Source organism: Netta rufina (genome assembly GCF_964035555.1).
Source record: "Netta rufina genome assembly, chromosome: 3".
Classification (NCBI taxonomy): Eukaryota; Metazoa; Chordata; class Aves; order Anseriformes; family Anatidae; genus Netta; species Netta rufina.
The window spans coordinates 18,915,298-19,024,610 of NC_140125.1; the positions used below are offsets into that span (position 1 = coordinate 18,915,298).

Sequence of the window (109,313 nt, forward strand, 5' to 3'; positions counted from 1 at the left end):
CCAACGGCCGTTGGCGGCCCTGTTTTGGGGAGGAAAAACCTGGCAGGGGTAGGAAGGAGGGCAGAGGAGAGGTGGTGCAACACGAATTCCTCTCATTTTGACCAAACTGTTGCAAAACGTGGCCGAAAACCACACGCATGTGTGGTTTTAAGGGAGGCCGGGCGCGGCGCCGGCGCCATGGCAACGGCTTCACCGCCGCCTCCGGAAGAGACGGGGCGGGGCGGAGGTCGCAGCGCCAAGATGGCGGCGGCCATGGAGGCGCGGGGCGGCGGGGCGGCCCCGTGAGCGGGCGGGGGGCTCCCCTCAGGTGAGGTGAGGCCGGGCCCCGGCCCCGGGGGGCTCCTTCGGCTGGGTTTCGAGCACCGCAGCCGTGAGGCTCGCTGTGTGGCTTGGCCCGGCCTGACCTGGCTCCCCTTTCCTCCCCAGGCATGGCCGGAGCGCTGTAGGGCCGCGGAGATGCCGGGCGGGGCCGCGGCGCAGGAGGGTGCCTGAGAGCGGCCGGGAGCTCGGCGTGTGGGAGATGTACGTCCCGAAACCTCGGCTGCGCCGCCTGTAACGCTGTCTGGAGAAACAGTCGCGTGGTTGTTGTAACCTCAAGCCTCGGTGTTTGCCCTTCTTAAGGAAGCAGAGCCGGGGCAGGCTCCTGTGGAAGGTTGCAGTGAAGTTCTGTGCAGGTTGCTTTCAGGTTTTTTCCAGCCATACTCGTGTGGTTTTCCCTAGTCGCCGTGCCTCTTGTCGCTTCGCCCATGGGTGATGCCATGCGTGCTGCTATCTCGGCTAAATTTACTCCCTAGCAAAGCTAAACTTTGACCCAGATGTCCCTTGTGCAAGAAGTGCGGGATGGGGATCAGAACAAGGCGTGTATAACTTACACCAGCTAAACCACTAAGAACTTAACTGGCTGCAGAAAGCTGGGCACCAGACACAAATGCGAGAGTTAAACTATATGTGCAGCCTCACTTTGGTTCTTGTGTATCCGTTGTGATATAGTTCTTGGATGTAATTACTCCATTTTTAAGCCATGCTTAACCTAGTTCATTGAGTGGGGTGTGTTTACATAACGGGTTGCATATTTTCCTTATTGATTGCTAAGTATCTCCATAGGAGACATTTCCTCTTTTAAAGACACTGCCTAATCTCTGCTTTTGGTGACAGACTTTGCAATAACGTTTACTGTGGCAATGTTTTAATCAAGCACAAACTTATCCTGCAGTAACATGGGGAAAAGAAAAAAAACAAACAACAGACAGTCTACTTGGTTTTGTTATTACAAAATGGGGAGACTAGGATTAAAAAGAAGAGAAGTCAAAGTACATGTTAAAATGAATACTGCAGAAATGTTGGTTGGTGCATGAGATTTTGTAGTGTTTGTTAATACTCAGAACAGAGAGCTTCAGTGGGGATTTTAGCAGTGTTAAAGTTACTTGATCCAACAAATCCGTTCTGTTTGCTCAAGTGGCAGGCTGTCATGTCTTTCATCTGTTCCTGCAGAGTCTCTGCTTCTCTAGCAGCTCCTTCTAATGATGTCTGTCCCTTTTTTCTTTCCTTGCTTCTTACTTCTGTTTTCCACTGACAGTCTTTTTTGAGGTTGTCCCCTTGTTCACTTGTTTCTTCAGGTTGTGGTGCCGAGAACAGGCAGACAAGATTCCATGTTTCCTGTGTCCGATACCAAGTTGCATAATCTGGTTTAATGTTTTATTAGCTCCGGACTGGGAACTAGCTGGCTTGTTTGCATTGTGCAGCAGTGTTTGGTGAGTTCTTAGAGTTAGAATAGTGGAAAATGGAACCTGTAGAGAGCTACCTTTTTGAAACAGATCCATTCTGAGTGTGTGAAAAGGCTTGCACTTCGGTTTATGTAACTTCTTGTTGACTTGGACAAAAAGTTGATGACTCCTGAAAGACAGCTGTGTTTTGTAAAGGCTCTTGTTGCTATTGCAGGATAGGATGAGCAGGTAGAGAGTTAGCAGACTTCTTTGAACCTAGACATATAGGTTCAAAGAAACCTATATGGTGGAATAATATATTCACCTGTAAGGTGAAATATAGACAAAATATTTTTTTTTTTTTTTTTAAGGAATTTTTCTCTTAGGTTTTCTAATGGAGGGAGGCTTTACTGATCAATACAAAAATAATTGCTCAACTTGGTTTCAATACACTGTCCTTTCATAAGTTTGAGAAAATTAATTTGCCTTTAATCTGACAATGGGCTTATTCTTTTCTGGGGATTCCTTGAAACAAAACTGTTTTTTCTTCTTGCTGCTTTGAAACAGTCTTTTCCAAGACTTTCTCTGTAATACTAAAACTACTGTGGCTTGCAGGTGTTTTGATCATCCTTTGGTATAAACTGGCTGTTCATGTCCTTTTGGGTATCAAGGTACAAGAAATGAAATGAGAAATAAAACCAAGCACATCATTTCTCTCGCTAAACTGAAGAGAACCAGTAGCAAGTAGTGCTGGTTCTGACAAGCTCACATCATCATGATTTTAAAATAGGAATAGAGTTTGATTTCATGAATCCTTGTCACTTGTCTCAGGCAAAGGTTTAGCTGACTGTTCGTGGTAACTGGAATTTATTGTGTTTGTACATGAAATCAACATACAGATCTGGGGTTATTGTGTGGTATTTTTTTCTCTTACTTTTTGCTTGTCCGATCTGATAATGATTCAGACCAGATATAAATGTTAATGTTAATTGGGAAGTTAAAGAAAATGTGCCTTATGACCTTTCAAATCCAGTAGGAAGATCTTCTCTGGTGTTTTAAGGTGAGAAGTTACAGTCCTGCATGTGAGAACTTGCATGAACCACTTAATATGGCCACTAAAGCGTTTTTAACAGTGGTAAAAGCACAGAGAACCCTTTTTTTTCAGTTTGGTCAGCTCTTGGGGAGACAGAAGCGGTAAACGGTAGATTCTAAACTGTTTTCTTCTTCAAACAATATTCTTTGTCTGAATAATTAATTCCACATCACGTGGTAATTTTGCTCTTAGGTTTCATTATTGTTTCTCTTAGCTAGTGTTACTATAGATTTTAACATTGATTTCCCACACAAGCAACAGCCTGCATTTGTTCAGATTGAGTGTTAGCACTGTGTTTGAATTCAGAACATAATCAGATATCTTGCAAATTTCCCAATGGCTGTTTCATCTTGAAACATTTAGAGATTCATTTTAGTTTCTCCTAATTATAACATTAGGCAGCATTCTAAACTTAGGACGCCACTCTGGCAGTGATATGCTTGTTTTTCTAAACTAAGCATATTTTCTGTGGTTACATTTTCCTTTCATTTAAGTACAGATTTTAATCAGCGTAGGCCAAACTTTTCCAACCATGCTTAAAATTAGCTTGAGCTATATTTTAAAAGATGTCCTGCTAATGTGATTTAACTTATTGAGAAAAATGTATGATGAAATAAATGTTTTCAAGCTGATTAATGCTTTTGAAGTGTTTTTACAGCTTATTTCCGTCAAAAATGTATAGATTGCCTCAAATATGTCTTGATACTAGTCTTTTTATAATAAATACCCCTGAAAGCACTTCATACTGTGCTTCTGAACTTTGAAAGGTAGCTGTTCAGCAAGAGACTGTAAATTCTACTCAGCAAGAAGCCAAGTTACATCAGAACAAAGTGAAATGCTGTTCTTCCAGACTTCTGTGCGAGCATTGTTTTGGAGATTACTAAAGTTTTCATCGGTTGTCTTGTACCTCCTTCGGCAGGGTGTCGGTACTGCTTTCTGTTAGTAAGCTGAAGCTGTAAATTTCGCTAAATGAAACTGAAGTTAACAGACTGAAATCTGGCTTTCTGCGTTCTGTCTGTAGTCAGAACTTGGAACTTGTTCCTAGCTGTGCAACATAATTTTTTTAGGTAGTATACCAGCCAGAGTTTGGGGCCGTGTGCTCTAGGGAAGTCATCACAAGGTTCTTTAACAAAGCCAAGGAGACCTATATAAGAGTTCTCAAAGAGCAAAACAAATAGAAGAAAAATTTACCTGTTGGGTCTCTACTGGGATGAAGTGTTTTGTTTTTTTTTGTTTAAATTCTGAGCTAGTGGAAAGCCTTTTTCCCTTGAGTGCAAAATTTCAGGAAGCGTGAGGTAAAACGTTGATGCCAAGGTTATCGAGTGATTGTGTAGAGTCTGGTAAGACTCGTGAATCATTTCCTATTAGTGCCCTGCATAGACAGTACCTCTCTTCTGGTCTTCCCTTTTCAGTGTGACAACACCAGTAAATCTGTCAATTTGACTAGTAATTTTGCTTAAACAGAAAAGAGTTTTAGGGGTATTTTTTTCAGGGTCTCTTGCCAAGGTCACTAGGTTTGTCCTTACAACAAGTAAAAATGGTATTTTGACAGTAAACTCCTTATTCATTGACAGGTAGGGGAAAAAATGTTCTGGGAACTGATGTGCATTTCACATGTGGATAGGGGGTGTTTGATATGGTTTAATCTCTCTTAAGTAATTGCAGACTGTCTGGGAAGATGAAATGTAATGTTCTGGGTGTGTCTGATCTTTCTGTAGTTTGGGATAGACTGTTTTAAAAAGAGGTTCAGTCTTACTGCATTTTGTGCTGTCTCCAGGAGATGGATAGGTTTTGCACTGTAGTTTCCTTAGAAAAATATTTGTGTGTCAGTCTGATTTACAGGAAATGTTTTGCAGACTCATCTGTTTGTAACCATTGAAAGTTACAAAGTGTCTCGCAAAATTATGCCCTTGCTCAGAGAAGTGTGTTCTTTCATTAGGAACATCAGGTTTAAATTTTCTCACTTGAATACCAAGTTCTAAATAAAGCTCTGACAGTTACCACTATTTCCAGTGCTTGCATTGGTGTACTATTCATTACAAAATGGATGCTTCATTTTATCATAAATGGTTGTGCCCCTGAGGTTGCAATTTCCAAATTTTAGTTAAAGCAATCATTTGTGTATAAACTTTCTTGAAGACTGTTGTTCCTGCTGTAGCTCTCCAGCCATGTAGTTATTTACAGCCTTTAAAGGGTGTAGGTACAGGCTTTAGACTAAATGCCTTTGCCCTCAATTGCCTGTAAAGATAGCATTTCCAGGGATTTTTGCATGTGGGAACATAGTTGTGCATGCAGCAGTGCAAGTCTCCCAGCTCTTAAGAGCTTGGGATCTGGAGTTACTGTAGGGGAGTGGCTTAACCACAGGAATTGCATCTCCTTCTGTGAGTCAGGTCTTACTGTCTCTCCTTCTCCTGAGAAAGGTTGTGGTGTGCCTTTCTGCTAATACCAATGTTTTGAATGATTCTAGTGTTTAGAGTGAAGTTATAAAGAACTTTTTTTTTTTCTGCTTAGGGAAGTATTTGATACACTGAGACTGTCAGTCTCTCTTTTCTTAGCTAGATGGGTTTTTTTATTCTTAATATCTCTCCTCTAAGTTGAACTTTACTGAGAGCTCTCAGATTTCCACCAGGCGTGTTTTGAAGACCTAGAACATAAAAGTGAAGTTCATGTTGGAATGCAGTCTGCAGAGAAGCAAAGTTGTGGGCAAGCATTTTTCCTTTTTCCAAATGTAGAGCTAAAGCAACATTAATAATACTTCTACAAAAACGTTACTGGGCTGATTTAAAGCAAAACTCTAAAACTGTTATATCCCACATGGCATGAAACATTCCTGCGTTTTTTCCCCCTGCTGTATTAACTTCTTACACAGAAAGGAAATGAATTTTAGAAAGAATGTTATACTTAAGCCGTTTGTGACATTTTCTGTTAAGGAAATACCAGCTGTCGAGAAAGATGCAGCCAATGTTGAGCTATATTAAAAACATTGTAAAGGAACTATTTGTCAATGAAAAGTGGATTAATTAAAACACTTTTAACTATTTTTGCTCTGGAATAGGGTTAGGGAAGCTTCATATATGCCTATTCTAAACTCAGCCATTACGAAAAGCCACTTATTTTTTTTTTTGAAAGGAAGTTCATTTACCTAAGTTATTCCCTAATTTATAATAATAATAAAATAACTAAAATGTGATGAGTTGGATTAAAAAAGGGGATGCTTGGAGTCAATATGCTTTTTCTTCAAATTCTGAAAGCTCGCTTTCATTGATTTTTTTTCTTGGTGGACAGAATTTATATCAAAAAGAAAATATGTTGTATTTTAGGGTTATCATATTAAGGTTTTTATTTAAAACCTTTTTCTTTTATGAGCAATTAATACCACTAGGAGGTATTATTTTGCTTCTATGGGGGGAAATACTGAAACATACATTAAAAAAAAAAAAAAAGTGACCTGAATCAGGCGTGTGAAACACTATTATGATAAGATTTACTCTTTAATCCAGTATGGATTTAATCCTGCTGGCTATTCACTACAGTGAATAACACAGACTTACTGTACTGTTTTGAAACATAAGTGGTAATTAAACCAAAGCTTTGTTCTTTTTCCCATTAATCTGTTGATAACAGATTTACCCTTTCAAAGGTAGTAAACACAGAAAAAGTTGTTCCTGTTACATCTCTGCTTTTATTTATGTACAGAATTTGAAGGGGATGCTTAACCATTATAATTATGTGACTTCAGTATTGAATTTTGATTTTTAGAAAAGTATGAACATAGCATGTGGGCGACGGTAGGTTTCCCTCTGCTTAAGATGTCCTAACTTTTAATTGTAATTATTTTCTGGAAATTCATGAATATCAAAAAGCTTTCTTTTGTCCCTTGAATATACTGAAATTGCATTTCTCAAGTTGCATGATTTCTTTGAGAGGTAAGCAGGTGTTCCCCAAAATTCTCTTCACATTAGACATCTGATTTTTAGTCTGCATTCCAGTATCAACGAAAACATAGGTACAAGTGAGATATTGAATATGTCTTGTTAATGTCACCCACATCTCCACATACAAATTGACTGTCTGCAATTCCATTATTGTATTAACTTTTTTTCCTTAAGAAAATTACTATTTAGGATGGATTGTATATTAGGAATGCCTTAAGGATCTAAGATGTGTGGTCTGTAGAACCCATTTTACTAGTTGCACATTTGATGCTGTATACTGAACTGAATAAAGGAGTGACGATTAGCTGAAAGTCTTAGTTAAATGCTGCTCTGAAGATTTGGGTTGTGCTTTTTACTTGATAAGCACTTGACACCAAACGTTGTTACTAATAGCTAGTTGTAGTCCATTGTAATCCTTGTACTGAATGCTAAGGTTTCAAACTGGACACCTATAGAACAAGGGATGTGAAGCTTCCGCAGCTGCAGTTCTGTATTCCTCCCAGGCTACCTGTCCTTGCTTCCACCCTCGGTAGGCCTCCTCTTTCTGCATGAATTTGGCCAGGAGATCCTCATTCATCCATGCAGGCCTCCTGGTGTTTTTTTCTCACCTCCTCTTTGCCGGGAGGAGGTGATCCTTGGACACTAACCAGCTTTCTTGAGCCCTCTTCCCTCCAGGGCTTTGTCTCATGGTACTCTACCAAGCAACTCCCTGAAGAAGCCAAGGTCTGCTCTCCCCAGGTCCAGGGTAGCAAGCTTGCTGTGCTCCCTCCTTGCTGCCCTTGGGCTCCTAAAATGCACCATGACATGGTCGCTGCAGCCAAGCTCCTTGAGCTTCACATTCCCCACCAGCCACTCCTTGTTGGTGAAAATGAGGTCCAGCACAGCACCTCTCTGCGTTGGCTCCTCCATCACTTGGAGAAGGATCCATCCATCACCAACACATTCCAGGAACCTCTTGGATTGCCTGTGCCCTGCTGTGCTGTCCCTCCTACAGATACTGGGGTGGTTGAAGTAAGAGTAAACTTACTCCCTTGCAGAGTAAGGGGTGTTGTTTAGGAACAAGGTTCCTTTTTTATTTGAAGTCTTAGGGCGGTGTGAATTGAGAAGCAAAGAGGTGGTTTTAAACCTGTTGTTGTTAGAGCATTTTAAATGTGCTTTGTAACCGGGCTGCCGGAGAAAAAACAATTTCCCTTCCTGAGGGAGGAAGGAAAGAGAAGCATTTGCTGTGTTTTGCTGGTGGTTGTTTCTCTTGTTTATGTAATGGTGTTGCACTATAAGAAGGGACAAAAGTACTTTTTATACACAGGAAAACACGGTTGTTTAACCACCAAAAAGAAGAGGTTTTAGGAGTATGTACAGTATCAAAAACAACATTTCTCATTGTTGATTTTGCTTTTGTTATGAGTGATAGTTTTAAAACTATATAAACATGCCTTTCTGTTAGTTAAGGAAATCTACCTGACATTTCTGTAATGAAAATGCTTCTAAACAAACATTTCGCAATTTCACAAGATTGTCAGAATTTTGTAGTGCCTCTAAGTTTAGTGATTTCAAAATGTGTCTGTACATTTCAGTTGGCTTTCTCGACACAGTTTTGTTGTTAAATGAAAGATTTCTTCTTTAACAAAAATATTTGCCCCACCTATTTTCATTCGCTAGTGGCGGGAACAATAATGTTAAAAGCTGTTTAAAATACATGAAGTGATTCCTGTGGTCACACCACCTTTTTTATTCTAGAACAGTGAAAAGAAATTAGATGCTAGAACTTAATCAACATAAGCAGTGATTTTGGAGGTAGAAATCACTAAGTATCCTGCAGGGTGCAGACTGAGACAATTTACAAATCAATAAGTTTGGCTTCTTCAAGCAAAAATTGGGACTTCTTAGATAATGGACAGTAAATGTTGGCAATAAAGGTCATTTCTTAACTTAAGGTAATGTAGAATACATTGTACGGAATTATGGAACAAAAGAATGTAAATACCTAAAAAAATTTTTGAATCAGCTTCTTTTCAAAGTGTCTTGACCTTTATTGAGTCCCCCAGCTGACATTTTAAAAAGATTTTTAGTACTAGTTTCTTTCATTATAAAGGGTTTATTTGTATATTTGCTCCCACATACTTCATTGTCATCTTCTTTGCCATTTGATTTTTTTCAGCTGCAGCGGCATCTACTTCATATCAGCATGATTATTGTGACAGAGTAGTGACGTAGTTCTGTTTTGTGTAGAATTCTAGAACACATTTCTGTAAGTATACTTGTTACCTTGGTAAGCAGAAGAAAAATAAAGCAAACGTGAATGAAAAAGAATGAAGCAATAAGCACCTACAGTACGTAAGCACCTACAAAAATATTTGAAAGGTAGGTTAAGTATACTCAATTTAGGATGAAATCACATAATAGTCATCGCACATCCACATCTTTCTTTTTTGTTTTGAAATTATTATCTGCATTTTCTTTTTAAAGGTAATAACATGTTTAGCAAGACTTAATGCAAGTGAATCGTAGTATATATATTGTTATTGTAAAAAAAAAAAAAAAAAGATGGTTGTGTTAGTCCCATATTTTTGAGGGGAGAAAAACTAATCTGTTCTCTGGAAGTTGCTGAGACATTTCGTTGTCTGAGATAATAACAAATGGTGGAAGGGTAAATTATGCTTTAAATAATGCATACAACAGGAGTATATTTTTTTTCTCTTTTGCAGTTGTTAGATTGGGATTGTCCAGTTTGCTGCTTTTTTTTTTTTTTTTTTTTACCCATTCTTTACATCCCTTGACCTGTTAGTAGCATGGGCTGGAAGGTTCCTGGCTTCTCAAGAGCATCCTTTGCTCCAGTGTGGCTGTCTGAACCGATCCCAGAAATAAGATCTAATTTTCTCCTTACTACTTTCCTCTTCTTAAATACTTTGTTCTTTGAAGCCTTTAAGTTGTTTTACATAATCTGATGTGCTGGTTCACAACTAACAACGTTTTCTGGTAAGACATTTAAAAAAATTTGAACTTTTCCTTAGAATGACATACAGTCTTTAGACTTTATTTTAAAGATTCAAGGGAGGGGATGGAGGGCATTCTGAGAATTACTGGTGTTTTGCAGTTAAGTTAGTTAAAAGCCTTTAATGGGTTTGCCTCACTTCTGACTACCTGGTACCGATAGTTGCCCGAAATTGTGGCTGGGATTTGTACCTTTGTTACTTGAAAGGGGAAGTTGTCTGTCTGCTGTCAGTCATTTTCCTTTATAGATTTGGATACTCAGCAACAGTGAAGAAACCTTCAAAGGATGCTGCTAGAACAAAGGGATTAGGTCTGTTTATATAGAAGACAAGCTTAGTCTGTTAATGAATGAGTAATGTTGAGAAGAATATAAAAACATGTATTTTATGGTTTAAGCTAAATGTCAGCAGAGACTAAGAATAAACTTGCCAGCACTGCCTACTTCAGGCTTTCTTCCTGCACCTTCTTATGAAATGTGTGGTTCAAGATATTGTCAGACAGGATGGCTGGGTGGACTGATTCAGTTCAGCAACTTCTGTGTTTGTTCTACTGATCATTTTGTTCAACACCATATAAGATAACAAAGTATCTTAGGTATCAAGAAACTGTAAATATTCATTTTCTGTAAGAATGTTCTGTTAAACACAGATTAAATGCAGGTTTACAGAATCTGTCCTTTCTTTACCCTAGGCAATTTTCCAATTTACTGACGGCAGGCAGCCCAACAAACACTCCCTCAGACAATTCCTCATCTTTATCCTTTTTCCAGAATGAAAATCCAAAAATATCATCAGTCGGGGCCAAAATAACAAATGAAAAGTGGGTGTTGCCTCTTCTTGCCAGGTTTTATGTAAATGTTGTTCTCTTTCCCTGTCCCAGAATAACAACAAAGCTTCCCAAAGAATCCACACAATAAAGCAAACACTTTTTCAGACTCTCATCTAATTCAGAGTAGCTACATGAAAAACGCCGGATAACAAGAACTATAAAGTGTATAGTCTGTATCTGACTACTAAGGTTGCAGGGAATTTTAGGGGTATGTGCTTGGTCCTTGATGATACTCAGCTGTTACTCTTACTACTAGGGCATCAGTTAGGTAGCTGATAGTTGCTTTTCTTTTGCTTGATTGAGAGGAACCTAATTGGGGCATGAATGGGTAGATCCAGTAATTTATGACAGACTGGCATGAAATGCTTTGATGAAGAACTGGAAAACAAAGGTATACAAGCTCCAGAGATTCAAGTGTAGAGATTATGATCTACATCTGCTTGTTCTTCCTCCAGCTTCAATGGCATGCTCAGAAGCAGTAAGAATGATGGGGGTATTGTGGGGAGTGAGACCTAGAATTGGTGTTGAACAGCAGACCAGAGACTGGACTAACAGCATAAGGTGTGCTGGCAGAAGAAGTTAATACAACTGAAGTGACAAAGAATGAGGAGCAGGATCAGAAACCAAGACTGAAAAATAGCAAGAGGGACAGGAAGCAAGGTTTTCAGAGCAGTAATCTGGATGTTGTTTGGGTTTCTTCTGTACCAGATGTGTGTGGCAACCATTAACGGAGTTCCCAAGGACAGTTCTTTGAATCTGGAAATGCTGGTGGCTGGTTGCAGCTCAATTGTCTTGAGTTGTAGATGTTGCTGTTTTCTGCAGGCTGTTCTTTTTTTTGGTTTAAATTCTTGAGGTTACAACGAATTCACTATTCTAAGTTTAGAGAGGATTTTTTTTTATCCAAAGGTGCTCTGTACCAGCAAGTCATTGTAATTAAATCATGTTCATATCCATGATATGAAAGAACAGTTTCTTCATCAGTGGATTTAGTAGAGGAAGTTCTGCTACCATAGGCTCCTCTCCATGGGCTGCAGCTCCGGCCCGGGGCCTGCTCCTGCGGGGGCTCCCCGTGGGCTGCAGCCTCCTGCAGGCCACATCCAGCTGCTCCACCGGGGGCTCCTCCACCCATGGGGGGGCTGCAGCGTGGAGATCTGCTCCATGTGGGACCTATGGGCTGCAGGGGGACAGCCTGCTCCACCAGGGGCCTTTCCACAGGCCGCAGGGGACTTCTGCTCCAGCACCTGGAGCACCTTCTCCCCTCCTTCTTCACTATCCTTGGTGTATCTTGGATTTTTTCTCAGTTTCTCACCCTTCTCTTCCACCAACTGCTGTTGTGCAGCAGTTTTTTTGCCTTTGAGTCTGCTCTCACAGAGGTCCGGCCAACGTCACTCACTGGCTCAGCTCTGGCCGGCAGCAGGTCCCTTTGGGAGCTGGCTGGAGCTGGCTCTGATCTAACATGGGGCAGCTTTTGCAGTCTTTTCACAGCAGCCCCCACACAGCTTCTCACTACCAAAACCTTGCTGTGTAAACCTACTACACCCCCTCAGCTCCTCCATGGTTCAGATAAATTCTATTATTTACAAGACCCATTTTCTTTGCTTCAGTGGATAAAATTCTACATCCGAACCAAGTTTGGAATACTTGAAAAACAAGTTGTCTTAAGAACAAACTGAATACTGAAACCTAAAATAAGATTAAAATAAAATAAAAAGACCCTAGAATATAACTAGAGAAATCACCGCTACGTTAATTTACAGCTAGGATGTCATAGGTAACTTGTTAATACTTAAAATAGGAAGTAACAATTTCTTTCCCTGTGGCAATGCTGTCTTAGTTCCCCTTTTGAAAATGAAGGGAGTCTCCCATACAGGTTTAGGTAATGTGCGGCTTCCTTTCTACTTAGGCATATTTGTGCATTTTCATTTATGAAGTGTAAATGCTCAGCTTGTTTTGAAATTCAGATATGTTGGATATATGGGACGATAGGGGCCCTGAGCAAACTAGATAGGAGCCCTGAGCAAAACCTTGCTGCTGTGTTTTCTTAGAGTTCTGGTTTTGTGCTTTTTTAGGAGGATGTAGAGATAGTTGTAAGTAGTTGTTGAAAGGCCAAGTTTTTGTAAATAGATGTGTGCTTGGAAAGTCCCTAAATAAGCTGGCAAAATAAATTTCCCTGTTTACTCTTTTGAGTTACAAAGAATTTGACTAGGGACAAATGCTGCTGCTTCTGAAAAGGGGGAGAAAAATGATCTAGTGAATATAATTGTCATGAAAAAAAGTTTTTAAAATCAAAACCTTACTAGACGCTTACTGTTACCGCTTACTGTACTAAATAGTCCATTATTGAGGACTGGTAGCCTGCTTCTAACATGTTAGATACATGAAGGTTGAGGTACTGCATTAGTAATGAATTACATTCTTAGAGCTATCAGAGGATAACAGGTTGATTGCACTGCATAGTGTGAGGGAAAATCTTTGTCAGATATGTATTTCATAATCTGAAAGTTATTTTTCTAAATTGACCATTTATTATTGAAAAGAAAAATGGCTAAGGGAAGTTCTGGTGGTCATGGTGTGTGCAGCTCGCCCATTGTACACTTGGCTAACAGCTCTAGGGCACCTAGGGTAAAATACATGTATATGTGATTATTTAGAAAAATAAGTTTGGTTGATCAAATTCAGTGGCACAGTAATATTGTAATATTCTTGACTTAGCTGCTTGTGACATAATAGTACCTGTGTCCTTTTTATCTAAATAAACACTGAATTTTCATGGTTACTCTAAAAATTTCTTTATGGAAACAAAATTATTGAATTGAAATATGGGTCAATGGTGTAATAATGGGAGTCGTTTGATATCCAAATGCTGGTGTTTTCAAACAGGGCAACTCTTTTGAAGACTGTTCTAGGCAAACTATTGTTGGCTAAGGGGACTCAATTTAATAACCTTCCATAAACATTTGGTTAAAGGATCTTCTCTTCAGACTTTGGGGAAGACAAGTCCTTGACAACTAAAATTTAGTCTGAATCTAAAACAGTTTTTTGAAATGTCTTCAAATGTGAAATTGACAGAAGAATATTCTTCTGTCAAGTCAACAGGAACAAAGGGGAAGAAAACAGAAGAGAGGGCTATTGTGAAAAAGCACTTAATTTTGCAAACAATTTTTTTCATTGCTGAAGTTTGTTACGACTGCACGTGTTTAGTCACTTTTGTACATAAAAAGAAACAGTTTTGTTGTTACTATTCTTACATAAATGTAAATGATTTTGGTAATTTTGGTCTTGATCTCATCTCAAAAACTGCCTGACAACTAGATTTCATGTTCTGAAACTCTATTAAAGCTCCAAGCTGTGTTTTGGTGCACAGCAGTTGTTATATGTCTTGTAGGAAAACCGTAACTCTTCCAAGGCATCCTATGCCCCTTTCCTTTCTTTCCTTTTCTCAGAAGAAAAACTTGAAAAAAAAATACTGTCTACGTAGTATTGTGCATTTGGGAGGTTCTGGTGGCATGAAGATGTAAGGAGAGGGGGAAATCTGTGAAATTAAGTGTCTCTTTAGCTTTTCCTATTATCATTGCCTGCTTCACTACCAAGTTCTGCAATATTAGCCCCCTGTACATCAAGCCTCCATGAAAATAAGCTGTGCTTCACAGTAAGGGAAAGTGGAGATTTCTTTTGTAAGAAAAGATTACAGGAACAGTTTACAGAGTATAGAGACATGGGATGGGGAATGAGGGGAAATAATTCTAGCTACCCAATTTAAAGTGCTAATTTAAATACCCAAAATTAAATGAAGAAAATTCTTCTTTGATGGATTGTGACTAGGCTTGGTGAACTGAAAATTACATAAGGTACTTTTCATCCAGGATCTTAAAAGTCTGTGCTATGAAACAGAAGACAGTTACTTTTTTTATTGTAATTTTTTTTTATCAAAGATTTGAAAAAACAACAACAAAAAACAACCAAACTGCTAGTCCAGAACCACAGTAATGTTGCTGAAATGCATGTAAAAAGGGGTAAAACCTGACTATAGAGCCTGATTCTTAAAATTGATTCACTTCTTTTGACTTTTGTAGCTATTTGAGCTAAAACATTTGAAGGAATGTGCTCCTTGTCTGGATTTGGAAGCTACTTATGATCTAATGTTATCACAGTTGTGATACCACATAATTATATGTACTGCCACGAGTCCATTACTTTCTACAATTACTACAATTAATACATTATTATATATTATTATTGCATTATTACTATATATTTTTATAGAAATTACTAAAATTTCTACAATTACTTCCTATTGCACTTAGACTGTTTCTGTGAGATACCTCTAAGGTGAGCAAATACGTATTTAACAAAACCACGTCATCGTTGCTTACCCAGTGAGGGATTTTTGTCTGAACTTCTTACCATATTCCACCAAGCGTAATAAAGCACCAAGTGCACCTTTGTCTTCACATCCTTTGCCTCGTGAATATCAAAGAACAGCACACACTACAACTGGGACAGGGCTACCCACGTGCTATTTTACCAACCACCTACTTCCAAACTGAATTTATATAGCTAATTTATTTTAGCATACTCTTTGAAAAGACTGTTAATTTATCGTGCATAAACTGGTGAAGATGAGAGAGGATCTAAAAATAACTTGTTGGCTTTTAGTGAATATTGCTGGCTTACCTTTTAGAATAGAAACTGGCAAAGATGTCACATTTTCATGTCCAATAGTTTCATGGACATTTGTTTTCAGTATATTTTTCTAAATACTCAGTTCAAACATTCTCATCAATATATCAAAGTTTGTAATGAAATTTAATTGCTCAGGAATCCTCAATATCACTTATTCCAATAACTGGTTCCTGTTACCAGCATTACTTTAATAATATATGTTTGAATCCAATAGAAGAGATCTTTTTAAAAGTGGTTGTGAAAGCTTCTTTTCTTACTGTGATGGTTCAATAACATTGGAAAGGAAAAACACATTGTTATAACTTGTTTCTATGTTGGAAAAAAAATTTCATTACAATAAATCTTAGCTGTTGTTGAAAACTAAGTGGTCAGCAGGAATCCATGTTTCCTCAAGTTGTTTTCAAATTTTATCCTTACTGCACATTTGAAAACTTTCTAACAACCGGCTTTACCCCACCTTCAGTGATGGATGATGGAAAACTCAGGCTTAAATATGCCTGAGTCAGTATATTAATCTTTTGTATTTTAATTAGCCTCTGCTATAATTGGATTCTAATTGTTAGAAGGCATGTTGTTTTGCCTTGCTTAGCTGTAATGGAGTGCTTTCAAGTAGCTCTAAGCTTTCACTTTGACATAACTAGCATGTTCCTATATTCCCACTGTTAGATTATTTGGGTTCCTTGCAGTCCTCTCTAGCTGTTAAACCATGACAGCAGCATGAGAAAGTGAAAATGATTTGTGTGTGATAAAATTTTGAATATGAAGCAATTCTACATACAATTAAAAATGATATGTCTTAGCCTTGAAAAATGGTGGTCTCAATCTTAATTATTTATTTCATCCTGCACCACATCCTTGTCTCAAATGTGGAGAGACATTAACTTGATGGAGAGACCACTTGGTGGATAAGAAATTAGTAAGAAATTGGCTGGATGGTCATGGTGAAAGGGCTGTGGTCAATGGCTTGATAATCAACTGGAGACCAATGACAAGTGGTGTCTCTTAGGGATCTGTATTGGGATTGGTAGTATTTAACTTTTTTTTTTTTTTTTAAGTAACATGTACTGTGGGATTAAGTGCAACCTTAGCAATTGTGCTGATGATGCTAAACTTTGTTGCGTGGCCCACACTAGAGGGAAGGGATGTCATCCCAAGGCACCTAGACCACCTTGAGAGGTGGGCCTGTGCAAACCTTTTGAAGACCAAACCTCAACAAGACCAAGTGCAAGGTCTTGCACCTATGCTGGGACAATCCTAAGCACAAATGCAGGCTGGGTGGAGAATGGATTTGAGAGCAGCCCTGAAGAGAGGGACTTGGGGGTGTTGGTTTATGAGAAGCTCGCCATACACCAGGAATATACACTTGCAGCCCAGAAAGCCAACTGTATCCTGGGCTATATCAAAAGAAGCATGGCCAGCAGGGGGAGGGAAGTGATTCTATACCTCTGCTCTCATGAGACCCCTTCCTGGAGTACTGCATTCAGCTCTGGGAACCCCAATGTAAGAAGGATGGTATAACTCTTCTGGATGCACTGTTGCTTCATTTGTTGCTCAGGGTGGACCTCCTGAGGGGAGAAATCAGAACTTTGAAGGGCAAGATCCTCGCCTTGCTTGTTGCTGAATTTGGACAGTGAAGAAAACCAATTTGGAGAAAGAAGAGATGGGCTTTCATTTTAGTGCTGTTTTGCAGAATTAGGTTTAAGATCTTGTTCAGTATAAGTTAGGGTGTATAAGGCTGAGTGTTTCTAAGCTCCCTGGCTACCTCCACTCAGAAATTCAGATGCTGTTCAGCCCATAAATTAAGACAGCAGCATCCTGCAGGTCTATTTGATTTTATGCTTTTTTTTTTTGATTTTGGAAAAGACAAACAATTCCAGTTGTCACTGAATTAATTCATGACATTTTAGAAAAGTTGGAACAATTTTACAGTGCCTTTTTTAATAAAGGCCTTGAAACTATAGATTCTCTAAATAGTTTCCATCCTTTTGTTAGTGTTTACTTGTGCTGACATAAATGAAGAGCTCTAATAGACTCCAAATGGTACTGTGCAATATCAGGTCTCTGATTCTCATGTTGTATCATTTGCTATCGCTGTACGTGATAGCAAATAGCATAGCTGTCTGTTCCACGTTCGTCTGAAAAATTTCACTTAACTCAGGGACATAAGAATATTTCATAGTCAGTTCTGCTGTTTTCAGTGCTTATGCCTCTGTGTTCCATTTTGTGGCTGTGCTTGTGATGTTTTTTCTTGCAGGCCTTGCAGTAATGGCAGAAGTGAACTGATTTCTGCATAATCTCTCCTCAGACCATGTTATTTGAATGGAAAGCATCCCAGTATGTGAAGATATACCATTGATAGGTTATTTGGGAGTACTGAGAGTTTCAGTAGTGCATTTACTTTCATAAGATAAGAGGGAGAAGGATTAAAGTGATGGGGAAGAGAAGGAAATTGAATGTCACGAGTATCTGTTTTTGACAAGCCTGTAAATCATAATTTCCCCAACAGAAGTATCACCATCATAGTTCCCATTGCAATTAAATCATTAGAGGCATTTCCAAGAACTGTTTGACACTGTCTCCTACAATGTCCTTATAGGCAAGCTTGGGAAGTGTGGCCTAGATGAGTAGACAGTGAGATACATTGAAAATGGGCTGGGTGTCAGAGCTCAGGGGGCTGTGCTTGGTGCTGCGGTCTAGTTGGAGGCCGGTAGCCAGCCGTGTCCCCCAGGGGTCAGTACTGGGCCCAGTATCGTTTAGCAATCGTCAAGACAAGAGGCAAGGGGCACAAACTGAAGCACGGGAGGTTCCAGTTGAGTACGAGGGAGCACTTCTTTACTGGGAAGGTGACAGAGCTCTGGGACACGTTGCCCAGAGAGGTTGTGCAGTCTCCTTCTCCGGAGATATCCACAACCCACCTGGATGCCATCCTGTGTAATGTGCTCGCTCTGGGTGACCCTGCTCGGCAGGGGGTTGGACTGGATTTTCTTCAGAGGTCCCTGCTAACCTCAGCCATGCTGTGATTCTGCAATTGCATTTGGGAATTTTGCAAACACAACTAGCAATATGTACATGCTTTCTTATACATATCCTTATTAGTGAACTTATTTCACAGCTAGAAATCAGTTTTTCTAGCTTTTTTTTTTTTTTTTTTTTTTTTTTTTTTTCCCTGTGCTGTTAGTATGCTAATCAATAATAGCAGACCCTTTCCAGGAATTCTGTGTGTTAATATAACCTTTTCCCTTGAAAGGTCAGGGCACTTGGTAAAAGGGGAAAAATATGCCAGGCTGTGCTCCCACTTGGAAAGAACTGAGAATTCTAGATTTTCTCGGAAGAGAGACTCTTCCAGCAAAAAAAAAAAAAAAAAAAAAAAAGTAAAGGCCTTCATAATGATCATTAGATAGATCATTAAATTTGTCTGGACCTAAATAGAAGTCTAGATACAGTTGATATTAACAACTGCATTATATTATTAAGACATTCCACGACTACAGAAACAGCTATGAGAAGATTCCTGATTTAGATACTTCTGTTAGTGTGATCTGCACTGCCAAATCTGGATAATATCTTCTTTTTTGGGTATCATTTATCTAGTGCAAATAACCCATAACCTTCTCGACACTGTCTCCCTTCCACATGAAAGTCTTGGTGTAGGTTTGGATGTTATGTATTTTCTGGACTCTCATCCCAAAGTTACAAGCAGTACAGTTTTCACTGCCTTTTAAAAGTTGTTCTGTCATTTTGTTCCTTTCCCCTATATCTTTGAAGCTTTTAAGGCACTTTCATAGTAAAATCAGCAATACTGAGACAGAGACTGAAAGCAGTCAGTTGTTCTGTAACAATGCCCAAAGTGTGTGTTGGGTGACTTTTCATCTATAGTTTTTGTGAGGCTTTCCTTCTTCCCTCCCTTTTTTTTCCTCATAGCTCTTGTTAAGTTAGAGCATTGCTCACATGTAAAATCTGGTAGACCTTGAATTGCTGTCACTGGTTATTTCCCTGACTAGGTCACTTGCTGTTCTGTAATTCATGGCTACTTTATTCTTGGATTGCTTAGCGTCAGTCTGCCACAGCACGTACATCTAATGAGGTTGCAACTGCTAAATGTATTTGGAACTGACTTGAAACTCATTGTAACGTTGACATGGTCTTTGATATGGGAAATACACCACCCATGAAAACCCTTTAATTTATTTTTTTTATATGGTCTCCTTTCAGTTCTGGCAAACTTTATTATAACTGGAGGTTCTGTTTCAAACGAGCTATTATTTTACATAATAAGGCTAAAAATCTTAGTCTTAGATGTTGCTTTTTTCTATCTGTCTTCTAGAGGCTTAGAAAAGTATTGCATAAGCACTGGCAGATAACTTCCCTGGCTTCAACACTGAGTTACTGTGTTTAGCTTCTTGTACTGGTAATTTGTTATAGGATAAAATGACCTTTATAAGTGTTCATGCAAGCATCTCGTTATTCATTTATAAATAACACTGGGGCCTTTGCATCTCAATGTAAAACACTTTACAAATAGGGATCAAAGGTTAGCTCTTATCTTCCTGTGTGTTTGAGGGACAAAACCCATTCAGCTTTAACAAAAAACATGAGTTACTCTATTCTATTTTATTGGTATATTGGCTTTTTTATATTTGGCACTTACAGGTTGAAGAAAAACGTGTGTGTTTTATAGAATCGGATTCAGTAGCCCTGGAACCAGAAGCGAAGTACCTGCATCAGCTTGTTGCTGAGCTATGGCTCTAGCTCGAGTACGGATCACCTAACTCAGCTGTGTATCTTCCCAGGCAAAGCTAGCATCTATGCACAGCACCATGCAGATGGATGAAGTTAATGCTCTGTTAGAAGTGGTTTTGAAGTCTCGAGGACCTCCCTTTGAGGTTCTGTCAGAAGATAAGCTTCCCTTGTAGCTGGTGGTAGGAGAATTATGGAGCTCGAGACAGGGTTAAAGCTGCAGTTCTTAACTCTAGTTTGTAGTGTTGTCCTAGAAATACCCCAACATGCTGTTGACTGGTCCAGCTAGTGAGCTGTCAAACTAGATCTGAAGGGTGTTCTCCAGAGGGCTCTGAAAAGTACAGCAGAGCTTCACCTCTTATGGTTAGGTCCTGAATCAGAAATACTACCGGTTAATAGCAGTGCAGAGGTTTGACAACGTGTAAGTTTTGGCTATGCATTTTTGGGATATCTTCACCAAAACATAACAGATGGAGAACAGGTTTTCATGTTCATAAATAGATCAAATGCAAATAAACAGTTTCCACTGCCTGTAGTGGGGATGAAATGATCATGTTGCTGCAGAACTACTTCATGTTTCCCCTTTTGCTTCCAAGTCTGCCAGGTAACCATCTGTTGTTTCTACTATGTTTACCTTGGAAAGCAGCCAGCCTGTAAGCATAATTCAATAGATAATTACAATGCATGTGGCTTTTAAAGTTATAATCATGTAATATTTGCTGATGTGTAAGTATGCTTCAAAGTGCCACGTATTCCTGACACTAAGGCAGCCTTGCTAAATTTTAAGTTATCTAAAGTATGGAATTTTCCAGTTATGTGGCTAGAGCATTTTTAATGTTGTTCACAAATTTCTTTTTATATACGTTTGTCTTGGAAATATATTTAAAAAAAAAAAAAGGCCTGAGGCAGTTGCTCAGACTCAAAGATTTGGCAGAGTTATATGTGATTGATAATAGCAACTTCTTAATTATAGAAGGGAGAGAGAGACATGAATTGATCTGTAGGCATAGTTCTCCATTTCTTTATAAGTACTATTTAGCTAGAATGTCTTACAGGGGTAGCAAAATGAAGATAAGTTTCTAGTTAAGTTGATTTTACCATTGATTCTGGGTGGACCCTTACTGGCTTTAGTGTCTTCTGTTGGGATTTTTAAGGCTGGGCCTGCTAAAGTTTTGTAACCTGTAACATGCTCCTAAGAACTGGAAATAGAGTAGGCTAGCAATTGGAATTGTTTCACAGGCAATGGTTCACAGCATAAAAGATGCTTTATAAAAAAATGCTTCGGTTAAAAAAAAGTGCTGTAATACCATCAAATCAGAATCACATTCACTTGTTGCACATGCATTTGTAGCATACATTATACCAAAAAACAGGAGTTATTTGGGTTAATGTATTCTGTTCTAAAACATACTTTTTTTCTAAAACGGAGATTTTTTTAAAGGCTGCAAATACAAAACTCTCACTGAAACCTTCTCCTAGTTGGGTAGCTTGCTTAATGCATCTGAAAGCTTGCTTTTACATGCCCCCTCTTTATTTTCATAATTGTACCCCTTACAATTATATGAGTTAGCATCAATTTTCTGTCGTGCTGCTGCTATCCTAGCAATGGTCGATGGTTTACATAGCTTGTTGAACAGGCTGTTTGAATTTTGTTCATACTTGTCTCCTGTTTTTCTTTTGTGTTGTTAACCCAATGAAAGAATTCGGTGCTGATGGCAGTGGAAGAGCCGTTGATAGTTTCAAGGGTGTATCCTTATAGAGGAGGAAATTGCTGGTTACTGTTCTGTAAGCAGACTAAAGCAAACAATTTGTGAAATGCTGAACAGAGCGAAGTTCTTAGAACCGTGGAAGTTCAACTTTTAATCATGTGTTCAGGATCTGTTGCAGTGCATGTGAATAACTTGAAGAGCTTTTACTGTCCCTAGGAAGGAATTTTGGTCCCATTCCAGTGGTGGAGACTTTAAGATGCTCTAGTTGTTTTGTCTTTGACTCTCTGTTCTTCAAACTGCAATACTTGAGTTCTGTTCCCCGACTGAGGACTTTATTGTTAAATGGGTACTTCTGAAATTATAAATCCCATTCCTTAAGTACAGATATAAACTGAAGTGTTGAGATGCTGTTACACAGGGGAAAAATTAGATTTAATAACTTGTTTGTTACATCTCCAATTACTAAGTGGAAAATTATTTTTCATAGTTTTTGCTTGGATTTGTTATCAATCAAAATTGGTCAGCTGATAGGTCTGTTGCAGATTTTTAAAACCAGAGGATTTAGACTTGCCAGCTGTTGCCTCTACAGGTAGCTTCTTCTGTAATGTAGACTAAGCCTACAGTTGACCTGCAGGCTTTATATTATAAAACTAATAAAACTCTAGAACTGTCCGCTCTTCCATGTTTGATTGGGCTAGGCAACATCCCTATTTGGTGTTTGATGATGAACCTTCTCGATCTTTTTCTGTTTTTAAAAGCAGAGGTTTGAAGGGGGTGGCAGCAGTACAACAGCTGTTCTTCATCTGCTGAAATTACTTTTCATGATTTGTCAGCCAGGGCACTCTTTTTTTTTTTTGCTGATTGCTCTTTAATATAAGCTTGTGGGGTCACAGCAACTTGCAGGATAATTTAAAGAACAACTGGGAAGTGGGAAGCTATGAAGAAGTTAATCAAAATGACTTGTGTTTGCCAAAAGTTACCACTTTTTTTTTCTTCTGTAAATTGCACAGAAAATGCTCTTGTGCAGTTATTTCTACACCAGCTGAAATGGTCAATTATATTATTGGATAGTAAAGAATAAAAGCAAACTACTTCTTTTCCATTATTCTTTTCTTTTTCTTTCCCAGAAATAGCTGTAGCTGTTGCTTGACACCCTCTTACAAAGTATGCTTAAATACCTTAGTTCACGTTCTCATTCAAGCTTTATTGGTCTAATGGTTGTCCAGAGCAACAGTGAAAAGAGTACAGGTAAACTTGAATGAAAAATCATCAGCCTGATTTGATGTCTATACTCTGACTGAATTATCTGCTTACAGTATCTAAAGGTTGCACTGCAGAGAATCTCAGCCAGTTTTTGCATTTGGAAAAAAATGACTTGGAAGAGCAAATAAAATATTCTATTACATCCTTTATTGAATTATAGTAGTAAGATTAAATCTGGGCAAATAAAAGAGATAATAAATGGTAAGATGCAGCAGTAATCATATTTTATTGTTAATATTTACGGAAATTACTCATTAAGTATTGTACTTTGTGCATGCGCATGTTATTGTTGGAGAGGGTCAGGGATGTGGTTTGTGATGATAATTATCTGTTATTGCCCTCTTCTATATCATTTTATGATACATGTGTTAAATCCCTTGAAGGTTTATTAAATGCAGGAACTGAATAAAAAGGAAATAGTTTTAATGGTCAAGTGCCTGTTCCTTCATGTTTGTTTGTTTTTTTTTTTTCTGTGATTTTGATCTGTGCTATATGTGTACATTCCTTAAAATACTGCAGTACACAGGAGAAGCATCAGCAATAAAATAGAGTTCATAAAGGGGTCTATGGAAACTGATGGATCTTCTTGCCTGTATTTTATAAACTACTGATTAGAGTGGATACCTATTCAAATAATAATTCAACTTCTTCCTGTCATTGCTTCCCATATAACTTATGCTATTCCTGCAGATCTTTTTTTTTTTTTTTTTTTTTTTTTAACCTGAGGCACAAGTGAGTAGTTACATGGTCAAAGAGATAGGGCATGCTGTAGATCTGTAAACAAGACTGAGTCAGTCTACAAAAGCTAATGAACTGTAAGTGATTTTCTTTTTTAAAATACCTCACTATATAGAAACTAGTTTCTTGCTTGGAATACAAGAATTGTTAAAATTTTCCTTTGAAATGTTATGATAAAAAAAAAAATGCAGAAACAGAAAAGCCTGATTTTGCTGAGCTTCAAACATTTTACTAGGTTGTGTCATTCCCACTGAAACTTGTCAGTGTGTCTGGTGGTCTGTAACGGCCCACCAGATCAGTGCTTGCTGAGACCCCTGTATTATTTGCCTTGCAAGCTGTGAAGCTATTTTCTATTATCTGACTGCCTACTCTCCTTTCTAGACAACTGTAATTTTTCACTGTTTTTTTACGGGTACTAAAAAATTGGGATTTTAGCTTGACAGCTTTTTAATGAACACCTGTGAAGTTGACAACCTTCTTGCTCACCTCCTTGAAGAAGACCAATCACTTCACCCAGGTGAAAGGTTTTAAAAATCATTGTGAAAATGTTATCTTCTGACTTGGGAAGTATTTTTCAGAATGCAAAATTGAATGTGGGAGCTGGAATTTCTAGCTTACCCCCTTTTCTTAGTGCTTTGAAGAAATGCAGAGGTAAATTAAGTCAGTTTGCAGCTAACTGCTAGCTTTCTTTGCAAAACTATTAGAGAAGAGGCATAATTGGCTATCTATATGAATTTCTCTGTGATTTTAATTGAAATAAATGTTTACCTTTTCCACTAGTAACTGAACAAAAAAAAATTAAACAAAATGCCACATATTCCCTGTTCAGTTCATGAAGATTAATCAACATGCAGTTTTATTGCCCGTGGCTATTGAATGGAAACGCCAGGAACAATGCGGTGTTGTTCTATTGCCCTTTTATTTTGGTGATGTAATAAAACCTCATTTGTTGACTGCATAACAGTAAATACTTGAAAATCGCTCTAGGTTAGCTGGCAGCTGGCTCTGTCAGATAATGTTGCTTAGTTCAGTACTGTAGGTTAAATCTTGTGTTTCTTTGGATTTTGGAAAACAGCTAACCTATTTCTGCAGGAACATTGAACTCCAGAACTGGTAAGGAATTGTGAAGCATGTGGTGAGTCTCAACTGCTGTAAAACTTCTAGAGCTTTAATTTAGAAGAACTTTCTTGTTTCTAAACAAATAAATTTGTTTTTCATCTCTTGCACTCATCAAAGCCATAAAAACAGTAGAGAAGAACTAGTTTTGTTGTAGAGAACAGGATTTTCACAGATCATGTTTAAAACCTTTTGAAAACATCATAATAAGCCATGGTTTGCCTTTAATTCCAACTGCACCTGGAATAAAAACATGTGGACAATAAGAAAAAGAAGCTAAAATGTGATCACGGGAAGATGCCACTGCTTTATAGTACTATGGAAAAACTGTATGTGTAGAGTCATGAAATAATTTTAAGAAAATATTCTAATAAAAATGGAGTCAACAGAAATGCAAATGCTTTGGAAAGTATTTTTTTCCTGTCATAGCCAAGGATTTTTAAAATTAACTGAAATGTAAAACAAAAATTGTATTTTGAGAATCCCTGTTTCCTGTTACCTGGAGACAGGGCATGTTTGCCTTCTGCTATGGCAACAGGGCCATGCGAAGCACAGTACCCCGTTAGCTTGGAGTTTTGCCACAAGGCAGATGAATAACTACAAGCATAGTATGTGGGTGCTGCCTTCCTAATGTTTGCAGCTTTGAGCCTGAATCTTAAAATAGTTTTGACTGTTTCAACTACAGCTCTGACATACACAGTGAATAGAGAGGGGCTTTAAAATGCCCAAATGCCAAATCCAGTGTTTAGAGTCATACCTGCCATAGGAAGAGAGAGTTGGCAACAGCAGTAAGGGAGTAGTTAGGTGCTTTGAAAATGCTTGGTATCTGCTGCTTAGACTTTCGATCTAATCCTTTAAATCATTTCTTGGATATCTAATCTCTCAGGTGAATCAGCTCTGGATTTTCTTTGAGATTTTTCACGTTTTACAAGTTTTCATTGAGTACACGTTTCCAGTTTGGTTGCTTTCTTAACAATGTTTTGAAATCACCGGTGTATATTTTTGTATTGCTTTGTAGCCTTTTCTCCTCTTGTGGAATATACATGTTAAATTTGGGAAGGCTCACATATACATCTATAAGGACACCTTGATTCCAAACAAGTTTTTTAAAGGGCTAAGAGATGCAAAAGGATCAGTCACTTCCCCGTTGTCATTGGTAGGAGTTAATGGGGAATTCCTGAGGTAACTGGAACCAACTCTCACAAGCAGACCTTCTAGCATCATGGGGTTTATTGTGCCCAGACTGTCCCAGACAGCACGGCATGTGTGTGAGAGGAGTATTGCTGCTTTGGAGAGGTGCAATGCGGGGTTGGGAGTGTGAGGCATGGGCTGGCAGTGGGTTGCTGTTGGGAAGGTGAGGGTAAGGAGCTGAGCAAAAAAGGGTTTATTAGGCAAGCTGCAGCACAGTGTGAACATCCGCATTGCTTCAGAGGCAGGGCAGTTCCCAAACTGTACTGAAGCTTTTGTAGGACACAAAGTTGTGACTAATTATTTATCTGACAGAGCTGGCTCTATACAATTTACAAGCTTCTGCACTGTGCTGCTCATCTAGGAAGTGCTGGAGCAGGCTCCTTATGGCCCCACTTGTGTTAGAGACAGCACACTGCTGTAGTGGTGCACCTGGGCTACAAAGTATGTCAAATACAGCGTGGGGTATTCACCCTCTTCTCTCTCTGCTCTAAATAAGTGCAGAGCAGTACTCTTGCTGACCTCCTTTCCAGCCTAGAGCACATGCTTTTGGCAGTCAGCAAGCCCAGCAGCTTGTATGATGGCCACCCATCACTGACTGATGGTTAAAATGAGAATACATGGAAATGTTTCTCAGCTGTCATGTATAGGCAGATGCACTTAAAACCATGTAACCTGTTGTGCAGCTTCTAACTGAACCCGGAAACAAAACCAAGTAAGTAGAGTGTCTTAATTTCACCTGGTTACTAAAATGCTCTTGCTGAACACTGTTTTCAGGAGGCCAGCTGGATGGGTTACTCTCTGCTATTGTTCTTCAGCTTACGCTTCTCATTTTGCAGTTTTGCTTGAATTCATGAAGATTTGTTTTTCTATTTCTCATACCTGTTTGCATTTTGTGTGCTTTATGGTGGTGGAGGTAATTCAATGACACACTCTATCCATTATTCTTGATAAATGCATGTATACAAATGTGAAGGTAATATGTTCTGTTAATGTAAGTGATATAAACTAAATGTGGTATGCATTACACTTTAAAAATGTGCCTGCAAGGGATAAATGGCATCAATTAAAAACACACGTGATATCTTTTGTGTTTAGAAATAAGCACTGCAATGTTTAACTTAGTGGAATGCAGTATAGCATCCGTACTGTCGTGATATGCATAGATACTGTCATGATAAACAAAATGCTGCTGGGGTGCAGGTTGAAGAAGAGAAACTTCAGAACTTCCTCAGGTCCTTAGCATAGCTCACATAGCTTCATCTAAAAAGAAAAAAAAATGTTTACCAGACAGTCTTTTACATAAAATACAGAAAAGGTTTTTCTTAAATATTTGTCTCTGTGTGATAATTTGAGGGAAGAACTAATGTAAACTGAAAGCCTCGGGCTGTAAATAAGTGACCTAGATTGCTGTCCAAACAGTTTAGGAGAATGGCAGAGCAGTGTCTTCTGTTATTAACACTGTGGTTATCTGTGTGCAGTACTCCAGTATTTCCACCTGGCACATGCACTTCCATGTTGTTCAGCAGTGTTTTGGGGCCAGGGTGCTTGACAGACATCCCCGTGTCTTCCACCATGACCAGTGGCTCTGAGCAGGCTCCAAGAGGGACAGCTTGGCTGGCTGAAGTTGGTCAAACTCCTGTTCCTGATCTGGCAGTGGGTTGTAAAGCCATTTCCAGTTGTTTTCCTGTTTGTAAAATCAGAAAATGCACGTCTAGTTAGATTAATCCCATTGAATTTTAATCCTCTCTACTCCCTTTTGCAGGGCTCTGATCTTGGTATGTTAGGAAGAGGTCTTTTCTTCTAGTCCTGCTGCAGTTAGAGCTTTTCTTTGCCCTTTTGTTATTTCTGTCATTCTCTGGGTTTCTTCTATCCTCTGTGACATTTATGTCAAACTTTCCCACACAGGTTTGCAGTACCACATACAGGAACACATGTGGAATAGTGTTTGTCCAGTGTAGTGCTCTTCAGGGATCCTTTGATATGTTAAAATGAATCGTATTTAGTGCATGCATATGTGTCCAGCTGGTTCTTTAGATCCTGCTTTCTGCAGGAAAGGGTGGACTGTGCGCTTCGAAATGTAAACAGTGTGGATTTTTTTTTTTAATTCCAACATTATTCTCTTAAATTTTTCTTCTGATGCAGCCAGCTATCAGTGAATGGTTTGTATTTAGTATTACTTTTTTGCTATGCTGCAGAAGTCAGGCTAAATACAGCTTGTATCACTCTTACATTGAAAACTTTATATGGCCTCTGCTCTCAGCCATCCTCCAAAAATGTACAGTTTATGAAATTGTTTAAACCTAGAAGTATCCCCAAATGCTGCTGCTTTCCTGTTACTTGTCAGCATCATGTAGGAGATGCATGTTCACGTGCTAGGAACACTGGGATTACTATTTCTTGACTTTTGAATACTTTGCTGTGCAAACATTATTGCTATGGATGTGGCACAAAATACACTTGAGATAAATCATGTATGTTACAGTACACAAGGCTTAATGGATTACTTTTCCATTGCTCATTTTAAATTAAAAACACTAGCTTCCTGTTTTTCTTCTGAAGTCCTGTCCATCTGAGCTCTTGTAATTTCTAAAATAGCCTGTCAAAAAAGGAATTCAGTAAAGTGACTGAAAAGTGACTTCTACTTAACCTTTCTTTTTATAAGCAATTGGCTGAGTCCTAAATAGTTGAAAACAGTCTATTTTTAGGCCCTAATTTGGAGAGCTGATATTTCCGCATTTGCTTTGTCATAGCTGGTAGTAGTTGCTAAATTATGAAATCCTGGAACAATTACAAAAGCTAGGAGGATTGCTAAGCGTCCTACCAGAATGTGTTAAGCAGCTCTATGCATTATACATTTCAATTTATAATAAGGCAGTCTAGCTGTTAGCACAGACACTGAATTATATCAAGTTTTCACTACTTACTTGCAAACCAAGGACTATCAGCTTCTTGGAAAATCACCAATAAGGACAGCTGAAGTACAGATTTAGTGTGCCCTTGGCAAGTTTGCTGAAGGAATGATGTTTTTAAACTAAAAGAGGGAAGATTTAGATTAGATATTAGGAAGCAATTCTTTACACAGAGGTTGGTGAGTCACTGGCACAGGTTGCCCAGAGAAGCTGTGGATGCCCCATCCCTGGATGTGCTTAAGACCAGGCTGGATGGGGCTTTGGGCAATCTGGTCTGGTGGGAGGTGTCCCTGCCCATGGCAGGAGGGTCGGAACTGGATGATTTTTAGGGCCCCTTCCAACCCAAGCCATTCTATGATAATAGATGAAAAGTTCAATATAGGTGTTCTGTTATACAACTCTTCTGTACCTTTGCATTTTAAAATAGCTTTCTGAAGATGTCGGTATGGAATTGCATATTGCTATAAGAGAAGGAAATTATGATGTAGCCGGTCCTTATATGACCTCTTTAATATCCCAATGCACCTTACACATTACTGTGTTTATGGAGTTGTTTTAGTACTGCTGCTTCTGAGGTAGTACATGTTATAAGGTAGTACAAGGTAGCCTTCACTGTTCTTGTTGTGTGTTGCTAGACGTGAAAAAAAAGGAGGAATACTACCTGAAATTGAAGTTGTGGGTCTGAAGAGTTATTAATTGGCTTATTTTTCTAACATAATGCCAACTTCGTTTTTCAGAGCCATGGTGTCATGGAAAGGAATATACTTCGCAGTTGCACTGTTCTTGGGAAGCTTTTTTGGAAGTATTTTCATGCTCGGTCCTTTTCTACCTTTGATGTTTATCTCGCCTGCCTGGTACCGCAGGATCACTGACTGTGTTGTGGCCACCTGGCTCACACTTCCAGTGGTAAGTTGCAGTTTGAGCCAAGTTCTGGACAACTCTTCTAAGTCCTATTTATTTTGTTTACTAACACATTTGATTAAAACAAAAATTCAACTTTATTATGGTTTTGTTAATCAGGCCTCAACTTTCTTGCTAGCTGTGAAGGCTTAGGCTTTAGCTCAGTCCATGTTGCAGATTGTCTGTGTTCCTGCTCTCCTACAGTTTAATGTATGTATAAATTAACACCACATGATGGTTGTACTCTTGAAAAAGCCTTTTAATGTTACCTCTATCTAATGTCAGATGCTAATCAGAAAAGGGTAGGTGAAGCACTAGAAAGCACAAGGGTTCTTTTAAATTGCTAAGATTCCTAAATGAGTCTTCATATAAACTCCTGCTTTCAACTGTGCTCCAACTCTCTAATTATGAAAATAATTTACTATCTGGTACATTGTTCCTGACCTTCGCTGTTCTCATGCTTAATCCTTTTAGAATTTAGTACTTGTAGTTGTATTAGACAATTTCAGGTCAAAAACAACTTCCCATAGAAATGAAGTCTTCCACATTGCATCAACTTCGTAGCTGCGAGTCCGGAAATCAATAACAAAGCTTTTCTCTGAATTGTTCCTGAGGAAAGTATGAATGGGATCCATCTCTTTGTCATCTGTTCCTCTACGCCTTTTCAGATATTTTTTTCCCCTGATGTAAAGTGCTGTATTAGTGCTCAGAAATAGATATCCTGTTCCATAAGTCATACCTATAAGTAATATCTGTTGTCTGTCTCCATTTCTTGGGAGTGTATACCTCTTGTTTGCATCCTCCCAAGTTTTGAGGCTTATTTTATGCTTTGGAATGGCACTTCTTAGATCAGTGTGTTCACTGGTCTGTTTTTTAAACTGCTTTTTTAAACTGTGGGGTAGAGGCCCAGGCTTCAAGGCAGCACTGTACATTTGTACAGATTTAGATGTACATCACTGTGCTATATTCAGGCTTATTTATTTTTTTTTGCTCTCTCAGCTATTCTTTCTGTAGATGGATTCTAGCCATTTTTACAGTTGGAAGTCTAGCACAAACACATTGACCATTTGGATCCAAGAAGAAAGCAAGGCAGCTTCAAATACTTTTTCAGACCTGACAGTGTTGAGCAGTAGATTATTTGTGCAGCTGTTCTCTACTTAGACTTTATCTACCAAGTTATGATTCATACTGGTTCCCATACTTTTATTCCTACATTCTGGGAAAAACAGGGAAAAGTAACTTAATAGTGGACATGGATCATAAAAGAATGCTTTTTAATGTGTGCTATTTTATTATTCTTTCCTCTTTCATTACACAGCTGACTGTAGTTGTGGAAAAGCTGTCTTTTTTATTAGAAAACAGAAATCTGTTTACCAGCGATAAAGTGTATGAATAAATGAAATGATGTCATTGAAATTAATTTTTATTACTAATGGGCTGATGCTTTTCTTTGGGGAGTGAAGTCATAATATTCAGATATCATTTCTAGGCCTTGCTGGAGATGGTGTTTGGTGCCAAGGTGGTTGTCACTGGTGATGGGTTTGTTCCTGGAGAAAGGAGTGTCATTATCATGAACCATCGCACCCGAATGGACTGGATGTTCCTGTGGAACTGCCTGCTGCGATACAGCTACCTCAGACTCGAAAAAATCTGTCTCAAATCCAGTCTGAAAAGCATTCCGGGATTTGGTAGGTCACTAAACTCTTTACCTGGGAAGTAAAATGTGTTTAAAAATTCCTTCACCCACCACTGTTTGTACTCAGTTAAGTTTAAATTCTATTTTAGTATTTAAAAAAATACATTGTTTAAAATAATATGTGGTGTATTGAGCGATTAAATCACATATCTCCCAGAGGACACATGAACTGCATGCTTGAGCCTTTCTTTTTAAAAAATTGCTACATACTGAAAGCATTTTTAAAAATTGTGAAAGATATGTATTTTATGCTTCTTTTCAAATTACTTTTCAAGACCTTGGTTTTTGAGTCATTTCACCCCATATTGCACATGCTTTTATCATTCTTTTCTTCATTATCCAATCTATACTATTGAGAAGATTAGAAAAAAAAAATAAAGGAAAAACACTGTAGGCAACTGCAAAGTTGAGGTTTCATTTTAATAGCTGTAGTTCTAAATCAAACTCAGTTGCCCAAAATATGCTGTACAGGATATGAAATCTATGATGTAAGTTGGGGACAGATCTGAGTTGCACATATTCGGAGAAACCATTTTAAATAGACCAAACACTGTTGCATAAATAGACTTACCTGAAATAAAAGCATCTCTTTGCATTTTATTTGTCTCTGATTTATTTGCCTTTTTATAAAAACTAGCTTGGGCTAGGATATGCATCACATTTATGATGTTGTAAGAGTAAGCTTATTTATGGTTCCCTTTTGTCAGGCCATTTATCTGAACAGATCATTTTGGCAGGATCCCATAAGGAGGAACTCTGACACCGTTGTGCTTTTATTACATTCACTCACTAGGTCTGTAGTCCTCTAAGTAAGAGCTGCAACTAGGGAACATACTTCCCATTTTTCCTGACATTCAAGCATAATGTTCAATTTTACGTGAGACAAAGATATCTCTTTTAACATTACATATATATTTAGATAAATGTTTTCATAATACACCAGAGATGTTCTGAAATACTGGAATCTGCTTCCTTTGCAACTTTTTAAAGAAATGTTGGAAGGTGGAATCCAGGATTATAGTCTGGAAGATTAATAGATTAATCTCTTCAAAAGTATCCCCTATTTTTTGTGTAACAAAACATTTATATGTGTGCATGCTTAGTATTAGAATGTCTTTAATAAAATTGGAAGGTTAGCTCTAGAGTCTGGGATGTTACATATGCTTGGCAAAATCTGGTTCCTGAAAATGCACCAAGAGTTGTTTAGAAACTGATTTTTTTCAATTCATAGTTAGTACATATTGGTGGGGTAATAATACAGGTAAGTGTTCATAACAGACAAACCTCTTAATGCAATCAGTGAGATTAGAATTTCTCCCACTTACCTCTAATGGCATTTCTGTGTTATGTGACAGACCTTTTGTAGGTGTTTGTCAGATTTTGTTGTTTGTTAAACCGTGTCCTGTGTTTTTTACAGAAATGTTTTGCTCATTTTATAAGCTTTTGAAGGCCAGAATGTAACTTGAAAATCAGCTGGACAGTTTCAGTGCAGTTTCACTGCAGCTATAATTTATACTTTAGGTGTTTGTCATTAAGGTATAATATTTCTGGAAATGACACAACTGAATAATTTCTTCCAATTCCATCTTTTATATATTTACATGAATTAGTTATATATACTCAGAAATAGAGAATTATGGAAGTATCGATATGTCAGCTAAATGTAACTCTAATAAATCTTTACCTAATGGTAACCTTACTTTGAGTTTGAGAAATATATTAGATGAAATTGCTGTGTTGCTTTCAGCCCATTTTTCAGTCCTTTCTAATGTGTTTTTTTTTGCAAGCATTTCATTTAAAACTGTATGTAATACAAGGTTTATAATGCAACCCTTTCTTTCATTTCTGTGTCTCTAAAAAGAGTATTAAGTGTTGCACCTTTTGTTATCATAACTCCTATCCCAGCTGTGGTGTAAAAATTAGGTCTACAAAAGATTATAAGATTATACTGATTGAAGTGGTATATATGACAGGTGAAGGGCAAAGCTTGGAACAAAAATAGGTCCAGAGTCCTTGTCACCCCCTTTGTGGGTGAAGAGTGTACAGGCATCGTATTTAATGAGTCTGTACAGCAAGTAGGCAATTATTTCTGGTTACTTAAAATTGAAGGAGAAAATGTTTCAAGGAGAATCATTGAGTCACTTATCTGGTTCTTAAGTTATTAATTCTTTGCATTCCACTGTATCAAAAAATTCGATTAAACGTGAGCCTTAAAAAAAAAAAAAAAAAAAAAAAAAAAAAAGAAGCCCAGAAAAATGGATGGTCCTTTCTTCCTGAAAGTGTAGTTTTGGCTTGATAGATTGTGTGCAGTCAAGTGTTCATAAAGCAGTATTACATTTCAGTAGTCTCATTTTCAGAAACTTTCTTGCAGTATTTTGGTACAACTTGCCCAAGTTGGAGCCGCAGGAGACCACTGTTCTGCTCGTGGCTGCTGCTAATATCATTGGCAGTTTCCTGCATAGCTGACAAGACAGGACTTCTCTACAATAATAGACACATACAATTTATATCATAGAATCACAGGATAGTAGGGATTGGAAGGGACCTTGAAAGATCATCTAGTCCAATGCCCTGCTGGAGCAGGAACGCCTGGATAATGTCACACAGGAATGCATCCAGGTGGATGAACGTCTCCAGAGAAGGAGACTCCACAACCCCCCCAGGCAGCCTGTTCCAGTGCTCTGTCACTGTCACCACAAAAAAGTTTTGTCTCCTACTTAAGCGGAACCTCCTGTGTTCCAGTTTGCACCCATTGCCCCTTGTCCTGTCATTGGGTGTCACTGAGAAGAGCCTGGCTCCATCTTCCTGACATTCGACTTTAAAATTTTATCAACCTTAATAATGTCACCCCTCAGTTTCCTATTCTCCAAGCTAAAGAGACCCAGCTCCTTCAACCTTTCCTCATAAGGGAGATGGTCCCCTCCCTTAATCATCCTCGTAGCTCTGTGCTGGGCTCTCTCGAACAGTTCCCTGTCCTCCTTGAGCTGAGGGGCCCAGAACTGGACGCAATATTCCAGACATGGTCTCACCAGGGCAGAGTAGAGGGGGAGGAGAACCTCTCTCGTCCTACTAACGCACACCCCTTCTGATACACCCCAGGCAAGAAACCCTCCCAGTCCTGTTCTGAAGGAATGAAGGAAATTCTTACCTACATTGTATTCAGGCTTTCCTTGCTGTGTAGGTGTTATATTTTTGTGTAGAGTTCAGTGCTGATAAAGCCTTACTGAAGCGTGGCATAGATATTATTATGTATGTATTACATGTGATTTGAAGCTGCATTTTTTATTTTTTTTCAGCTCTAAAAAATGATTTAAAGGTCAGTGTGGCTGGGTACTCTACCTAGTAAGTTTCTGCACCGCTAACCATTTTGTAAATCTGAAGTGCTTCTACTTTTCCAAGCAATGTTAGTTACCAAAAATGTGTGGAAATTCTATCAGAAATGTGTGAAATTCTTACAAGAAAATAATTTTAGCAAAGAAATAGAACTGCATTGCTAGCTGTATTTTTTTTTATCTTCACTGTTTCTCTGCTATGTTTTCCTAATCAAAGATTTCTCAGAAAATTTGCAAATAAAAAGAGAATATTTTTTTACCTTGTCAAGTAAATGCTGCCTGTGCCAGGAAAATTCCTATTGCCCAGCAGAGTTTAGATGATCAAAAAACACTGTGCAAACAATCAAAATGTAATTACTTTTGTTGGACAGTATGTTGCCCTAAACTAAACAGTAATTAACTGGGCAGCACCTTTCTCTGCAGGCTGCATATGAGCAGGTACTTCCTTCTGCTTATTTGTAAATCTTCCTTGTTAGGAAAAACTTTCATTTTTTCTTGTTGCTTTATTGAATTCTTCTTGTTCTTCTGTGCCTTCCCACTTGGATCCCCTGTCTCCAGACAAGTCTCCCCAGACATGTCTCAAGTTTTGTTATGTGTTGTTCTTCCAGCAGCACAGTGCAGACAGGCTGTGGTGAGGAAATCAAAGCAGGAGCCTGTTTTCACTCTACTCAAAGGCTTAAGGCACGTGTCTGCAAGCTTGTGCTGGGTTTCCTGTCTCCCTTGAATCTGATGCAACTGTGAGCCATGCAAACAGTAGGCGTCTCCACTGCTGATGTATGGACCAGGTTTTTGATTGAAGGCAGGAATTCACATTCACGTCATGATCTGTTGGAGGCTTTGAAGCTGAATAACTGTGAAAGGTTATTGCAGTTTCATAGATGCTAAAATAGTTTAGCTCAGTGGGCTGTGCTGGAGGAGCTGGGGAGGAAAGCCTCTATCCTTTACTATTGGTCATCTGACTCTTAGATAATCTGTTCTTATTGGAGCAATGAGAGATGTTTTATTTAATTAGGTACACACTTAGGGAGGGTAAAACAAAAACAAAAACAAAAAACAACCACAAAAACAATGGATGTTATGTTATAAAATCAAACCTGTTTTTTGTTGTTGTTGTTACTGTTTTTAAGACTGGATGCCTCCCAACTCCTTTCTCATCCTCACCAACCCTCCTTTCATGACATTACTGCCTGCATTAAATTCTTTTTAGCTTGTATATACCACCGCTAAGGATAAGAATGGGATACTGCTGCATATATCTTCTTCTTGAAGGGCATTTGGGCAAGTAAGAGTCACGCCAGCAGCTGATTTCTCAGTAGCCAGAGGTGTTTTGTAAATTTGATGTTCATGTAAATTTGATGGTCAAAGAAGGATCACTGGAAGGAGTTCATTATGCAAGCTTCCATCAAATTCAAAGCCTTGGGCTGCCTGCAGAGAGGCAGGGAGAGGGTGGAATCTGGCAGGGAGTTTTTTTCTGTGCTTCTTTGCTGTTGTGGACTAAAATCATGCTTCCTCAGGAGCTGCTGACCTGGGAGAATATCAGCAGGCTTCCCAAATGATCATTTATTTTGCTGCTTGTTTCCCTTCCTTCCACTTACATTCTCTGCTGCAATGAGAATTTGAGGACTGAAGAACTTGGGTCTGATTTGTGATACCAGACAATAAAAGGGTTTTGCACAGTACAGTTTTTACATACATTAATTTATGGATAATGACTAGGGTACATAGAACATACAAAAAATGTATGTTTTGAGGTAAGAACGAGCGGAAAATACCAGAACGACCACAGAACTTTCCTAACGTGTTTTTCCACTCTGTCCCATGGAGCCTGCTATGTCCTTGGAGTTGTAAATGCTACAAGGCATTTCTGTTCCTGCTTAGAGGGTTTTTTTCCCCCTCACTGTGTCCATTTTTATGAATTTAATTTTAGATTTGGTACCCTCTAGAGTAACTGCATGTTTTGGCACCATTTGGTATTTGGCAAAAATTGCTGTGAGAAAGTGTCCTCTTTCATATAACATACTTACAAGTAGGAAAATGAAGCCCTGTTTTGTTCAATTTAAAATACTGTTTTTGCTCCGTTGTAATAAAAGATATAGTAGCAAGTAGAAGGTGGTTAAATGCCAGAATAGAGCGTATTTAAATTATGTAAATTATATTTCAGTTACTTTAAAATTGACCTTTTTTTTTTTTTTTTTTTTTTCCCCTGCAAATGATTTGTTTAAATATGTGTAACCTCTTCTGATATGGCTGTACAGGTACTTCTTGGCACCGGGCACTTGGTATATGCATAGATGCACATAAGATTTTGTGGTCAAAATTTTATGTTGTGTACAAGGGTTTTTAACAAACATGGTGTATGAATTTGCTGAGACTATATTCTGAGCATATTCTTTCTTAATTCTCATGCCCATTTCCAGTATTCAGTTGTCTGTATATCATTCCTTATCTCAGGATCTGAGAATCATTAGGTGCAGATTGCAGAAGGCATGGTAGTTATGTGGGTTTCATCTCCTTAGCTGATTTAAAAATAAGAAGTATCGATCCCACAATACAGGTTACAAATCTTTAATAGTACAATTAATGACCCTGTCCAATATAGAAGAGATTATACATCCTGGTTAATATATTATCCTGGCTGAATACTTATGAAGTTGATTTTAAAATTGGTGACTTTAATAAGTTTTTTTTCTAGCATATGCTCCTTGTAAGAACAGAATAGAAATGAATGTAAAGAGGAGCTGAAATAAACTGCAAAAATGTTATGTAATCATCATCAAAGGAAAAACAGGCTTTGAGAATTGTGGTAAGCAAAGGAGTGAATAGGAAACTGATGGCTTTGCTTCATTGTAGAATATCTTTTTGCAGTTTTTTTTGATGAAATATAAGCTAGCTAAGTACAGTGAGTAGCTGCAAAGTTGCCCTGCAGAAGAAGACCTGGGGCATTGGTTGACAGCCAGCTGAACATGAGCCAGCAGTGTGCCCAGGTGGCCAAGAAGGCCAGTGGCATGCTGGCTTGCATCAGAAATGTCGTGGCCAGCAGGACCAGGGAAGTGACTGTCCCTTAGTACTCTGTGCTGCCAACACCAGTGTCTGTGTACTGTATTGAGTCTTGGACCCCTCACTGCCAAAAGGACAATAAGTTGTTGGAATGCAGTTCCATTTATTGAAATACATTATGCTGTCATTTTGATATAAAGCTGTAAATCTTATCAGTTGTCTTGTATATTAATACAATGAATATGTCACATTTTACTATAATCAATTGTGATAAACAACTTTGCATTTTCTCTCATTAATTATGAAAATTATAAGAAGGTATATATAATAAAGCCAATGAAAGAATAACTATTATTTTCAGAACACTCGTGATTAACATGTAAGTCTAAGGGCTATACTTTCTCTGTATAATGCTGCTTTACTTTATCCTGTAGTGCATCACTCAAGTGTTTGTCCAAAGGGGCATTAGGGCATTTCTTCCATTGCGAAATCAGTGTTGGATGTTACGTTGAGGGTCATGGTTTTAAAAATTTTGTGACGTCACTACTCTTGCTCTCTAGAAAGCTTTTCTAATTCTGGTAACTTAAGTTTTTCAAAACTGTAGCCATTTAAATTTTAATTAATTTATATATTTAGATTATGTGGTTTTTGTTTCCTATTTAAAACTCCTATTACACAGTACCTAAATGCCTTTATTCAGAGACGAAGACAGGTGGGTGGAAAATAAAATGTATCTAATGCAATTTGTAAAATATTTTGTAATTACAGATACTGTGGAAGTATTGGAATAAAATGTTACTAAAAATTATTTTTAAATTTCAGGCTGGGCGATGCAGGTTGCTGCCTTTATTTTCATTCAGAGGAAATGGGAAGATGATAAGAGTCACTTTGAAAAAATGCTGGATTATTTCTGTGACATTAATGAACCACTACAGCTCCTTATCTTTCCAGAAGGAACTGATCTCACAGGTATGCTACATTTGTTGTCTTCTTGTTGAGTGGTCAGTCATGGAGATACCCTTTTGTTTCTGGTAACAGTTCAAAAAAGTCACTATTTCAATATTGCAGGAGCAATAGTGGGTTTTTATAGACAGTAGAAATTGTTGTTATTAATCATCATGTGCTGGTATATCTGATAGGCACAATCATAGTCTCATTGAGAGGTCTAGCCAGTCTTCCTAAAATAACTGTTACGTTTCAAAAGCATCTTGTGATTGAAATAGCTTTGTGTGGGTTGGTTCTATCTGTACATTGTATTGGCAAAAATAGGTTTCAAGACCTGGAATAAATCACTTTTCTGTTCCTATTTTCCGTATGATTTGGGTGAATGGCACAAATTGTTTTAGACCAATGGAAGGGTGATTGAAGATGAGAATTGATGATTCTATTAGATTTCTTGCTCAGTGTTTTAAGAGGAGAAAAAGGAGATGCTTGTTCATTAGGCCATGTAAGCTGTCTGTGTTTGACTCTAAATAAAAATAAAAAATAGACCTAAAACAAATGTTAACATTATTACAGTAGTAAATTTGATGAGTTTAATCCCACAATATTTGCTTAATACTTAGTAAAATACCTGCATTAACGTAGGTCTGTCGTACAGCATCAGTAGCAAGCTGCTCACCAGTGCTGAAGAAGACTCAAATGTCAATAAAAGAAAGCATTTTATGAATGTTCTGTGGTTCTTCATGTCTGCAACAGTATTTGATAAGCATCGTCTTTAGAGAATCAATTATGATTAGAATGACTGGTGACAACTGCTGCTACTACTGCTGGCTGGTGGTGATGGTTTCCCCCAGTTCATGGAGTTGCTGTATAAGTATAAGTGTATGTGCAGTCCAGGGAAGATGCACTTCAGGACAGAGTGATGGGCTGGGATGGTAGGGTGCTGGTTTTTTTGTGTTTTTTTTTGGCAGCTCTGCTGGCCTCTGATGTTGTAAACTGTCCAGTGTTTACAGTGCTAGGTTCCTGTCAGTAATAAATGTCACCTTGGTACTCTGTGGTATTTCTTGGTGTTTCTTAGAAGACACTTTGTAGTAATTTACAAAGTAGTAGGAAAAAAAAAAGATTAAAAAAATTGTGCATAATAAGATGTATAGGGACACGCATGCATGCACTCCCCTTTTTTTCAAAGTAAATAGCTATCCCTGTGTAATGGTCTTCACAGGAAACATCAGTTCATATATTTTAAAATATAGAAGACTATACAAAAATCCCTTTGCAACCTAATCCAACCAATGTTTGTGCAATATGTGAATAAACGAATGTCTTAATGTAATTTGTGTAACCTTTTGAACAATGATTTTCAGAGAGCTGTTATATTATTGACATGTTAGCATCTGTTGCAGCCTCATGTTCTGTCTTTTAAAATGAGAAATAAAGGTTTGTGCTGAGTGGATGCTCAGTATCATAGGGAACATTTTTCAGAAATGGAGGGAATGTTTTCTGCTAATGACTTCTGATAACAAAATTCTTCTGGTGTTTAAAATTGAAAACAATGTTCCACATGTACTTCACTGAAAAGGAGAATTGCTGTGCAGCTCTATGCTACTATAATTTTTTATCCTTTCAGAGGCCACATGACAATGATAGATCTACTCCTCTTGATGATAAATTGTATAATGTTTTCTGGTATTTGAGAGTGAAAGATTTCAAGGGAATCAGAATTATGACTGCTTACACATGGGCCACTGCCTGACCTCAGGTTGGTGAGGTACTTTGCATTGGAAGATGCTATGTAAATTTAAAAAGTAGTAATATCACAAACCCTGAACAATGTATTTGAAGACTGTACATGTATTTATAGGCTTTGAGGTAATGACTAGATAGTTATTTCTGATAGGTTGGTCATCTTTTCATTCTGGAATACTTCAAGCTCAAAGCTAAATTCATCAAAGGTATTTCATCGTAACTGCTAAAAAAGAAGCTAAACTTTCTGAAGCTATGAAGAAAATAAGCAACTATAAGTATAATGCTTCCGGAAAGTTAAAATATAACCATTTTGCTCACTCTTTTGTTTTTCTAGGTGTTCCTTAGAAGACTCTGTGTATTAATTATTTACAAAGCAGTAACATTTAAAAGTGGCTATATTGCTCTTGGCCTGTTAAAGCCTCATTGTGTATGTCTGCACCCCTAGATGGTCTCTTGTTCACACCAATTCTTCACTTTTTTCATGTTTCCTTCCATGTGACATTCCCACAAATCTCTCCTGCTGCTGTCTCAGCACAAGGCATAATGTGCTGTGGCTCATCCTTACCAATACACGTGTTAACTGACAGACAGCTGCATGCTGTGTGAAAGCCTAAATACCTGTGGAGTTTATGCCAGCTTTTCACATCATTACGATCTCTATTATTGGGGGTTCCCATTTTGTTCTGCTATTATTTTTTCTAAAATCTTCAGTGGAGCTTAATTATCTATGAAACTCTTGTCTCTGTCAAACTATGTTGGCAGGTGTCAGTAACTTCAAAAGTTAAGAGGGACAGGTGGACAAAGCAGGATTGCACAGACCTTTTTGCTTTAAGGAACAGCTGGAAAAAAAAAATAAATTGAAAAGAAGTTGAAAGTCTTGATAAAGCCCAAACTTAGGCAGTTGTGATATGAAACAGTATTCTGTCTAGAAGGTAACACAGACCTGCAGTTGGATTTTCTCTTTTCTATTAAAGTTCAAGTACCTTACTAATGCAAAAAATATCGTTCAAAAGCACTGGTTTGATTTAACATGTAATAGTTTGAAAATACCACAGATAAGAACAATTGCTTAACTTTTTCTTAAAATAGTAACTGTGAGCCAATAGAGCTATTAAGCTCTCTATATAAACCTCTGATAATAGATAAATGGGGATTTTTTTTTTCTTAGAGAGATTTCTGGACTATGCATTTATTTTTTCACTGCCTGGTACCATCATTTGAGAGTACTTGAAATCATAAGAGTATATGCATGCTTTTATCACAAGTCAGATTAAAGGAGAACATAGTACATAATATTCAAATTTCAGGTCACTAGTAGTAGGGGAAAAAAAAAAGGAAAAAAATAGTTGAAAGTTGATTAGAAGTAGTTATATTAAAGTTGTCCAAGTTGGCATTCCAGTAGAATGATGAGGGAAATTCATCACTCTTTTGGGTGACATCCAGCAAAATACATCAGTCTGGATAAAGATGAATATGTAAAAGCATGTGAGCTTTTTCAAGGTGAATTAGTACTGCTTACATGTTTCACAGGAAGCATAGACTTATCTTTTTGTTGGGTATAGGTCTTGGAGCAGTAGATCCCAATATTCTTTAAACTAACACAAATGAAGCTTGTTACTGTGTTTTGGCATCTTTCAAAGTCAAATTCTAGAAATTCTTGTTTTAATTCAAAACTAGATCATAAATTAAAAATATAATCTGATACAATTTGGTTTAAAAATGTTACGATTTTGTTCACTTTTTCTCCTCTGGTTTTCAGGGGGTTAAAAATCAGTTTTAACTTCCTAAAGATTTATAACTTGAAGATGAAAGAAATGTATTAGGCATAATTTCTTTGTCCTGTACACTTCAAATGAAATTCAGAGGTATGGTGCTTTCATGAAATTGCTGACATAGGAACTTTTCCAATAACTTCAAGCAATAATGCAATTAATGGGATTTACCAACATAATGTTTTAGATAAATAGGGAAAAAATATAATCAAGTGATATTACATTTGTGATCAAAGGCAGCATAGAAGCAAAAAAAAAAAAAAAAAAAAAAAAAGAGGTTGTGGCTATAACCCTTAAATTCTTGTTCTGTGTAAGTTGACAAGTGCACTGCAGGCTGAAAAAGTCATTTTAAACTGAAAAATATGACTGCAGTAAACATGCAGGAAACAGATGACTTCAGTGGGCTTCAAATGATAATGCTTTTCTTGCAGTGTATCAACACAATACAAGTGCTTGAATGCATCCTTGTTTCAGCACGTATTTTTGTAGGAGTACCTGTATAAAATCTGAGCTAAGTATTCATTTAATTTAAGAGTCACAGAAATTACTGCATAGTATGCAGGTTTAAAAAGTTACCAAGTGACATAATTGTTAACCTAAATAATAGGACCAGGCAACAGTGTAGGGAAGGTTTTACATCCACGTGTATGTAGTTGTTCTAATAAGGGTCATATCTGACACATACAGGATTTGCATGTGACTTTTAAAAAGAAGGAATTCCTCATGGCATTAACATTGAATGTTTGGCCTGTTTTGTCAATAAAGCTAAAGGATTGTGGCACAATTGTAGCTGTTAGATGGAGGTAGCAGACACCCCTAGTTACACTGTATGCATTAGCATTTGAAATCTTGCTGGACACTTCTTGCCTTTAGAATTTGTATTACTTTTGAAACCCATAAATGAAGTTTGTCCATAGAAATAAATCATTCTTCTTAGTCCTCCTTTTTATAGGAGAAAATGGAACCAAGGAGTTAAAATACAAAATGAGCCTAATAGCAATGATGAGTAAAAAGTTAGGAGGTAGATTTACTTTGGCTTAATTACAGAGGAAAAAAATAAATATTTGTTTCTAGAAAGCAATGCTCACTCTTTTTTTTTTTTTTTTTCTGAGTGAGGTATCAAGAGAGAATATTACCCTTAGCCAATAGATGTGAGTGACCTTTTGGGATTAGAGACACCTAAATCAAGCTCAGTTCCAGTCCCTGCTTCAAGAGCTGCTTTATGCATTTTGCATTAGAAGTGGTTAGAAGCAAAACACAGAGCATACGTTTCCTCTTTTTAAGGAAGTATTCTTATTATCAGACTTGCAAAGGCATCCTACACTTCTTTTTTTCTTTTTTTTTTTTTTTAGTCTTTTGCCTACAAATATTGCAGTCTTGACTGCAGAATGCTGAAGCATCCACACAAGTTTTATAGCGTTGACAGTGTAGCCTGGTCTGCTGATTAAGAGATTTTAAAGAGTTGTTTGTTGTGTAAGTTCTCTTTATATATGAAGAGGAGGGGAGGATATAACATGTATTTCTAATTTCTTGGATCAGTTTTCTAAACTCTAGATTTCATATAATGTGGAACAACCACCTTATGGCCTTTTGTTGAACCCTGTACTAAGCAGACTTGCTCTGAATTCCCCCTAGAACGTTTAGGCACTGGTGTCTCACGCTCAGATACCAAGCAGCAATAGGCATCAAGGTGCTTGCATCAGATAAGATAGCAGTCAGTACATTTGTATATAAATATTAGCAGAATAACATACTGGTGTTTTGTTTTGTTTTTCCCAAGTGCCAGGAAAGGCAGGATGGGGAGGAAGAGTATTATGCTTGCTTTTTCCTATAGTGAAAGTCTATCCTGTCCTTTCAGGATAGCATCAAAAACGCTTCAACCTTCCAAAACTGCTGTAATTCTCCGGGTCTTCCTTTCTACCCTTTTTAAAAACAGGAGTGATGTTTCCCTTTTTCCAGTCACTGGGGACTTCACCTGACTGCCAGGACTTTTCAAATATGATGGAGAGAGGCTGGGCAGCTACATCAGCCAATTCCCTCAGGACCCTGGGATGGATGTCATCAGGCCCCATAGACTTGTAGCTGTCTATAAGTAGCTGAATTGTGTTGGCTAGAACACCATTGTCTGGCTGCTTATGTTTTTAGAAAGGAATTATAATAAAAGGAAATTTGGAAGATGTTTATGGATATTTACAGTGAATTTTTTCCAGTGCAAGGAGGTGAATAAGGATATTTGAAGATGATTGCTTGAAGACAATGGGCAATGGAGGTCCCAAACCTTTTTTAAAGAGCAAATTAGTTCTTGTTTAGAAAAATAAGCTGCATGTTTATTTTTCTTTTATTCATTTTTTTTTTCCTGTGGTGCAAGTAGGATTGTTCTGCAAACACCAAGAAGTTTGTTTTTATCCTGCCCTTTGAAATACAGTTCTACTGAGTGGACATATAGACTTATATCTCACAGCTTTGAGTGACCTGATTTGCAGATTGGAAATGTTCCAATTTGAAGAAGTTGGAAGTCCTTTGAAAGAAACAACACATTAGCTTAAAAACTTTGCTATAAATTAATTTCAAGCATGTACTTGAATCACCACAGAATCTGGAAAGAAGCTTTTGACTTGTCTGCTTTTAAAAGGAAAACTCCTCGTCATCAGTGTAATTTCATAAAGAGTTTAGGTTGCTGGGCTAATAGTACGATACAGTTATGGTTAAGAGGTAGAATCCAGCTTTTCAGTGGAACATTTAATAGTTACCAGATTGCTCTCTCCTATGCCACTCCAAGCCTTGATTATGACTACTTGTTCAAGTTTTGCCGTAAGAAGCAGGGATCCTAAAGGCAAGTTCCCTTCACTGATTCACCATAGTCTGTTTCCAAAATTGAATGAAGTAGTAGTCGTCTAGCAGACAAAAACAGGTACTCTGATCATATGATGAATGACATGATGCATATGCCCAAGAAAAGATTAATTTATGTAGCCAACTATAATTTTAATATCTCACATTCAGTAATTTTAACAGTGCTTTTAAAAGAGGTAATATTCTCAAGTGTTTGTACTTTTTTGGAAATTTGGCAAGAATTAAATCTTTGGATGCTCTTTACTGAATTGCTTGCCTCCTGTGCAGTAGTTTTCCTTTCCTCCAAATCACATGGTCAGGAGAACTGTGCAGTAAATCTTATTATGGATAATCTATGTGGATAAAAAGCATATATATAATGTGTTACCTTGTACAGTTAACGATAGGTTACAGTGGAAAAATTCCTCAGTATACTACTATGGTATAGCATTTATTCATTGGTAGTTGCTCCTTTATGAGAGACCCACACTTGCTGGTAAACCCAAGAGCTCTTGTATTTTAGGGTAAACAGAAAGATGGATCACTGTGAAAAAGGCATATCATACTGCTGTTGCTGGTTTTTCCACAAGTGCTATTGCTCCTTTACAGGGAAAAATTATGATAAGTGCAAGGAAAAGAGCTTACCTATAAGTATCAATTCTGTTGAGTTATTAAGCAACAGTATGTTTTTCCACTGGTTTATTTTTCATCTCTGTTGAGGTTAACTGTGGGTACTTAGAGCTCTTTCTCCTGGAGAAAGATTATATATTGCTTAGGCAATGATTTTGTTCCACAGATGTTGCTGGGATTTCATCTTTTACAACATCTGTAGGAGTCTATATAAATGCTAGTTATTAAAGAAGTTAGTTGAGAAAGTTGAATTTTTTCATGTTGCCATGGGAATGTTGTATATGTCCTTTCTCTTGCTGTCCAAGATGAGGTGCAGAAGTACCCGCGGTGAAGGGGTAAGTGCAGCCAGCAGAGGCCTTTTGGCTGCTGACTTCTGCTTTGAAGAGTCTCTGTATGAGAGCATAAATTGCTTCCTCTCCGCTTGTCTTCATAAAAAGCACTTTGGTGTCTGTGTCTTCCTGCCCTAGTGGGCTCTGTAAGCAGTTGTAAGAATTGGCTCTTAAAAACTTTTGTTTTACTCTGGAGAGAATTCTTTTTGCCAGAGTTTTGAAATCCGTGTGTCATGGGGTTTAGCCAGGTGGTTTTCCAGATCCTAACCCGTGTTGTGCGTACAGGAACAAGGATGTGTTGTGGCACTGGGCACTAGGTCAAAAAATTGTAGTGGGTTATGTGTGTGCAGCACAGGGTGATGAATAACATGTATCAAGTTCAAAATGAAGTAAAATACTGTTTGAATGTGTTCGATTAACTGTTTTCCTCCATTTAATGTTTTCTTTCCAAAATAAGTTTTCATTGAACTCAAGGTATTTCTATACACAACGTCAAACCTATATTGCTGTACATTGTGTCTTTGAGTTTAAAAAACAGTTGGTGAAGTCATTAACACATTTCACTTTAAAACAGGCACTGAAGCCTAAGAAGATCTATTAAATTTTAATTTCTAGATTTCAGGTTGCATTTCAAAAATATGAAAAATTTTCTAAGTATTTTCTGAAAAGTAATAACACGGTAAAAAGGCTTTTCTTGCAATCCACATTGCTCTTCATAATACAAAAATATACATATCTAACCAGAAGCACTTTGCAGTCTGCCTCTGTCTGAAAAGCTGTTTTACATCTGTTCTGTGTGAACTGCTGTCATACAAGAATGATCCTTAAGTCTTGGTCTACATACACACTAATAGAAAATGGTAATTTTTATTCTCTCTTTCAGAAAGTACCAAAGCCCGCAGTAATGACTTTGCTGAAAAGAACGGACTTCGAAAATATGAGTATGTCTTACATCCGCGAACTACGGGATTCACGTTTGTGGTGGAATGTCTACGGGAAGGTAATGCTGCTCTGTGCTTGTGCACACTTCTTTGTCTTCAAGATAACCACTCTCAACACAGTTGTAGAAGTTGATATTCACAAGGCTGCTTGAAGTGATTTCGGAGATGCTTTATGTATACTGATCACACAAAAAAGGTTTTTGTTTGCAACCATACTTAAATGATTGTAACGTGGAGAGATTTGAGAGAGTTGATACGGGATGCTAATATCATCAGAAGATATGTATTGTACAAGATCAGTATTTTTGCATTTTTTAAATAGTGTAGTTTGTTTAGCAGTCTACCTCAGGAAAATAGCAAAAAAGAACCCAAGAACCTTATTGTCTATACCTTTCCTTAATCCCAACAGGGTGGTTGCAGGGTTCAGTCTGAACGTGCAGACGTGCTACACTGCCCTCTCTTAAAAGTAGAAGGAAAATCTTTTTGAGGGCAGAGAGCACACATTGGTGTATTCAATGGACAGTGGGAATGCTGAGCAACATGAAGATGCCCAGTGCTGCTAGCTTTTCGATGCAATGGTGGTTTGGAGAAGCTGTGTGAAATATGAGTTATGTTGCTTGGCAGCTCATTGGTTGAGACAATGTGTGGTACTTGCTTTTTACCTAGAAGTAATCTTCCATCCCTGTATTCATCTGGTGTTAGAGACTGAATCCAATTCCCAATATCAAGGGAGCAGAGTATAGAGGTGCAATTGCTTGTTAGAATGAAACATCTGGGGGTTGTTCTGGAAATGGGCATTTTGATGAGACTTCTGCCAGTCTCTAGGTCATAACTGTAACCATTATAATAATACTGATAGGGCAGCAATTCAAATACAGATGAGTGAATATTCATAGTATATATGAATGCATGGTTGAAGAAAATAAACATGATATAAGCATGATATAAAGTGACTTATTTATAGGTTCATTCTTCTGGGATAAGTAATTCCAGATCTTTACCACATATTGGTTACTCTGCCTGCCAAAGAGAGAAGTTTGAGATTATTAAAAAGAATAAGGACCTGCTGGTAGGTTTTTCCTTGCTAGAATTTTTAGCTTTTAGAAGTAGGGTTGACTTGCATTTTACCACATTCCTACTGAGCAGATACACCAAAATCATAGCAAATACTTTGATATTTTGTCCAACTGGACACTCTCTGTAAAGGACTATATATCTGTTTGACCACAGATATAGTCAATATATTTTTGACCATCTGACATTCAATGGACATTTTCATGTACTTTGAATGTTTATTACTCAATTTGCTGTAATGAAAAAATTGTCATACATGAAATTTCAAAAACTTGTTTTACTTAAAGCTTTTCAGCACTAGATTAACCTATTGCATAATAATATTTCTAGGGTGGAATAAATTTTAAGTTAAAGGAATGATTTCAACCTGAAATATTATCAACTTAAAAAATAGTAGATTCTATATTTACCTCAGAAATGAGCTTTTATGGCTATACAGTCATTTTCTATTTTTATAAGAATACTTTTCTCTTGTACAAGAGATGCAGAGATTCTCTCTTGCTTGAGAGATCTATGCAAATTTCCAGTGCTTTAAGCTCTACTTCTATTTAAGGCAGGCAAATGTTATGTGAAATGTTAACGTCCCTCTAGCACTGAATTCACTAGTTATTTGGTACAACAATAGCCATTATGAGCTACAAACATTATAACTGTAGAGTATTAGGTAGTAATGTATGTGTGAGAATGCAGTTCAGCTAGCATTTTAAAATACTAATTTATTATTTACTAATTTGAGACTTGTTTTTCAATTATTTGCAAGTGTGCCAGATATGGACAATTTATGTGGAAATATTTTATTTATATGGACAAGCCAACTGTAGTCACTTTACATTAAAACACTTTCAAGTATTACAGACCTGCCTATATATACACTATTTTGTATATAAAAGGTAGATGTCCAGGTGGTCATCTGTCCAGGTATAGATAGCACATAGCATTGACACCTAGCATTATCATCCAGCTCTGGTTTGACTGATTATTTGTACTATTTGAGTGCCTTTCGTACAATTCTAATTTCTGATACCAGCAGTAAGAAAAAATAAAAATAAAGTAAAAAACACCACAGGATTGTTAAGGACAGGGTGTTTACACTCTTTTCCATTTCTAAGGCTTGAAGTGTCTTAACTTTAGGTCTGAGCACGTTATTTTGCTCCCAAAATAGGCTGAGGAAGGGAGGGAAATGTCATTAGAAATGTAACTGGTTTTTGAATGTTAGAAAAAATAGTAATAATTTGACAAGAACACTGTTTAATATGCATAGATAGAATTACCTGTTATTACCTAAAAATAACTATTAGTGACCCTTCTGAATAGGAAATGAAGAACTGGGGAAAAAAATAATCTTCAGTTAAATGTTGCTTGTGTCTTAGCTAGGGAGTTGCTTCCTAGAGGAAGCACTAGCTATACAGTAACAACGTAACCCTGGTGGCTGTCAGGGTTTTTGTTCTTCATAGGTGGCAAAAATTTCTGAGCCATGCAAATTGATTTTTGCCAGTGATAATGAACACAGATTCCTCTGGCCTTCTTCTCGCTCTTCTATGGTCATTATTTCAACTACCTGATTAAATTATTAAATGCTGCTAAGGTGACTCCTAAGTAATTTCTGAGATTATGGGAGCTAAAAAAATATATATCTACTTAACCTCCACCAAAGAGACTGGCAAGAAAATTCTGAATCAGCACCTGGTAAAAAATTATTAGAGCTTTCTGCTGCATTTCTTTGGGTAAGTAATTCCAGATCTTTACCACATATTGGTTATTCTGCCTGCCAAAGGGAGAAGTTTGAGATTATTAAAAAGAATAAGGACCTGCTGGTAGGTTTTTCCTTGCTGGAAGCCTTGCTTGGCAAGGAAGAGTTGGGAAGTAGTAGAAGTAGTGAGCATAGGTGAGCATTTTTGGAAATACAGAGTCACATCATGTTTTGATATAAAAAAAGCAATGGAAAATGAACTCGAGACACCAAAATTAAGACTGCTCATGATTTTTTTTTTTTTTTAAAGTCTTCATTACATACCTCTCTTTGATCATTGCCTAAATTCTTATCAAATCCCTTTTTTGAGCTTGCAACTCAGAGTAGATGTCACACACGTGGAGTTACTTTTGGCAGAACTTGGATTAAGGGAAATCTTTACAACCTGTGGGTTTTTGAAAAATGACAGAAATAATCAAAAATTTAAATAAGACTTTTATAAGCATGCCTCTAACAAGGTTAATTAAAATCACTTCGGGTTTATTTAATGGTCATGATGTTCTGGTTTAAGATCCTTCTCTGAATGGTCAAGAAGGTTAATCAGAAATTAAGTTTAGGTTTTCAGGCCTGGTTGTATTTCATAAAGTTTTCCTAACATTTCAAATTATGTTGAAAGTTCACACGTCTCTAGTATTATGTTTCAAAGAGATTGAAAATTATACCTTTGAGTTTGATTCAATACTGTCTGGATTCATTGAATTGCATATATTATCTTAACATAATATCTGTAATTGTAGTCAAAGAGTCAAGGGAAAAAAGTAGTTTATGAATGTTTTCTTAAGCTTGCCTCATGGCTTTTAAGTATTTTCTCAGGACCAAATAAACAGTAAGGGTTCAGACAGAGCTAAGGTTTTAAAGCATCATTAGAAGATTGTTCGTACTATTGCAGGCAATCATTTCTGTTAACATTAAATTTTAATTGACCTCTTTTTGACACTTGCTATATGTCTTTAATACCTGGATGTCATTCATTCCTTCAAATATAAATCAAAGTAATACTAATTTCAGAGGGCATTATATTTGTGTTTTTTAAAGGAAAATCAACACAGGTGTGAAATGTGGGTCCATAATTAAGGGTTAAGGGCTGTATGGCTGAATGTATAAAATACGCTGATTCCTACTCTGACATGCAAAGTTTGTTTCCTCTTCACATAAACAGTGAGTAAGGCATGCAGGTCTTGAGAACAGAAGTGTCTGCAGAGGTTTTATTTGGTCCAATGGAACCACAGTGAAGCAGGTCTTCAGCAGTTTTCATGTTCGTGCCCGCTTCATATTCTGTTTAACAGAGATGCAGTACATAGAAAGGACCCATATCACATCACAATAAGATCTAGATCTGTTGTTCTAATGAAAGCTATCCTCACTTTTTATAATCTAACAGATTTCTGACTCCCAGAATGTTATGCTGGACCACTACCAAAGTCTCTGTGAGTTTTGTGGGGCCAGAGCTTGTACACTGACCAGCATTGATAAGCAGTGCAACCTCTCAGACCAGCTCTGACCTGTTTCTGGTGATTGTTTTGTGCATGTGTCAACTGAAACCACATTGTTTGGAAAACAGGAAGGTGTAAGTGGCCACATGAAGTCCTCAATCAACTAATTTCACATGTATGTCTGCCAGATTTGCAAAGATTAAGCAACAACTCTAAGATATCATTCCTCAATGCAAGGAAATTCTTTCTTCCCAAGCTGTTTTGCTCGGTGTATGTGTGCCTCCCAGAGTCATTTTATGAGTAAGACTGATAGTTAGAAATTGCAGAGCTGCTGCGAAAGAGCTTATAGCAATTCTTTAGCTGAAAATGCAGTTTTAAAGCTTTACTGTTTGGCATTGTAACTGTAATTGTACTTTCATAAGAATTGGAACCTGTGCAGTAAATAGCATAGCCTTTGATGTAGAAAATTATCTCTATATAAATTGAAGCTTGTATGCCTTTTATGTTTTGGAAGAAAATTCATAATAAATTAGTTCATAAAAACAAACAAACAAAAACCAATCAAAGGCCTTGCTCAAAAATGTCCTTTTGTCACTGGGCAGGTCTGTGAAATTCAGTGATGTAGAAAATCCAGGGGAGGCTATCATGCTTTGCTGCAGGCAGTGACAGTTCTCTCTGTAAGCAGGAGCATGGGAGAGGGCAGACTGACTTCTTCCAGAATTGTGCTAACCATCAATGATTACCAAATCTTGCAAACATCTGCATGAGCACACTTTGGCGTCATCTCAGAGCAAGCACCGGTTTTCTGTCAGATATTTTCTGGCCTGTGATGCACATTTTTTCCTCCCCTCTCTTTTTTCATATATTACTGGAGCAGTATTCACCTCACCTTTGTGTCAAGCAGCCCATTTTTTCAGTCATTCTAGGAAAGAGTTGTGTTTTTTTTCCAAGCTACTCTCATCTCTCAGACCCCATCCTTTCCTCTTTCCATCCTCCATTGTTTTCTGAGAATGGAGTGCAGCATTTCACTGCAGTATTTCCAGTATCTTCATGTCAGAACTGCTAGCTGTGGTGTTTGCAGTTTGACAGATTCTTGGGTTTGTTACCCACACATCCGTACAACTCATAGAAATATTTCAGGTTGTATGATCCTGAGCCTATCAACATCCATCAACTGAAGTAATCTTCTTACGCTCTCTTACATGTGCGTCATGGCTTGTGACAAGCAGATAAACCATGTAGCAGATCATTTTCCATTTACCTCCTCACAGGTTATTCCTAGTAGCTGTGCTAACCATGTTAAAAAATATATATATATTTGCCAGCAGTTAGGGGTTTTCAGCATTTTCCCTTCACTCAGAATACACAGTGTCTGTGATAAATGTGTGCTAATAATTGGCAAATGGGGACTTCTTAATTTCTACAACTGCAAGCCTAGCGTGATGGTAGCCAACCACATGGGTAGAAGTGAAGGTCTTGCTTGACAACAGATGAGTTCAGGAAAATGATGGTTCAGTAAAAGCTAAATAAATCTCTTCAGAATTAAAGATAATATTCTGATTTGATGACATTCATGATCTGATTGATTGTTTAAATCTGTCTTCTCTTCAGGACATTTTAATGAAAGATTATTCTGTTTGTTTAAGATTTTTGGCTAAATGGTGAAATGAATGTGTGTAATGAGGTATATCTGCTAGTCTAGACTTGGTCAGCATCTCTATGGGTGCTTATTTCAAAAGGTCAGTCATCTGATCAGATGGCATTTTTTTCATTATTTCTGTTCTTACAGTGTCCCTCACAGCAGTAAGGTTAGGTCACTGTAGTATCTTGGAATGCTTCTATGTTCCACTGAGTCCACACAAAACAAGAACCTGTCCCTTTGGTGGGCTTGTTCATGACATCCTTGTGACTGGCTTGATGCTAAGAAAGCCTACTGAATGATGTAAAAATTATCAAGGGGATTTTTTTTTTGTGTGTGTCTGTGTCAGAATACTGAGCTTTTTGTATGTTTGTTGTTGTTTTTGTTTGTTTGTTTGTTTTGTTTTTGTTATTTTTAGAGACTAATGGCTGCAGGACCTACAATAGGTGAGCCTCATGTAAAGTTCAAGATTATTACTGCTTGCTCTTGTCAGGCTATGATCCATGATTTTGCAGGTGTTGTTGGTTGCATTAGTAGTATAATTATTGCTGAAGTAGAAATTAATTACTCTAAAAGTCAGAATAGTATTGTTATCTATTTCACATGGCATTACCAGATGCTGTACACACCATATCCATTTCTCAGCTCTGTTTATTAATAAGGTAGATAATTGCTTCAAGAAGTCTTGAGCAGAGAGTAAACATACTTTTTCAGGACAAAATATTGCTTTAGTTTCAGTTAGGAGATGATGTTTCCTGATGTGTTTTGTTGGAAAAATTGCATCTACACACTGAATAGACTAATCCCAAATCAGTGTTGTATTGTAGAGGAGATTCTCGAACATATTTAATGAATTACCCACTCTTCCAATTTTTGCAGATGCTGGCTCTTTTCACTTCCATCAAGTTGTTATAAATGTATTTTTTTATTTCTGATATCACTTTTCTATATGAGTAATTGCTGGCAGGGGAGAAGGTCCATGGAGTATCATTTCAGTTACTGAAAATGTTGGAACCCTGAAGTTGTTGATATAGCTATCAAATCTGTAAGATAGTAATAAAACTTGCAATCTCCTCTAGTTGCAAAATTTAATCATCATTAAACTGTAAGCATTTTTTTTTCTTTCATTCCTTAATACTGTTGCAGCTTCATCATCTTCTTCCCTTTGCTCTCCTCCCAGTCCCCTGCCATTATTTTCAGGGTATACAAAAATTAGCCCAACGTCTTACTTTTCCAGGCTGACTCAGATCCCTGAGCTTGGCAGTCATTTGCACGACTCTGCTCCAGAGATGTTGAGAGCAGTTCCACATTCATGAGTCCTGGGTGTTGCTATGGTACTGATACTGCAAAACGAAAAACATACAAGGGCAGAGGAGCTTGGGAAAAATTGTAGTAGAGTATAAATGCTTTCTAAAATAGATTTTTATCAAAACACAAACTTCAGCATAAACTCAACTCTTCACCTAGTATGTAATCTGAAATATTGCTGTTTCAAGACATTTGTCAACCTTTTTCTGAACTGCAGGCTTCTGGAGGGAAGGAAATAATGTCTTTGCTGTTGATGTTCTCACCAAACTTTGGTAGAAGAGTTTCCCTCTGCTTGGAAGAGTTTCCCTCTGCTGTGTACGTGCCATGCCAATTCTTTGAAGATCTGTACAATGTGAATTAACTGTTATAATGAAGTATGTACAGATGCAAGGTTTGAACATATTTTCCCATAATGTCAGTGTCCTGTGGAATAGCTGCTAGCTGAGAACTGAGTTTAATGTACATTCTCTGTAGACATCTCTCTCCCCAGTCCCATTTCTTACTGTAAAAAGCTAGTGCTTGTATCTTAAAATAAACACCTCTGACGTACGTATTATCTACATGTAGGTATATGAAACACTGATTTTTTTTCTTTTGTGTTGCTGGTCATTGTTGATGTTGCAGTATGAGATTAAAAGCAAATGCTCTTAGTTTTTATGAAACAGTTGCAGAAGCAGGGGCCTGAGCATCCTTCTGGTTGGCTCATGCTGATAACCAGTCCTTTGCTGCACTGAAAGGAGCCAGCCTGTCCTGATGGTTTGTGGCATTATGGAGACAATAAGCACATCTATTAGGAGAAAAGCATTATATGCACAATAAATAAAAAGAAAGACATTCTCAAAAACGCTTCAGACACTTTGGAATTTGTGAGCAGTGGCGCGATTGTGTTGCCTGGAAGTTGCTATGGGTACTGATGTTGAAAAGCCAAACACACAGACCTTAGGGACACAAGTCCCATTTAAAATCCTATAAGAATTACTGTTCTTTAAATCTGCTGGGATGCTTCTAAAAAAATCTTCCCTCAGAAGGATTCTTTGCCTGAGTGCTCTCTGGGTTCATCAGCAGCACCACTGTGATTTAACCAGTCCTTCTTCTGTCTTCACTTACCTAAAAAAGCATTCCTTACAAAAGACCTGAAAGCTCCTTGGCTTTCTCTATGAACTCTTTGCTTTGCTCTTCTTACAGTGTGGATCAAAGAAAGAAATGAAACATATGCTCAGCAGCTATGTGGCTCCTTCTTTTCTTCCCATTCTTTGCATATTTGTGAGGACTGTGTCTTTTTGAGGCAGAGATTTTGGTTTTGTGCGTCTGAAACAGCCATCACACCAGTACACCAGTATTGTTGAAGCAGGTAGCAGTCAGTTAAGCTGCAGCTGTCTCACGTAGTGCACGCTGCATGTCCACAGCATTGGAAATATCTAATAAACTTGTTAATAATACATTCCAAACAATGCTGAGAAGCCATGGAGATTGATTAGGATTTATTCTACCTGTGGTGCTAATGAATTCAGTTGACATTACACACTGAGACATGCATGTAAGCATGCAATCATTTTTAAATTATATACGTAATCCCTGATTTTTAATAATTGTGTTGTACATGAGGAGAAAACATTTGGAAAGATTATTCACCTCCTTGACGGGATAAATTCTCTTGACTTTCAGTCCCATGCCTCTCACTGTTCCCCATGCATTTCATAACCACCCAGCAGCATATTCTTTTTCACATGTTCTTGTTTGGATAGCAGTGAGCAGTGCAGAACTCATTAAAATCGAACAGGGAAATGCTGATAGAATATAATGAGTCCATGGCTTGCATGGTGAGGTTTCTCATGTAAGGTACACTATTGCTTACATACAAAGGTGTGTATATATGTAGGGGTTTTGATGGGCTGTTTTCTGTCTTACTTGAAAAATTGTCTAGGATGAGGATCACATTCTAAAACCTTGTTAGTACAGTTAGAGAAAGAAATTATTTCTTATTCTTTGTGATTTTATGCAGTAAGGATATATCCCCCATAATTTTTTTAGGAGCAAAATGATTTCACTCTGCCACTCCCTCTGAACTGACTGAAAGCACCATAGCAAGATTAGGGCAGCATTACACACAAACCAAAAAACTTGTGGTAATGAAGCCAACATGGGGTCCAGCTAGCTCAGAATATGACCAAAGTGAGGACACTCAGTCTGCAAAATATCCTGGAGCGTCCTTAAACCATAAACCAGGGTGGCAGTGCTGTTTTTCAGAATGAGTTTGACTGTCTTGCTCCCTTGCCTCCTCTTAGCTGACAGAGGAACCCAGTTGGGAAGGTACATGTGGCTTGAAAAAAATCCAGGATTCACTAGCTGCATGCTCTGTCTTGACCTACAAGTCAATAGCCTCATAAGGTAATGTATGTTTTCAAAGTAAAATAAAGAAAAGGGTTGAATGCTCAGATTGCATAACTAAATGCCCAGAAACAAGAATTTCAGAAAGCAAGATTGAATGTAGCCCTCTTGTGGTGTATGCTTTTTAGTGAGAGAACAAAAGTGTTTTTGCCAGTCTGGTAATTTCATTGTTTTAGTTAAAGAGTTCTTGCAAATACAAAAGGATGAAAGTTCTGAAGATAGATGAAAGAAACAAGAGGGATTTGAGGATGTATACTGTGACAGTGCATTATGAAACCTAGATCTTATAAATAAAATAACGTTTTATATCTATGCATAATCCAGAGTATGTTTTAGGGAGCAGTGCAATATCAAATGGGTTATTTGAATAGGTTACAAAACAAGCATCTTCTAACTCCCAGATTTCATTCTCTTAAAAAAAAAAAATCATTCCAGTTTTCAAGTTGATATGTTTCTTCACTGACTTTCTTTACTAAATTGTATTTCTTCTTTATGAAGCAGAAGCATCATGTTGTATTTTCCTCCAGGAAAATGTTCAGGAATGTTGTCATTTTCTATGTATATCTCGTGTGGACAAATTCCAAGACTAGTTATCTTGAAAAGGAATACCAGTATAGTTTTTATTCCATAAAATAGTTTTTAAACTATTTTATAGTTTTTATTATTTATTTATAGTTTTTATTGTGAAGTATAACACTTCACAAAAAGATTTCTGTTTAAAAAAAAAAAAAGCAAAACACAAACATAACAGTAAGGAGCAAATTATGAATAAATAATAAGAAGATGAATAACATGCTCAATGGCTTTTGTCACAAGATAAACAAAGGCTATTGAAAAGCCTTGCTATTTTCTGAACAGCCTTGAATAATATGGACCCCACTGACAAACTTGCTGTCTTTAGGCCAGTTTGCCAGCTGGTGGCTCTCAAAGGAATTTGTTTTGAATGGGTTATGTGCTTGAGTTATCATGTCTATCAGAACTGAAAGGAGACCACTGTCAAGTAAAGCTGCCAAAGGAAGCGGGATGGACAGTAAAATCTCCACCAGAACTTTGAATGGCGTGCTGGGCAGGGTGCAGGAATCTGGGGTAATGGGTCCTACTTGTGCATGCAGTTGTAGCTTTTCCATGAACTTTTGTCAGTATTTGAAAGTAAATGAATGCAACACCAGGTCTAGAAAGGAAGTATGAATTAATTTCCACTAGGAAAAAAACAAAAACAAAACAGCAGGTAGTCTTTTTGTTAACCAAAGATAAATTTTGGTCCAAAGTGCCTAGCCCAAGAGCAGTAGATGTGAGCACAACTTAGTCCCAAAGCTGTAAACTGCTGTAAGCATCTTAGTAAGGAGGAAAATGACAAAGTTGTTGATATCAGGCCTGTGCCCTGGCTATTGCAGTACCTCAATATTGCTTAGTCTTTGTGTACTAAGAATAGAAACATTGGGTTTTGTGGGAGGAAACAACAGTTCTATCATATTTCATGTTTGAGGTAAGAATTCCTTTGCAGGGATTTTTCTGGAATTTGGTGCAAAGTTATGTTAGGTAATTCTAAGTGTCTGTTTTGTTGTTCAACTCTCTATGTCCTTCACTTGTTGAAAATGGTGGAAAATTTCAAACTGTACTGGGATAAGGTTCTGGATCTGTCATTGTGCAAGACAAAAAATTGTATAATATTTTTATACAAAAAAAATAATATTCTAGTGTTTCAAGTAGATATTCTTGATCTCAATGAAAATTCCTCTGTCTTGTATGTCCATATGTTGGAATAGGTAGAATGACTTGAAGAGAAGGTAATACAAAGAAGGTGAAGAAGGTCAGCATTTAGTTGTCTGTGTTGAATGCTCGTTTAACTTCAGTGGACTGGGTGCCTATCACATAAATGAAACGTGCATCCCCTTTAAGTATAGTAGATCAGAAAAAAGTATGAAGACACAGGAGAGGTGAAGATGGGTAGGAAATTGCTATTCATCTGCTGAATGAAAACTTGATGTTAAATAACATCTCATTATGTTTCACTGTTCGAAATGTGGTAAGGGTTGCAGGCACTAATTATCTAGCAATGGATGGTGACATGGAAATATATTCAATATACACAGCTAACCATGAATGCTTGATGAATGCAAAAGAATCTAATTTTTATGTAAATTAAGCAATGTTGAAAGTGGCAATATAATAAGCAACAACACTGTTTTGCATTTGAATAGAACAAAGCAGCAAATTCATGCTTGAAATAGATCCTTTCTTCTTAAATCTTCTTTTCCTGAGTAGGTATTTTAATGTATGTTTTACACAGAGTAGAACTGTGGTCTTCATAAGTATTGTCTTGTACAGAAACAGACAAGTTAACCTTTCAAAAGCCAATTTAGTTCTGTGTTGGGTGTCATGTCACCATTTGTTGTTTTCAGTGATTAAAGGGACTAGTGTTGAATCAGTGTGATAAGCAGTCATAGTTAATGCCAAGATTTTGAAAAGAGTAGCTTATTTCCAAGCCTTCGTGGAAGTAATGAAGGGGTGCTTCCCCCTGGCATATGGGCTGGGCTGGCAGAGGTGGAGATGGTGTCAATCCAAGGGTGGCTGAACCGTGTGGCTTCCCCAGGTGAACAACTCCAGCCAAAATTCAGCCAAGAGCTAGCTTGTTATCTGCAAGACAGGAAACTCATTCGTGGTGGTTGAGTGTAGAATAAAAACAGGCTTCAGGAGAAGGAAAAAGTGACAAAAGGTGTGTTTAGCTTTCTACTGTAGAATACTCCATGCCTGGCAGTGCTTAGCCTGACTCCATATGCACTTTTTATTTATGCTGCTTGCTTGCTTCATGTCAGAATTGCCCATGAATATATAAAAAGTTATAAATCTAGATTATATAGAGTTTTTTTTTTTGACTCTCTTCAAGCTGTAAGTCTTTGGAGTGAGGGTATTAAAACAATTCTTAATTGCATATTAATATGCACAGGTGTAAACAAAATTCAGAAGCTGTTCAAGAACCTTTGGCACATTTCAGTGGAAAGCATATGGCTATTCAATTTTGATATACAAATCCCAAAGCATTTAGATCAGCATCTGCCAAATTGTTTGTCATGACAATGTTCAGCTTGGAGCAGAAAATTTAGTCCTATTCCTTCTTTCTAATCTACTGCTGAATTTGATTAGTTTAGCCACTATTCAGCTTTCAGTAAGACAGGAGTCCTTAATCAGTGGTAAATGGACTGCCAGAGGCATGCAGGACACAATCATTTGCCTGTATGTTTTGCAGTTCTAGGTATTAAAAAGTCTTTGAAATGGCTGTGCACAAGTGTGTTAGGGATGCTTTAAAAAATAGTAGAAGCATCAACTGAATTTTGTAATGCCCAAAATAAGACTACTGTTATCATAAACAGTTGGTATGTGCAAACGTTGTAGTTGAGGCTTTAACACTTGTGCTGCAAGTCAGAATGGCAAAATCCTATTTCTTTTCTTTGCTTCTTTGAAATGTACAATTTTTATATGTTCAAGTCCAAAATGAATGATTAATTTCATTTTATGAATGCCTGAGAAACAGAATCAAAAAAATTATAGTGAAGTACCTTTACGGTTGCTAATGAGCACTGCTATAATAAGTCTAGAGCTCTAAGAATTAGTCTAAGAGCTTTACAGTTTTGAATCTTTCTTACAAAATCAGGTCTGGGCTTTAAAAGCAGATGAAACCTTTTGTATTTGAAGGGTTAGTGTATTTTTTTAAGGGTGAGGTCAGATTTGATTTTATCACTTTTCAGCAGCCAGTATCATGACATTGTAAGTGTTTTATTCCATTTGTTTGGGCACTGGTAATTTTATTCTGATGAAACCAAGAGTGAAAGCAAGACTTAAAAAGAAAAAACATAATGCTTGGCAAATTTGGCACTCAAAGTCAGAAAATATCACAAAGCTGTTTGTGGAATCTTATTTTGGCTTTCTTATACCTATGTACAAGATGATCTGGTTCTTAACTAAATGGTTGCATGCCATTCTTCCCCACACACATCCTTTCCTTCAATGAGCACTCACTGAAGGAGCAACTTTTAAATATTTTGTTTTCTCCTCGTCTTCAGTGTATGGCCCCAGGGCTTATGTACTGCACATTTCAAGCTCTTCTCTGAAAACAGAATGTTCATATAATCATTTCTGCTGCTTGCTGCTCTAGTACAAGAGTGCTTCATGATCTTAAAGGAATTTATTTTCACTGTGTCTGTATTTATCTCACACACGTGGGAAATTGAAGCCCAGCCAAATTAAGGTCAGATTTACTGCCTGGTTTTAGGTACCTATGGAATTATTTTACAGTCATAGTGCTTTCCATGTTCAAAGCAGAGCTTCCCCTGGCTGCATTTGGGAATGCCCAGCAGTACTGTAAAACTCACCCTAGAAATTTTCAGTCAGACAAATGAGAAGATGAGAAATTAAAGTCTATTTATGAAATAGGCAGAAATTCTCCAGAGTTTCATTTAGCATTAAATGGATTGAGACTCAACCACTTTTGTGGTTTAACCTGGCTGGCAGCTAAGCACCACACAGCCGTTCACTCACCTTCCTTGCCCCTCCCAGTGGGATGGGGGAGAGAATTGGGAAAAAAAAAAAAAAAAAAGTGAAAGCTTGTGGGTTGAGATAAAGACCGTTTATTAGGACAGAAAATAAAATAATAACAATAAGGGTAATAGTACTACCTACTAATAATGTGTACAAAGCAAGTGATGCACAGTGCAACTGCTCACCACCTGCTGACCAATGTCCAACCTATCCCCAGCAGCCGGTCCCCCCCACCCCACACAGCCCCCCTATGTTAATTGTCCAGCATGATGCCAGATGGGATGGAATACCCCTTTGGCCAGTTTGGGGCAGCTGTCCTGGGTCTGTCCCCTCCCAGCTCCTGCTGCACCCCCACACTGCCCGCTGGCAGGACAGAGCGAGAAGCTGAAAAGTCTTTGGCTTTTCAGTCCATCAGCGTGTGATCAACATTATTCTCTTCCTAAATCCAAATCACAGCACCATACCAGCTACTTTTCCTTGAACACCCCCAGGGACAGTGACTCCACCACCTCCCTAGGCAACCCATTCCAATGCCTGACTGCTCTTTCCAAAAAGACATTTCTCCTCATTTCCAACCTGAACTTTCTCTGGTGCAACTTGAGGCCATTCCCTCTAGTCCTATCACTGGTAATCTGTGAGAAGAGGCTGACCCACAGCTCCCCACAGCTTCCTTTCAAGTAGTTGCAGAGAGCAATGAGGTCTCCCCTGAGCCTCCTCTTCTCCAGAACAAACAACCCCAGCTCCTTCAACCGCTCCTCACAGGACTTGTGCTCTAGGCCCCTCTCCAGCTTCGTAGCCCTTCTCTGGACACGCTCCAGGGCCTTGATGTCCTTCTTGTAGTGAGGGGCCCAAAGCTGAACACAGTACTCGAGGTGTGGCTCCACCAAACCAGGGTACAGGGGCCGATCACCTCCCCGGTCCTGCTGGCTGCACCATCCCTGACACAGCCAGGATGCCGTTGGCCTTCTTGGCCACCTGGGCACACTGCTGGCTCATGTTCAGGCGAGCATCAACCAGCACCCCCAGATCTTCTTTGTCTGCACAGCTTTCCAGCCACTCCACGCCAGCTGGATTTCCCTCTGTTCACCACCACTCTCTGGGCCCGGCCATCCAGCCAGTTTTTACCCCAGCACAGAGTGTACCTACCCAAGCCATGGGCCACAGCTTCTCCAGGAGAATACTGTGGGAGACCGTGCCAAAGGCCTTGCTGAAGTCTGGGTAGACTACGTCAACAGCCTTTCCCTCATCCACCAGGCGGGTCACCCAGTCACGGAAGGAGATGAGGTTGGTCAGGCAGGGCTCGTCTTTCATGACATGCTGGCTGGGCATGATCCTCAGCTTGTCCTACACATGCTGTGCGATTGCCTTCAAGATGATCTGTTCCATCACCTTTCCTGGCACCAAGGTCAGGCTGACAAGCCTGTGGTTCCCTGGGTCCTCCTTACAACCCTTCTTATAGATGGGCATCACATTAGCAAGTCTCCAGTCAGCCAGGACCTCTCTGGATGATCGTGACCACTGATAGATGATGGAAAGCAGCCCAGCAATCACATCCACCAACTCCCTCAGCACCCTCCGGTGGATCTCATCTGGCCCCATGGACTTGTGACAGTCCAGGTGGAGCAGCAGGTCTCTAACTGTTTCCACCTGAACTGGGAGTGTTTTTTCTGCACCCCATCCCAGACTTTACTAGTACTTTACTAGTCAGACCAGTTATCCTTGGGGATAACTGGTCTGACTAGTAAATACAGATGTAAAGAAGGCATTAAAAACCTCAGCATTTTCCCTATCCTCAGTAGTCATGTACTTCACCATGTGCAGTAAAGGATGGAGATTCTCCTTGGCCCTCTTCTCCCCGTTAACAAATTTGTAAAAACATTTTTTGTTATCCTTTACCATATTGACCAGGTTGCGCTCATGCTAGGCTTTAACCTTTCTCATTTTTTCCTTGCAGATGCTTGCAACTTCCTTGTACTTTCCCGAGTTGCATGTCTCTTCTTCCACTGAACATAAATTCTCTTTTTCTCCCTGAGACTCAGAAAAAGAAGGTCTTTTCTTTAGCTTTAGTCTTTAATGTAGTTGAATTGCTTTAGCTGTGATTGTGGTACCCCGTCTTCCCTTCAGAGAAATTAATCTGAGGCTAAAAGAGCCCAGAAATTTAAACCACTGCAGTCCAAGCGGCTTGAACTTGATGTTCTGTGTAGCAGTTATAGCAAGGTATTGTAATGAGAGTCCTGGGAAATTGTAATGTGGAGGTACTAACTCTACCTTGCAGGAAAAGAAATTGGTTGTTGCCATCTGAGTTATTTCATACTGATGTGAAATGGGTATTCAGGAACTGTATTTTTAGACCAAATAACCCAATCTGGACTGGACAGCTTGTCCTACTTTAATTTTTGCTTGATCAGGAGAACGTATGATATGTTGGCATTGCACTGTGCAGACTCAATCCAACCAAACCATCTAAGGCTAGTTTGTTAGGATATCGTCTTGTAATATGAAATGTCTTTTTGTGAAAAGAATGTGAAGAATTCTATTACTAATAATGTCTTACCCTTTATGGCTAAAGTTGTTTTGCTCCCTTCCAAGATGAATGCAGTTGTCACCGACTCCAGGGAGGATCTACTGCTTTTCTGTCTGCTTGCTCTTTCAAGACTGGCTCCTTAGCTCTGTAGAAATACATAAAGCTTTGCTGAATTACATCCAGTCAAGAATTTTCAAATATCTGAGAATACATTTGTTTTAACCAGAATATTGGGGTTTGCACTGTGGAGGTTCAGATTTTTATTTTTCAGCCGAACTTCATTAAAACAAAGCAGAAAATGATTCTAAAGTTAGCTTGCATCTGAACAAGTTGCAAAACTTAGAGGGAGATGATGGAGGTAATTTTTATTCCACACAGAAACTAACCAACATCATAGATTTTTATGCATTTAAGCCAGTGCTGCCACCTGGGAAAAATACAGGAAAAGGACTGTTTTTCAACTGCTGTATTCTTTTTGATACAATTCACCATTTGGCCTGCAAATGCTGGTGTCAGCAGTGCTGGTGGGGGAGGAATGTGGCATGCCAATATGAGGTTGAAGCTGTTGTATTTTGATGGCAATGCCAACTTAATTGCTACAGCTTAGCCTAAGCAGCAGGACAATTAGGCAAGTTGACAAAAGAAAAATAATGAATTCTTGAAAGTTGGCACCTGAGGTAGACACCTGGCAATTCCAGATCTCCACAAAACCTCCTTGCCTTCATGTATCCTCTAGGCTGTAAAATAAATTGGTAAATTTGGTCCCTTGGCACTTTGTATATGCTATAAAATTACAGATGTTGTATGATTGAAGTCCTCTTCTGTTTATTAAACAACGGGAGTAAGAACAAAAACAAAATGTTCCACTACTTGTGGCTGTTATCGTGTAATTAAAAGTATGTCACTTGAAATTAGTAGAACAGCAATATCCCATGCTTTGTAATGGCCATAATAAAGAAACAGGTATGATAAAATCATGACATGGTTTATGCCATGCTGTATTTCATGCGACATAGGATCATTCTGAGATTATCAACTGTCCAGCTCACACCAGAAAACCAAACAAAATTCCTTCAAGAGAAATGAGGTAACTTTTGTACTTTGTTTGGTATTTTTCCCAACAGTTGCAATTTTTGTGTTGCTTAACTGAGAGATCACATAATAGCAGTTTAATGCATGAGCATTTTAAAAAGAGCACTAAAAGCCAAACGCCTGCATACAGCAAACTTTCTATAAAGAGTCACAGTTCAGCTGTCTGCCAGTATGGTTGTGGGGGGAGAAAGTGGCTTTCCTCATGAACATCCCAAGAGTTCAACTTTTCAGAATTGCATTCACAGGATTGCTTTTAAGATTTGAAGATTAATTATTTGCACCTATAATATAAAATCTTCTGCCTAGGCTGACTGTTGTTCTGGAAAATCAAGAAATCAGCTCATTTTGTACTGACCTGTATAGCTTCCCTGAAAGTATCTATTGATTTGAAATTCCTGAGGAAATACATAGTCAGTTGAAATAAGTGAATATGTTTTTGAAAGACAACAAAAGAATGGCTTACAAGGTTTACATCCTTGTAAAACCGTGATAACCCTTCTTCTCTGAATTTCCAAAAGAGAGAGCCACTATTGTTTTTTCTTGGCAGGAACTTGAAATTCAAAGCCTTCCCCAGTAAAGGGTTTCCTCAGAATGATGTCTTTTAAAGTCTATTAATCCATTGAAGGTTTTGATACCATTTCTTACGTAAGGATTTTGTTTGGGAAGACAACGTTTTGCCTGTTTCAATTGTGTTTATCCTCCCTTCCTCCTCCTCCTGTTTATTTTCTAGGAAAGGGAACATATAAGTGTTTGGTTAAGCTAAAGCATGTATTTAGTGGTTTCCTTAATTAGATCTTGCTTCCCCCTCTCTCCTACACCACCCAACTTTTTGTTTATGAGTCAGACTAATTTGTAAGTACTAAAAGTATTGCAATCTACAGATTGTCCTTTCCCCAATGACTTTCCTCTATGTCTGACTTAAAATTGAAATGAAATGTATCTGTGAGGCCCTTTGCAAACTTTGTCTTTCCACACCACATCATAGTCACTCATGAAAGTCTGACTCTTTATGTGGCACAATGCTGTTCTTTATGTGGCAGGTGATTTTCCTCCATTGCACTGTAATCCTGAAATACTGGTGCCATGTCGTGCGCTTGGGGCACAGCAACCCCATGCAATGCTACAGGCTTGGGGCAGAGTGGCTGGAAAGCCATGCAGAGGAAAAAGACTTGGGGGTGCTGATTGATGCTCGCCTGAACATGAGCCAGCAGTGTGCCCAGGTGGCCAAGAACACCAGCAGCATCTTGGCTTGTATCAGAAGTAGTGTGGTCAGCAGGACTAGGGAGTGATTTTCCCCCTGTACTCAGCTCTGGTGAGGCCACATCTCAAATACTGTGTTCAGCGTTGAACATCTTCACTACAAGAAGGACACTGAGGTACTGGAGCATGTCCAAAGAAGGGCAGTGAAGCTGGTGAAGGGTCTAGAGAACAAGCCTTAGGAGAATCAGCTGAAGGAGCTGGGGTTGTTTAGCCTGGAGGAGAGGAGGCTTAGGGGAGACCTTATTGTACTTCCCAATTACCTTAAAGGAGTGAGGTAGGTGGGGATTGGGCTCTTCTCCCAAGCACCAAGTGATAAGACAAGAGGCAATGGCCTCAAGTTGTGCCAGGGGAGGATATTAGGATATTTGGGTTGGATATTAGGAAAAAAGTCTTTACTGGAAGGGTTGTGCAGTATTGGAGCAGGCTGCCAGTTGAGTGACCATCCCTGGAAGTCTTCAAGAAACGTGTAGATGTAGAGCCTAGTGACATGATCTAACAGTAGTCTTGGCAGTTTAACAATTGGGCTTTCAAGTGTAATAGCTGTGAAATGTCTATCATAGGCTGGTAAAACTACTCACAAGATCCTAATCCTTTAATTAGAGTAGCTATGTGAAACCTTGGTTCTCCTATCATTAATTAAAACCTGTATCAAAACTGACATATATGGTTTGTGTGTGTGTGTTTGGAGTTTTTATTCTATTCTTTTGTTACCTTAAATGGGACTTCGGTATTCATGTATTGTCTGTTTTTATTCAGTCTTAATTTCTTTGAGTTTAGATTTTTTTTGAGGATTCCCATTATTGATGCATTAAAGAATATCATGGACAGAGGTTACCAAAAAAGGGTGTGACTTGGGAGTGAAGTAAATTTAGCACATCCACATTTTATTAAATTTATGACTCATAAAATGCTCAATATTTCACAAAATAGCCAACTGACCCTCATTTTGCTTATGCTGATGGATATCCTGAAGTTTTGCCAAATAGTTTTGGAATTATATCCTCCAGAAAATAATACAGTCTATTAAAAGCTTGAATGTGACCTTTTCTCCTTTCTCTTCTCTCTGACCTCTATCTCTGGACCCATCCTGTATTGAAAACCCTCTATTCATTTGGGAAGAGGATTACACCTCCTGCACACACACCCTCGGTTGTATTTTAGTAGATATAAAAATGCACAATTTTTACATGCAACACCATCTGTCTTTCTGCATCTTTGTTTCTGCAGCTAGACAATCTATTTTCATATGCAGATACTAAGGAGATGAAGCTCCTCAACCAGAAACTGTTGAATTGTTAAGGTGTGGGTTTTTGGTTTTGTTTTTTTAAATCCTGATATGAAATGTGCCTTTTTGTTTTATTTTGTTTTGTTTTGTCTTTCATAGAGCTGTTGGTATTGTAAACTGGAAATTCACAGGGATGCATGTGTCTGTGGCATATGATGCTGTCAGCTCTTCCGTAGTTTTTTCCTGTTCATGGACTGGAGAACGTTTCAGATTGAGATGACCAGCTGGAGGGAGAGTAATGCCAGCATACCCTACTGGGATTTTGATCGCTCTATATTCTGTTAATAAAATACAGGGTCTGTATAGCGACACAGAATAGCTTGGAAATGTTACATAATCACTTCTTAGTGAAGGTTAAGAGTCTGTAAGAAACAACTTAAGAAGTATTATTTTTAAATCATTCAATTTCAGAAAACTATAGGTAGTTGTACACAGATGTAGTTTTCAAAATCACTTCATATGTGTGCACTCACCTACAGCAACTCATTGCAGCAACTGCATGTGCAAAGAGAAAGTGACCTCGGATCTGTATTCTTCATCCTGTATTACTGTGTCTGAGAAAGTCAAACAATATATGTGAGGAGGGAATAACGTTATATAATGCTCTGTTGTATAACGTGGTGCTTCTCTTATTCACTTACTATCTCAGCAATTATATTTGTCCACTTTATGGCTTACTTTGCTTGCACAGAATAGGATTTGTGGATTGACGGAAATAAGGGGAAATGAAAGATATAGGTGGCACAGTGAAAATTAATAAGCATACACAAAGGGGTTGTAAATTGTTCAAGGTGCTGGTGCCTGTGTATATAAATACACACATATGAGAGGTTAAGGAAGGTTCTTTAAATTTTAGATCCTAATCCAGCAATTTCATTTGTGGTCAGGGAACTGCACAAATACACAAATCAAGCTATGCACATGTGATTGCACAGGACTGGTAGTGCATTAGGTTTCTGAAAATAAAAATAAGCAGTTTGTAACCAAAATAGATGAATTCTGTAATTCATCTTCTGCCAGTATCTTCTTTCTTTTAAACATGTTGAAACACAATATATTTCTATTAGGTAACCTGTCAACTAAAAAAAATGCTTCTGTTTTTATCATTTTTTTCCACCAAATGGATTTTGCGTGTTCAATAGAATGCTGTCAGTAGCCACTCTCTGTCCAATTCAAATCATTTTTATTTGAAAACAAGAATAAAAAGATTCAACTTGCTTTTTAAAAACATATAAACGTACAGATACAGCAATACACACACATTTAAATAAAAATTTAAATACTTGAGTTGCATTCTTTTTCAGGTTCAAGTTTAATAGATTTTGCTATATGGAATAAATATTTTCAGAATGCCAGAGCAAGTTAAATTTGTGAGTGCTTTTCTCTTGCAAATAAAATCAGGCCACTTATTCTGTAGCAGCTGGGTGAGGGTCTTTTTTACACACAGAACATTCATTGCTGTAATGTGGTTAAGGAGCGAAGAGTTTGAAACAACCAAATACAGTACCTTTGTACTCTGACGTCTTTATTTTGTAATGCCTGTTTTGTTTTGTTTTTCCCAAGTACACCCTTTCTATTTTGGAGTGGAATATAAAAATAACTTTTGTGAAACTTCATATGATTTCCTCTTTAGATGCACGAGGTTAAGATCTAATTGCAATTCTGTGCATGAAACAAGAAGCAAACGTATTTGTGACCGTGTTTCCATGTAAGAAGTGGAAAAATACAAGCTAAGGATCTGTTTGAATAAAACATCCTTAAACTGTTGATTACTTTAGTTAAGCAACAGAAATAAGTGGATCTACTACACCTGGGAGCTAATTTTGAGAAGCAGTGAGTGAAACACCACAGGAGTTATTTAAACATGTTAACCAAGCTTTTTTAGCAGCCAGTCTAGTTATTTTAAAAAGGAAAATCATGCCTTCAATCCTAGTAAGAAGAATCCCTAGAACCCATTTGGACGGCTTTGAGATTCATCTCTAACAGTGAAAGTTGTTATGATGACTGGCATTGTCATCATTATCAGTCATGAACCTCGTACAGGTCCCAGCTAGGACTGATATGTTTGAGTCATATCTGTCACACACAGTGAATGCATAACAAACACACAAAAAGATACGAATCCTTCCTAGAAGAAGAGTTTTCATACCGAATTTTTCTCATTTTGCACATGGCAGGAGTATTGCCAAAATGCAGCGTAAAATATGTTTTAGCTTTAACACTTTGGAGAGTAAGCTGGTGGGTGGGGTGGAGGTATTGAGGTAATTTACGTTGTATTGCCAGTAATGTGCCTGCCATACAGCTGACTACAGTAAGCAGTTCTTGGCGGATTACATTTATATGGGTGAGTCACATCGTTTACAATAAAGAATCCTATGCATAATTTAGGATGGAAATCATAGATGCATTTCATAAAGGTAGAGAAGATGATTAGACATGATTAAGCATGCATGTTTTTTGTACATATTGTGTGTGGAGAGCATATGCCTGTCTCCTAAAAAAACCAACACTATAAATTCCAGATACTAAATGCACAAACTACAACCTTGTTTTAAGGAAATGTATTTATAAACAGTGGCTAATGCTTTACATAGGTGTAGCAAGAGTCATAGAAGAGAGTGCCTGTGTCTAGTTTGATGCTGTCATTTTCGTGCCATTCTGATGGCAAGGCTTTCTTTTTCTTTGGCTGAAGCAGATTCTTTGCAGCGCCGTTTACTCAGAGCTTTCTCATGGAACAGGAACCTCACATGGTTTCAAATAAATGTCCCTTGATGGGATTCAGAATTATTTTTCTGTCTCTGAAATTAATTTTCTGGTCAAGTGCTTTGTCATATGTAAGGCAGTTAGGGAATCAAAACTGAAGGATGATGTAGAGCTTTCTTTCTTTTTCATTCTTTTTTTTGGTTGTTGTTGTTGTTGTTTTTTTGTTTGTTTGTTTGTTTTTGTTTTTATTTTATCTCGGGTACCATGGGCTATTTTCAATTTTTTAAAAAAATGTGTTTACTCTTTATCAAAAGAAGAGTAAAAAGAGTAAAATAAGTATGTTGCATCAAATGTTATCCCTGTTTGATCTGTCAGTGTAAAAATGTATTTATTAAGCATACAAATGAATTGCAGTCAGTTCTTGTGTTTTGTTTGTTTGTTTCTGGTGGTTCAGAGGAGTGGAAAACCTAAGGAACTACTCTACTAGTAATTCTCTTCTCAAGATGAAGTCTGCAAAATTAAAACACAAATGTCTAGAAGGTTAAGGCTGTGCACATCTGGAGAAGGCAATATAGCCCAGTCTTCATTCTGCTCTTCCCTCAAGGCACTTCACTGTTTCTTATCTCTTGCTGACATCAGGAAGTGTTTTGTGTGTGAGGTTGTCAAGAGCTGAGCACTGATCGATGGCAGCTGGTGACTTGTAGTGTGATTTTCTTTGTCCCTGGAAGTTTTTATTTTCAGGAATCTGTTGAAGCTGTTGTTGCTCCAGATAAATAAATGTGTGACGATACTGGGGGAGGGATTAAAAAGTGCTGAAAACCACAGTTTTACCTCAACATAGGTCCAACATGGTTGTTTTCTTCTCAGCTCGCTTGGAGTTGTTTGCGCTAAATCATGCGAGGCATGTACCTGCTCCGTAATCAAAGCAATTTTGTGTTTTGGCAGTGATGAGAAATTGCATTGTGTCTAGATGAAGGGCAGAGGGCATTTATTTAACAAAATGGAGTAAAAGCCCACCAGAGAGAGCTGGGAGGACGTGTTGGAATTTTGGAGGTTCTCTTGGGTCCTTCGTCTCTTCAGAAAAGGAGCAGCTGTGGCTCCATGCCTTTGTTTTTCCATTTGCTGCTAGCCAGGAATTTGTGAACATCCCTCTCGGATGTGGATCTTGCTGAGGTTATTCATTATCTTTGTCACCTCCCAGGCTGAAATAGTGCAATCCATACTCGAGGTAAATGTTCATAAGCCTCTGGAGCATTTAGCTAGCGTGTAGAAAACAGTGGCATATTTCTGGGGCACTTTAATCCTCATGGGCTTGATTTTTGTCAGAAAGCTTTGAGCCTTTTAACTCCGTAATGAATTTGCTGAAAGCTGCAGGTGTGTTGTATCTCTTAAAATCAGGTCTTGGGAACACACTGAGCTCATGTCTGTTACTCTGTTCTGGCTACCTAACTTTTTCCAGATGCTGTTCTAGGCAATAGCAATTGCAAATTGCTATGCTAGGCAACGATAGAATAATGAAGAAAAAATGTCCCAACCCTTGGCCCAGAATTTATACGAATTACAGGAGGACACTGTGTTCTGAGTAATCTTGTTTTTGCATCTTACCAACACAACAGATGTGAGCTGCAGGTTGAGTCTCCTGCCCCAAGAAAGACAAGCCAGCACTGACCTCTTGGATGGGTGGAGCAAACTGAGAGTGCTTATTCTCTTTGGTGGATGAAGGAAGAGGTTTCTAATATGAAAATGTATTGTGCATTCAGCATCCACTCCAGCCTGATGAGCTTTCCTGATGGAGGTAGCAGGAATACCAGCATCTCACTTCCTTCAGCAACCAGGTGTTCAGATTCCCCTGCAGCCCCAGTACAAGCACGGCTCTCTGGCAGGGTTAGCTTCTGCTGGCTCCATCTGCTGACAGGGCTCACAGCAGGACCAGGGGAGCAATGGGAGGGAGCATGCAGTGTGAAGCAGCAGACCAGCAATATTGTTCCTTATGGAGGTGAGTTAGTACTGGATTGGTTTAGCCATATCATCTGCATCCTGAGAATAAAAGTGATTAAAAACTTCTTTTGGAGAGAAAGGTATTTCCTTCCACAACAGGATACATTTCTATTTTTGTAGCATGCTGAACATGCAGGTTGATACCCAGCCCTTCATCCAGGTCACTCAGCTCAGTAAAACAAACAGTGTAAGAATCAAATCTGAAGGCTCCGCGTCCCAGACAGTCGCTGCAGCCAGGTGGCAGTCCTGAGTTCAGATGTGTTTGTTTGCTCATGAGAACGTAGGTTCTGCTGCTGATGAAACAAGAGCATCACAAATCTGTGTCTGCCATGTATTCTTCCTGGCTGCCTTGCTTGAGTCAGTCACTTTCCCTGCTTCTGAGTTTCCATGGCAGGGCATGATGCATATTTCATGAAGTCCTTCCAAGCAATTTCACTCTGCCTCACACTTCCTAAGATTTCTACGACTCTGACTCACACCTAGTAAGATCAAGCCTTAGGAGGATTGGCTGAAGGATCTGGGGTTGTTTAGCCTGGAGAACAGAAGGCTCAGGAGACCTTATTGTACTTCCCAATTACTTTAAAGGAGGTTGCATGGAGGTAGGTGGGGATTGGGCTCCTCTCGCAAGCACCAAGTGATAAGACGAGGCAATAGCCTCAAGTTGTGCTAGGGGAGGTTTGGGTTGGATATTAGGAAAAATGTCTTTACTGGAAGGGTTGTGCAGTATTGGAACAGGCTGCCCAGGGAAGTAGTTGAGTGACCATCCCTGGAGGTCTTCAAGAAATGTGTAGATGTAGAGCTTAGTGACATGGTTTAGTGGTGGACTTGGCAGTGCTAGGTTAAAGGTTGGACTAGATGATCTTAGAGGTCATTTCCAACCTGAAAGATTCCATGATTCTGTGAAATCTCTGCCTTGACAGCCAGGATCGTTGCTTGGCAGTGCTGTGGAGAAGTCAGGGACAGCTTTAGCAGCTATTGCTGTTCCATTACTGAGTGGGACATTTTTTTTAATCTAGTTACTGAATCCTCAAATATAATCCATATGCAATAGCTTGTTCCAAGGGGACAAATAAGAAAAAAAGAATGCAAATACAGATATTGTATCCAGACATGTAGCTTGACTAGAAAGCTGATGCCTATAAAAGGCTAATAAGCAGTCTACTAGAAGTAGTAAACAACATTAACCCCAGCTTGCAGAAGAGCAGAAGGCTATTCCATAGCAGTGGTCTCCTATGAAGCTTTTGGTTTTATAGAGAGACGAGTGTTGTTGATGGATCACCTTTATTCTTTTTATGAACCTACAACTCACAATGGACAAAATAGAGAATATCCTGTAAGGGGAATGAAACGTCCTCTCATTACTGTACTTTAGCTCTAGGTCATAGACTTAGGAGAAGAGTTTGGAAGGTCAGTTACAACTTTTCTGCGTTTCTCCTGCCCTGCTCTGTTCTCTAGTACTGATCAGTGATACTGTTCAGCAGCAGACTATGTCAAGTTGTCATATGAAGCGAGAAACTAGGACTATTGAGGTCTGCATCACAAATGTGTGAACCTAGGAATGAAGTGAGAATTAGACTTAATATCAGGTATAGTGTTAGCAATTGAGTCTGGGTTTGGGTTTGTTTTTTAAATATTTCTTTTTGAATATTGTAACAAGGCTAGGAAGTGGAAAAATACTAAATATTTTTGCACAATTTCATAGAAATTCTGAGTATATCATGAAACCAAAGTTAATTCATTCCTCTAATAAGAAACAATCATAGAATATCCCAAGTTGGAAGGAACCCAAAAGGCTCATTGATTCCAACTCCTGGGTCCCCAAAGGACCACCCAAAAAATCAGACTGTGTGTCTGAGAGCACTGTCCAAACACTTCTTGAACTGCAGCAGGCTGTGCCGTGACCAGTTCCCTGGGGAGCCTGTTCCAGTGCTCAACCACCCTCTCAATGAATATACTTTTCCTGATATCCAGCCTGAACCACGCCTGTCACAACTTAAATCTGGTTTTCCTTGGGTCTTATCGGTGGCCACCAGAGAGCAGAGCCTGTCTCTCCAATCCCCCTCATGAAGAAGCTGCAGGCCGCAATGAAGCCTCCCCCGAAGTCTCCTCTTCTCCAGGCTGAACAATCCAAGTGACTTCAGCTGCTCCTCATATGTCTTGCCCTCTAGACCCTTTACCATCTTTGTTGATCTCCTTTGGAAGCGCTCTTGAGAGTTTTATATCTTTCTAGCACTGTGACGCCCAAAACTGTACACAGTGCTCCAGGTGAGGCCGCACCAGCACAGAGTAGAGCAGGACAATCGCTCCCTTGAGCAGCTAACCATGCTATGCTTGATGCACTTCCAGGACACGGTTGGCCCTCCTGGCTGCCAAGGCACACTGCTGGCTTGTGTTCAGCTTGCTGTCGACCAAAAACACCCAGATCCTTTCTTGTGGGGCTGCTCTCCAGCATCTCGTCCCCCAGTGTGTTGCCCCTTCCCAGATGATGAATATTTATGCATATCTATTCACTATTTACAGTGAAGGCTGAAAATAAAATGCATTCTTGGCATCATTTAGAAACATGTAATTTATGATGTGCTGCAGTTGCTTTGAAGAGTCTTTCACAATATATGGTCGTCTTGCATTTCCATCAGTTGACCTGAATGTCTAACATGCCTCTGGTGCCAAAACAGTCACAGTATGGACTATCCACAGGCTACCTTGGATTTATGATACCCCACTTCACCTTTAGAATCCAGAATGTTTTCTGCTTCTTCACAGATAAACAAAGACATCTTGCAGTAAAAATTTTATATGAGGATTCCTGGAGCAACCGGTACAAAACGGTGGCATACTATAGAGTTAGTGATAAAACTTTGGCTTTGCATTTGTTTTGAATTGTGGCAGAAGGCTGAAATCCCTTTTCTTCACGTGAAATATTTTAAATCAAGCATTTATTATGCCTAGATTTGTTAAGGCTAGACATGTTTGCACACAGAAGTATCTTCTCATTTAAATTCAATCACAGTCACAAAACAAGCCTGGCTCAGACTAGCTAAAGATATAAACTTCATTTTCATCTCATTAGGCCACCTGGAAGCAGCAATCAGTGAGTAGTCCTGACGTCAATGGTCTCTCTACTTCATTAAAATGTTAATTTCATGGCTTTAATTCCCTTTGTAAAACGTGCTGCTGCAAGATACTATATGCAGATTTATTCTGAACCAGAAAAATCTGCATGCCATATTCCCCTTTTAGTTCCTTGGGTTACTTTGGATTTTTTATTTTTAGCCATTCCTGTTTTTATAAACTGCTGTGAAAAGATGATCACCATAACAACCAAAAAGTAAATATTTTCTTAAAACAGCCTTTTGAGAACGTATGCTTAAGAATCAAGAATTCAGGGCATCATGCATTAAGTGGTGTTTGTTCTGTTCTTCCCTTTTTCAGTATTCAGAAGTGAGACAGGTATTGTTACTGGCTTACAATTGCAGACAATAGATCATGAAGAGAAAGGGTGATATAGTATCAGAATTAGCTGCACAGATCAGCTGTAGTGTCAACATTCAGGATTCTGTCCGGATGAAGTGATGGACTTTTCATCAGTTTTCATGACCCTTCTTGTTGTAGAAGTGTCTGAGTAATCATGCATTTTTCAGAGTGTTACATAAACAAATTCTATTTTAGTACTCCTGTCTATTGATAGCTATAGTTTATATTTCTTTTGCAGATGCTAAAACGAAAGTACAGGGTCGGGACTTCTCAGGACCCACTGGAGATTGAGCTGCCCATATCAGGAATCGTGTGCTCAGCTGGGTGGCTCTCATGACGCAGTTGGGTCTGGACTGCTGGCAGGGCTCAGCACTAGGTCTTCCCACTCTACCCTTGCATGTACTGTTATTCCATCGTTGTACAAACCCTGCTATGCTCCCACTGCCAGGTGACACCAGGACCTTCCTGTGAAGGACTCTGGATAACATATATACCCTGCCTGGTGTTAACCTGACTGGAGGTGGCAAAGACCATCAAGCCCCAGTGCAGCACATAAAGGAGGGGTTTCTTCTAAGTATTAGACAAATCTGAAGTTTTCCCTTTCAGAATTCCAGTGAGGTTTTCCTGCAGCTAGCCTCAGGAGGATGTTCCTAGTAACTAACTTGGCCTCATATCTGCCTCGCGTCTGCTGTAAATAAAATTGTATCAGACTACTACTGTGGCTATCTTTGCCAGTTCTCTTGACAGTGTATGGCTTAGGGAGGGACATAAAGATATGCCTTGTAGTTCTAACAGAGAAATTACCAAAATAACTTAAAATAAAAAACTTGAAAACAGTAAAATTAGCTTTCTGGATCTCCACCAGTTTTCCATTTCAGATCAGGTGAAATGATTTACCAATGAGTCTAAAATCACCTTCGTACCTAGTTTGTCACTCTCAGTATCAGGGGAGAAGTTTTTGAAAGTCAGCAAAGACAAGTGGACAGTAGCCAATTCATTTCCATCTTGGAGCTTCCACTGATAAAGTTATTTCATCACAGACAGCACCATAACTCACTGTACTAGTCAATTTAAATTGCCAACATGTGCCAGGATTTTACTCTATGGGTAGAATTATTCATTCATGTCTGTAGTTGGTGAGAGTGAAATGATACTACAACAACATCTACGTTTGTATATTGATCTAGAAAAAGATTCCATTTTATAATCCCATGAGATATTATCTATTATTGCAACAGCATATTCACTCTTCTAACACTGTGTTTTGATTTGATGTAAGATATATTTTCTAAACTAATAAAGGAAGTTTTCACTTTGTTATGAAGCCCACTGAAGCATGAGTGTTCAAATAGGTGTTTGAACAGAAGTTCTCGGTTTGCTGAATGAGTTTTGTCAGCCTTGACATTTGAAATGCCACTCCTAGGGTAAAACAGCATAGTTAAAGTTACCATCGTCACGTAATGAAATTATGACTGTAGGTTGACATTGCATGAGGAGAAGAAAAATACTAGATCTCAGTCTTTGTTTTGTATTTTTTTTTACCTTGGTCACTATGTGTAGCTGCAAAGATATTCATGCTATAATTGCTTATTGTTTGTTTGTTTTCTTGTTTTTAATGTTATCAAAAGGCGGTGCAGATGGAAGAGTTGGTGGAAGATAGTTTTTGTCACTATTACTTGGGCAGAAAATATACTGAGATGAGTGGTGGACTTTGGGTTTCAGCATCCATTGGGTATGTTTTCTCTATTTCAGAAAATACAGCAAAGCAGCTGAAGTTCTTTTGTCCTGGTGGACAAACAGAAGTGCAGTTTCTACCAGCACTACTTCATAGACCTAAATTATCTATGACCTCAGTCAAGGTAGATTGGATTTTTCATCACCCCATCATTTATTTGCAAAAAGACCAACTTGTGGTTTATCATTCTGCAGCTCTTGAAAAGTCCAATGTAAGCTGTTCCTAAATTGAATTGCCTCAGTTGATTCTATTCCTTGTGATTTAGTTATGTACATATTCATATTTGTGTCAAAAATCAATGTTGAAAACATTAGTAATGACTGCTTTCAGGGCCTTCTAGTGCACAGTGCCATCCAAGTTAAATGTTCATTGGAGTTCAGAGGCGGAAGTTTCTAGCAGGTATTTTCAGGAAATTAGTTTTAGACTTCTGCTCAAATGGGCCTGTATACAACAGGGATTTACATCTCATCTGTGACTTCACTTACCATCATGGGATTGCCTTCTGATCTGTATTAAAAAGCAATGGACCATTGTAATTTGTGCCTTTAACATGAAGGTACGACATGTAGACTATGAGCCTCAGTCTGTTCTTTTTTTGATATGAGCAGAGTAAGTTGAGTTTGGCTCAATATTGAGCCACTGTATACCGAGATGAGTGGTCTCTCTCAACCTCACCATTGCAATACTGAGACTATGTCTGAAGATGAACCACTGGCCCCACATCCTACTCTTCTGCTGTGCCTGAAGAATTCACTTGTTATTTCTCAGGCTGGCCGACTGACAGCATCACACCTGTGGAAGTACAAAAAGATGGATGTTCAGGATTCAGCTTACACCTAGGTTTAGGAATGACCATTTAGGCACTCAGCAGTCTTTGCTCATTTTCATTAAAAGAATTGACCTTGGTATAATTTTTCTAACCATCCCTATGAACAGCAGTAGTTGGAACAAAACCATAAACAAATCTTGTTATTTCTAGAGACAGGGCTGTTTTGCTGCTGTGCATTTAAAATGACCACAATCTGTCGTTCATCTACAAAGCCACAGCTCTGTGTTTTCACAGATCGTACCATCCCTTTTTCTTTTCCATGACAGTCATGACAGCTACTGTTGGTAAAACTGTTCTCACATCACAACACTGAGCCGAAGCCAAGGGATCTGTGTTTCCAGCAGCCACCAGTGGGGGAAGGTTTTCTGCTCCTGGAGCTCCCTGTGCGTGTTTTTTGCGGGGCACTGCAGGGTGGAGAAGCAGCAGGAGCAGCTCCCTTCCATTCTGCTTTTTTCCTGGCGCTTCACCAACAAAAGGAATAAAATACAGCAGGATATACATGCTTCACCAGTAGCTGGGAAGCTGCATGTGTTACACAAGGTTTCTCTGAGGAGAATCCGTGAGAGCCTTCAACTTTATGGCTCCTTTCCACCAGAGTAGCTCCACCAAGTAGCTGCAGTAGGGTTTGGGTCTGATGCCATGTTGTTAAGGAGGGAGAGAACTGTATCATCATTAGCCTTTGAAATTTTTCAGCCACAGCCTCTGAAGAGATGGCAGTGCTTTATCTGACAAGCATGTCACTATCTTTCATCAGCTGATTATAATCATCATGGAAGTTCCAATGTTTCTGTTTTTCCTTTTTCTTTTTTACTATTGTGTTTTGATTAAGTTTCCCTAATGAGCCCAGTGAAAAGCAATTGTTCTAAATAAATCGTGCGCTATAAAAGCAGTGTATCACAATTAGGTTTCCATTATACTTTAATTAGGCATTCCATTATTAAATTGATGTCTTTGGCTTCTTCCAGGTCCTCAGACTAATCCTGAAACAAATTCCTCTTTGTGGATAAATATTAGTCAGTAGTAATTAAAGAGTATTCATTGGAGTTGCAGCTTTTCATTAAATGCCTTACTGATTAAGATGGCTCCCCCAAGTACTGGGCTGATTAAATTTAGTAAAGTTTGTCCACTTGTGTACTGTGGTCTGGTGGAGACTGTTCTAGCACCAGGGGATTAGGAACAACAAGTTCATATCTCAGTGCATACAGTCGTGAGTCTGCATGCCTGTTTTTTGCAATGCTATATGCTTTTGTGTTGGGGGCTCTACGTTTTATGTAGTCAGCCAGCAGAGGAAAAAAACATGGAAATGGAATTAGTGGTATTAGAGTTGAATCTCAAAGAATTAAGTTCCATTAAAGAACTTAACTCAAGAAGAGGGCTGTGCTGGTTAAATGAAGCTCAAGTGCCTCTCAAGCCCCAAACTGATTTAACTCAGTAAGGTATATAGATGAGCTTATTTCTGTGTAAATATACCTCAGCTGTGAATTCAGATAATAAAACAGACACACTTGGCAGAAGTTCTTCGAATGGTAGTGTGTTAAGTATTTTTCAGAGCAAAATCCTTGCCCTGGATTCAAAACAAGGTGGAGCAAATGGATAATGTCGCTTCATTGTATATGTATCGATCAGAGAGAGATTGTAAGCCTAATAATTCTCTGTGTGCTGACATTATACCTTCTTGTCAGACTGCTGGTGCTGTTCTGCATTCCTTTTGCTTTGTACACTGAAATCAAAACAAGCCACTGTGACCAAGAATGGCAATAGCACATACTAGGGAGGCAGGAAATGTGAGAGATTGGCTCGAGATTTATGTGGAAATGCTCAATCCAAATATTTGAGGTGGCTGCTGGCAGGTGTTTTTCAACATATAGTTTATATTTTATTTTTGTTGCAGGGTATGTTTTCATCAAGTATTTTGGACTGGCATGGCCTGTATTTTTAATACTGAATCTCTCTAAAGTGTGAACGTGTTTTCTGTTTCTTCTTGTGTATCCCAAATATGATGGTACTGGGTGCATCATCTAGCCTACCCATCGTGCTGTTTGGAACTGAAGTTTACTGCCCATACCAGATAGCTTTTCCTGGGGCTCCTGGATGCTGCCGTAGACATGAGTGAGGATCCCTAGGACAGTTTGATGAGGGCAAGTTTATAAAACAGTTGAAGGTAACTGAGCAGCTAAAGAGTACTCTCTAGCGGCTGACTTTGGTTAGTGATGAGAACAGATAGCAAAGTGTGCTGAATTAACAGGTTACTTGTTTGTAGCCATTAAAAAGGGGAAAAAATGAGTAAGGGGAGGCAATTAAGCTGAACCTTTTATCTCAGCTGTAGAAGTGAATTAATTTAATTCACTAGAAGCCAAACATAAAATCTTTTTTTTTTTTTTTTTTTTTTTTTCTATAACAGCCATTATTTATTTACTTATCACTTCCATTGCATTTCAGTTGGATGGTGTTATGCTACTCATAGTACCATCCTGCCATTGACATGAACTAAGGGTCTGACAGAAAGTGACAACTCCATGGCATTCCTGAGAAGAGGGAAGGGAAGGGAAGGGAAGGGAAGGGAAGGGAAGGGAAGGGAAGGGAAGGGAAGGGAAGGGAAGGGAAGGGAAGGGAAGGGAAGGGAAGGGAAGGGAAGGGAAGGGAAGGGAAGGGAAGGGAAGGGAAGGGAAGGGAAGGGAAGGGAAGGGAAGGGAAGGGAAGGGAAGGGAAGGGAAGGGAATCAGCTATTTCTAATCTATATAAATTTGCCGTTCTACAAAGACATTTTATGACAAGGTAGACTTGGATTTCACTGCAGTATAGTAAATTATCTCTATTTCAAGCATAATTGTGATTCTCATTTGAATGTCTTGTCAGTTTGCCAGGAAATTCATGTTAAAGTTTAGTGGAGTTGTAGAGCTGCATACCAGTACATAAGTGTCTGTCTATTACAAGAAATACCATTTCCAGTACGAATAAGTAATAGTGTATAATAAGCCTAAAAATGACCTTTTCTCCTTCCAAACATGTAACATACCTGTGAAAACCTAATTCCATATGTGTGTGTAGAACAGACATGAAGTATGGGAAGCTATACATGCAGGGGAATAAATATAGCATTTTTGTTATCTGGGTTTGATAAATGTAGTTCAGGAATGATAGAGTAAAGAGTGGTGAGTCAGTTATGCCTGGTCATCCTTAGTGACTGAAAATAACTTGTTATTCCAACCCTTTTATCCCTTTGCTCCCTCCTCTCCACATATTTTCTATTTTATTTATAGCTCAAGCAGCTTTTGCTTTGCAATTCAGAAAGTAACCCCTTGGAGCCTGGGAGAGAAGCCTTAAGGGCTACTGCCATCTGACAGCCTTGCAGAAAGAGCCACTGTGTCAAATTGTTCCCTGTCACCACCCCTATACACTGTTCCTTCATGTGCCTGGGTGTTCTTTAATCCACTAGGAATTAGTTTAGCACTTGATACATCTTAATTTGCAGATAGGGATAATTTAATTCTTGATCTGCTCTTAGTTTTCCCAGTCTTCCCATGGTACTGAGTTCTCATATTATAACTGAATTATACCACTCCTTCCTTCTTGTATTACTGCTGATCTGGTTTGCAGAGGAGGAAGGGAGCTGACAGATGTGCCCACTGAAGAAAAGAGCATCCCTTCAAGTAGGAAGGAGCGAGATCTAACCCTGCCATTGCAGTAAGATTCATTTATAGTTGCTGCAAAGAATCGCTAGATCTCTGAGAGATACTTGAGTTGATTAGATTATCATGGCACTACAAGTTCAGTGACATTATGCTGATAAAGAAAGACAGAAATTTGGGTAAATTATTGTTTGCTTTACTGTAGTCCCCCTTCTGACTTACGGAAAGGAAACACAAAGCTGATTAGCAAACACTAGCCTTGGGTGAGAGAACTTCAGGTTCTGTCGTATGTAAGAGTAAAAAAACTTTACCACAGCTTCTTGGCATGCCCTGACTCAACTCAGGCATCAACAGTCCTTCAAGGACAGTGTGCCAGGCAGTATTCTCCTTTCCAGTTAAAACTGGGGAGTGGTATCTGTCAGGTCCCCGTTGCCATTTCTTTGGCTTCTTGCGTCCATGGGAGGTGGCTCCCCAGCTCAGCCATAGTTCATGGAGGAGTTTGTGCCTCAGCTCTGTTGCAAATCACTTCAAACCCTACCCAGTTGTTGTCCTTGGCATTCTCACTGTAGCTTACTGACTCCATTGCCTTCCAGGATACGGCAAAGGACTTTATAATGCTTAATAAGCAGGGGTGGACATTGGCTCTCCAAGCAGTACTGTACCTTCAAGAAAAGATGTAATCATTGGAGACATCAAAAAGACTTAAAAAATCAGCCCCAAGTAGGAGTATTAGTGTTAGGTGTCTGTGTAAGAACTTCATGAGGCCATTTTGGGAAACTCTCTCTCGTTCCAGTACCCACACTTAGAAAAGTAAGTTGAAATATTAGAAAAGATTCAGGGAGCTACAAGAAGGATTTGAATTTATAACAAAAGGATGACCTTATCTTGGTCTCTGTACCTCAGAGGTGCCTTGTGACAGTTCTTAGTAGATCTCCACTCGCATGCACAGCATACAGGGCACTGCTTTTCCCTGCTGATGATCACAAAACCTGTCACTGTCCCTTTCCCAGGCTTCCACCCTCAAGGACAAGAGATGCTATTGCCTTAACTCCTTCTTGGCAGGGGCAAAGCTCTCCGTTTCTCCTTGTATCACGGTGACAGTGGAAAAAGGGATAGCTAGATAAATAACTGTTACGCAGGATCACTCTTCTCTGTTAATCAAGGTCAGAATTATCATTGTGTCTTTTTTTGGTTGCTTATGTGATTGCTATACTTAGCCAAAAAAAGATTTCCAATAACTACTGAATTGAAAGTGATTTAGATTAACCCTGGTTCACACTGCTGGTTTAAGGAGGGCTGCCTGGAGTTTTAAATCTTCACAAGGATGATACTTTCCTTGAATAAATCAAGGTAAATCCTTGAATCTGCTCCTTTCTTATACTCCAGAATGTAGTTTTCTCAAAGAAAAGTGATTCAAATCTCAGGAGCCAACAAAGTAATATTTCCTAGTAAGCAGTTTTGTGTGTTGTTTTTTTTTTTTTATGTCCAAAAACGTATCTTCATCTCAAAGCTAACATAAAATAATCACATATTGTGCAACGCAGCCAGTTTTATTTTGTTGTACTCATTTCCATCTCTGCTTTGATTATGTCGCTGGTCAGTTTGTTTACAGATGCTGAGCCTCCTTCTGCCTGGTTTCCTAAGGAAATGCGTGCAGAGTTGAGGATGTTAAGGGAAGGATGGGAAGAGCTACAGGCAATGTTTTATGAAGTCTGGAGATGTATGAAGCATCTGGAGTTGTTGTGAAGACAGGGTAGCTATGCTGCTTTGCAGAAGGAAGGTTGTGTAGCTACACTGTGGTGGGAGGTAGAAGGGCCAAGGCCCTTATGTATTAGCCTGACTTCACAGAACAGCTTATTTTAAGGTTATCACGAATATTTTATTGTGAAGGCACCTCCACATCCCCATTCTGGCTCAACAACTCATCACTCTGTGAGGTACTGATTAAGAATAGCATATTCTCTACTGGATCAACACAGGGGAAGAAACCATATAATCCTTGTATGGTTTAAAGTAACGTCGATAGTAAGTAAAGCAGGACAAATTACAGCTGCTGAGACCCTCACTGGGAATGAAAAAGGGTCATAGCCACCACTGCTAATATTGGGGAGGTTCATCTGCCTGTTCACTTTCCAGACTGCTGAGAGTCTGAGCAGTTCATTACCTGGATTTGCTTGGGACTCATCCTTATTTTTGGCACACTGATGGTCATTTTGACTTTAAAGAGCTTCCGTTCTGAGTCATCATTTTGGCTCTCGAGTCAGTGCTTATGCAGATAGATCCTTTTGTCTCACAGGGAGCTTGCTCAGCATTGCTCAGTCCCAGGTATGAGCAAGGAAGTGTCCTTGCCACTGGCGTGACTCATTACTGAGGAACGAGCCGTGCTTGAGTGATCCTTGTAGTGCAGCAGATGAGCCTGGTGCAACCAATCCATATATTTGGGACTGTGATCTGGGACAGAGCATCACTTCTGGCAGTTTTGAATCTGCAAATGTATTTGAAAAAAAGCCTAAAATAGTTTAATCCCGCCTTTACATTCAGACTACTTTTTCCCCTAGAGCTGAAGCATTGTGCTGATGTATTATTTAACACACACAATTAAAAGTAATTTTCAGGCTATCTATGGTATCTTTATTCTGAACATAGTAAGAGACTCTCAGTTGCAAGGTTTTATAATGTTGGGTTGTGAGATAAAAGGGTTGTCTGTGCACACACAAAGGGCAGTGGCACAGGGCAGGGAAACCCCAAAACCCAGACAGAGAAACAGAGACCCTGTCCCAGTTCCAACCAGGGCTGTCATGGGAGTGCCACCAGCTGTGAGCACGGGTGGACATTCATCACGGTGCTCCTGCCCATCACCTTACAGACTGATGAGGGTTGCTGCTTGCAGGGGTTTTGGAATCATTATGAGGTGCAGAGAAGAGCATTTGGGGATTGTGCAAGATTTATGGGATATTTAGGAACCAGTTACTGAAGCAGCTGTGAGCTGGGTACTGGGGAGATCAGATGGGTCACAAGTTAGCTACTAAAGGGATTACAAGGTCCAAGCCACCAGCTGGGGATACTATAGATTCCGGGGTCAGCTGAGACCAGTTTGTGTGTATGTTTCTCTCTGCTTGAGGCAACTGGAGAAGAGAGGACCAAAGACCAGCTACTGGCTGACCCCGTGTCTAAGGTCAGTTGCTGGGGGATCAGCAGCGTGTGTACACGCTCCCCACCTGGGGAGGAGCTGCAGCCCAAGGGGCATACGTGTCCAGCTCCTGGGGAGACCAAGGCTCCAGGGCCATTTGCTGGGAGAATCCCTATGGATGTATGTTTGTGCCTAAGTTCCACTGACAGACCTTTATCCCAGTCAGCTGGAGAGGGGAATGTGATGGGGCCATTTGTGTTTGCCTAAGTGTAATGTTTCCTGTTCACATTGATCCGTGGCTGTCCTTGTGTCTGTATTGTACCTGCTTATCTGTGTGCATACCTACTGGGAGTATGTGCTCACACTTGCTCCCAGCTGGTCTATGGAACTGGGGGCTGCAGCATCCTCACCTCTAATGGGCTGGCAACTCGACACAGAACAAAAATCCTGATGGAATAGCTGGTGTAGCGAGAGAATATGTCCTAGTTTTTCCTTGGAAACTTTTTTTTAAGAAGTTATCTTTCTCTGATGCTGTTTGTTTTGGCTGCGAGCCTGGCAAATTCTTCCCATGCCACATATAAGTGCACTGCCCAAAGTGACCAGCTGTGCATTGTGGTTACTTGAAGTAATGTTGTGTATCCACATACCTAAAGCATAAATAACTTTGACTGGAGCACAGAATGCTTACAAAGAAAAGTAACGGTGCTTTTGAGCTGTTCTGTTATCCAAAAATAGAGATTGCAGCATGTATTAATCATCTACCTTGTGTTTATAGCTGTGTAACAATAACCACAGATAAATTTTGTTAACCATTCCTGAGTGCAGCAGTAAGCTTTCTTTTTCCAAGGTGCTTCTGTAAAGTGTAGGACAGCATACTGTTCATAGGTGTGAAGGGCATATGGGTCTTCTGCTACAGAGTGAAGGTCGCAAGAACCTAAAGCTACTGAAACTGGTGTTTTTGTCCTGAGTAGCTGGGGTACCCGCCTGATGATTTGGGTTTAATTTTGCATCTGGAATGTAATTTAACTAAGAAACCTCCATTGTGAATGTTACCTGATTTTCTCTGTCCTTGTCACCCAGCACTGCAGAGGATGGGCAGGTTCTTTAGGGATCCTTGGCAGAATGAAGACCGGCCACAGGGTTGTGGTTATAATTAGAGATTTATTATTGCATTAAAAAAAAAAAATAAATCCATCAACATAGCTCATCAGCTACAATTCCTACCACTTAGTATAGCTTATCGTTGTGCAGAATTTCTAGAATTCTGACTTACAAAGGCTTTTCAGGTCCCTGCAGCAGCCCCTCTGCAGATACAGCCGAATTCTTACCAATCAGCACACAATACAGTCATAACCTGGACTCAGGCTTTTTGTACAAGAACATGAGTCATTCCCTCAGTCCTCAAAGGAAGCAGATGACAGTGGAGGCATCCCTGCCACAGGGGAATGGTGGGTTTTGCTGTCCTGCAGCAGTTCCAGTCTAACTCCTTAGGACTTGCTGCCGCGTGATTTTATATCACCATCTATCTCCTGGCAACCCATTGCCTGGTATTGATGGTGCTGGTTGGCGTAATCACCCTGTCTGTCAGTCAGTGCTCCCCATACCGTCCTGGTGACTCAGCACTTGTCTTCAGACATCGCAACTGTAGGCAGCATTCAGTCTCCAATTCTATTTTGCCCTGAGACAGCCAGTAAAATAGAAACAGCAAGACAAGATAAATTACTGCTGGCAGAACTTAGCTGCTCTGTAATGTCCAGTGCACCATGCACCTATTTTTAGATCGGTTTTACACTGACAGAATTTTCTCTATACAATCCAAAAAGAATGTCTGGTCAAAGGCCAAGGGTAAAAAGGGTATGTAGAAAGAGCATCCATGTAAAAATGGTTAGTACAAAGATGCGATTGTAAAGCCTACTTTGGCAATAATGCTCTGCTCTCAGACTGTTGGCTTGATAAGGCACAGTAATGAAGAGTGGAGTTTTTTTGTCAGCATCCCCTTGAATTTCTAATCTACAATTGCTTTTTACATGGTTCAATATAGTCTGGTGAAATAGCTAACAATTTGAGGTTTACGTAAAGCTCAGCTTTTCCACTGTTTATACCACACTTAGTGTTTGCCAGATCTGGAATGCAGTAGGCAACAGCTCACCCTGTCAGAGTACTGGGTTGTCAAATTGTAAAAAATTGTGTTAACTGGAGCACCCTGCCAAACTGGCTGAGCTACGGAGAGCTTCCTGAGCCTTTATAAGGAACTCTAGACATAATGAACTCCTGTTATTTACATTGTGTATGCTTCAGGTGTATCTTCTTAGATCATCCATAAATTGGGACTGTGTGCTGCTTGCTCCAGATCAAATTTCAAACTCATTCTTTTGCCATTGTTACAGCATATAACATTGTTATTCATATTTGATTAGTTAAAGGTAATTTCAGTTTGCAGCACAGGTATGACTATTTTGGAAGATTGTAACAGATTTCTCTTGCATGCTCTGTTCTTTTTCCAAAATCAGATGTGCATCTTCTCTCCTTCAAATTTGATTTTATCCTCTTACTCACTGTGTTGTACATTAGTTTGTACAAATTAGTATAATGTTGTTCCAAAAAGTTTTTGCTGGGATTCAGAAGAGGTAATGGATGGGAAACCTGTGACCTCTCAGCCTTCAAATTCCAGAAGATAAAACAAACCCTGTGTAGCTAATGTATCTTTGGGATTTCTGCCACCATTTTGACAGTTTTCAATCGTGCCTTGAAGTGATGAGTGTTTTGGTTGCTGTATTATCTGTATTGATCTTTTACCCCAAATCTTTCTTCTAGGTAACAACCTCGATGCTATCCATGACATAACTGTGGCATACCCCCAAAACATTCCTCAGACAGAGAAGCACCTTTTGAATGGAAACTTCCCAAAGGAGATTCACTTCCATGTCCAGAGATACCCCATAGAGACAGTGCCCACTTCTAAGGAGGAGCTGCAGCTTTGGTGCCAGAAGCGTTGGGAAGAAAAAGAGGAGAGACTCCGACACTTCTATGAAGGTGGAAAGTGCTTTGACAAAACGAGGCAAAGCATTATTCCACCATGCAAATCTGAACTCAGGGTCTTTGCAGTTAAGTGCATCTCGCTTCTGTATTGGACAGTGTTCCCACTGGGGATGTTTGCACTGCTGTACCTGTACCGCTTTGCACGATGGTACTTTGTGGCCATGGTAGTCTTTTTTGTTGTGCAGCAGAAAATATTTGGTGGGTTGGAGCTAATTGAACTTGCTTGTCATCAATATTTTAAAAAGCAACAGAAATTTATCGACACAAAAATGAAAAACAATTAGCTCTTGGGTAGAGAAGGATGTAAAAATTCGATGATGATTTTGAGACATCCTGAAAATTCTATGAACAGGGAAGAATTTTTGCATGAGAATTGTCTTTTACTATCACCATTGTCTGTTAGACATTTGCACTTAGTTCTGTGAAAAGAAAGAAAAACGTTAGTTATTGCTACATGTGAAAATGTTTTTATCTCAATCTAATTTCAACATTGCTCTTGCAAGCAGCTAGCAACTGCATCCTGCTGTAATTAAGAAACACTTTGCTGGATTATTAAACAATCAAAAGGATGCTAGTAACTGTGATATGCATTGAACTTTCATATACCAATCCAAACTGTCTGGCTAAGAGATAGGATTTCTGTGTAATCACATTGTTAGAAAGTGAGCACCAGATTTGAAAAGCTGTTAAGTCTACTGATGGTTTGATGGTAAGTAGAAGTTGGAGGAGGATTTTTGTTTCCTTTTTTTTGCTATTTCAAATATTCAAACTTACTATAAAATATTTTCACCGAAGCTATTCCAAACACTACTGAACCTAGCACACTAGTCACCTACTCTGGCTCAGTCAACCAGAAGTTTTTTTTAAGCCTTGCAGCATTGTGTTTTAGTACAGAAAACAATGCTGGCTCTGCCTCTGTTTAAGTCTTAACAGTGTTTAACAGACCTGTGCACATAGGTTTTGATTTCTTATTGTTTTTTCATACTGCTTTGGTTCCCTTCTTAGCTGTGAGAGACTTGGTCCTACTGTGGTATATAGAGTTGCAGGATAGGGGAGCTGGGCTTTTTTGGTTGTTGATGTTGTTTTATTGGTGTTTTGTTTTTTTTTTTTTTTCCCTCTGGTAGAGGTAAAAATAAGTGTCTGCCTCGGAGTAGCTGGCAAATATTTTCTCAAAGAGGTCTCATTGTAGACATTATCTAATTGCAAATACCTTTTTTTTTTTTTTTCTTTCAGAAGCCAAGATATCTTTTCTTTGAAGTGTTTAGTTCTGTTTTCACATTGCTTCCTTAGACATTTCAATTGTCTAAACACTGGACAGTTGTCAAAATACTGGGCAGGAAGATTGTCTTTTCTGTGCATGCCAGCAAGACCTGCTGAAATGCATCTGATGCAACAGTTGTCTCCATATAGGTACTACAAGAGATAGGGTTCAGACTATCACAGCACATAGAAATTGAGTTACCTCTTCCCTTTGCACTATTTTCATTGATTGTCTGATTATATCATTCCTTTTCCATATTCACTTGCAATTTTACATTGTTTTTTTGGGCCCCAACTTTCCCTTTGTTTCATGACATTCAGAAAACCTGGGGGTTAAACTCTGGCAGTGTATTTTGCAAGTGTATTTATTTCTTGTTGTATGTAATAAGAGTAACGATTGTGGTCACACACTAAAAGGCACAAACATTGCCAGCACTTCGGAGACGCTTCAGATTAGGTTTGTTGTTCAGCCTCAAAAATGTTAGACCACCTGGTCACATGTATTGCTGCAAAACTTTCCTGACTTTTGAGTTAAACCCAAATGGCCTGGCTCTGTATGTTGAGCTGCACTGGTCCGAAATGTAAATGTACAGGGTGCAAGGTGTATGTTGTACTGCGCTGCCCATCTCAAGCACTGGGGTAGTACTGTGGGCACACCTATTTTCTTCTACATTACAACACTTAACATGTTGGCTAATATGTTTGTATCAAAGGCCATTTTTGTAATGAATCACCAGCCTCGATTCAACTGTCCCTCGCAAGATGACAAGTGTTTTTTAATCCGTGCTAATAACTGTTTATTATGCAGAAAGTTCTTGAAGCTATCTATTTTACTCTAATTTTTTAACCCTTTTTTCTTAAAAAAAAATAATTGGAAGTAGGTTTATATTTAGGATTATATTTCTTAATGATTTTTTCATATTTATATTTGAGTACCTAAAAACTTAATAACTGGTGTTTTGTTGCAGTTCTTGTGCAGTATGATGACATTTGTTAATGTAATCCTGTGATATCAAAGACATTTAGGCAAAACCTTAAATCTGCATAGCTTGTCGGGTTTTTTTTGCTTTGTGCTGTGCTTTTGTGCAGTTCTCTACATGTCCAGGTACTGTCATTGCAAGAGAAAATCTAAGAACTCCGTTTATAGTTAATGCAAAGGAGGTCTAAAAGGCTTTTATTTTGTCCTGAGCTGTGGTTGTGCTTTCACACCGCATGTAAACGTGGCCAGACTGCTCCAATAGCCTAAGTGTAGACTTCAGGAATTATTTCAGAGGGTAGGTTACATGATGGTGACATAAGTACCAATTACACTTTTTTTCAGTCATTCAGAGAACTTTGTGATGTCATAAAATGTATGAGAAACATCAGCATGAGTCTTAGTCATAGAGCTGAAAGACTTCTAGTATATTTTTATGTGTTTGATTAGAGTTGGACTCTGAAAATGAAATAAAATAAATGAAATAAAATCCCTTAAAAGGGATTTTCTGTCCAGCCAGAGCCAAATATATAACCTACTGTAATGTGGTAAACATCCTGCAATTCTGCAATTCAGATTGAACAGAAATAACTTCTTGTGAGCTGTAAATGCCACATTTGCACTGCCTGACTCCATAAAGCAGGGCAGCACATGAGAAATCCTCTTCTCGCAAGGAAGGGTGTTGACTTTGAGACAGATGTAAATTTTCAAATTATACGTATCATTTTCCAATTTAATTAGAAATGCAAGACAAAAAAAATGTTTAAAAAGTGATTGAAGAGCTGTGAGAGATCTTTGAATGTTTTTTTCCTCTTTGGTCAAAATGTAGCTTTTACTCAAAATGTTTTAATATGCAGATTTTGGGGAGAATATCTTGTTCTTATTCACTGTTTCCTTATTTGAACTACACTTATTAAGACGTGCTGGGTAAATTATTTTAAAGTGTTTTCAATGCTGTTAGATTAAAGGTGCTAGTACACCAGGAATCAAACACACCTATCTTTGGTGGACAGCATTTTGCCACCAAGATTTGTCTTACTTTTTAGCATGGTTTGTCATGGCTTATGTCCTATTGTAGTCCCAGTAGCCACACTGTTCAGCAGTGACTACTCCTGCTACAGCACCTCCATCTCTGCTACGTCTTCCTTATGTTATTTGAGGGAAATGGCATGTTTTTCTTGCTTTTGAAGATACTCTTTCTTTGTTCAGTCGAATGTTTCCTTATTAGCACTGTGGGTTTCTTTCTCTTTGCTCAGAACTGAAAGATTACAATCCTGTCCTCTGTGTGTGTCCTTAAACTCATCTGGGTAAGAGAACAACAGACCAAGACATTTCTCATATGTTCAATGCCGCAAGGCCCCAGGCTGCTCTGTGAGTTCTTGTCATGATCATACAAAACATGGTTCCTCGTTTTGTGCATTGAATCAATCTCCGTTGTTTAAAAAGATCAGTGTTTTTATAACTTGCTTTTATACGGACATCACAGGAATGAAAACACCAGGACACTACAAACCTACAGAAAAACTTAGTTTTCAAAATTCAGTGATTATATTAGGATATTTTAACCATGTATCAATTACTCTACAGCCACAATAAAGACCTGAAGCATTGCATGTGTTTAATTTTACTGTTTTCATTTCAGCGTGTGACATAAGCTGCACATATCCATAAGGAACAAACCTTGTCTTCGCTCAGATGGGTGTCTGATTTGGGTAGACTGGTGTCCCTTCAGGTACTTGACTGATGGTTTGTAGCTGTTGAGGTGACACATTTCCCTACTGTTCATAACGAGTTGGAAAGAGACAATTATACACATTCTTCTAGCGTGTTCCTGTAAAGCAATGTGGAAACCTTTGTGTAGGAAGTATAGCTCAGTATTTACCTTGTTTTGCTTCTTAGCCAGTATTGCTCAAGAATTAGCTGTGGCTTGAAAAGGAGTGTTAGGTGTCGATATGGAGATCATTCTTCAGCTTGAGGTATATCCTTTTATTACCACTGTATTTACTGACACAAACAATGGTCTGTAGCAAGGTTTACTTCCTTATAGGACCTGTTTTTAATATAACTTTGCAGGCTCATTGATTTCTCTCTCCGTTGTCTGGAAACTGGTGTGGAAGGGTGAGAGCTGTGTTTCTCGGGAGCTGCTGAGGTACTTGTCACTGAGTTCAGTCTGCAAGGTTACAGCAAGCCAGGCCTGCCTCTTCACGTGGTGTGAAGCTTAAAGGCAGTCTCGCAGCTTTGTGCTGCTAATGACAGAAAGTGCTATATAAGTGAGAGAGCACGTAAATAGGGATTAATGAGGAGGGAGCCTGTGGTTTTCTTATCCATTGGATGTGAGCACTGGGGATGAGCAGGAGAGGTTGCATTAGCTGCTGCCTGCTGAGTCTTCAGAGAAGAAAAATCCTTACCAAGCCTTTTGCATCGTTTAGGGCTCAGAAGGAGGAGGGAGTGAGACAAGGAGCAGCAGGGCTCAGCATTCTCCCACCGCAGGCTCTGGCAGACCCTGGAGCTGTGGTCCTGGAGATGGAGCACAAATTTCCACTGGTGGTGGGACACTACAGTACTCTGCCAAGCCTCTTCGAGGGTCAGAGGGGCTCCAGAAGAGCATCGTGCCCTTCAATTTGGTCACACTTGTCCTTTTTTTTCTCTGCCTGGTGGCAGGCCACGGCCTGGCAGGAGATGGTTGGTCCAGGAGCAAAAGCAGAGCTGGTTATTTAGTTATGGGACCATCCCTCATCCCCCTTCCAGTGCGTGAAGCTGCCAGCAAGGGATGCAGGCAGCCAGAAGAGATCAGATCATTGACTGGTAGGTAAAGATAGGAATAAAGGTTAAATACTTCAGATTTAATTAGCTTCATTATTCTGAGCCATTACATAAAAGCTGTTAAAGTTATTACAGGACGTTCTGTGTGCTTGCACGGTAGGAACAACAAATACAGGTGGAGCAGTTCTTGTCATAAATGTCCCTTGAGCCACCTCAGTAGACCTCTGTGCCATCAGTATGCTGCTCACGGCCAGCCTGGCTGAGTAATGCTGAACAAACAGTGTGCAGTGAGTGCACGTGATGGAAACAGCTCCTCCTCTTTTAAACAGTATGTGCAAGCATGACTCTGTCCCCCCGAGGCTTTCGTTGGTTTATGCCTAGCAGGTCCCTGAACACTTCTCAAGGAGAGATGTCAGGACAAACCCACCAACGTGAGGCAGACCTTCCCCAGTCCTCTTCATCGGGCTCTTGCTGCACATGCCACAAGGACCCAGAGGCCATAGGTTAAAAACCACATTGCAAACGCATCACTTACATAGGCATTTGTTCTGTCTATTAATTATCATTCATAATCATTCATACTGTATTTTGAATGCTTTATTTAGTGATTATTCTGCATTTTGCCACTTACAGATTGCAGTAACATCAGAGTCGTAGTTATCAGGCATGAATCTTGTAAGATCACAGCCCAGCTCCATTTAAACCTTGCAGTTACCAAGTTCCTGAATGTTTTAGGCTTTCTGTATTGATACAACATGCAATTAGGTGCTCTCATTGCTCTATTAACAAAACCAGGCACCTTTTCTTAACAAAACCACATTCCTTTTCCAGTGGTAAATCATGGTAAACCTGGCTGTGAAGTCCTTTGCTTCCTCCTGACTGGCCAAATGCTCTGACATACAATCAAGAAACAAACTCAGGTTTTAGCTAGGCCTCTCCAAATCCCAGCTAGTCTTATTTGTATTCACTCCCAGGTCAATATTGCTAAAAGCCTTCATACAGGCAACATCTCAGATGTCAGCAGCGAGAAGGGGCATGACAACACTCAAGCACCAAACCTTCCTCACCTTTCTGCTTCTTATCCACTAATTGCAGCTGAGTCCCAATTTCAGGTGTATTTTAGAAGCTAACTAACTAAAACTGCCCAATACAAATGTGTGGAGCCAGTCAGAGATGCTGGAGACTCTCAGCTTTCAGAGTCCAGGAAGCCCTGAAGAGGAAAGGAAGATGTTCTTCTGCGTCCCTGGCTCCCGTGCGAGCTGCTCCACCTTTCCTTGTCCTGGCAGCAGTGTGGATAGGTTGTGCCAAAACTGGAGTCCTGCCAGGGCCACTGAACCTCCCCAAGTAATTGATTAAGCCCATGTAGAAGGAAGCCAGTGAGAATGGAAGATGGCTAAAATAAAACAAACAGCAAGGCAGCCATTCATACCCTTGGCAGAGGCGTCTCAGTTCCTTGTGGCCTGTGTGTGCACAGCAAGGACAGATAATGCCTATTAGAGCAATTTATCTAATTGAAGTGGTCTGTATTTATCAGAAGTGCATTGAGTGCACAGTTTGAGGGTTGGATGCCCAGCATTTTGGAGAACATCAGCCTTACTAATGAATCAGCAGGGAGAAGAACCTAAAAATATGACTGGGTTCTAGGAGGACGTGTCCTGGAGCTTAGAGGGACAAGTTCAGGCTGCACAAATGGCCTTCTTGGCACTGGCTTTGTCTGGGATGTTAGCTCAGATGCTCCTCACCTCTGAGGAAGCAGGTCCCATGCTGCAGCAAAATCTCAGCTTGACAAGGAGGCTGTATGTACCCCGCCGGGGGACACTTCACCCAGTGACATGTGCCATCTGATACATAAATTAACATTTTCCCCCCAGCTTTCAGAAAAGGTTTACACCAGGCTCTGTGATGGCACAAAGGTTTAGCACATGCCTAAATTTTTCCAGGCACCGCTAATTAAATGAGTCTACTGGGATGGCTGGTGTGTGTTTCCTCTCACCCACAGCTGCTGCAACCACTTGTGCTCCAGTGCTGCCTTGCTGCTTCTTGAATGCTGCCCATGAAAGGTCCATCTCTCTGCATGGCCCTGCCCTGCTGACCCGCTGTGGGTTATCAGTAGTAGCTGGTTCCTATTTCAGCAGTTAACCCAGGTGGCAAAGTGCTGGTCTGTAGGTCCCTCATTGTCCTCCTGTCCATGCCTTGTGGGGAGACTGAATAAAGTATGTTGGATACTGCAGGAAGATGCGGAATTTAAATTAATTCCTCTTCCTTCTCAGTAGTAAAAACGTTTCTCTGCTAAGAACCCCTTGATTAATTGATCCTGCAATTGACAAATCAAGGATGGGAATTCATAAAATCCAATTGAAATGGAGGAAAACAGCAATTATGCACCATCTGATGCAGTCAGCGATGTCACGGGAAGAAATGACTACAGAAAAATAGAGTCTTGTGCTGGAGGAGCCTTCATTAAGATGCGGCGAGGGTATTATTAAGTAAAAGAATATTGATTTTGTTTGAAGGATTTGGCCATCCATATTAAATGTAATCTTGGTAATGTAATCTCAGTAGTTGCTTTAAATGTCAGATTCACTTGCTGGGGTTGCTGCTGGAAAATGAAAATTAAAAATTCATTCTCTATTGCCCACCGGACTCCATGATCAACTTGATAGGCTCTGCCCGTACAGGGAAAAAATAGCATATGAGTTTATGATAGGGAATATCATAGAATCCTAGAATCATTAAGGTTGGAAAAGACTTCCAGGATCATCTGGTCCAACCATGCCCCTACCACCAATATTACCCACTAAGCCATGTCCCTAAGCACCACGTCCAACTTTTCTTAAATACCCCCAGGGACGGTGACTCCCCTCTGTGCAGGTATTTGTGTGTGTGCGCGCTTGCATTTGCAGCAAACTTCACGTGGACTAGCCAGCGAGTAGGTGAGCTATGAAGCAAGTAAGAGGTCCAGGGATCTGGGCAGGAGAGCTGAGTGGACAGAGAGCCTGCACTGGTACTTGAGGGATCCACTGGGGGTGCTGGATGGACGGAGGGGCCATGCCACTTGTGGGATCCAGGCAGGGGTGCTGAGCAGACAGGTCATGCCAGGGACTCAAAGGATCTGTGAATGCATGTGCGCTTGTGAACCTAGAGAGGCCTGTGTGTGTGCCTTCCCTAGTGAACTTCTATCTCTACCAGCCGGAGAGGAGGAAGGGGTCTCGGCTGTCTGTTTCTGTGTTTTATATGAGTGCTGTTGAAGGCAGTCCTTGGCTGGGGCAGCCTGTGTGACCAGTCATGTCCATGTCCTATTTCTTTTTGTGTCTCTGAAACAGGCGCTCAGCTTTGCCGCCAGCTGAATTTGCAGAGGGGAAAGCAGCAGCTGCGTTCCCCAGCCTGCACAGAGATCCTGGGTCCCCTGGCACAGGAGCGGTCCAGGGCCGGGGTGACTGCAGGAGGCAGCCGCACTTGCATCACTTTTTACCTCACTTAATGTGGAGGGTTTGGACAGTTATTCCTGAGCCCACCTCAACCAGTGGGTGCAGGGTAAGTGTCACTGTGGAGAGTACATTTGTTGCATAGCTCAGCTAAGAGGGCACAGCAAAAGGCACTGAAGCAATTTCCTTGTGGATCAGAAGTGTGTGCACACAGCTGAAGGTAGCAAGGCACTTGACTGTAATGGAGTCAATTTTATCCTTCAGGGTACAGCACATGAACCTTTTTATATCCATGCACCAACAGAGCTATTCTTTTCCCCTTGCCAGCTGTTCCAAGACATTTCTGTGGCTCCCTCTCCAAGCCTTTGCCTGCTCTCCTATAACTCCTGCACAGCATGGGTTTCAACTCCTGTTTGAGCACTTGGGAGCTGGATGGCAAAGAAATAGAAAGCTACTGATCCATTACCATCCGGGATAAATGGAGATAAATCCAGTTGGAAGCCAGTGAATAGTGGTGTCCCCCAGGGCTCAGTACAGGGGCCAATTCTCTTCGGTATCATAGAATTATAGAATCATAGGGGTGCCATGTTCTTCATCCCGCAGCCCTGGAGAGGAGTTTTAATAGGAATGGGTTTAATGGATGGAACACGAGTAGGAAATGGATTGAGCAGGGGTAGGAGGAGTCAGTGATGGGGAGGCCTCCACGTTCCCTCGCAGCTTCTGTCCCTCGCAGCACAGCAGCAGGGGATGTTTTCCATCGGACACCCGCTTTCCTGGTGCCCAACCCTGAGTCTCGAGGGCAGTGCTGAACGTGGAGCGCGGCACGCTGCTCTTAGGGGGCTGATGGCAGTGCCTGGGGCTCTGCCAGCGACCCTGCAGGCAAGCCCCAGTGGTGGCGCAGCTTCTTCTCTCGGATGTGCATCTCCAGGAGCTCCCGCACATCCTCATGCAGGAACAGGGCCTCCGGTGAACAGAAGTAGGAGGGGGCAGGACGGGAGGGCAGCAGCGTGGGAGCCGTGCAGCGAGCCACCCTGTACGTGTACCTCCTGTGGGACTGCTGCACCATGGCGGGGAGAGCTCCCAGCTTGGTCTCGATGGACTTCCTCAGCGTGTGCATCCGCAGGAGCTTCCAGAAGCCCAGCCCTTGCTCCAGCCTTGCCACGGGACAAGGATCTGCACCAGCAGGCAGGCTGCCATCCTTGTGAGCCGCGTCAGAGCCTGTGGTGGAGGGCGAGCCGGCCTCGTGGCACACAGGAGCCATCTCGACGAGCTCCTCGGCCTGTCTGGGAGGCCCAGCATGGCAGGGAGGTGTGGCTGCCCCCTGGGTGTTCAGCGCTGTGTGCTGGGCAAAGAGTCTCCTCTGCTTCCTCCTCCGCAGCACGGGCTGCCACCAGGACCTGAGGGATGTTCTCTTGGCCGGGCGCAATGAGCTGGCCGTGGCCCCGTGCCGGCAGGAGTCACTGGAGTCCCGAGAGGAGGAGGAGTACGGACAGCAGGAGGGTCTCGCCTGCCTGGCAAGGAGCCGCTGCTGCCTCTCCCTGACAGCCTGGCTGCAGCGCCCGCAGCCCAGGTCGTAGCACAGCAGCGTGCCCAGGGCTCTGCTGCCCACCCAGAGCAGGCTGCTCCTGCAGCCGTGCGGCGCCTCAGCGTCTGCAAGAGATGGGGGACGCGGAGCGCCCTGAGCAAGTGTCTGCGCGGACGGGCCCTGTGCCTGGGCCAGTGGCCAGCTGGCTTCTGTGGTGGGGCCCGGCTGCCCCCGGCTCGGCAGCAGCGGGGCCCTAGGGGACCCCAGCGCCTGCAGGAGCCAGCGCCAGGGTCGAGGAGAGCTCTACCTGAGTCGTCCGCCGTCCCACGCCTTCCCCTGCCTCGGCTCCCGGCACAGCCCTGCTGGCAGAGAGCAGCCCCCCAGTGAGCCTGGCCCCGTCTGAGCCCACCGAGAGGCCTCGTGTCCCGTCCCTGCCCTGCCAGGCTTCCTGAGCAGGGCTGGCCTGGAGCCTCCCTCCTACCTGGCGCCGTTTGCCCAAGGTGCTGCGGCAGCAGCGCAGGGTGGCCCAGGCCACCAGGAGCAGGACGAGGCCGGGGCCAAGGCAGAGGCAGCCGTGCAGCGCCAGCCCCAGGGCATCCAGCATGCTGGGACCAGAGACGAGCGTCTGTGCCATCCTCAGGAGATGCCTCTCCGTGCGACACTGGCCTCGGTGGCTGCTGTCACTGGGGATAAGGGCAGGAGTGAGACTGTGAGGTCACTGCCAGCTCTGTGACACCACCAAGCGCATCAGAGCCCAGGCAGAGGTCCTACACTTGGGGCACAGTCCTGCACTGGGATGCTGAGGATGCTAAAAGCCTCATAGAGCTTCAAGGAGAGTGGACACACTGATAGAAGAAAGCTCTTTGGGAAGCTTCTTACTATACAGTGAACATCTGACAGCTGCTCAGTACTTCATTGCTGGAGGAGGATAGAATTTATGGGCAAGAATACTCACGCTTTCAGACTAATTTTATTCTCTTCCTAATAGCCCCTAAGAGCTAAACTTGAAACAAGAGGGACTTTAACCCATGTCTCCATTTGCAGTAACCATGGATAAGGAGCATCAGCATCATTCCTTTTAGGAGGAAAAATAAATAAATAAATAAATAAAGGTTTTGTGTTTGTTGGGTGAGTCTAGTAGTTTTGGAAAGCCACAGAGCACAGCGGGAAAATATACATGGAAAGCAAAATACAGAAGCTTTCGTGTGGTGCCAGTACTTTTTCTTTCCTTTTCTGAGAAATGAGCTGTGGACTACAAGGTGTAAGGATTTGTTCTTTCAAATGGCTGAGTCAAATTCCAGCTAAATTACAAAGAGCTGTGCAGAAACATGAAGGACACATAATGACAATATTTTGTCATTCCTCCCTCAGACTGGAGGGATGTAGAAAGCAGGAAGAAGGAAAAAAAAAAAAAAAAAAAAAAAAAAAAAAAAAAAAGCATTAAGATAAAGCATTAAGATTCAGACAGGATTTTGATAGCAGTTATTAAATGAAATTAAAGGTTATTTTTAAGCCCAAACCCAGGGTGCTACTCCAAGCATGAACAGCCTGGCGAATTATCTGAATTTTTGCATTTTCATAAAATTGTTTCTATGGATGTGTTTACCATATATGCAGGCAGAGCAACCTTAGGAAAACAAAAACAAAACAAACAGGGAAGAAAAAAAAAAGAAAGGAAAAGGAAAAGGCAAAAGAATTATAAACATTCTACTGGGTACATTGGCAAAATGCATACCAACAGAGCCACAGCTAGAATTTGTATTTCCCTGGCATGCCTTGTTCCAGAAGAGCAACGGAGCAGGAACAGGATTCGGAGTAACCCATGCACTGGTTTGTCCTTCAGTACTTCCACTGTTCAACTCTGAATGCAAACATGAAGGCGATACTGAGTATTTGAAGGAGGAAACAAGGCTGACGTGTAAACTTGGCTCTGAAGGCTCTGTAATGACTCCTGTAGACCATGCAGAGCTGGGTCCTCCACCAGGATCATGCCCTGACAGTCTGTGCAAGCACCCACACAGTAAGATGTTTGCTGGAAGAAGAACAGTATCCCGCATCCTCTAGTTATGGACACTTCTAGAAAGATAGGATAAAAGAGGTTGTTTATGGATGCTGTTTTGCTTTCTTGGGTACCTTCCTTTGTCTTTGGAAGGCCATCGCCAGAACATGGTAATAACCTGAATACAGGATTTTAAGGGATTTTAATATCAAAGCTTTATTAAAGCCAATGTGCGTTGTCTTTGTGAAAAATTTCTTTCAGCTGTGGTTTCTGAACCATGTGGCAAAAGGCAAGTCTGGAGGACGATATTAAAGATGCATTGGCTGCAGTGACTGTTTTCAATGGGGGTGCAGTGTGACTGCTGGAGGTTTTGTTTCCTAGTATTCCTGTCATGAGTGCTGCAATACAGTGGCTGTTTGGGGGTTTTGCTGGCCACTTGCAATTGGCTCAGGGATTTGTATTTATTATTACTGATACTGCTAATCACGAGCATCACAACTTAGTACCAACCATCCTGCTGCTGTGAGAGCTTGCAAAGCAACGTGTGCTGCTACTGACATGCAAACAGCTCCCTGTCTTCCCAGCCTTCGTATTTACCCTTTCTTGCAAACCTCTGCTGGATGCTGCCCGTCCCTTCAAGCAGCAAGGGGCACTGCCACCTTATATGAAACGGGTGGCATGATAATATTGTTTGATGCCATATTTTCTATCCTGGCGTGTACACACTTGCCTATGTTGCTGCAGTCCTGGAGCTGTGTGCTGAATGATGATGAAGTGCCACTGACAGCGTCGCCTGGCAGCCCGATGCAGGTTGATGTGAGATGTGTGCTCGCTTCCTCTGCTGGCTGCCCTTCTCTGATGTCTGTAAGATTTGGAGTTGTTTTAGTTTATTTTCTTTCATGTTGTGACATGAGAATGGTTTTTGTGTGTGTGTGCACAGTGGAATAGGGATAGAGATTATCTCCTTCAAGTGCCCTCATTCTAGGTGATATCTTGCCTTGGGGCACTAGTATACACAGCTTGTTTTCAGAGGCTTGATAGTACTCAATCGTGTTTTTATTGTAATTACTTTGTGTAATACAGACCTATGGAGACAAGAAGATACCTGTGATTTTGTCTCAAGCTGTCCCTCTCGATCTTGCCTTATCTTCGTATGTTATCCTTAGGCATGGGGCAGGTCTGCTTTTCGAAGCATCAAACCCCCAAGCTACAGTGAAAGCTGCAGGTCTGATTTTTGTGCAGAGCAGACCTGTGAAGAGCTGGCTGAATTAGCTGGTTCATGGGGCATCTGCAGTAGAGCAAGACTACCAAATCCTTGTTTACATTCACATTGGGTTTTTGTACCCAGCACAAAACAATAAAAGCCTGCAATGTCCTTCTTGCTTAATGATGTGTTTCTTTATACTGAAGCAGAAGGTCTTTGCTGTGATGGCAGTGACTTCAGCCTCCATTTTGATGGTCACAATCTCAGAGCATGTGTCCGCTGCGCATTTCAGTTCACTGGCAGTGAGGATGGAGCTGAGATGCCAGAAGCATTGGTAAGAAGCTCGCCTTACCTCAGTCTTCTCCTCGGTATCTTGCTTTGGAAATTCTGGGTTCAGGCTCAGGAAGAAAATTAACACTTTAATAGCTAGTGAAGACATTCACTATGGACAGACATGGAAGAACTTAATTCAATTAGAGTAAAACATTAGGCCTTTCAGACAGCTCTGTTCACCCCGGTCTGCTGTAGGATCATAGAGACAGCTTCCATAAGCCACAGTGCACATTGGTGGGACATGTGCTTGGAGGGGGTGGCCTGAAGCCCTACTGCAGTCAGTGTGTGTGAAATATAGACAAAATGGGGCACCATGCGGAAAAAGCAAAGCTTATCAGGCTCCTTCATTAATGTGTCCCAGTAAGGGTGAGCACAACAATCCTAGACTGACATAGTGAGCTGTTTCTGTGACCTCTCTTCTAAAGTCCTTCAGTCATCCGCAGTGTAGATCAGTTGGAACATCATTTGGGAACAAAGAACAACATTTCAGAGCAGAAGATCCTGAACTAAAGTCATTCACTAAGTCATTGTAGGACCATGGTTGTACATTTGTTTTTTCCATGTAGATCAATGCAAGATGATGAAACACTTCTGGTAGCGGTATGCATAGCCCAGGGAGAGAAGCAACAGGCTACAGGACATATGGGATGAGAAGACTGGGTGCTTGGGGAATTACACACCCATCTGTGCCATCATTAATGAGCAAGCATTGTCCTAACTGGTTTGGGAGAGGAAGAAGGTGTATACATTGGTGCAGCAGTTAGCATGGGAACCTGCTGGTGTCCGTCAAGAGGAAAAAGTCCTTGTCTGAGCTAGAAAAATCCATGCACGTCCCAATAACATCAGAATCTAAGAAGTGCTCATCACAATAAATATTTAAGTGAATAAAAGAATTGATGTTAGACCCAATCGATACGGTACCACCAACTCTGTAATGTGGTGTTTTAAAGGTGTCAGAACACATTTGTGTCCCGCGTTTCCCATCATCAGTCCCAGGAGATACAGACGAAGAAATCTGAAAGGAGATTGATCTGAAGACTTTTATCATCCCAAAGATAGACTGAGTCACTGTGTACATAATTTCTCAAACATAGGGGGTGTTATTTAGAGATAAATATGACTCCAAACAACTATTCCACGAAACTGATGGTAAAAAAAAAAAAAAAAAAAAAAAAAAAAAAAAAAAAAGATCTCTGTTGCAGTCTGGCTTCAGGATTTTCAAACAAAACAATATGTTTTCTCAACAAAAAAAATACTTCAACAAATCTGTGGGAGGCTGTGAGCACTCAAAACCAAAGAAGTTATTGTTGTCTCCTGACATATGCTTTGGAGATGCTGTGGCAGCCTTTGAAAAAGCCTCTTCAGTGTCACACAGGTGACTGACTGGCTAGCACAGCTCTTCTTCCTCTTGCCCCATGCCCTTCACCTCTCCTGTGCATAGCCTACGAGCAGAGAGCATCTCCATTTCTTCTCTAAAAATTTCTTCCATCTCCTCATGGATACTAACAGATCAAATTTATGATTTCCTTCCTGTCCTGCCCCATCCTGTTTGGCCATATCATTTCTTGGAGGACCACCACCTGTGATGGTGCCTCTGCTCAGCTCGCAGGTCTGCCCCAGGCCCATGGACCAAGCGGGGGCATTGGGACTGCTCAGCATTTTCTCCCCAAACCAATATTTAGGACTAAAAGCTGAGGTGCCAAGAAACATTATTTTTGCCAAAGAGGCAGCATTTCTATAAGAAATAAATTGCCCTAATGACTGGAAGCAATGTGGTAGAGCACAGATTTGTTACCCATTATGAAGCTGCACCACTGCCGATGGGCCCTTTGGTGGCGCAGCTGGAGCACCCAAAAGCTCCCATTCTGCCCAAACCATAAATAAAGTATCACATTATTCTTATGCTTCATAGACATGAAATCTCAGACCTGTGCAGGGGGCTGTCTGGGTGCACTGCACATCCCACAGTCTCATCACCACTGTCAGAAAAGCAGAGCACTCAAAACCACACAGAGAAGGAAATACGACCTTGTTTACAACAGCTCTTCTGCTGGCTTTTGTGTTCAGATGAATGTTTTTTTCTCATCTGTCTAATTGCTTTGCTTCCCAGCCCATTCACGGAAAAGCTGTGAGCAGCATTGGTCCACTTCCCCACCAGGAGTGAAAGCAATGATGCTGGTGGATGACGTTTGCTGTTACTTTTTAGGGAAGGCAATTGTTCCATTTTTTTAGTTTATCAAAGACTGAGCAATCTCTCTGTCTGAAGATTGATCTGTTTGCTGTAGTTTTGTCCCACTTGATTGATTTTCTTGAAGTCAGGCACGACTGGTTCTGTGGAGGAGAAAGCAATTCCATGTGCTTGGCACCATGCTTGTCCAGGAAACAAAGGCAAATGGATTTTTTATTATTATTATTATTATTATTATTTTTTTTTTTTTCTGAGCAGCTCCATGCACTTGCAGCCTTTTACCTCCAGGCGAAAATGTTCAATGAATTTCATGCTGGGGCTTTCATCCCACTTACTAATGCAGAAAGAGGGCTGCAAGAAAAGCATCTGTCCTGTCACTGAGCAGTCTGCCAGGAGGAACAATTGCAGTGTGCTTGTGTTGTTGTGGGCAGATATTTTTAACTGGCTCCACGAGATCTCCAGGCAGGCTAGTTCAGCATTTGCTTACTGTTAGACAAGTCTTAGTAGCATTCAATCTACACATTTCTTCCTTCAGTGCAAGCACTTGGCATCTTTTTTAACCACAGTTCAACCCATCTTTCCTCACTGATCATGCTTGGAAGACCAGCAGTTATTCCCATGGCACTCACAATGGCCAGGGGATGCTGGTGGCTGCCCCTCGAGGGTCCTCCTTTCTCTCTTGGTCCAGGGAAGCCCCTGCCTGGCCCTGTGATGGGCTTGTGGTTCTGCTTTGAGCGTCACTGTTCGAGTTATGCCCTCGTGGCTGCCTGTCACAGCTCTGGGGCCAGGGACAGCTTCAGTGCAGATGCTGCACGGGCTGTGCTGGCTCGGAGCTGTAACAGCTGCCAGAGACTTATCATGCTGGAGGGAAGAAGGCAAGAGGAAATGGAATAAAAGCCCAAAACCAAGGGTAAAGACAAATCACCTCCCAAGTTGCTCATTCCAAGCATGCTTGATAACTGCCTTTGCATAACTTGTAAGGCTATATTTGTCTATGAGGCAGAAAGAAAGGGAGAGAAAATAGTTTTCCATTGAGGTCATTCTTGCTCACTTTTTCCTCTAAGAAAACCAATGTGCTCCTTAGCCCTTGCCATTCCCTCGCCCACCGTGCTGCAGGCTTGCATTTCTCTCCTTGCTGAGAGGCAACACAGTTGGTTTCCTCGTGATAATGACAGTCAGGGTCTGCAGAGTGCTCAATTTCACAGCCTGGGCAGCCTTGCTGTGCACATCTGCAGTGTAGTAGTGAGATCATGTTATTCCTCCTTTGCTGGCTTTAACAGCTGCTGATACCATCACTCCTACCACACCGGCGGTATTTAACAGCAAAGGGGAAATCTAGAGCTGCCAGGAGGTGGCAGCAAATTAGGGCCGTTTCCATGTTGCTATTAAAGCCCAATTACAAAGGGGGAAAGAATTAATTTTCCTTAAAGGGGAGATAGGTTTTGAGAAAGGTGCTGTCTCAAATGTTTACCTCCAAAGAGGTACCTGAGGTACAGATTACATAGATCTGCAGATCCACTAACCAGACACTGTGGTAGGAAAGACATGCTGAGCCCAGGGGTTACTTGCTCCAGCTTCGCTCTGCGCTTGAAGGCCCCAGAGCTTGGGAAACATCGCTGGGTCACAGGCTCAGCTTTTCTCATGCAGCACGTGTTTGGCAGCAAAAGCTGGGTGTCTCACAGCATCCCCTGGCCTGGATGCCCAGGCCAAGGCAACTGCTGCTGACCAGAGGAGATGCCTTTGAGAGTGATAGCCCTCGACTGACTCTTTTCTCGTGAAGATGGCCAGTTGTTTTTCAAAGAGCTGCAAGGGTTTGGCAGCTCTAACACTGATATGTGGAAACGAGCCCTACTACCGACAGTGGGTGCAAAGCAGCACCTCCTTCTGTCTATTTGAACACACCAGTGATTGACCTATTTGCTGTCCTAGGTTCACATGTAACAGAGACAATAAATGGTCTTTCTTATGTACCTGCTACGTCCTGTCAATTTTTCTTCTCTCTCTTTTAGTCATCTCTTTTCCAGACCAAAAAATCCCAATTTATTTAATGATTCCTCAACCAGAAGATGCTCAGAAGCTGATTGTCTTTGGTGCTTTTCTCTGCACATTGTATAACAAGGCACACCTTCAAGAAGCTCCACGTATATTGGTCTCCTGTTTGAAAATATTTGCTTTTGCAGGTTTGGAGAGCACACCAGAGTTCAGGTCTTCAGAACAAGTGTGCTGTTCAATCCTGCCATCTGCAGCCCACGTCTGAAACTGCTGGAAGCTTTGCTGCTGCATAAACAAGCCAGCATTTGGAAACGAGTAAACAACCCTTTCTTTAAATAATCTGCTCAGTTTAGCTTTCTAAGTTTAAACTTCCCAGGGATGAGAACAGGAGAAATAGGTTTTTGAGAGGAATGGATATGCTGTGAATGAGATAAAGTCATTTCCCTAACAAGTGAGTAGTTAAAACACACGCCTTAAATAACAAATCAAGATGACATCAGTCTCAGGGGCGTGTCTGTCTCCCTATCAGTGGTGCAGGGAACTTTATTTAATCTGAGCAGATATTGCTAAAAAAGTGAAAGAACCTGTTCCTGACCTAAACATTGCTGCTGCTAACTTTCTACCATGACTCTTGAGCCTCAGGCCTTTTTAAAGGCTCTCCAGTTAGTTAGTCAATTAAATGGGAGTTTTGGAAATGTTACCCTTTAAAAAAAAAATTTAAAAAATCTTTTGACTACCCTGCTATTGACTATTGCTCTGCTATTGACTTATAAAAAGCCAGGCCATGTTCTTGCTGAGCTACCTGAGCACAGGTGGTCATTGTTGACCAGCTTTCCATGTTTCCCTGAGCCTGGGTACCGGGAGAAAGAGAGATACCTCTTTTTGAGCAAAGGTCACCTTCTGACTGAAGGCAGCAGCATAACCTGAGTACTACTGGGTTCGAAGATGTCCCTCTGGGCAGAACACAGGCATACCCGCCCACTACTGTGCAGGCAGTGAGGGTCATACACAGTCTTTCCCCCTTCAGCCAAGCCCAAGGTAATGTTTCCTTTTCGTGGCCTGAGAAGTGTTTTATATATTCCACAGAAACAGATGCAGTTTCTTTCTTCTTTCCCCATGAAAGACGAGGGGGAGCTGCGCCTCTGACTAAATTATTAGCACAGCCCAAGGTAGAAAGGGAGGTTTAGCTCATACAGAACTGGCCCTGAACCCTCCTGGATTCTCATACCACAGTAGTATGGGTTAATCGGGGTGTGGACATCAAAACTTTAAAGCCTTTACCTTACCTTTACAGCTTTAAAGCTGTAATCCAGTCTGCATGCTGTGGGAACACCCATCAGATCAGGCACTCTGAAGAGCACATGAAGCTGTTCAAGGTCAGGCTGGACAAGGCCCCAGGCAACCTGACCTAGTGGGTGGCATCCCTGCCCCTGGCAGGGGGTTGGAACTAACCAGATATTCTTTAAGGTCCTTTCCAACCCAAGCTATTCTGTGATTCTAGGTGCACCATCCCCATAAAGTTGGCCTTCACAGCTCAATCATGCAAAGCTGTATGAGATAAGAAAGTTTCCCCTCTTTTTCTAACACTGCACTGATCTGGACAGCCTTTGCTTTTAATGTGGGCACTTGCATTTGTGAAACGTAGTTAAGTTTCTTGGTGATTCTGTCAGGAACAGTTGAAAGTGTAAATCAAGTGGAATACCAATTCTTCCAATGCTACAAACAGGCAGCTCTGTTCAGCTTGACAGCGGTCACTGCTGCAAACCTGATGAGGATGTAGGTTCGTCACTGAGACCTCTGGTGCGTACAAACCACACTTGCCAGAAAGGTTTTGCCTTTGTGTTGGTGTGATGCAGGTAAAGGCAGCTTCTATCCAGCTATGTTTGCAGCAGCCACAGGCTGCAAGTCCTCTGTGCATGTGCATCAGTGCAGCCCCTTGCAGGAGAAGAGCCACCATCTCCACTGTCTGGGGAGGGGGAGACAACCTCCCTCTTACATATTTCAACCTTACACATCAGTGATGTTTCTCACCTGGGATGTCTGTGATCTGCTGCTAGCTTTTTGATAAAAAACATTTTTGTCTGTGGCAAGACTAAGTTATTAGAGCCAAGGATCTTTGTCTCATGACAGGCAGAATTGCCTTCCATACAAATCCATATATCCCAAATGGAGGAAAAGTAATATATTGTCTGCAATATAGGGTTTTAACAATTGCTTTTTATGCACTAATTTTATTGATTTGTTTCAAAATGACCGAAAGATATCGTAGTAGTCTAATTTTACTAATTTTCCTCTGCCCCACATTTTCTGTGAAATGGTGGATACAGCAGCCCTGCTTGCGTAAGACTGCTCTCCAAGCTGCAGAATGAGACATTGCTGAAAAATAACTTTACCTTGTGATGTAGCTGTTGCTCCAGCATGTAATGCCTTACTGCCAGACGAGTGAATCTGTGGCTTGTGTGTGGATACCTTGATGGAAAATTGCGCAGAGGGTCTGGGTGAGGCATGGTATGAATGATATTGCCATGACTACCCTGAATTGCTTTCATCCATCAACATTTGCATCCATCTTTTTGGCATTTACACAAAGAGAGACTTCAGAGATTTTTTTATTCAATAGTTGAATGGAATAGATCGCTAGATTTGCTTTTATCATCATGATAAAAGTATGGAAGTGGAGTTTGTGTGTGGGCTACTGAGAGGCTACAGTTACTTAGCATATTTAAGTTAAATATTTGAGCAGCAATTTTATCTGAAGAAGCCCTTTTAAAGACTTCAGGACAGAGAAAGAAAATGCAATTCAGATAAAATTGTCTCTTCCCAAACAGTCCTGATGCACACACTGGAAATCAGACAAAAAAAGCCCACTGAACAATGTTCTGTGTTTCTAATATGCCTCTTCATTTACATAGCAAGTAAAGTTGAATCCCTACAGCTGAGGAACATACACAAGATTTCTTTATCTTTTAATAAAGTGTAAAAAAAAATAAAAAATTGCAAAGCTCCTGGTGCTATTTATTAATTACAAATAATTTCTTCAACCTTTTTGTGGCATTTAGAAATGTCACAAAAGCAAATTAAGAATTAATTCAGAAAAACTGTCGTAATTGGTTTTATTACTCTGTTCTTATTTGCAAGGGAGTTAACAGAGCTGCTCCTGACTTCTGTGAAGCAAGAAAACCAGCCATACTATTTACACAACGATGAGAGGTGATTACAGTCAGCACTTCTAGCCTGCCTAGGCCATTAGGTACTACCAGCTTCCCCATGGATCTCTTTCTTCTCTCTCCAGAACAATTCCAGTTCACCTGAGAAGGGCTATCAGTCCAGACATCTGAGTGCCATCGAGCATAAGTGACTATCCATAAGAAAGCCTGACCTCATGCCTTCACAGTTATTGTTTTTTCAAGAGCCCCACAGATGGCTTCTGTATGGGATGGCTTCAAGCTGTCTCACACCAAGGAGCAGAAAAGCCACCTAAAACTAAGACAAAGAGACTCATTCAGAACACAGACAGCTGGACACCAGTCTTTAGAAATAATTGAGGGTACTTTTTCAAACAGATTTTTTTCCAACAAAATCCACGTCATCACATCACTCTTTATTTTTTAGGCTCTAATTGATAGAGTTTCAGTTCTCTGAGGGGCCCATGCTGTGACTGCCCAATCACCAGTTGTAAGCAACTGGTAAATTGCTGATGTGAACTGCTTATGAACACCCTAAAGGTATAATTTCATTCAAAACTGTTAAGTGAAAGTTGTGATTAATGATATATTTACAGAACTTATGATCAGTTTATGAATGATTCA

At 39.9% G+C, this 109,313-nt stretch overlaps 1 protein-coding gene across 4 annotated transcripts; it reads left to right on the forward strand.

Annotated features, from left to right (window-relative positions):
* The first annotated feature begins 225 nt into the window (after positions 1-225).
* Positions 226-91,688, forward strand: LCLAT1 (lysocardiolipin acyltransferase 1). 4 transcript variants are annotated; one of them, XM_084285188.1, is made up of 7 exons: positions 226-307; positions 427-522; positions 29,634-29,802; positions 31,286-31,484; positions 38,644-38,790; positions 46,956-47,072; positions 87,615-91,688. In XM_084285188.1, exons 3-7 carry the CDS (start codon positions 29,638-29,640, stop codon positions 88,121-88,123), a joined length of 1,137 nt encoding a protein of 378 aa, XP_084141314.1. In that variant the 5' UTR covers positions 226-307; positions 427-522; positions 29,634-29,637; the 3' UTR covers positions 88,124-91,688. The 4 variants fall into 4 exon arrangements, with proteins under 4 accessions (XP_084141314.1, XP_084141313.1, XP_084141311.1 ...); XM_084285187.1 differs by having other exon boundaries at positions 229-312; XM_084285185.1 differs by having other exon boundaries at positions 255-307; positions 427-674.
* Positions 91,689-109,313: the final 17,625 nt, after the last annotated feature.

What these genes read in the sequence shown, in the direction of transcription:
- LCLAT1 (XM_084285188.1), top strand. Translation starts at nt 29,638, where the DNA reads ATGGTGTCATGGAAAGGAATATACTTCGCAGTTGCACTGTTCTTGGGA. An exon ending in CCTGGCTCACACTTCCAGTG is followed by an intron (nt 29,803 to 31,285) that starts GTAAGTTGCAGT and finishes TATCATTTCTAG; the next exon opens with GCCTTGCTGGAGATGGTGTT. An exon ending in GGTGGAATGTCTACGGGAAG is followed by an intron (nt 47,073 to 87,614) that starts GTAATGCTGCTC and finishes TCTTTCTTCTAG; the next exon opens with GTAACAACCTCGATGCTATC.